Source organism: Leptodactylus fuscus, chromosome 1 (genome assembly GCF_031893055.1).
Source record: "Leptodactylus fuscus isolate aLepFus1 chromosome 1, aLepFus1.hap2, whole genome shotgun sequence".
NCBI lineage: Eukaryota > Metazoa > Chordata > Amphibia > Anura > Leptodactylidae > Leptodactylus > Leptodactylus fuscus.
In genome coordinates this window covers 221,170,824-221,315,002 of record NC_134265.1, presented here as the reverse complement: position 1 = coordinate 221,315,002, position 144,179 = coordinate 221,170,824, and the positions used below count along the sequence as shown (strand labels likewise).

General features: G+C 44.7%; 1 protein-coding gene and 1 long non-coding RNA gene across 3 annotated transcripts; one reads left to right on the top strand and one right to left on the bottom strand.

Annotated features, from left to right (window-relative positions):
- Positions 1-31,299: 31,299 nt before the first annotated feature.
- Positions 31,300-35,616, bottom strand: LOC142195095 (uncharacterized). Its single transcript, XR_012715064.1, has 3 exons — positions 35,037-35,616; positions 33,468-33,525; positions 31,300-31,529 (listed from the first exon to the last, which is right to left on the bottom strand). It is a non-coding gene; the product is annotated as an uncharacterized LOC142195095 (long non-coding RNA).
- Positions 35,617-42,582: 6,966 nt separating this feature from the next.
- FZR1 (fizzy and cell division cycle 20 related 1) lies at positions 42,583-108,048 on the top strand. 2 transcript variants are annotated; one of them, XM_075283704.1, is made up of 14 exons: positions 42,583-42,600; positions 56,582-56,745; positions 58,735-58,860; positions 77,080-77,143; positions 83,414-83,541; positions 83,793-83,875; positions 83,963-84,146; positions 85,340-85,405; positions 86,652-86,754; positions 90,947-91,131; positions 91,256-91,489; positions 98,662-98,766; positions 103,789-103,881; positions 106,862-108,048. In XM_075283704.1, the coding sequence occupies exons 2-14, from the start codon at positions 56,677-56,679 to the stop codon at positions 106,901-106,903; spliced, it is 1,482 nt and encodes a 493-aa protein (XP_075139805.1). In that variant the 5' UTR covers positions 42,583-42,600; positions 56,582-56,676; the 3' UTR covers positions 106,904-108,048. The 2 variants fall into 2 exon arrangements, with proteins under 2 accessions (XP_075139805.1, XP_075139804.1); XM_075283703.1 differs by lacking the exon at positions 42,583-42,600 and adding an exon at positions 49,883-49,957.
- Positions 108,049-144,179: the final 36,131 nt, after the last annotated feature.

Below are 144,179 nucleotides of genomic sequence, written 5' to 3'. Positions count from 1 at the left end.
ACTTTAACCAGCAGTGTTTGGGTAAATCAGAGTGGATTGAGCCTCTAACCAGCAGAGTTTGGGGAAATAAGGTGGATTCAGCCTCTAACCAGCAGAGTTTGGGGAAATCAGGAGGATTCAGCCTCTAGCCAGCAGAGTTTGGGAATAACACTGTGGATTCAGCCTCTAACCCGCAGCGTTTGGGGGAATCAAGATGGATTCAGCCTCTAACCAGCAGAGTTTGGGGAAATCAGGTGGATTCAGCCTCTAACCAGCAGAGTTTGGAGAAATCAGGTAGATTCAGCCTCTAACCAGCAGAGTTCAGGAAAATCACGGTGGATTGAGACTCTAACAAGCAAAGTTTGGGGAAATCAGGTGGATTCAGCCTCTAACCAGCAGAGTTTGGGGAAATCAGAGTAGATTGAGCCTCTAACGAGCAGAGTTTGTGGAAATCAGGTGGATTCAACCCCTAACCAGCAGAGTTTGGGGAAATCACGGTGGATTCATCCTCCAACCAGCAGAGTTTGGGGAAATCAGGTGGATTCAGCATCTAACCAGCAGAGTTTGGGGAAATCAGGGTGGATTAAGCCTCCAACCAGCAGAGTTTGGGGAATTCAGGGTGGATTCAGCCTCTAACCAGCAGAGTTTGGGGAACTTTCGGTGGATTCAGCCTCTAACCAGCAGAGTTTGGGGAAATCAGGGTAGATTGCGCCTCTAACTAGCAGAGTTTGAGAAAATCACGATGTATTCAGCCTCTAACCAGCAGAGTTTGGGTGAATCAGGTAGATTTAGCCTCTAACCAGCAGAGTTTGGGAAAATCACGGTGGATTCAGCCTCTAACCAGCAGAGTTTGGGGGAATCAGGGGGATTCAGCCTCTAACCAGCAGAGTTTGGGGGAATCAGAGTGGATTCAGCCTCTAACCAGCAGAGTTTGGGGAAATCAGGTGGATTCAGCCTCTAACCAGCAGAGTTTGGGGAAATCAGGTGGATTCAGCCTCTAACCAGCAGAGTTTGGGGGAATGAGGTGGATTGAGAATTTAACCAGTAGAGTTTGGGGGAATCAGAGTGGATTGAGCCTGTAACCAGCAGAGTTTGGGGAAATCAGGTGGATTCAGCCTCTAACCAGCAGAGTTTGGAGGAATCAGGTGGATTCAGCCGCTAACCAGCAGAGTTTGGGGAAATAAGGTGGATTCAGCCTCTAACCAGCAGAGTTTGGGGAAATCAGGAGGATTCAGCCTCTAGCCAGCAGAGTTTGGGAAAAACACTGTGGATTCAGCCTCTAACCCGCAGCGTTTGGGGGAATCAGGGTGGATTCAGCCTCTAACCAGCAGAGTTTGGGAAAATCAGGTAGATTCAGCCTCTAACCAGCAGAGTTTGGGGAAATCAGGTAGATTCAGCCTCTAACCAGCAGAGTTCAGGAAAATCACGGTGGATTGAGACTCTAACAAGCAAAGTTTGGGGAAATCAGGTGGATTCAGCCTCTAACCAGCAGAGTTTGGGGAAATCAGAGTAGATTGAGCCTCTAACGAGCAGAGTTTGTGAAAATCAGGTGGATTCAACCCCTAACCAGCAGAGTTTGGGGAAATCACGGTGGATTCAGCCTCTAACCAGCAGAGTTTGGGAAAAACACGGTGGATTCAGCCTCTAACCAGCAGAGTTTGGGAAAATCACGGTGGATTCCACCTCTATCCAGCAGAGTTTGGGGAAATCAGGGTGGATTCAGCCTCTAACCAGCAGAGTTTGGGGAAATCAGGTAGATTCAGCCTCTAACCAGCAGAGTTTGGGAAAATCACGGTGGATTGAGCCTCTAACCAGCAGAGTTTGGGGAAATCAGGGTGAATTCAGCCTCTAACCAGCAGAGTTTGGGGAAATCACAGTGGATTGAGCCTCTAACCAGCAGAGTTTGGGGAAATCAGAGTGGATTGAGCCTCTAACCAGCAGAGTTTGGGGAAATCAGGGTGAATTCAGCCTCTAACCAGCAGAGTTTGGGGAAATCAGGTGGATTCAGCCTCTATCCAGCAAAGTTTGGGGAAATCAGAGTGGATTGAGCCTCTAACCCGCAGCGTTTGGGGGAATCAGGGTGGATTCAGCGTCTAACCAGCAGAGTTTGGGAAAATCACGGTGGATTCAGCCTCTAACCAGCAGAGTTTGGGGAATCAGGGTGGATTGAGACTCTAACTAGCAGAGTTTGGGAAAATCACAGTGGATTCAGCCTCTAACCAGCAGAGTTTGGGGAAATCAGAGTGGATTGAGCCTCTAACCAGCAGAGTTTGGGGAAATCAGGTAGATTCAGCCTCTAACCCACAGAGTTTGGGGAAATCAGGTGGATTCAGCCTCTAACCAGCAGAGTTTGGGGGATTCAGGGTGGATTTAGCCTCTAACCAGCAGAGTTTGGGGAAATCAGGTAGATTCAGCCTCTAACCAGCAGAGTTTGGGAAAAACACGGTGGATTCAGCCTCTAACCAGCAGAGTTTGGAGGAATCAGGGTGGATTGAGACTCTAACAAGCAGAGTCTGGGAAAATCACGGCGGATTCCACCTCTATCCAGCAGAGTTTGGGGAAATTAGAGTGGATTGAGCCTCTAACCAGCAGAGTTTGGGGAAATCAGGTAGATTAAGCCTCTAACCAGCAGAGTTTGGGAAAATCACGGTGGATTGAGACTCTAACCAGCAGAGTTTGGGGAAATCAGGGTGAATTCAGCCTCTAACCAGCAGAGTTTGGGGAAATCAGGGTGGATTAAGCCTCTAACCTGCAGAGTTTGAGAAAATCAGGGGGATTCAGCCTCTAACCAGCAGAGTTTGGGGAAATCAGAGTGGATTGAGCCTCTAACGAGCAGAATTTGGGGAAATCAGGTGGATTCAGCCTCTAACCAGCAGAGTTTGGGGAATCAGGCTGGATTGAGACTCTAACTAGCAGAGTTTAGGAAAATCACGGTGGATTCAGCCTCTAACCAGCAGAGTTTGGGGAAATCAGAGTGGATTTAGCCTCTAACCAGCAGAATTTGGGGAAATCAGGTAGATTCAGCCTCTAACCCACAGAGTTTGGGGAAATCAGGTGGATTCAGCCTCTAACAAGCAGAGTTTGGGGGATTCAGGGTGGATTTAGCCTCTAACCAGCAGAGTTTGGGAAAATCACGGTGGATTCAGCCTCTAACAAGCAGAGTTTGGGGAATTCACGGTGGATTCAGTCTCTATCCAGCAGAGTTTGGGAAAATCACGGTGGATTTAGCCTCTTACCAGCAGATTTTGGGAAAATCACGGTGGATTCAGCCTCTAACCAGCAGAGTTTGGGGAACTCACGGTTGATTCAGCCTCTAACCAGCAGAGTTTGGGGAAATCAGGGTGAATTCAGCCTCTAACCAGCAGAGTTAGGGGAAATCAGGTGGATTCAGCCTCTAACCAGCAGAGTTTGGGGAAATCAGAGTGGATTGAGCCTCTAACGAGCAGAATTTGGGGAAATCAGGTGGATTCAGCCTCTAACCAGCAGAGTTTGGGAAAATCACGGTGGATTCAGCCTCTAACCAGCAGAGTTTGGGGAATCAGGCTGGATTGAGACTCTAACTAGCAGAGTTTGGGAAAATCATGGTGGAGTCAGCCTAGAACCAGCAGAGTTTGGGGAAATCAGAGTGGATTGATCCTCTAACCAGCAGAATTTGGGGAAATCAGGTAGATTCAGCCTCTAACCCACAGAGTTTGGGGAAATCAGGTGGATTCAGCCTCTAACCAGCAGAGTTTGGGGGAATCAGGGTGGATTTAGCCTCTAACCAGCAGAGTTTGGGGAAATCAGGTAGATTCAGCCTCTAACCAGCAGAGTTTGGGAAAAACACGGTGGATTCAGCCTCTAACCAGCAGAGTTTGGAGGAATCAGGGTGGATTGAGACTCTAACAAGCAGAGTTTGGGAAAATCACGGTGGATTCCACCTCTATCCAGCACAGTTTGGGGAAATCAGAGTGGATTGAGCCTCTAACCAGCAGAGTTTGGGGAAATCAGGTAGATTCAGCCTCTAACCAGCAGAGTTTGGGAAAATCACGGTGGATTGAGACTCTAACAAGCAGAGTTTGGGAAAATCACGGTGGATTCCGCCTCTATCCAGCAGAGTTTGGGAAAATCACGGTGGATTCAGCCTCTAACCAGCAGAGATTGGGGAAATCAGGTGGATTCAGCCTCTAAGTAGCAGAGTTTGGGGAAATCACGGTGGATTCAGCCTCTAACCAGCAGAGTTTGGGGAAATCAGGTGGATTCAGCCTCTAAGTAGCAGAGTTTGGGGAAATCAGGTGGATTTAACCTCTAACCAGCAGAGTTTTGGGAAAACCACGGTGGATTCAGCCTCTAACCAGCATAGTTTGGGGGAATCAGGGTGGATTCAGCCTGTAACCATTAGAGATTGGGAAAATAACGGTAGATTCAGCCTCTAACCAGCAGAGTTTGGGTAAATCACAGTGGATTCAGCCTCTAACCAGTAGAGTTTGGCGAAATCACAAAGGATTCAGACTCTAACCAGCAGAGTTTGGGGAAATCAAGGTGAATTCAGCCTCTAACCAGCAGAGTTTGGGGGAATCAGGGGGATTCAGCCTCTAACCAGCAGAGTTTGGGGAAATCAGAGTGGATTGAGCCTCTAACCAGCAGAGTTTGGGGAAATCAGAGTGGATTCAGCCTCTAACCAGCAGAGTTTGGGGGAATCAGGGGGATTAAGCCTCTAACCAGCAGAGTTTGGGGAAATCAGGTAGATTCAGCCTCTAACCAGCAGAGTTTGGGGGAATCAGAGTGGATTCAGCCTCTAACCAGCAGAGTTTGGGGAAATCAGGTGGATTCAGCATCTAAACAGCAGAGTTTGGGGAAATCAGAGTGGATTGAGCCTCTAACCAGCAGAGTTTGGGGAAATCAGAGTGGATTGAGCCTCTAACGAGCAGAGTTTGGGGAAATCAGGTGGATTCAGCCTCTAACCAGCAGAGTTTGGGGAAATCAGAGTGGATTGAGCCTCTAACGAGCAGAGTTTGGGGAATTCAGGTGGATTTAACCCCTAACCAGCAGAGTTTGGGGAAATCACGGTGGATTCATCCTCTAACCAGCAGAATTTGGGGAAATCAGGTGGATTCAGCCTCTACGTAGCAGAGTTTGGGGAAATCAGGTGGATTCAGCCTCTAGCCAGCAGAGTTTGGGGGAATCAGGGTGGATTCAGCCTGTAACCAGTAGAGTTTGGGGAAATCAGGGTGGATTAAGCCTCTAACCAGCAGAGTTTGGGGAAATCAGGGTGGATTAAGCCTCTAACCAGCAGAGTTTGGGAAAATAAGGGGGATTCAGCCGCTAACCAGCAGAGTTTGGGGAAATCACAGTGGATTCAGCCTCCAACCAGCAGAGTTTGGGGAAATCAGAGGGGATTTAGCCTCTAAACAGCAGAGTTTGGGGAAATCAGGGTGAATTCAGCCTCTAACCAGCAGAGTTTGGGGAAATCAGGTGGATTCAGCCTCTAACCAGCAGAGTTTGGGGAAATCAGAGTGGATTGAGCCTCTAATGAGCAGAATTTGGGGAAATCAGGTGGATTCAGCCTCTAACCAGCAGAGTTTGGGAAAATCACGGTGGATTCAGCCTCTAACCAGCAGAGTTTGGGGAAATCAGAGTGGAATGAGCCTCTAACCAGCACAATTTGGGGAAATCAGGTAGATTCAGCCTCTAACCCACAGAGTTTGGGGAAATCAGGTGGATTCAGCCTCTAACCAGCAGAGTTTGGGGGATTCAGGGTGGATTCAGCATCTAACCAGCAGAGTTTGGGGAAATCAGGTAGATTCAGCCTCTAACCAGCAGAGTTTGGGAAAAACACGGTGGATTCAGCCTCTAACCAGCAGAGTTTGGAGGAATCAGGGTGGATTCAGCCTCTAACCAGCAGAGTTTGGGGAAATCAGAGTGGATTGAGCCTCTAACGAGCAGAGTTTGGGGAAATCAGGTGGATTCAGCCTCTAACCAGCAGAGTTTGGGGAAATCAGTGTGGATTGAGCCTTTAACGAGCAGAGTTTGGGGAAATCAGGTGGATTTAACCCCTAACCAGCAGAGTTTGGGGAAATCAGGGTGGATTCAGCCTCTAACCAGCAGAGTTTGGGGAAATCAGGTGGAGTCAGCCTCTAACCAGCAGAGTTTGGGGGAATCAGGGTGGATTCAGCCTCTAACCAGCAGATTTTGGGAAAATCACGGCGGATTCAGCCTCTAACCAGCAGAGTTTCAGGAAATCAGGGTGGATTGAGCCTAGAATTATGAGAATTGTGCAACGCAGATGGTGGAGGAGTATGATTTGGAATTGTAGAGGTTGAGCGCAGACATGCCAATTCATGTTGGGGTGCTTGACGCTGGTGGGCACGAAAATGATGGGTCTATCCAGTGGCAGTTTATTTTGATGAAAGTCAGCCGGTCGGCACTCTCAGCTGACAGCCGGCTGCGCTTATCCGTGATGAAGCCACCGGCTGCGCTGAAGATCCTTTCAGATAGCACGTTGGCGGCAGGACAGGACAGCACCTCCAAGGCGTTTAGGGCAAGTTCAAGCCACAGGTCCAACTTCGACACCCAATACGTGTAGGGCGCAGAAGGATCGGAGAGGACAGGGCTGTGGTCGGACAGGTATTCCCGCAACATGCACCTATACTTTTCCCGCCTGGTGACACTAGGCCCCTTAGTGGCGGGGGTTTGGCGAGGGGGTGCCATTAACGTGTCCCAGAGCCTAGACAGTGTGCCCCTTGTGGGTGTGGACCGGACGGCACTTGTTCGCCTCATGGAGGAACTGTCCTCTCTGCCGCCAACGACACTTGATGGAAACATCTCCATCATGTTCTGCACCAATTGTTTGTGGCAATCATTAATGCGATTGGCCCTCCCCTCTACCGGAATAAAAGACGAGCTGTTATTTTTATACCGGGGGTCAAGGATTGCAAATATCCAATATTGGTTGCTCTCCGTTATTTTGACTACGCGCTTGTCACTTGAAAAGCACCCCAACATGAAGTCAGCCAAAACGCTGTGAAACGGACAGGTGTGTGGACCTACTCTCCTGCTGTGATGGTTCTGCTGCTATCCCTGACTCCTCAGTGTGATCTGCGTTATCCCTGATGGCAATGAGGGATTCTCGCATCACACACAAGAGCGGGATTGTTACGCTCACTAGTGCCTCTAACCAGCAGAGTTTGGGGGAATCAGGTAGATTCAGCCTCTAACCAGCAGAATTTGGGAAAATCACAGTAGATTCAGACTCTAACAAGCAGAGTTTGGGAAAATCACGGTGGATTCCGCCTCTATCCAGCAGAGTTTGGGAAAATCACAGTGGATTGAGCCTCTAACCAGCAGAGTTTGGGGAAATCAGGTAGTTCAGCCTCTAACCAGCAGAGTTTGGGAAAATCACGGTGGATTCAGCCTCTAACCAGCAGAGTTTGGGGAAATCAGGTGGATTTAGCCTCTAAGTAGCAGAGTTTGGGGAAATCAGGTGGATTCAGCCTCTAACCAGCAGAGTTTGGGAAAATCAGGGTGACTTCAGCCTCTAACCAGCAGAGTTTGGGGAAATCAGGGTGAATTCAGCCTCTAACCAGCAGAGTTTGGAAAAATCAGGGTGAATTCAGCCGCTAACCAGCAGAGTTTGGGGAAATAAGGTGGATTGAGCCTCTAACCAGCAGAGTTTGGGGAAATCAGGAGGATTCAGCCTCTAGCCAGCAGATTTTGGGAAAAACACTGTGGATTGAGCCTCTAACCAGCAGAGTTTGGGGAAATCAGGTAGATTCAGCCTCTAACCAGCAGAGTTCAGGAAAATCACGGTGGATTGAGACTCTAACAAGCAAAGTTTGGGGAAATCAGGTGGATTCAGCCTCTAATCAGCAGAGTTTGGGGAAATCAGAGTAGATTGAGCCTCTAACGAGCAGAGTTTGTGGAAATCAGGTGGATTCAACCCCTAACCAGCAGAGTTTGGGGAAATCACGGTGGATTCAGCCTCTAACCAGCAGAGTTTGGGGAAATCAGGTGGATTCAGCATCTAACCAGCAGAGTTTGGGGAAATCAGGGTGGATTAAGCCTCCAACCAGCAGAGTTTGGGGAAATTAGGTGGATTCAGCCTCTAACCAGCAGAGTTTGGGGAACTCACGGTGGATTTAGCCTCTAACCAGCAGAGTTTGGGGAACTCACGGTGGATTCAGCCTCTAACCAGCAGAGTTTGGGGAACTCACGGTGGATTGAGCCTCTAACCAGCAGAGTTTGGGGAAATCAGGTGGATTCAGCCTTTAACCAGCAGAGTTTGGGGAACTCACGATGTATTCAGCCTCTAACCAGCAGAGTTTGGGTGAATCAGGGTGATTCAGCCTCTAACCAGCAGAGAATGGGAAAATCACGGTGGATTCAGCCTCTAACCCGCAGAGTTTGGGGAAATCACAGTGGATTGAGCCTCTAACCAGCAGAGTTTGGGAAAATCAGGTAGATTCAGCCTCTAACCAGCAGAGTTTGGGAAAATCACGGTGGATTGAGACTCTAACAAGCAGAGTTTGGGAAAATCACGGTGGATTCCGCCTCTATCCAGCAGAGTTTGGGGAAATCAGAGTGGATTGAGCCTCTAACGAGCAGAGTTTGGGGAAATCAGGTGGATTCAGCCTCTAACCAGCAGAGTTTGGGGAAATCAGAGTGGATTGAGCCTCTAACAAGCAGAGTTTGGGGAAATCAGGTGGATTTAACCCCTAAACAGCAGAGTTTGGGGAAATCAGGGTGGATTCAGCCTCTAACCAGCAGAGTTTGGGGAAATCAGGTGGAGTCAGCCTCTAACCAGCAGAGTTTGGGGGAATCAGGGTGGATTCAGCCTCTAACCAGCAGAGTTTGGGAAAATCACGGCGGATTCAGCCTCTAACCAGCAGAGTTTGGGAAATCACGGTGGATTCAGCCTCTAACCCGCAGAGTTTGGGGGAATCAGGGTGGATTCAGCCTGTAACCAGTAGAGTTTGGGAAAATCACGGTGGATTCAGCCTCTAACCAGCAGAGTTTGGGGAAATAACAGTGGATTGAGCCTCTAACCAGCAGAGTTTGGGAAAATCAGGTAGATTCAGCCTCTAACCAGCAGAGTTTGGGAAAATCACGGCGGATTCAGCCTCTAACCAGCAGAGTTTCAGGAAATCAGGGTGGATTGAGCCTAGAAGAATGAGAATTGTGCAACGCAGATGGTGGAGGAGTATGAGTTGGAATTGTAGAGGTTGAGCGCAGACATGCCAATTCATGTTGGGGTGCTTGACGCTGGTGGGCACGTAAATGATGGGTCTATCCAGTGGCAGTTTATTTTGATGAAAGTCAGCCGGTCGGCACTCTCAGCTGACAGCCGGCTGCGCTTATCCGTGATGAAGCCACCGGCTGCGCTGAAGATCCTTTCAGATAGCACGTTGGCGGCAGGACAGGACAACACCTCCAAGGCGTTTAGGGCAAGTTCAAGTCACAGGTCCAACTTCGACACCCAATACGTGTAGGGCGCAGAAGGATCGGAGAGGACAGGGCTGTGGTCGGACAGGTATTCCCGCAACATGCACCTATACTTTTCCCGCCTGGTGACACTAGGCCCCTTAGTGGCGGGGGTTTGGCGAGGGGGTGCCATTAACGTGTCCCAGAGCCTAGACAGTGTGCCCCTTGTGGGTGTGGACCGGACTGCACTTGTTCGCCTCATGGAGGAACTGTCCTCTCTGCCGCCAACGACACTTGATGGAAACATCTCCATCATGTTCTGCACCAATTGTTTGTGGCAATCATTAATGCGATTGGCCCTCCCCTCTACCGGAATAAAAGACGAGCTGTTATTTTTATACCGGGGGTCAAGGATTGCAAATATCCAGTATTGGTTGCTCTCCGTTATTTTGACTACGCGCTTGTCATTTGAAAAGCACCCCAACATGAAGTAAGCCAAAACGCTGTGAAACGGACAGGTGTGTGGACCTACTCTCCTGCTGTGACGGTTCTGCTGCTATCCCTGACTCCTCAGTGTGATCTGCGTTATCCCTGATGGCAATGAGGGATTCTCGCATCACACACAAGAGCGGGATTGTTACGCTCACTAGTGCCTCTAACCAGCAGAGTTTGGGGGAATCAGGTAGATTCAGCCTCTAACCAGCAGAGTTTGGGAAAATCACAGTAGATTCAGACTCTAACAAGCAGAGTTTGGGAAAATCACGGTGGATTCCGCCTCTATCCAGCAGAGTTTGGGAAAATCACAGTGGATTGAGCCTCTAACCAGCAGAGTTTGGGGAAATCAGGTAGTTCAGCCTCTAACCAGCAGAGTTTGGGAAAATCACGGTGGATTCAGCCTCTAACAAGCAGAGTTTGGGGAAATCAGGTGGATTCAGCCTCTAACCAGCAGAGTTTGGGAAAATCAGGGTGAATTCAGCCTCTAACCAGCAGAGTTTGGGGAAATCAGGGTGAATTCAGCCTCTAACCAGCAGAGTTTGGGGAAATCAGGGTGAATTTAGCCGCTAACCAGCAGAGTTTGGGGAAATAAGGTGGATTCAGCCTCTAACCGGCAGAGTTTGGGGAAATCAGGAGGATTCAGCCTCTAGCCAGCAGAGTTTGGGAAAAACACTGTGGATTCAGCCTCTAACCCGCAGCGTTTGGGGGAATCAGGGTGGATTCAGCCTCTAACCAGCAGAGTTAGGGAAAATCAGGTAGATTCAGCCTCTAACCAGCAGAGTTTGGGGAAATCAGGTAGATTCAGCCTCTAACCAGCAGAGTTCAGGAAAATCACGGTGGATTGAGACTCTAACAAGCAAAGTTTGGGGAAATCAGGTGGATTCAGCCTCTAACCAGCAGAGTTTGGGGAAATCAGAGTAGATTGAGCCTCTAACGAGCAGAGTTTGTGGAAATCAGGTGGATTCAAACCCTAACCAGCAGAGTTTGGGAAATCACGGTGGATTCAGCCTCTAACCAGCAGAGTTTGGGGAAATCAGGTGGATTCAGCATCTAACCAGCAGAGTTTGGGGAAATCAGGGTGGATTAAGCCTCCAACCAGCAGAGTTTGGGGAAATTAGGTGGATTCAGCCTCTAACCAGCAGAGTTTGGGGAACTCACGGTGGATTCAGCCTCTAACCAGCAGAGTTTGGGGGAATCAGGGTGGATTGAGCCTCTAACTAGCAGAGTTTGGGAAAATCACGGTAGATTTAGCCTCTAACCAGCAGAGTTTGGGGGAATCAGGGTGATTCAGCCTCTAACCAGCAGAGTTTGGGGGAATCAGAGTGGATTGAGCCTCTAACCAGCAGAGTTTGGGGAAATCAGGTGGATTCAGCCTTTAACCAGCAGAGTTTGGGGAACTCACGGTGGATTCAGCCTCTAACCAGCAGAGTTTGGGGGAATCAGGGTGGATTGAGCCTCTAACTAGCAGAGTTTGGTAAAATCACGATGTATTCAGCCTCTAACCAGCAGAGTTTGGGTGAATCAGGGTATTCAGCCTCTAACCAGCAGAGTTTGGGAAAATCACGGTGGATACAGCCTCTAACCCGCAGAGTTTGGGGGAATCAGGGTGGATTCAGCCTGTAACCAGTAGAGTTTGGGAAAATCACGGTGGATTCAGCCTCTAAACAGCAGAGTTTGGGGAAATCACAGTGGATTGAGCCTCTAACCAGCAGAGTTTGGGAAAAATAGGTAGATTCAGCCTCTAACCAGCAGAGTTTGGGAAAATCACGATGGATTGAGACTCTAACAAGCAGAGTTTGGGAAAATCACGGTGGATTCCGCCTCTATCCAGCAGAGTTTGGGGAAATCAGAGTGGATTGAGCCTCTAACCAGCAGAGTTTGGGGAAATCAGAGTGGATTGAGCCTCTAACGAGCAGAGTTTGGGGAAATCAGGTGGATTCAGCCTCTAACCAGCAGAGTTTGGGGAAATCAGAGTGGATTGAGCCTCTAACGAGCAGAGTTTGGGGAAATCAGGTGGATTTAACCCCTAACCAGCAGAGTTTGGGGAAATCAGGGTGGATTCAGCCTCTAACCAGCAGAGTTTGGGGAAATCAGGTGGAGTCAGCCTCTAACCAGCAGAGTTTGGGGGAATCAGGGTGGATTCAGCCTCTAACCAGCAGAGTTTGGGGAAATCAGGTGGATTCAGCCTCTAAGTAGCAGAGTTTGGGGAAATCAGGTGGATTCAGCCTCTAACCAGCAGAGTTTTGGGAAAACCACGGTGGATTCAGCCTCTAACCAGCATAGTTTGGGGGAATCAGGGTGGATTCAGCCTGTAACCATTAGAGATTGGGAAAATAACGGTAGATTCAGCCTCTAACCAACAGAGTTTGGGTAAATCACAGTGGATTCAGCCTCTAACCAGCAGAGTTTGGGGAAATCAGGGTGGATTAAGCCTCCAACCAGCAGAGTTTGGGGAAATTAGGTGGATTCAGCCTCTAACCAGCAGAGTTTGGGGAACTCACGGTGGATTCAGCCTCTAACCAGCAGAGTTTGGGGGAATCAGGGTGGATTGAGCCTCTAACTAGCAGAGTTTGGGAAAATCACGGTGGATTTAGCCTCTAACCAGCAGAGTTTGGGGGAATCAGGGTGATTCAGCCTCTAACCCGCAGAGTTTGGGGGAATCAGGGTGGATTCAGCCTGTAACCAGTAGAGTTTGGGAAAATCACGGTGGATTCAGCCTCTAACCAGCAGAGTTTGGGGAAATCACAGTGGATTGAGCCTCTAACCAGCAGAGTTTGGGAAAATCAGGTAGATTCAGCCTCTAACCAGCAGAGTTTGGGAAAATCATGGTGGATTGAGACTCTAACAAGCAGAGTTTGGGAAAATCACGGTGGATTCCGCCTCTATCCAGCAGAGTTTGGGGAAATCAGAGTGGATTGAGCCTCTAACCAGCAGAGTTTGGGGAAATCAGAGTGGATTGAGCCTCTAACGAGCAGAGTTTGGGGAAATCAGGTGGATTCAGCCTCTAACCAGCAGAGTTTGGGGAAATCAGAGTGGATTGAGCCTCTAACGAGCAGAGTTTGGGGAAATCAGGTGGATTTAACCCCTAACCAGCAGAGTTTGGGGAAATCAGGGTGGATTCAGCCTCTAACCAGCAGAGTTTGGGGAAATCAGGTGGAGTCAGCCTCTAACCAGCAGAGTTTGGGGGAATCAGGGTGGATTCAGCCTCTAACCAGCAGAGTTTGGGAAAATCACGGCGGATTCAGCCTCTAACCAGCAGAGTTTCAGGAAATCAGGGTGGATTGAGCCTAGAAGAATGAGAATTGTGCAACGCAGATGGAGGAGGAGTACGAGTTGGAATTGTAGAGGTTGAGCGCAGACATGCCAATTCATGTTGGGGTGCTTGACGCTGGTGGGCACGAAAACGATGGGTCTATCCAGTGGCAGTTTATTTTGATGAAAGTCAGCCGGTCGGCACTCTCAGCTGACAGCCGGCTGCGCTTATCCGTGATGAAGCCACCGGCTGCGCTGAAGATCCTTTCAGATAGCACGTTGGCGGCAGGACAGGACAGCACCTCCAAGGCGTTTAGGGCAAGTTCAAGCCACAGGTCCAACTTCGACACCCAATACGTGTAGGGCGCAGAAGGATCGGAGAGGACAGGGCTGTGGTCGGACAGGTATTCCCGCAACATGCACCTATACTTTTCCCGCCTGGTGACACTAGGCCCCTTAGTGGCGGGGGTTTGGCGAGGGGGTGCCATTAACGTGTCCCAGAGCCTAGATAGTGTGCCCCTTGTGGGTGTGGACCGGACGGCACTTGTTCGCCTCATGGAGGAACTGTCCTCTCTGCCGCCAACGACACTTGATGGAAACATCTCCATCATGTTCTGCACCAATTGTTTGTGGCAATCATTAATGCGATTGGCCCTCCCCTCTACCGGAATAAAAGACGAGCTGTTATTTTTATACCGGGGGTCAAGGATTGCAAATATCCAGTCTTGGTTGCTCTCCGTTATTTTGACTACGCGCTTGTCACTTGAAAAGCACCCCAACATGAAGTCAGCCAAAACGCTGTGAAACGGACAGGTGTGTGGACCTACTCTCCTGCTGTGACGGTTCTGCTGCTATCCCTGACTCCTCAGTGTGATCTGCGTTATCCCTGATGGCAATGAGGGATTCTCGCATCACACACAAGAGCGGGATTGTTACGCTCACTAGTGCGTCGTCACAGCTGACCCTCTTGGTGGACTCCTCAAACACCCGTAGGATTTCACATAGGTCTCCCATCCATGGCCACTCATGGTTGAGAAACTGAGGGAGCTGACTTTGTGGCACCCTAGGGTTTTGGAGATGGTACTCCATCAAAGGTCTCTGCTTCTCAACCACTCTGCTCAACATATGATATGTTGAGTTCCAGCGTGTGGGGACGTCGCACAACAGCCGGTGTTCGGGCAGATGTAGGCGTTGCTGGAGTGTTTTGAGGCTAGCAGCGTCTACTGTAGACTTGCGAAAGTGGGCGCACAAGCGGGCACCACTAGGTTAAAGACGTGGGCCAGGCATGGAACATGTTGGAGGCTGGCAAGCTCCAGAGCTGCTACCAGGTTCCTGCCATTATCAAACACGACCATGCCTGGGCCCAGGTGCAGCGGCTCAAACCATATTGCCGTCTCATCGAGGAGGGCATCCCTCACCTCGGAGGCAGTGTGCTGTCTGTCCCCCAAGCTGATGAGCTTCAGCACAGCCTGCTGACGTCTATCCACGCCACTGCTGCAACATTTCCAGCTCGTAGCTGGGGTCAATTTAACGGCGGCGGAGGAGGAGGGTGTTGTTTCAGAGTCCCTGCCAGGAATGATTGGCGGGGAGACGAGGTACACCGGCCCAGTTTGTGACCCAGTCCCAGCCTCAACTACATTCACGCAGTGTGCAGTCAGTGAAATGTAGCGTCCCTGTCCGCATGCTCTTGTCCACGTGTCGGTGGTCAAGTGGACCTTTGCGCAAAGCACGGAACTTAGGGCCCGCCTGATGTTGCGTGACGCGTTCTGATGCAAAGCGGGGACGGCACAGCGGGAGAAGTAGTGACAGCTAGGGACGGCATAGCGAGGTGTCGCACTTGCCATCAGGTCACGGAAGGCCAGAGTTTTACATCTCCTGGGCCAGGAGTTTGGAGATGTGCGTGTTTAAGGCTTGTGCATGTGGGTGGGTAGCGCTGTACTTTTATCTGCAATCAAATGTCTGAGAGATGGTGGGTTGCTGGGAGGAGGCGCATGATGGTGCAGGAGAAGGAGCTGAGACAGGAACAGGGGAGGATGAGGGAGAAGTCCCCAAAGTGGTGGAGCCAGATGTTGTGGTGTCCTGGCTGGTGCTCTGGACTGCAGCGTCAGCACTGGCAACAGTGGGAGAGGCAGTGGCGGCAACGCCGGACGACGATTGCCCTGCGTTTGCTCTCTCCCATTGAGTTCAGTGCTTGCATTCCAAATGACGGCGCATGGAAGTGGTCGAAAGGTTGCTCTTTTCAGAGCCCCTACTCAGCTTCGAGTGGCAAATTGTGCAAATCGCATTATATTTGTCCTCCGCGCATTCCTTGAAAAATCTCCACACCATCGAGGAACGTGCCCTCGATGGGGGAGTTTTTTCTGGGCTGGCTATGATAGGGAACATCTTGGGCCATTCTGGGTGTGGCCTGGCTTCGGCGAAGCAGCTAACCTCTGCCTCTGCCTCTAGCTACCCTCTTTGGTGCTGCACCTCCCTCCACATCGTCACTGCTTTACCCGCTTGACATCCCCCCTGTCCAGGTCGGGTCAGTGTCCTTGTCGTCCATCACCTCCTCTTCCAATTCTTCTCTCGCCACCTCCTCCTCCTGCACACCCTTGCACATGGCAACAGGCTGCTCTGATGGCAACTGTGTCTTGTCATTGTCACTGAGGGTGGGTTGCTGGTGAACCGCCACAAAATCAAAAGGAGATGGAGGAAGCTCCAGTGTTTGGGCATGTGGTGCACAAATCAAGAAAAAATATTTTAGAGCTCGCCCAATTTATCTATGTCTAGGCAGCGGTCTTGTTCATTCTTCAGGGTGCACGGCACATCACGGACAAAGGATGTCTTGAATGCAGAAATGGAAAAAAAAAAAAAAAAAAAGCCGGCAACTCATCCGAAGGGAAAGTACAATAAAATTTAACTTTTAATAATAAATCATAAAATTAACAAAAGAGGGAACAAAAAATAAACAAAAACAGAAAAAATCCCCCTAAGAAAACGCCTACACGTTTCAGAACATGACGTTCTTTTTTCAAGGCATGTGTAACAATCATTGACTTCACCCTTTATATAGTGTGGCTTCCCCAAGCCTAAGGTACCAGTTCCGGTTAATCAATACTAAATGAATACAGATGAGGTTTCCCACTTTCGAATAACACCCTTTGTCCTACAGCACATTTGTTAATAAACTTTTCTTCATATATTCACATACAAGAATATGATCCAATTTGTATTGAAAAGTTACATAAAACATGTATTTGATGACATAGAAATATAATGTTAAATGTTATCACACATATATTCAACAAGATGACGCATGGTCAACGGTACAACAACAACCTCCAAGCTGCTCCATTCAAAATGGGACAGCATAGATGATATTAAAGAGTGATATATAACTCACTATATGTTACCATGTCAGATCGTTATAGATGAAGATTTATACATTTCTAGTTGAAAAAAATAATAAGCGCTCTAATTTGCATGACTCGTTCTACCCAATCAGGGAATGACAAAACAAGTCATTCATGAAGTCCAGTAGTGGACCCCCATGTGACCTACATTCGACAAACCAGCACCTAACACTCAAACACGAAAGGAATGGTGTCCCGGACATCAAAAAAATGGGTGCGATATGACCTCTATATTGGCCACTTCATACTCTGTAATATGTCTTCCAATTTTATCTAGATGTTCCACATATTATTAGATAAAAAATAAAATATAATAAATAACAATTTGGAACACAGATAGAGCTTCATTAGTATATTATGACAGGTCACATGACTGGTTGTACCCAATCAAAAAGTCATGACTTAAGTTGTTTATAGAGTTCAACAGTAGAACTTCATTCAATTTGCTGTGGATTGCTGCTATTTTTCAGGACCCCCCAAAATTCAAGGCTTTTTTCGGCTCTATATGAACTAGTCACTGCTGTGGATTCCGGCTATTCTGTGTGCGGACAGCCAAAAATGAAAGCTGTTTCTCCGCTATATATGAAGTTGTAACTGTTCTGTATCCCTGTTTTCCACCATCTGGGGAAAGCTGGACTGATGTCCCTACAGTGTATAGCTCTGAGAAGAGCTGTTGCTTTTCTTCTTTAGTTCTTACCTGCCTATCTGAAGCTAATCGCTATCTAGCCCTCAGCAGATGTCTATCTCTCCCTGTCTCTCACCGGCAAATGACGAATATTGGGCTGGACTATTCTTATAAATGGGAGGTCACCTGATTTCGGCAGCCAATGGGTTTTTTCCATTTTTTTTCACTGCCTCCGTTGTCGTAGTTCCTGTCCCACTTCCCCTGCACAGTTATTGGTGCTAAAAACGCACCAGGGAAAGTGATACGAATTTTAATGCGTATGCAGCCTGGTATTCGATTGTGAACGAATACATCGAACGCCATGATATTCGATCGCATACCTATGCGATCGAACGGTGTTCGCTCATCTCTAGAGATGAGCGAACACTAAAATGTTCGGGGTTCGAAATCCGATTCGAACAGCCGCACACTGTTCGACTGTTCGAACGGGTTTCGAACCCCATTATAGTCTATGGGGGGAAATGCTCGTTTCAGGGGTACGCAACATTCGATCAAATTCTACTTACCAAGTCCATGAGTGAGGGTCGTGTAACACTCGGGAGGGCCAGGGCTGGTATCACGGGTAATATATCAGATGTGGCCGGCTTTTAGGGGGTCCCTGGGTCCCCAATGTGCACAAAATCTCCTTTTTGATGTCCCCGACTACCCATCCCCACTCTGATATCTGACAAAGGACAAAGTAATACAAATGTACATATGGAGTAATCCTTCACATACAATACAGCGATCTTTGTAGGTAGTGCCCAATTGAGCAGGTGATGGTGCTTGGAGCAGTAATGCTTTGGATAGTTTAACTAGTAGTTGCTTGGGCAGTTAAACTTGTATATACTTGTAAAGATGGCCTGTATCCAGGGGGTTAGTCCTCAACAAACTGGGTACACGTATGTAGAAGAGGAACTAGAATGTGCCAGCAGCGGGAGACCCTCAATTTCTGCCAGACTAGCTATGGGCTTCTTAAATATAGATTTGTCCCAAAGACTTACTTGAATAGAGAGATACGTGTGAGGTCCCAGATGTATGGATAGGCAGGTCCGTAAGCTTTAATGCTTGTAAGCTTGGAGCTTCAGAGGAAAACACTCTCTGAGGAGAATCTTGAGTACAGAGGAAGAGACATCTCTGCTTGCAGTGCTCTGAGGGTTGGCTGCCATTTTCAGCTTTCCATGTGTCTGTGTCTACATGTCTTGTCTACCGCTAGCTCCACACAAAGAACTCAGACAAAAGGTCCCCAACCCCCCCTAGAGGGGGCTGTAACTCCTCCTCCTCCAGGCCAGTCAAGGGAGCTTGATTGGTCCTGAAGGTCACCTGATTATACTGGACACCCCTTTACACTGGCAACTCAAATTACAATGGCAAAGTATAGGCAGGAGTAGTTCACAAAAACATCCACAAGATGGCGCATTAATAGACTCCCTGGGGGGGCGGAGCCTGACCGTCAAACGAGATGGCCGCTTGATCTGTAGCTCAGCCACTCGTACGCCCGAACTTCACCCCTTTACTACAGCTATATCGAGCGAACATGGTCAAGACTGGCGGCAATCGATCGGGGGGATCCTCGGGTACCCCCCCGGACACATTCTTCACAGTCTGGAATGCAGCAATACCTGCGAAAGAAAGATCCCCGTTCCCCTCAACTTACCTCCAAGATGGCGCCGGAAGAGGGAGATAGCAGCGCTGAGGAAATGGCGCTGGAATCTGATGTGGAGAGTCAGTCGCATGATAGAGGTCAGACCACTGTTATTACTCAAAACTTTCTGCGTAAAGCCTTGTCTCAGGCCATCGCCCCGGTACTGGCCGAAATTGCAGAGCGCCGAGCCGACTTGAAGGCTATGGATAAGAGAGTCGAAAAGCTTGAAACTATCCAAAGAGAAATAGTTCACTCTGCGTCCTCTATGTCGTCCCAGCTGGAGACGCAGGCGGACTTCATTAACAAAAGCTTTCTACAATTGGAGGATTTGGAAAATCGCAATCGTAGACGCAATGTGAGAATACGGGGCATCCCAGAGTCGTATGAGTCGGACTCCCTACCAGGTACAGCCTGTAAGATTTTTGAGATGTTATTGGGGCCTGATAGACTTACCGTAGCAGCCATTGAAAGGATCCATAGAGCGATACGCCCCAGACCAGGGCCTGAGGACCCACCTCGCGATGTTATATGTGCCCTGCTCTCTTCAGCCGACACTACGGCTATTCTTCAGGCAGCTAGAGACTCCTCAGCGCTAGATCTAGAGGGGGCAAAAATACAGATTTTTCAAGACCTTTCTCCGTCTACGCTACAGAAACGTAGAGCAATGAAACCCCTACTGGATGCCTTGAAGACCCGCAAGATCCCATATTCATGGCTTTTCCCCTTTGGCCTGTCTATTCTTCATAACGGACGGCGATTTAATGTATACTCACCTGCAGACCTCCCAGGTGCATGGGCGACTATTGGTGCTGCACCAGTGGACATCCCTTCCTGGCTCCCGATACCACTGGATTCTCGGGATGAAAGAGAGACTACCTCCCTGTTGCTTTCTCCTCGAGCCCGGAGCCGACTCCGCTCCCCTAGAGCTCCCAAAGGAACTCCTCGCCGACGTGAACTGGTTCTCCGTGACGAGTAATCACTCGTTTATGGACCTGTGCTGTCCCCGGAGGACTTTACTCTTTACTGGATCGTGAGATATTTCTAAATTGCTACTTGAGGAATACCTGTCGTACCTCGTATGCTATAACGGAGATTTTGGTTAAGATGTTTTATACAGTTTGTTATTTGGGCTTGTACCATTTCCCCCCTTCAGATCAGATGGGACGTGTATTGTGTGCACTTCTAATTGAGGAGACGCCTACTTGGACAAATGCTTCTAGTCTTTTTGAGTTAGAAATATGCTGGTAATGGACTAGTTCTTTCAGTTCTAAACCGTACTTCTCATATTGTTAGTCTATGTTGCTTTGCCCCGCCCCTTTTTCCGCTCTTTGTCTACTCCCCTGACTTCTCCCTCTTATGGTTACTCTTGCCCCGTACTCCCCCACTCGCCGCGCCCTCCTACAGCACCACGCCTCCTCCCTTCCAATTCCCTTGCCTCCCCCCCACCTCCCCTTTTCTCCCCCTTCTTCTTCCCATACTCCCGTGCGCCCCCAGGTTTACGCGTTAGTACGCTAGATTCTGATTAAGCTACTTCCGGTCCCCTCTCTTGGACTTCTTCCTGGGCGCGTGAGGTGGATTGTATTTATATATGTTCACATTGACCGAATGCTTGTTATTCTCTACTGCGCATTGGCAACAATGCTTCCACGAGAGTGTCTCTTGGCACCTGAGGTGGATGCGACTCCCACCCTCCGATACTGTATGTGATGCTCCCTATTCTTTTACTCTCCCTTTCTCCATCTTTTCTCCCTGCCTTTGTCTGTTCGTTATTTGCTGGCTTGTTTGTTTGTTAGGTTCCAGCTGTGTGACTTGTTTTTGTTAGTTTTTCTGCCTGTCCTTTGACCTGGTTCTTTTTTGCTAGTACTGGTAGGGGGGTGGAGGAGGGCTCCCAATTGATCAGGCTTTTCTTCACCCGTTCCCTACCGCTTTGCTAGACATAGAAGTATTCTTGTTAACTTTTTACCTGCTTTAGTTGGTCTGGTTTGGTGCGGTGGACGCACAGATTCTATCCACCGTACTTTTGTGAGCTGCACTGATTGACTGACTTCCCCTTTTTCCTCGTTCCTTTGTCCTTCCCTCCCCCCCTCCCCGCATATCTGACCTACCCTGTGTGTCTACTCTACCCTTGCCTGATTTATCTTCTCTCTATCTTGTCTGAATTCTTGAACTTGATCTTGCCTTCTTCTGCGTGCTTCACCTCCTCTATCTCCTTTATCTCTTGCTCTGTTTTCTTTGGTTTTACTCCCCTTTTTCTCTCTCTAGCTGTTAGAATATCCGAGATTACCACGCTGCCATGGCAACCACGATGTGTTTTTCACTGAATACAAAACGCCTAAACTCCCCGAATAAGCGTAACGGTTTGTTTCACATGCTTCGACGTAGGAAAGCTAACTTGGTCTTTCTTCAAGAGACCCATTTTAAAGATGGTAAAATCCCCTATATCCCCAAGAGGCAGTTCCCTCAACATTTTCATAGCACCCATCCCTCTTCTGCCTCCAAAGGAGCTTCACTGCTTATCCATCATTCCATACCGCTATATTTTTGTAAAAGGAACGGTGGCCTCAGTTATGTACACCTTTGCTTCTGTATATGCCCCCAACCAGGGCCAGGTCCCTTGGATCTTAGATATGTTACGAACTCTAAAACTATTTGCGGAGGGACATCTCATTTTGGGGGGAGACCTCAATATCACTTTTGATTATGCCCTGGACTCTACGGCTCGTAGACCCACCCAAAGCCAAAGGTCAATCGGCAGGCTTATGTCCTCTTTGCAGGATCTGCAATTGCTAGATGTTTGGTGGACTTTGCACCCATCAGCTAAAGACTTTACCTTCTTTTCTAATACTGCCCGGACCTATCATAGGTTAGACTACTTTCTAGTATCCCGCACCCTTCTCTCTAATGTCTTGGATTCCGCTATTGGTAATATTGATTTTTCAGACCATGCCCCTGTCTCACTGCAAATTCTCCTCCAAAATGTCCCGAGACCTCAGTGGTCATGGAAATTAAATGAGTCATTACTAGATTCCGAAATAGACGCTGAATGGATTGGAGATAAATTAAAAGAGTACTTTGCAATACATTCAGCTTCTTCTTGTAGTTTACCCATTGTCTGGGAGGCTCACAAGTCTTATGTCAGAGGTTATTTTATATCCCTAGCCACGCGAGTAAAGAAAGACACCCGAAAACGCCTTGATGAGATATTGTTACGTATAGCTCAGATTGAAAAATTGCACAAGCGCTCCCTGACGGACGCAGCCCATGATGAGTTAGTATCCTTGAGGGACCAACTTAAAGATTATCTTAATCGCCAATCTGCTAAACAACACCTTCACTATCGGAAATGACTTTATGCGCATGGAGATAAGGGGAGTCGTATTATGACCAACCTTTTGAAAAAGGAAAGGAAAAAGCTTTTTATATCCTCTATTCGTACTCACAAGGGCCCCTTAGCAACTGCCACACTCGATATAACTAAAGAATTTCTTTCTTTTTATTCTAGTCTTTATAACCTGGATACTGCCCTATCTAAGGAGGAGAAGCGATCCAAAATTGAGAAATTCCTTGGAGAATCCTTATTGGCCCCTATCTCGCAGGAGGAAATTCTAGACACGTTGGATAGTTTCCAAATGGGTAAGAGCCCAGGTCCAGATGGCCTCCCCCTCCGTTACTTTAAACAATTTAAGGAGATCCTTTGCCCTCACCTCACCTCTTGGTGCAATGCCCTTCTATCGGGTGCTCAACTCCCCCCACAAGCACAAGAGGCCCATATTACATTAATACACAAAGAGGGTAAAGATTCCTCTGATTGTGGTAGCTACCGACCCATCTCTTTGTTAAATCTAGACATTAAGTTATGGGCAAAATTGCTCTCTAGACGACTACAATCATTTATCCCTGGCCTGGTCAGAGATGAACAATCCGGATTTGTAATGGGTCGAGAGGGTCGCCACAATATGATGAAGCTTTTACCTGCTATACATGTAGCTCGGATCACGAAACACCTCCTGGTCTTGCTTAGTGTTGACGCAGAAAAAGCGTTCGACAGGGTTGATTGGTCTTTCTTGCGTCTTGCGCTGATAAAATTTGGCTTCCCACAACGGTTTATATCCGCTATCTTCTCTCTGTACGATTGCCCGTCCGCTCGTCTCCGAGTTAATGGCACGCTATCTGATAGTTTCGTAATTTCTAACGGGACGAGACAGGGGTGCCCCCTTTCCCCAACCCTCTTTATCCTTTTTATTGAAACCCTCCTTCAGGCAGTGCGCCAGGATGATAGGATCAAGGGAGTGCGGGTACAGGAAGATGATCTACATGTTACTGCTTTTGCAGACGACCTTTTGTTTCTTATAACCAATCCTGAAGACGGTCTACCCGCTCTTTGTGATAAATTATTCGAATTTGGCAAACTTTCAGGTTACAAGACCAACTTCTCGAAGTCAGAAGTTTTAAATATTACTTTGTCGAAGCCTATGGTTAATATCCTACGTACCCGTACCTCCTTCTCCTGGGCGTCCTCGGAAATCAAATACTTAGGTATTTCTTTGACATCTGACCCTACGGCCCTTTTTAGTAGGAACTTCCCTCCTTTACTAGATGATCTTAAAAGATCCCTCTCTTCCTATGCGACACTACCAGTTTCCTGGTTTGGCCGCAAGGCTATTATTCAGACCTATCTCCTCCCAAAAGTATTATATAAACTAATGATGCTACCGATCCTAATCCCAAAGTCGTTTTTTGTCTCACTTCGTCAAATCTTCTCTAAGTTCATTTGGCGCAATAAACCTCCTCGACCACCATGGTCGTTACTCACACGACGTAAGTCGGAAGGGGGATTGGGCCTCCCTAATCTCTTTAACTACTACCGGGCGTCATTGCTTAGCTGGTGGACAGAGCTGGCTACTCCGTTGCATTCCCCGATACATTCATCTCAAATTCTCTCTAATCATTATGGCTCTACTTTTTTGCGTCACCTATGGATACCAGCGCTAAGTATGACGCTGGGTTCACACCTGCGTCTGGGGTCTCCGTTCTGTGGTTTCCGTCTTCTGCATGCCAGAAGACGGAAACCACAGACCGGGTCCGGCCGTGCGCAGCGGTGAGCGTTTTGCGCTCTCCGCCGCGAAACCGGATTTTTTTATCCGGACACAGAGTACTGCATGTCCGACTCTGTGTCCGGATTATAAAACCTGGTTTCGCGGCGGAGAGCGCAAAACGCTCACTGCCGCGCACGGGCGAACAGCTTTCTCACCCATTCAAATGAATGGGTGAGAAAGTCTCCAGCAGGCTTCCGTCTCCTGCATCTGTTTTATGCAGGAAACGGAAACCTGCAATAAGGACCGACGACGCAGATGTGAACGAGCCCTTAGACGAACTTCTCAAGACCCGTTTTTGGACAGTGCCCCTTATGTATGGTCCACATGCGGCTCACAATTAGCACCCCAACCTTCCCCTTTATTACCACTGGGTTTTCTTCCAGACTTAGTGGGGGTGGATGCGCACGCTTACCGATCCATTTGGGCCCGATTGAACCATTTGTCATTGAGAGATATCTCTACTGAGGCCGGCCTACTTCCGTTAGAAGATATATTGGCTAGGGTTCCTGACCTGTCCATCTCTTTCCTACATAAACGGCATTTATCCCACGTTTTACATAAGGTTCGTGACTCTCTCCCATTTCGCTATGATCTTACCCCTTTCGAGAAGGCGCTATCTTCCAGTACTAAGATGCTTAGGAAAGTTTCCCATTTATTGCACTTGCATATCTCTCCTCCCTCCACGTACAAACCGGCATATTTGTCATCATGGGAAAGAGAACTTGATCTGTCTCTGTCTCCGGAGGAGGTTAGTTCTGTACTATCTAATTCTCATGGTACCTCGCCATGTGTCCGTATCCAAGAAAACCAATTTAAGCTACTGGCGCGTTGGTACCGAACGCCTGACTGGCTCCGCCAGCGAGGTCTTACCACCACAGATATGTGCTGGAGGTGCAACTTGGAGAGAGGTACCTATAAACATCTCTGGTGGGACTGCTCTCTAATGAAACCATTTTGGGCTGCTGTTCAGACTTCCCTTCGATTAGTTTCTTGCAGATCGTTCACAATAACCCCACAGATTGTGTTTCTGAATCTCCCCTCCCCAGGCTATAATCCTAAAAAGAGCAAGTTGGCTAATCACCTATTGTCGGCAGCAAAATTGACCATCCCGTTATTTTGGATGCAGAAGATCACCCCGCCTATTTCTGTTTGGGATGATAAAGTATCACAAATTGCTAGGTTCGAGGAACTTTTGGCCTGCTCACAACGTTCTCATGATACTTATAGAAGTACATGGTTACTTCGGAATGTAAGCATGACACCTTGATTCGTGACCGCCTTGGCAGCTCATGAAGTCTGCGGATCTCCATTCTGTTTGTTCTTTCTTTCTGTTCCCTCTCTTACGCTATACTCTGTTTCTTATTCCTGCGCTCTACCTTCCCTTCCTGTCTCTCATTTATGTTTTTTCTGTTCTAGTTCTCTCACTCTTGTCCTTCTTAAATGTTAAGTTCCCTCAACTCCCAATCCCTGATTTCCCTTCCCTGCCCGTTGCCCCTCTGTCTTTCCCTAGCCTCCCTTCCCTTCCCTCCCTCATTTTTATTTTTAGTCAGTCATGTAAGGCTTAACTTTGTAACTTTCTTATAGTTCATACTGAATTATGTGATATACAACATTGCTTTTCGTTTTGCTGTATGTACTTGTTTGAGCTCTCTCTTTTCAATTGTAGCTCACGCTCATGTATTTGTTTATTTTGTGTTATTTCTGCTCAATAAACTTTTGAATTAAAAAAAAAAAAAATTAATAGACTCCCTGTGTGCTGGCTCTGGTAATATATAGAAGGAATGAAGGGGGAGGAAACGCTTTACCTTATATGCAAATGTCCATACCATCTCGGTCTGCAAGGACTATTAAAGGGAATGGGACGAGCAGTACCGGGACATTACAGTCGGGCTGGATTCTTCTCCCTGCGCAGCGTCCCCTTCCGGCCTTGAATTCACTCTGCTAGGCATCGGGCCTGGGCAGAGCCGACTGCGCATGCCCGCACTACAAGCGTGCAGGCGATGGCGGCAGGGAAGGCCATGTGGTATCCAGACCCCCATCCAGGAGGGGAGGGGAGCACTGATGATGGCTGCCCTGTGTCCACGATGTCTGCGGGCTAGGAGTGACAGCAGGCTTTCCGGAGATCCCAGGAGCAGCTGCAAGGTGACCGGAGGCCTCCGGGGAGGAACGCAGGCTGGCCGGGTCCTTAGCAGGGGAGCCGGGAGATGAGCTGCGTGGAGGAGAAGCGGTGGCGGGCGCCATCTTGGATCCTGTGTGGATGCAGGCTGCTTCGAAACGCGGTCCCCGGAGAAACCGCTCGATGGAGAAGTCGTGGGATGCCCCAGGAGGGGTTGAAGAGGATCGCTGTGTCCCCCTGCGAGATTTGCCCATGTCGGAAGGGCTGTAGAGAAGCCGGTCGGTCGGAACAGCAGGCTATATCGGAGGCCGGGGAAGGAGCTCAGGCGACGTGCGTCTCTACTCCTCCATAGCCAGGCCACGCCCCCCGGAGAGGCACTTTTAGACCTCATTTTAATAAATGAACCTGACACACTGTCAAAAGTGGAGGTTGGTGGACATCTGGGTAATAGTAAGCATAACATCATATGTTTTCTTGTACACATTAAGAAGATGTTCATTAGAGGGGGTACAAAAACACTAAACTTCAGGAAGGCCAATTTTAACCAGCTGAGAGAGGAGCTTAGCAGCATACACTGGGACAATGTCCTCAACGTGACGGGAACACAAACAAAATGGGACATCTTCAAAAATATACTAAACTAGCAGGAGGACCCGGCTTCGCACGGGTATATTTCATTTTTTGTTTGTGTAGTGGCCCCATAAGAATTGTCCAGTTTTGCACTGGTGTATTTTGTATATCGTTTGTGTGTGTCCATAAGCGTCATGTGATCATGTGTATCTCATTTCGAATATCAGTGAAAAACCTGTGATCAGTTGTTATGGAGACCTTGAGTTGGGAATGCTGTATCTCAGCAATGGTACTTCCGAGCGAGTTGGAGTCTCGTCTTAAACCTTCCCGGATACCTGAAGTATCTCTGTACCAAATTTGGTGAAGATCGGTCCATTCGTTTGGTCGCGCATAAAGAACAGACAGACAAGAATTCATTTTTATAAGATAGAGAGAAGACATGAGTATAACGCACTATATAAACTGGCCCTATCTGACCCTGAGGTAATTGTACGGTACCGGATTTATACAGTCTCTTAGCTCTCTGTGGTGCTCCCTCGGTGCAGGCCTGGGTCCAGGAACTCAGCAAACTCGGTCTTGGGTGAAGGTCTGAACACGGTGATGGCAGTCTAAGGCACAGTCTGCAACATGCGCAGCAAACCGCTATAATGGTAAGGCACCTCCAGAAAACAGTCTATGAATATTTGGTTGAGCTGCAGCCGTCCATAGCAAGTCTCTCAACCGGCCTTTAGTCTCTAGTAAGACTCTCAACAACACTGCTGCTTTTTCCTGTAAGCCTCTGCAGTGCTTCGGGCCTTGCACTATGCTCTTAGAGGCTATGGCTGACTAACAGGTCCTCACAGCACAGAATCTGGGCCCAAACTGGCTGCTCTCAGCTTCCTGCTCCACGTCACTTCTTTTGGACTGCACCATTAAGCAGGCAGAACCAGGGAGATTATTGTCTCTTACATTAGTACAGTCCTAGGCAATAAAAGGTAATGTCACAGAAAAGTTTGAAAGGGGCAACTAACTCCTACAATTCTCAGGTGCCTTTGACTATTTTATTCGTGGGCATTCTCCTTTCACCTGTTCTATAAAAAGCAGCAAAATAAACCCGTTACAGTCAGCGTAGTTTTTATTCACACACTTCATTTCTATGGGTCCATAAACAAGGCTGTAGATTTTGTGTCCAAGTCCTATACCAGGAACAGAAATTATGAAGCCTATCCTACTGTAGGAAATCCAACAAGTCTTTATGCAGATCCAGAGCTGCGGATAACACACGAAAATGTGTTTAATTTTTTTAAGGATTAGTATTCACGGACAGTAAAAACTACTACACGTGTGCAGTAGGCCTTAGCCAAAGCTTACACTTAGGCTAAGGCCACACGTACCATAATGCAGCGCAGTCGATTCATCTTTTTTCATTATTGTTTTGCAGAATTTACCTCGGTGGCCTTTCTTCGCTTATTATACTTATATTGGAAACATCAGCATTTCCCCAGGTATAATGGACATGTTCAGACTTTCAAAAATTTGTCACACACTCAGTCACTATAAAAGATACTGTAAAACTAAAGCGTTTCTATAACAAGGAGCTTCCGTCCTCTAGAAAAAATAAAAAATTCAGCGTACTGTCTGCTTTCTCGATCTGTGCTGGTCCCGTAGCTCTTTACCGCCAGAAGGCGGAATTCTAGCGGTATACAAAACCGCATGAGCCCCAGGCGGTGAAAGGACCTCTGTAAAGGGAAATGTATCACAAAGCTCTCGAGGGGGGAGTGAAAGCCAAACACCTGCTCCAGACCGCAAATGGTGCCTTTCAGGTCCGCTTCACATCTGTGTCAGACGGAGCCCATTGAAATTGGCAGAGGCAAACAAAAATAAATAAAAATCGCAGCACGGACAATTATATCTACGGAAACGCTGGCAAATTCCCTGTAGATATAATTGTAACAGAAAGTAGTCAGCAGAGGAAAACTCCATGAACTTTCTGTTCAAAGAGCTGCAGGAAGAACAGCGATGCGTTCTGAAAAAAAAAAAAAAAAGCCTCCGAATTGATTTCAATGGGCTCTGCTAGCTTTTTTTTTTTTTTTTTCCCCACTCACGTAATTTTCCGCTAGCTGAAAATACAGCGCCATTTTCCTCTGTGTGACTGGACCCATACTATGACCTGAACTGACATCTCGGTAATGAAAACCGCCTCACCGGCAGACTGGTGAACTTGCCCATAGCAACCAATCAGAGCTCAGCTTTCACTTTACCTCAGCAGCTCCAGTGATGAAAGCTCCTGCATAGTAAGCAATAATGACACCATGAGGCAGTTTTCGCCTGACCAATATTGCTGCTCAGTAAGGCTGCTTGCACACTACAGGATTTTTCACGGCTCCCTGGGCTGTGGATACTACATCTCCATAAACTTCTATAGAGCTGCAAAAGTCACAGCTTTGTGCACAAAGTCTTCTATGGAACCACCGAATCCACGGCACGGAAGCCCGTAAAAAAAAAAAAAACTGTAGTGTGCAAACAGCCACTAAGGATACCAGACATGTTTTGTCAGTGCATTCATGTATGTGTGCACGTGTGTGTGTGATCCACGAGTATGTATCTGTGCGCGCATGCACATATATCATCCATATATGTGTATGTGCGATCCATGAGTTTGTGCGTGTGCAGTAGTTGTGTGTGCGCTCTGTTCGTCCATGTATATAGTGTGCATTCAGCCGAGTGTCTTCCCCCGTGCGTGTGTATGGTGTGCATGTGGTATTTATGGGGGTAGTGTTTGTGTTGTGTCTATCTAGAGTGGTCTGGTTTTTGTGTTGTGCTTGTGGGTTGGTGTATGTGTGATGTTTACATGGTTTTGGTGAAATACGTGTTGTGGCCCCTTTAGTGGTGACTCTTTTGTGCAGGCGCTATAATCCGTCCCTGTCAGTCACAAACGGTTTCCCTTCAGCGCTTTCACATTTCCCAATTCTATGGATAGGGCCTAACTTCAGGGACCCAAATCTCATGACGAGGAGGGGCGCTAGCAAGATGTAACGTGCGCAGTACTCTGCTCCTGTGGGTGGAGAGGGGGGGGGGGGGTGCGCGCTAAATTTCACTCAAATCAGGCAAGAACTGTGGATTTGTATAGAGCAGACTACTACAGATTTGGAGATCTATAAAATATATAGATATCAAAACGCAGGAAATTTCAGCTATTTGCAGTTTTGCTGATAGCCAGCTCCGTTATCTCTATGTAAACACACAGATAATATGCAACTGCTTGTACTGAAGCCACTGAGTATTATCTGATCTGCAGAAGCTGCTGCCACAGATGAGAAACCCCCCCCCCTTTAATCCAAATTGGCAGATGTAGAAGAGCTTGGTAGGTGGTGCATTTATGAAAATGTAGCAGAGCATTACTTGCGGTAACAACTGATGGCAGGTTTTTCAATGATATCCAAACTGATACACATGATGCTTGTGGATCAATAGAAACTCACAGCTTCTTCAGTGTTCACATACACACAGCTTTCCATAGCAACTACTCTATTCGTATGGGGCCCAATACACAAACAAAAGATTAAATATACCTGTGCAAAGCCAGGTCTTCCTGCTAGAAAATATATAATATACACACACACACTACATATTGTTACTTTACACAAACCTCTGTTTCCAGTTTATTCTCTCCCACAGCTCTACTACAGCAGCCTCCCCCTGTCCCCCCTTTAGCTCAGTCCTGTACAGCTTCTACCTTGCATAAGGCTATTGTGACCGGTCACACTTGTGTGGAGCCTTTACATAACTGACAAAGGTTTTTTTGCAGGACCTACAAAAAAAAAAAAAAAAAAAATTCCTGGCACAGAGGCCAAGTTCGCAGTTTTTTTGGTCAGGATTTTGAGGCCATAGCCAGATACAGTCTCAAAAACCTGACCAAAAAGATGGCTCTTATTGAAGTCAATGAGATCCACTCCGGTCTTTTTTCCAGGAGCAGTTTCTTCTGGAAAAGAGGAGAGCTGCTCATTCAGGCTGTTTTGCCTCATGATTCGGCCTGAAGACACACCCTCCTCCAGACTCGGCCCCTTCATTGGGCCTGGAGTGGAGTGCGCAGCTGGATGCCGGGGGTAGTGCACCAGCTTTCAGTCGCAGTTACCTGGCTTTAGGTCCCGAACCTGAGGCAGCCTCCTCAGGTTTCGGACCAAAAAAAAAACCTCCGTCTGAACTTACCCTTAGTATTGCTGGCAGTTTGTAGACCTGCAGCAAAGAAGAAATTCCACCTTTGTTTGTAAACCACACAGTAGAATAAAGATATCATGTGAAGACAACCATTGCAATGGGAAATTTCACTTTATTTTTCTGGAGACATTTCAGAAACAAATATACAATACAATAAGAATTGTGACTTTTTGGAGTCTAGACCATAATTGCAAGAACTTTCTAAGATCTGTCAGAGTTGCTAGCTGGTTAAGGAAAACATTTTTTTTTGTACCGTGTTAGCCAGTGGATATGAAATCAATAAAAAACAAAACAAAAAAAACACAAACAAAACCAAAACGAGTCTTTGGTAGTGGATCCCTTTATTAATGACTAATGACAGATTAAGAGTTTTCGAAATATACCTGAGGAAGAAGCAGAGAGCATCAAAAGCTTGTAATCTGTCATTAGTAAGGGGGCGTTCACACAATCGTCAGTGTCTGCTGCTAATGTCCGCACAAGATTTTGAATGGACATTAGCAGCGGACACAGATTGTAGTGTGAACGCCCCCCCTTAGACATTAAAAAAAAATGTATCCACTTCTGAAGATTCAAGTTTTTTTTTAGCTGGTTATGTTCATAGGAAACTTTACAGCAAAAAGACAAATTGAAACATTTCATAGAACTAATAGTTGATACGCGAGATGAAGGTCCAGCCAGGTGTCCATGTCACATGTTCTCCACTCCTGAAGCAAGCACAAGTCTAGAAGAGAAAGTAAGTTCATGTCATTTTACAGAAAAATGGGAAACCGGATACGACAAAATAAATTTGGAATGCTATAAGATACGACAACCGACCGACAAAAACGCTCCACTACATACTTTTGGAATGAACATTTTACCGCCATTGCAAACAAAGAAAAACTCTTAGCACACCGTCATCCGTCCACACAACACCGACAACCTGCTGCAAAACCAAGACCGCAGGATGCAGCAAACAAAGCCTGAGCAGCCACCTTTAGACCAGAGGGTTTTCTGGCGACTGGTGTCAGATGCTGGTCAATGCAGCTACACTCCCGCCACGATGCTGTATGAGCTAAGCAGCGCAGGTACTAAAGTGAAGTCCTCAATTGGAAATCTGATATGGATAAGGCCTAAAATACCAACTCTTGAAGCTCCCTGTAAAAGAAAGCAGGGATTCCTGTAACTTGCAGGCCCAAATAGCACATGATCTCCAGCCCCTGCTAAGCCCCATACCACTCGCGGTGATGTTACCGAAATATAGACAAGCATAGCGATACGCTCCGGCCGAAAGCGTGGCCACCATGCGCTATAGTACAAGCAACACCACCACTTGTAGCACAGTGCCCAACAAGCACCAAAAAACCATGTGCTGCCTGTGCCTACATATCACAGAAGTCACCGCCATCTTCCTCAGGGAGCTCCCAGAGTTGAGACTCCAGGCCTCATCCAGCCAGACGCCCACTTAAGGGCTTCACTGAAGCAGCTACACCACTCAGACCACACAGCACCGCAGAAAGAACACAGCTACACTGGCCAGCGTTTGATACCAGTTGCCAGAAAGCCCATCTGGACTTTAGGCGCCTACCCATGACTCGGTTCACCACAACCCTTAGCGTTAACCCCACAGCAAACTGCCTGTACTGTATGAAAAGAGTTTTGAGTACCAAGAGAGGTTTTGCCTTCATCCCATTAAAAAGACCCCATGCTAAAAGTTGATACTACAAGCAGACGTACTAAATATAGCAGTCTACCCACATCCTCCACCACCCTCTCCATCACCACATGAAGACTCAGATTCATAAGGAGGGGTTTATGAACCCTTACCTCCGACGCAACAATGGTAAAGGCAGTTTTGGGAACTACAGACTATAAAGGATAATGTGCCACAGCTTTGAAGAGACTCACAAATGCAAACCACATATGGACAACCATCAATAACCCGCCCCATCTTACAAGAACACTGACACACTGCAACATCGCACAACCTAAACATAGCATGCACCGACAGGACCCCTCAGAGATCTGGCACAGAACAGGAATGCCAACTCCTGAGAACGAAAGCAGCCATTTCCGTAATTAGCAGGAGCGAACAGCACATGATCTCCGGCACATGTGCTGCCCGTTCCTACAGGTCACAGAAGTCACCACCATCGTCTTCAGGGAGCTCCTGAGTTGGACTCCAACTGTTACCCACAATCTCCACTTGGTGGGGTTTAGTTCAGCACCTACACTGCTCAGATCATACAGCATCACAGTGCGGGAATCACAAATCCCATGCAGCTTGTGACATGTCCCCTCAGTGCTAGCCGGATGCAGGATTTGACAAGTCGTGACAGCCATCCACACCTAGTCTACATCTACTTGCCCCTTCATGACTCTACAACGCATTATCTTTCTAACAACTAACCACACAGTAGGATACAAGCTTTATAAACCTAGATTAGAGGTCAGTTCTCAAGGACACAGGCAAAACCTAAAGAGCACATAGTAATCTACCGCTAGTGCCCTCCACCACCCCTGCCATCACCACACGAAGGCTTGAATTCATAATGAGGGACTTATGATCCATAGACCTCCGACATAACAATGAAGAGGATAGCTTTAGGCACCAGTTTTATATTGATCCTTGCTCACAGCAGCTGCAAAATACCCAAAAAAAAGGCCAAATGGAACTTACCTACAATCTTGTAGAGGGCAAGGTGATGTTCTTCTAGTAGTAGATCCAGCTTTCACAGCTACAAAAGAGGAAAACACGACACTTAAAAAACCGTTTTAGTGTCGATTCAGAAACTGCAGGAGATTGAATATTGTTGGATTATTGTTGGGGGGGGGGGGGCAGAGTCATTCTGATCAAAGTATTAAAGTGATAACCCCTCCATTATCACAATGATACAGTGACAATAATGACCAAGATTTTTTTAGTGAACAGTTACCCAAGAGTTGCCCGAGACAGTAATAAGGGTAGTGTGTCTAATATTATATACACAGAGGAAGGTGGAGGAAGACAAGGCCAGCAAATACAACCTATAACCCCGACAGAGTTGATCCAGAGGAAGGCGAAAACTGGCAGTCAGTACAAGACCCAGGATCAACTATTCTAACAAGTGTAAAACCCTCATACAGTAGGGAATATTGAAATATAATATCCACAGTGTGTCGTTTTATAACATTCATATACACATTAGATAAGGTTGCATAAAGAGAAACATACATAAAGTACAGCCCTACAGAGTTGATCCAGAGGAAGGCAAAAAACCCCATGAGGCCAATGCCAATAACCCCATGTTATGGGAAAAAAATTCCTTCCCGACTCCAGTACGGCAGTCAGTATAAGACCCTGGAAAAACTCGTCTAGATTTACCATTAGGACTGGGGACAGCCAAAAAAAAAGTAGCAATACATGCATTCTCTATAGTAGGTTGAGCTAGGGCTGGGCCGACAGTCTCACCATACAGTTGTATGGTGAGCTGCCATTTCCCTACAGCTTATATTAGTCTAGGCATACTAATGCCATTAGGATTAGACTCATTTCTATCATGGTATTAGAGGGAAAAACCTACTACAACTCAGGGGGCCTAGGGCAGAGACTAGCCAAAGCAGAAAGTTACTCTGATGGCATGGTGAAGCAAGAAATGCAGAGCATCAATTGCAAAGTTGGTTTGTTTTTTAATTTAATTACTAGCCTTCACACGGTGTTACATCAATATCCCCTCCAATATCAATGCAACGGGTCATGCTCCGGCACCCTATCTAGCTAGGACTAGGGATGGGCTATGGCCTCACCATGCAGTTGTATGGTGAGCTGCCAGGTTGTTTTATTAGTCTAGGCATACTAATGCCACTAGGCGGCGGCGTTCTCATCAGAGCATTAAAGCAATAACCCGCCCAACTATCACAGTAACACAATGACAAAAGCAGCCAAAACCGCCGGACTAGGGCTAGACCTATTAATGCCATTAGGAATAAGGGAGGCCAGTTCCATCAAATGCATTAATGTAATAACCGACCGAAATATCACAGAAATACAATGACAGACGGCTAAACCCGTCAGGATCTGCTCTCAAGTAAGAACTGGCAGGCATAGCTCTCTATAAGACCCGCCAAGGCATAGATCTGTTAAGAACCACCGGGCGCTGTCTCTATAAGAACTAGCAAGCACAGGTCTCCCTATAAGAACGGTCACCTTCAGAGCTCCCACAGAGTTCCACAGGCAAAGCTAAGAGCAAATAAAAGGGGGGAAACCTACCGTGTCAACTCAGCCGGTCCCACGTCTCTGCAGCACACCAGTCCACGCGCCGTCCTCCTTCTGCACAACTAGCTTCCGTATACTACAACAGCTGTATTTAAGGCATCACATGCTTGCCACACCCCCTCACGTGTTTCTGAGGGGGCGTGGCCAACTAATTGGGAAGGTTTCTACACAGCTGTTGTAGCACGTGCCAAACAAGTGAAAGTGGGTGTGGCTGGAATAAATTCACATAGCAGGGAAACAGCAGAATGTCGAAAGCAATATGTTTCTAAAGCACGTTTTCGCCCTCTTTCTGTTCTTCAATAGTTTGGAGATGTGCACTTGGAGTAGTGCTGAGTGGAATGTTAGCAGTGTATAGGACACAAGTACCTTGTTTTTATTTTTGTGAGTAATGAAAACGTGTCTTCCTAAAGATACTTCTGTATCTCTTCACAGGACCCAAGCATCCATCTATTGCTGTTACTGTAGAATGACTAAATATACCTGTATTTCTTCCCCAGCTCCTTTACCACAAGTAGAACTTTCAATCCGTCAACCAATCTTAATACGACCAATCAACGGTATTACACTAAGACTACACTTTATATGACTGTGCTGACAGTACCAGTATTAAAGATGGTAGACGCGAAATCCTAGTGGGCTAAAGGACTTCCGGTGACGACGTGATCATGTGATCAGACTGGCGTGGGCGGAGCTATTCAGGACAGTGCCGAGTTACACAGGAAAAAGAAGTTGCAGTGAATGGAGACTGGAAGGAGGTAAGAGACGGCATGTGTAAGCAAGAGGGGTGGAAAGGGCTGGGGGAGAGGGTCAGGCTGTGTGTGAGCATGATATAGGAGTTTGGATGGGTAAAGGCTAAATACTAGACTCCGTAAGGACCGTCTGCCGATACAAGGTCACATGACCGGATAGGCGTGTCTTTACTTGTAAGCAAGACCTTCCACAGTATCCTGTGTAGTGGAGCAACATGGAGAGCTGCGAGGTGCACGATTTAGTGAAGGGGGGGAGATACAGTAGGTGGACTGCAGGGAGTAGTGTAGAGGGGGAGAGATGTGCAGGGTCGGACAGGCCCGCCGGGAGACCGGGGAATCCCCCCGTAGGCCCCAGCCTGGACTATTAAGACCCTCATTATGGGGCCCTACCGGACCTCCACTGCCTTTTTTTTTTTTTTTTTTTTTTTTTTTTTAGTAGACAGTGGAGGTTCGGTAAGGCGTCTGCTCAGGGCTGGTGTCAGCACCCGGGCAAGTCACTGTGAAGTATGAAGGGAGAGAGACTCCGTGCTGAAGAGACAGCATGTGTGAGTAATAGGGGAGACATGGGGGGGGGCAGGCTGTGTGAGCGAGAGGGGAGACATGGAGGTGCAGGCTGTGTGAGCGAGAGGGGAGACATGGAGGTGCAGGCTGTGTGAGCGAGAGGGGAGACATGGAGGTGCAGGCTGTGTGAGCGAGAGGGGAGACATGGAGGTGCAGGCTGTGTGAGCGAGAGGGGAGACATGGAGGTGCAGGCTGTGTGAGCGAGAGGGGAGACATGGAGGTGCAGGCTGTGTGAGCGAGAGGGGAGACATGGAGGTGCAGGCTGTGTGAGCGAGAGGGGAGACATGGAGGTGCAGGCTGTGTGAGCGAGAGGGGAGACATGGAGGTGCAGGCTGTGTGAGCGAGAGGGGAGACATGGAGGTGCAGGCTGTGTGAGCGAGAGGGGAGACATGGAGGTGCAGGCTGTGTGAGCGAGAGGGGAGACATGGAGGTGCAGGCTGTGTGAGCGAGAGGGGAGACATGGAGGTGCAGGCTGTGTGAGCGAGAGGGGAGACATGGAGGTGCAGGCTGTGTGAGCGAGAGGGGAGACATGGAGGGGCAGGCTGTGTGAGCGAGAGGGGAGACATGGAGGGGCAGGCTGTGTGAGCGAGAGGGGAGACATGGAGGGGCAGGCTGTGTGAGCGAGAGGGGAGACATGGAGGGGCAGGCTGTGTGAGCGAGAGGGGAGACATGGAGGGGCAGGCTGTGTGAGCGAGAGGGGAGACATGGAGGGGCAGGCTGTGTGAGCGAGAGGGGAGACATGGAGGGGCAGGCTGTGTGAGCGAGAGGGGAGACATGGAGGGGCAGGCTGTGTGAGCGAGAGGGGAGACATGGAGGGGCAGGCTGTGTGAGCGAGAGGGGAGACATGGAGGGGCAGGCTGTGTGAGCGAGAGGGGAGACATGGAGGGGCAGGCTGTGTGAGCGAGAGGGGAGACATGGAGGGGCAGGCTGTGTGAGCGAGAGGGGAGACATGGAGGGGCAGGCTGTGTGAGCGAGAGGGGAGACATGGAGGGGCAGGCTGTGTGAGCGAGAGGGGAGACATGGAGGGGCAGGCTGTGTGAGCGAGAGGGGAGACATGGAGGGGCAGGCTGTGTGAGCGAGAGGGGAGACATGGAGGGGCAGGCTGTGTGAGCGAGAGGGGAGACATGGAGGGGCAGGCTGTGTGAGCGAGAGGGGAGACATGGAGGGGCAGGCTGTGTGAGCGAGAGGGGAGACATGGAGGGGCAGGCTGTGTGAGCGAGAGGGGAGACATGGAGGGGCAGGCTGTGTGAGCGAGAGGGGAGACATGGAGGGGCAGGCTGTGTGAGCGAGAGGGGAGACATGGAGGGGCAGGCTGTGTGAGCGAGAGGGGAGACATGGAGGGGCAGGCTGTGTGAGCGAGAGGGGAGACATGGAGGGGCAGGCTGTGTGAGCGAGAGGGGAGACATGGAGGGGCAGGCTGTGTGAGCGAGAGGGGAGACATGGAGGGGCAGGCTGTGTGAGCATGGTTGCGTCTAGATTGGAGTTGCTCCTGGTAGGTCCTCCCTCCAGCAACTCCAATCTAGTCACCTCACTAGTGAACGGTCTAGATTGGAGTTGCTGGAGGGAGGACTTGCTAGAATCATCTCCAATGTAGACTGTTCAGTACTGAGGTGACTAGAATGGAGTTGCTTCGAGGAGCTGCTGCCAGAAACTCCAATCTAGTCACTTCACTACAGGAGCAGCTAGAGTGGAGTGTCTATAGGAAGGAGCCATAACTGGCCAAGAGAGACATTGTATATGTATATAATATCAATAAAAATATAGGAAAAACACATTCCTGGACATGTTTACATATGGCATTGATATATATATATTACATAAAATATACCTATATAAATATATATTTGCCATATGCTCTGTACAGGGAGGTGACGCCGCAGCCTTACGTGTTTATTATAACTTGCGCCACTTATTGTAAGTGATAATGGAAATATATGGCAATTTAATAACTGATATAGAGCTAAATTCTGACGTATCGCTGTGCGCCTGATTTATCAGTATATAGTTAATGCAGGTAGGCTCATGATGGTCTCGGCATATTCTGTAGTTACAATAGGTGGGTCCTCCTTGCAGCAACTCCATTCTAGCTGTCTCAATACAGAACTGACTAGAATGGAGTTGCTGCAGGTAGGTTCATGGTATCGGTATATTCTGTAGTTACAATAGGTGGGTCCTCCTTGCAGCAACTCCATTCTAGCTGTCTCAATACAGAACTGACTAGAATGGAGTTGCTGCAGGTAGGTTCATGGTATCGGTATATTCTGTAGTTGCTATAGGTGGGTCCTCCTTGCAGCAACTCCATTCTGGCTGTCTCAATACAGAACTGACTAGAATGGAGTTGCTGCAGGTAGGTTCATGGTATCGGTATATTCTGTAGTTACAATAGGTGGGTCCTCCTTGCAGCAACTCCATTCTAGCTGTCTCAATACAGAACTGACTAGAATGGAGTTGCTGCAGGTAGGTTCATGGTATCGGTATATTCTCCATAGGTTATTCAGTATAGGACCTATATCTTATAAGCTCCGCCTACAGTAGTAATAATAATAAAACACACATTTTAAAAATTTATATTTTATTGAACTAAAACCATCCGCACAATCCTCATTATCCATATTTTAAAAACAAAACTAAACAAAAAACCACCTCCACTAGTTACCAACGTAGTCCATCAACCCCCTCCCTTCTACCAACTTACCTGTCCTGGTCTAGTATTACCTGCTTTCATGGAATAAACCAGCCACTGTCGTCTCATGCGGTGGGTTTACTAGAGTAAAGACAGGATCACATGTGCGCCAGGTTCTACGTTGTTTAAAGAGGACCTTTCACTTCCTGGGGCACATGCGGTGTGCAAGGATGAATGCCAACATAATTAGATGTCGATGGCACCCCAGGGTCTCTGCCCCTTTTAGTTGCCAGAAACACGCCAGGGACACCTTGCCCCTATCCATGCCAACAGCATACACCATAGATGCTAATAGCACTCCAAGGACCTCCCCCTTTATGCCAGAAGCACCTCGAGGACCTCTACCTTTCTTCAGATGCCAGCATCCCAAAGACCCCTGCCCACTTAGATGCTAGCAGCATCCAAGGGACTCATGCACTCCTACAGATGCCAACTGCACCCCTGCCCCCCCCCCCCCCCCCGTTTAGAAGCACACCAAAGATCCCTGTCCTTCTCTTTTAGTTGCCAGCAGCACCCCAAAGGCCCCTGCCCCTTCTTAGATGCCAGTAGTACCCCAAAGACCCCCCCCCCCCCCAGATGCCAGCAGTATCCCAAAGACCCAGTGCCCCCCATTAGATACCAGCAGTACTTCAAAGACCCACTGCCAGGGGTGTAACGATTGTGACCTGGCCAGGTGAGTCACGGGGTCAGTAGCCAGCTAGAGATAGTCGGGGTCCAGTAACACTATGTGACAGCAGCAGGGGAAAGCCTGGTTCCCCGACCACTATATATATTGTAAATGAAAAAGGGCACCGGCATATTGCCAGGCCCTTTTTCAATAGACACTGGCCCAGGAGAGGTGACTTAAAGTAAACAGATATACTCACCTCTCTGCGTCCTCTCCGGCGTCTTCCATCATGTGATTGAGGCCTGAGATTAGGCCCCAGCAGTCAGATGGAGCGCAGCGGCGTAATGATGTCAGTGACCCCTCATGTGACTGCTGAGGACCAATCACAGGACTCAACAGAGACGTCAGGAAGATGCTGGAGCCAGGATGCCCAGGAAAGGCGAGGCGAGTATTAGGGTTTGTTAATTTTATTCACCTACCCTGGGCCTCCGATTATTATACTCTGGGGTCTGAGGAGACCACAGTGTAGAATAATATCACTGGAGGGGGCTGTTGGGAGCATATAATACTGGGGGGGGGGGAGGCACTGCTGGAGATATGTGTGTGTTGGGGGGGGGGGGGGCACTGCTCGACATGTAATATTGTATATGGGGGGGGGGCTGCTGGGTATGTAATACTGTGCACGCCACTGCCTCCCCTCTTAGATGCAGCAGTACCCCCAAAGATCTCCTGCGCCCCCTTAAATGCCAGAAACACCTAAAGGACCCCGTCTCCCTCTATGCCAACGACTCCTATACCACCCTAAACATCAATCCAATCCACCAGACCCTCCGGGATACAGTCCCATAAAAACGCACTCCCCTCAGCCTCATCGAACATGCAGTCCAATGTAACTACATCACTCTCTTCTCTCAGCCTCATGCAGTCCCATGTAACTACATCACTCTCTCTCCTCAGCCTCATCCAACATGCAGTCCCATGAAACTACATCATTCTCTCTCCTCAGCCTCATCTAATGTGTAGTCCCATGTAACTACATCACTCTCTCTCCTCAGCCTCATCTAATGTGCAGTCCCATGTAACTACATCACTCTCTCTCCTCAGCCTCATCCAACATGCAGTCCCATGTAACTACATAACTCTCTCTCTCCTCAGCCTCATCTAATGTGCAGTCCCATGTAACTACATCACTCTCTCTCCTGAGCCTCATCCAACATGCAGTCCCATGAAACTACATCACTCTCTCTCCTCAGCCTCATCTAATGTGCAGTCCCATGTAACTACATCACTCTCTTCCCTCAGCCTCATGCAGTCCCATGTAACTACATCACTCTCTCTCCTCAGCCTCATCTAATGTGCAGTCCCATGTAACTACATCACTCTCTCTCCTCAGCCTCATCCAACATGCAGTCCCATGAAACTACATCACTCTCTCTCTCCTCAGCCTCATCTAATGTGCAGTCCCATGTAACTACATCACTCTCTTCCCTCAGCCTCATGCAGTCCCATGTAACTACATCACTCTCTCCTGAGCCTCATCCAACACGCAGTCCCATGTAATTACATCACTCTCTATACAGCCTCATCTAATGTGCAGTCCCATGTAACTACATCACTCTCTCCTGAGCCTCATCCAACATGCAGTCCCATGTAATTACATCACTCTCTCTACAGCCTCATCTAATGTGCAGTCCCATGTAACTACATTACTCTCTCCCCTCAGCCTCATCCAACATGCAGTCCCATGTAATTACATCACTCTCTCCCCTCAGCCTCATCCAACATGCAGTCCCATGTAATTACATCACTCTCTCCCCTCAGCCTCATCCAACATGCAGTCCCATGTAATTACATCACTCTCTCCTCAGCCTCATCTAATGTGCAGTCCCATGTAACTACATCACTCTCTCTCCTCAGCCTCATCTAATGTGCAGTCCCATGTAACTACATCACTCTCTCCCCTCAGCCTCATCCAACATGTCGTCTCATGTAAAACAAACCTGTCTCTTCCCTTCCATCCTCCATTACCACAAGACAATCCTCTCTGCTTTCTGTTCTCCAGCTTCTTGAGCTCGGTTCCGGCTTCCTCTATACAGCACAGAGCAGTGATGGCCGAAACTCTGCCCTCCTCTGAGAGGCCACGCCCCTTCCTGTGACATCATACCTACCAGGAGCAACTCCACTCTAGTCACGACCCTGTGAGCATATAATACCGTGGCGGGGTGTCACTGGTGAGCACATAATTCTGTTTGGGGGCCACTGTGGTGCACATAATAATGTTTGGGGGTCACTATGGAGTACCTAATTCTGTTTGGGGGCCTCTGTGGTGCACATAATACTGTTTGGGGGTCACTATGGAGTACCTAATTCTGTTTGGGGGCCCCTGTGGTGCACATAATACTGTATGGGGGTCACTATGGAGCATGTAATACTGTTTGGGGGTCACTATGGAGTACCTAATTCTGTTTGGGGGCCTCTGTGGTGCACATCATACTGTATGGGGGTCACTATGGAGTACCTAATTCTGTTTGGGGGCCTCTGTGGTGCACATCATACTGTATGGGGGTCACTATGGAGCACGTAATACTGTTTGGGGGCCCCTGTGGAGCACGTTATGCTGTCCCAGTATTGCTTACATGTGGGGCGTTGCGCTGCTTTCTCACCGTATTCTTGATAGCTGCAGTTGTGGGTACTAAAGCTGTATCTCTTTCAGGTATCTGAGATATTGCTTTAGCGCCCATAACCGCCACTATCAAGAATTCACTCTAGTAAGGGGATAGGGGACCACGGACAAAAGTTTGTACCCAGGCCCACAAAACATTAGTTACACCAATGGCGCTGCTCTGGGTCCAGGCACCGCCAGTAATATAGCTTATTTTTAACTAGATCGACTGTGCTGATACACAGACGTCCTGCACTTGGATGTAAAGTGGGCACCTCCGTTCATCAGGATCGCAGGTAGGAGAGTATAACACTTTTTTTTTTTTTTAGCTTAGTTTTGGGTATTTTAAAAGTACAAGGGGTTGTTTGGAGGGGGAAATTATAATTATAAGGAGGGGGCATTATGAACATAAGAGGGGTCATTTTTATAGGAGTTATTAGGGGACATTATGAATACAAGGGGAGGCTATATTAGGAGGCATTATGAACATAAGGGGGTAGTCATTGATATTAGGGGTGCAGTATTTATGTCAGGGGGAATTAGGGGCATACTATGAGGGGGCAATTAATTTAATGAAAGTGGCACTTGGGCTTTATTAAGACTAAGGCCTCACGTTGCAAACTGCAACAAAATAGCGCTGCAGGAAAAACCGCAGCAGCAACGCATTGTGTTTTTTTTCCCGCAGCGCTTTTCATTTTCTGCTTCCATTACACCTATAGGGAAACCATCAGTGTTTTCGTAGGTATAAGTGATATTCCAGCGATTTCCAAAACCCCAACGGTTTTGGAAATCGCAGCATGTTCACTGCACATAATTTTCCACAACGTGTGGATGGGATTTGCTAGAATCCCATTCACATTGCAGGAACTGTCGGCTTTTCCCGTGGTGTTTTCGCCATATGAAGCCCCATCCACACTTTGCGGTAAAATAAGATACATGCTGTAATTTCCAAAGCAGTCTTGGGTTTTAGCGTTAGACATTGCAGCATGCCTACGGAAATTCTGGCGGTTTCAATATAATTGAAGCAGAAAATAGAGAGGAAAGCTCTGCAAACTTTTCTGTGCAAAGGGCTGCAGGAAGAAACGTGATGCGTCATGGACGCGGTTTTTCCCGCAGCGCTTTTTTGCTGCAGGACACCACGTGGGGCCTTGAACTGGAAAACTCCTTAAGCCTATTTATATTGATGATCTATCCTCAGAATAAATCATCAATAAGAGATAAGTGACCCCCTGATCAGTTGTATGAAGGGGCCATGGTGCCTGTTTATATCACACGCTGTCTGTTTATAGTGACCGTGTGGTGTAATTACAGCCTTGTCACATAGACAGCAAAATATAGAAAAATAACTCCAGCTCACCCAACAGCTTGTGAATAATTTCCAAATACCTCTAGCCGAGATGCACGGACACCGATGGACTCCCTCGGTCAGTGTAGACTTAGATAGTAAGAACAATATTCCAGCATTCACGGACAAGAAGATAATATAAAATCTCTTTCTTTATTTCTTCATATAAAACAATTCATTTCATAGTCCTAGAGGTGCTGTATCGGCAGATCCAGCATATCGTTACTGATAATAGCTACGCGTTTCAGGACATAGTCCCTTCCTCATGCCATGAGGAAGGGACTATGTCCTGAAACGCGTAGCTATTATCAGTAACGATATGCTGGATCTGCCGATACAGCACCTCTAGGACTATGAAATGAATTGTTTTATATGAAGAAATAAAGAGATTTTATATTATCTTCTTGTCCGTGAATGCTGGAATATTGTTCTTATTGTCACATAGACGCTTATAGGACTAGGCTGTAGTTGCATGACATGGCCACTGTGAGATGTACGATACCGCGTAAACAGAGAAGGGGTCACGGCGCTTGCACAGATGCCACGATTCACTCAAACAGCTGATTCATCCCTCATTATTACACCTCAGCCACGGAGGTGTAAAAAAAACCCAAAAAAACAAAACACACACTCGCCTGTCCCCAGCACCCTGTTGTCCTCCGCCTCTGTTTGTTCCGTCTCATGGCAACACCTAATTTCTGGAAATTCTGTACCCAATTCCTCTTAGCGGTCACATGATGTGCAGGACTCCCAGCAAGAAGGTGCCAGCACGAAGACTGAATGGACACTGGCCGAGGACAACGGGTTGCTGAGGACAGGTGAGTATGCTTTTTTTATTTTCAACCTCCAGCCCGGCACATGAGTTGCTCCAATTCCTGGACAATATCTTTAAAGGATTTATCCATGTTTCTAATATTTATGGCCTGTCCTCAGGATAAGCCATCAATATTACATCTGTGGGAATCTGACAGCCAGGACCTCTGCAGATGAGCTTTTTCATTACAGTGCGGCTACAGGTAATGGTGACAATTCTAGGAGCCACGCTGCTCTCTTGCCATACAGGATGTAGCAGTGGGTTTAGGTAGTGCAGTGGTACACATCATATGGCAGGCGAGCAGCCGGCTCCTGATATTACCTTTAGCCATCCTGTCTCTGTATAACTCATCTACAGGGATCCTGGCGGTGGGCCCCTAAAAACAATTCCACTGGTGGGCCCTAGACACCCCAGTCCGACCCTGCACTTGGATACACGCCTCACACTGCAAAAAAGTTCCAGAACCCAAGGAGAGATGAGAGACATCATTATCCTAACCAGTGGCGTAACTACCACCATAGCAGCAGAAGCAGCTGCCACAGGGCCCGGGACATTAAGGGCCCGGTGACAGCTGCTACCGCTGCTATCATTGTTCTCGGAGGTCTTTTCGGACCCCCGAGTATAATGATTGGGGCCCTCTGTTGGTGGAATACTTTCCACCAACAGGGGGCCCCAAAGCTGCAGCAACGGCTGACACACAGGAGCTGCAGGTCTGGCTCCTCTCAGCGCTTCAGGACGCTCCCCCTCCCCCTCTCCCTGCCTGCGAATGCCGCTAAGCCCTGCCCACTTGCTTCACCCCGCCCCCTTCATGCTCCACCACACCCCCTCCGCTCCGCCCCCCTCCTCCCAGGGGGGGGGGTGCTTTCTGTCGTTCGCCTCGGGCGGCGAAAGGGGTAGGTTCACCCCTGCATGTATGGGAATACAGGTGCTGAATTTTGGTATCCTACCATGGAGGGGAAATACATAGACAATAAGAATAACACTCACTTGACACTTGCTCCAAAACCGAACAAGGGTATGTGTGTACGAAGAGGAGCATGCTGTTAGAACCTTGTTTGTTACATTTCAGTGAGAATATATGCAAACTTACCAGACTGCCTTCTTCAGCAGGACACATGATGATTGAAATGGGTCCCAAGTATGTTTGCCTAGTTACCAATGACACTGATATACTTATTCCTTTAAACCTTACATCTCCATTTACAGGATGTGTGAGAAACATTTCCAAATTCGTGTGGAAGAATGAAACTTTTGTATTAGACAGTGAGCTACAATTGTACATAAGTAAAGAAATACATGTGGACATATTCAACGCTAGTGATTTTATAGTGGATATGTCTAAGTTAGAAAAACTAAATCAATCAGCAATCATTAAGAAACACATAGATGAGTTCAATCATACACTTCAGAACAACATGATTAGGGCTGTGTTATCCAAGAATAATGTCATGCATCTTGCTTCTGACATACAAGATCTTACTGCCGATCACTGGTATGACATATTCACTGGCTGGTCCCCAACAGCGACTAAGCTGTTTCATTGGATAAAGAACCCTATTATTATTCTTGCAGTATTATTTGTACTAATGAGCTGTTTTAACCTTTATGTAATCTGTAAAATGAAGCAGAACTGGAATAACCTGGATAAATATATCAGGTAAACATGATGATGAACTCCATCTAGGGAATCCAGCAGGCCTGGCACTCACTTTGGGTGAATGTACCTGATGGAGGGATTCATCATATGTCCAAAATGAGGGAGATGTGAGGGGTTAATTCCAGTTCCTAAACCGTAATTTAGAAAAATAGAGAAAAATTATAAGGGGGCCACACGGTGGCTCAGTGGTTAGCACTGCAGCCTTGCAGCACTGGGTCCTGGTGTTCAAATCCCGCCAAGGGCAAAAAACCATCTGCAAGGAGTTTGTATGTTCTTCCGTGTTTGCATGGATTTCCATCCCGTATTCCAAAAAGACATACTGATAGGGAAAAATGTACATTGTGAGCTCTATGTGGGGCTCACAATCTACAAAAAAAATAAAATAGAGAAAAATAAGCTAACCACTAACCCTGAAGCGTATAGCCATAAGTAACAGATAAGAAGCTTCCCCAGTAACCCTGAGGCTTATATTTTGACTAAATGTGCTGATCTTTGTGTCTATGTGCGTATTAGAATATAACTAGTTAAACCCAGCTTTTCACTACCCCTCCGTACTACACTCTGGCGGACGTAAGTTACCATATTTGTACATCGCAATACGTGACACATAAAGTTCGCAAGCTATGAAGTCAGTTCTAATCTCTTGTTTTGTCTGTTATCCACTAGCATGAAACCTGGAAGGTCATGGCATCCATTTAATCAGACTGTGCTAACATAATTACACACTAAAATAGATGACATGGACAACCATGTGTTAACTCATGTATTGTCTATATACGTATTCATAGTTTGTAAATGTCCATTTTGTACTTTGACCAATGATAATTCATATTTCTATATGATATAGTTTGTTATGCCTAAATTAGCATACAGCCATTATTTCTCTATAAAAGCTAAGTAATATGTAATAAACTTTGGAACATTCTGATTAAGATACTTGTGTGTCTATCTATCTGTTCTACGAGTGCTTGTGATAACATCATCAATTTGGACTACGACAACATATCGAGGGCTGATTGCCCCTAACACTCTGTACCACGAGTCCAACTATTCTGAATCCTCAATATCTCTGGGCAGTGGCAGGCACAGTGGCCCATTACTCTATACCAGGAATCTAGGGATCCAGAATAGCCCAAGGTTTGCCCCCTGTCTGAGCATTCTTATAAATCTTATAACAGATGTACAGCACAAACAAGAGTGGACAAAAGACTATTAAGCAGAAGTACAATGCTTCAAAAGCAACACCTGACAGCATCTCCCTTCTCAGGTTCTTCCGACTATATAACTGGCTTGAGAAACATACATGTATAAAGCATGCAGAAGGCTAGCCTTGATCGATTCAGGGAATTCCACAGCATAGGAGCTCAGATACTGGTTTATGGCAAGTCAAGGGCTTACCTCACAGCGCTGTTTAAATGTATCCGGGTCCTGGGTGAATCTCCCAATCGATCGATCCTGGTCAGCCCTTCTATTGGCTACAAGCGAGCCCCACGTTTTTGGAGCGACAAGTTAACTGTTGGGAGAAACACCCATAGAAGCACATGCTGTCGGTTCCAAATTAAAACAAAATGGTTGCCGAGCTCAGGAACACACAGAATCAGACACGCTTTGTTTCTGAAAATCATAGGTGTTCTCCTCTTTATTAAAAATTGTTAGCTTATATAGATGAATTATGGCTATTGCCAATTTGATACATCACAGAAAAATTATGAATTATCATTGGTTAGGGTATATAATGGGCGTTTACAACTGATAAATACGTGCATAAACAATTCATGAGTTAACACATGGTTGTCCGTGTCATCCAATTTAGTTTTACAAAAGTATTAGCACAAAACACTAACATGGATGCTCTCGTCCTTCATCTTTAGAATTTGTTTATACTGATCTAATATCTAATGGACATTCTGTATTTGTTTTGAGAACCTAAGTAACAGTTATGAGAAACTGAGGAACATTCCAACTTTTTCCTAAATATGATAAGAAAGCACAATTGCAAGTCTAAATAAGACAAAAGAGCAGAACTGCAAATCTCAAGGTTTTAAGCAAACTAAAAGACAGACAGAATGCAGATTTTCAAATCAAGATGGTGGAATGAATGCTAATCTCTCTCTTTACACAGATATTTTCCCCTCAGACTGCTCCCCATGGCTCATTCCTATCTTACACACTGCTCCCCATGGATCACCCCATGGTTCCCTCTTTTGCTGAGCCTGCTCCCTATTTCATTCCCTATCTTACACACTGCTCCCCATGGATCACCACTTATCTAACAGACTGCTTCTAATGGTTCCCTCTTTCTCTCAGCCTGATCAACATGGATCACTCCTATCTTACAGACTGCTCCACATGAATCACCCCTATTTTACACACTGCTCCCCATGGGTCTCTCTTTCATACTGTTTGCTCCCCATGGATCACCCCTATCTTACACACTACTCTCCATGGTTCATCCCTATCTCACAGCTGGGGTCAGTGGCGAAAACAACATACTCATCTGTCCTCGTTGCTCCGGTGTTCTCCTGCGCATCATGGTTTTTCTTCCCCGGTACATCTTCCCAGAGTTCCGCTGATTGGCCTCAGCTGTCACGTGACTGCTGAGGTCAATCAGTGGCTTTAGCGGAACTCCAGAAGACGCCGCTAGAACAGAAGAATCGGAATGTGCAGGAGAACACAGGTGAGTATGCATTTTTTTTTTTAATTCTTTTCATTGCCGCAGCTGACCGTATCGCCTGGACAACCCTTTTAAAACTGAAACCATAGCTATCAGTCTTCTCAGCCAGGTAAGTAACAGGACACTATGGCCAGACAGAGAGCTGCGAGAGAGCCCTCTCCAGCGTCGCCTCCTCTTCTTCAGCAGCGTCATCTTCCTCCTATTCTTGCTGCGGTGGGTTGTAATTTCTAAGGCCTCGGGCGGAGCAGTCTGCGCATGCCCACAGGCCACAAGAAAATGGTCGCTTCCAATTCTGTGCAAGCGTCCTTTTTCTCGTGGCCTGTGGGCATGCACAGACTGCTCCGCCCAAGGCCCGAGAAGTTACAACCCACCGAATAGGAGGAAGATGACGCTGCTGAAGAAGTAGAGGCGGCGCTGGAGAGAGCTCTCTCGCAGCATTGGGGACGCTCCCAAAGCTGTCTGAGCGCTGGGGCCCGCCCCCAATGCTGCGAGAGAGCTCATTAGCATACCGACAAGAACCGGGATTGTAGGCGAACGGCGGCGTGGAGAAGATGACGAAAGGTAGGAGACGAATAGCCTTTCTTAAGCCTATTCCGCCATGGTACAGATTTTTTTTTTTCTCCACTAGTGATTTTTACACCCTACGGAAAAAATAAATGTCACGCTCGACCTTCAGGCAGAAGTGAATAGGAGGCAGAAAATTACCACAGTGGAATCCATCATGCAATTTGGCCAAATGGAAAAATTTTATTTCAAATTCCTGAAGCTCAGTTTCTCAGCTAGTAAAAAAAAAAAATCTGCTGTGTGAACATAACCTTAGTTAGTATATTGTAAGGTTTCCTATTCCAAGTTCATATATTTTGATGCCACACTCCAGGAGACAAGACCATAGAAATCCATCTCCAGACTCCACAGTCCAAACGGCAACGGGCTCTTTCAATTGTCATAGCAAGGCTGCGCAGCCGCACTATGCGCATGTCTGGTTTCCACGGAGACGCCTGCGCGTGCCTTTCCTGTATTCATTCGAAAGCCGTGACGTTGCCTGTATTTCCCGACGTGCAATGCAGAAACCAAATCTGAAAGGGGGAGGGGAGAACAAGATACAGCAGCGCCGCCATATTGGCACGGCGAAGTAAACGGAAAGCTGGAAGACCGGGGATCAGGCAAGTGGAGAAAAATGACAGGGGGGAAGGCTTGCTCTACATATATCCAGTAACGCGTAGCCGGCTGCCGTTGTAGGTAAAGGTTGAACAACCTCTCCAGACTGCTTACCCACCTAGTACATAGAGCTGAGGGAAGAAACCCTTTAGCTAATAGTCCTTTCTAAGGCGTCAGTCCGGCATAGTACCCCAATCCTGGGCTCTCTGTGAGGGTGCCTGCTGTGGTAGCATCACCCGGCAGCACCATGTATTGGCCTGGCACGGCTGGGTGTATCTCCGCAGCATTGATGTACCTGCATCCCTTTCATAGCGTTATCTACTCGCACCTCTGAAAACCAGTCTAGTATTGACTGCAGTGCTGACCCTCATGGAAGATGTAGTAGAAAGATTTGCTTGGTTTTGGACCAGCTGCAGTTCCCTACACAGCCTGCGGCCAGGGGAGGCACTGTGCAGTACGAACTTTCACGGGAACCTTGTATGGATCCCCAAAACCTGATAGCAGGTGCTTATGCTGCTGAGTTTTAGGGTTCCAATCAGAGGCAGCCAGTGTCAGCGTTCAGAATGACACTCTTTGCCTGATGCTGTCTGACAGCGCCCTCCTGACAATACAGAGCTTAAAGGGATTCAGTCATTAAAATTTTTTTTTCTCCCTAACATGTAGGAATAGCCTTAAAGGGGCTCTATCAGCAAAATTATGCCGTATGAGCCCCACATATGCCTGAATAACCTTTAAAAAGGCTATTCGGGCATATGTGGGGCTCATACGGCATAATTTTGGTATTTTAAAAGCTGCCCCCCTCCCCTTCCCTTTTAAACTAAGACCGTAAAAACATATATGCAAGTTATACTTACTGTGCACGGTGGGCAGTTCGTGCACTGGTGGACGTCATCTTCGGTCCCACCTTCCTCTGGTGTCTTCTTCCAGCGACGTCCTCCTTCCACGCCTTCTTCTTCTTTTTACTGATGGGTCGTGTTTAAAATCCTGCACGTGCGCAGTAGCGATCCCTCCGGAGCGCTACTGCGCACGCTCTGGTGCCATTTTTGTCTATGGAAGTTAGCGACCGTACTGCACATGCTTAGTTCCCATGACGACAAAAATGGCGCCAGAGCATGCGCAGTAACGCTCCGGAAGGAGCTCACACTCTACAGCGCGATAGGTGCTGCTGGGCAGAAGGGCGTCCCTGGCTAACTGTCAGAAACGCCCTTCTGACACTAAAGCGCTACAGTATCGGGACCGATAGCGCTTTACCCGGTGCACAGATCGGGAAAGCCGATAGTGTGCTGAATTCAGCGCACTGTCAGCTTTCCAGCAGTATATAGAACTGCCTGTGCCCAACTTCTCTGAAACAATTATGTTGCAAATTCAGCAACAATTCCAGACCACTTAGACTGAACATTATGGCTTGGGAACCAACAAAAGATATCCAATATTAGGCTTGGGATCCTAGGCAAAGACACCCACCCTCAGCCTTCGGAACCTGCGATAAAGAGACCGCCCATGGCTGGCCTTGCACGGCCATGGCTCCTAGGCGATGGGGCTGCCAATTCTCGAAAGACAGCATTATTACAATTCTTAATAGGATTATAATACCAATTCTTAGGGAATTGGTAGTGGTATAGTCACCATGAACCAACACAAGGGTTTGAATAGTGCAGTTACCATTCATTGTGTATGATTAAAAAAACCCATGTTCAGTGGCATTTTTCTTTTCTTAAACTGAGAGACTCCAAACCCCCCCAATGATCCTTGTAGAGAAAAATGTGCTCTTTCCATATCAGAATTAATAGATTTTAGGGGTACCCTTTTTGAAAAATTTGACCTAAAAATAGGTAAAATTTGAATTTTATACGTTTTTCATCATATGTGGGTGTGAATATCTCCACAAATACATATGCTTTGACCATGATATTGCAACAATGCAAAGTCATGTAGATGTTTGGTGTACAGGGCAAAGCACCAGTTATTGGTTTTTGGTCTTGAGTTATATTTCGGCAAAGTTTGGCATAAATGTCATGCGGCGTTATTTTCAAGCTACTTTGACACAAAATTGCGGCCGATATATTGTTTTGTGACAGCCGGTTATAATTTTATCGTGTTTAGTAGCAAAAGTTTAGCTAATATGTCAAATCTCAGCATCATAGCCAGTATAGAACTCTAATGGCTATGTGCCAAAGTTTGCAAAATCCTCTTAGCTGAAGCCGCGGTCTTGGTGGAACCTCCAGTGAAAGGTCAACAGTGCCCCAGGTATTTGATATCTGGCCCTAAAAATTTACAGAACCTTGTTTCAAACATACATGTACATCCTTATAAATTTTCAGCAAAATCGGAGATGGTCGAGTGGAGACCACTGGTTCACTTGACATGGAATGACCCTACTTTAAAAAAAAATAAAAAAAATTTATTTTTATTTTTTTGCATTTATTAGACCTCCTAGGGGTCTTGAAACCCATGGGGTCTGATCACTAATGCAATGCATTACAATGCTAATGCATTGCAAAAAAAATCATCATTTCTTTTGCAGGCTGCTTAGACCAGCCTGCAAAAGGAAATCACTGCAGACAAGCCGGAGAGCCTTTACAAGGCTCCCGGCTGTCATGGAAACGTGACGTCTGCCCTGGACCGATTGGAGGCATTACCGCTGGCTGTCTACTGTGTAACACAGTAGACACCTGGCGGCTATAGCGGCCGCCCGACTCCCGGGCGGCCGCCATAGTTAAACACCCGACATGCGCCGTACTAGTACGGCAGATGTCGGGAAAGGGTTAACCATACATCCCAGTGCTATCACTTTCTCATACGTGGGATGGGAGTTATTCCCCAGCATGAAACTCTCCACAGACAGTATCCTTCTGTCACCCACCACCTGCACTGGGTCTAGGGGGCTCCCCAGGACAGAGCTGGCCCTTCTAATGAGCTTATCGAGTTTATACCTATCCCTGGTTGGTATGCTACTCCACCAGCAGGATACTCCGAAGAAGATGGCTGATGCCACTACAGAGTTGAAAATGGCCCTAAGAGGTTTCCCCTGGACTCCAAAGGCCCTCAGCCTCCTAAGCAGGTAGAGCCTTCTGTGGCCCTTTCTGTACAGTGCATCCATGTGATAGACTCATCAGGTAGGAAAAGTCTTGTGCCTGTCTGTGCATTATCCTCAATATGCACCAGGGCAAGTTTTTCCTTCCAGAGTAAAATATCCTGGCCCTCCGATCCAGTATATTCGGAGGATCCATTGGTGCTCTCTTTGCTTCTGTCTGCAAGCTCTTGACACAATGGTCTTGATCTTTGAGGCTGTCTCTTTTGCTCAGTCTCTACTCAAATCAAATCAAAAAATGCTTTATTGGCACGTCCGAATAGGTATTTGGCATTGCCAAAGCTAGTAAAGTGTGTGTGGGGGGGGGAGTTGGGTTGGGTGGGTGGTGGGTATGGGGGGGGGGTTTGGGTTATAACAGTCCATGGAGTCTCATCTTCCTCTTCGTTGGTGACTGCTATATGGGGGGGGGGGGTTGGAGGTGGGGTGGGGCAGGGCGGTTGGTTTGGGGTATAACAGTCCGTGGAGTCTCGTCTTCCTCTTCGTTGGTGACTGCTATATGGGGAGGTGGGGGCGGGGCGGGTGTTTTGGGATAAATATAACAGTCCATGGAGTCTCATCTTCCTCTGGTTTGGTGACAGCTGGACACGTATTGGGCAGCGATCTCCACAGTTGCCTCTTCTTCTCCCAGTAGGATGTAGAGTTTCCTCTTCTCGTCTGCAGATATGAAGTCTGGGATGTGGGCAGAAAGTCTTTGGTAGTAGACGGCCCTCACAGCTGAGTATTTGGTGCAGTGTAGCAGGAAGTGGGTCTCGTCTTCTAGGACCCCCTGGTCACAGTGCTGGCACAGTCTGTTCTCCCGTGGCTTGTACGTCTGCCTGTATCGCCCCGTCTCTATCTCTAGGTTGTGGGCGCTCAGTCTGTACCGGCTCAGGGTCTGTCTGTGCTTGGGGTGGCGTATTCTCTCCAGGTAGGTGGCCATGGTGTAGTCCCTTTGTAGGGATTGGTACACGGTGAGTTTCTTGGAGTTATTTATTTCATTTCTCCATTCTTCAATGTACCGCTCTCTGTTTGCCTCTGTGGTCGCCTTTATTTCGGCCTTGGTTATCATCTGTTGGTGTTTTTGGTTTGGTGGTTGGCTGCTGTTTGGTTGTTGAATGTCTGGTTTGCTCAGGTGGCTTAGCCAGGCTTGGTGGTGGTAGGAGTCAGGCTTGCTCCCCTGGATGTGTGCCTGGAAAGCTAGCGCCCTCTTCTGTATGGTGAGCCATAGGGGGAGTCTGCCTAGCTCTGCCCTGCAGGCTATGTTGGTGGTGTTGCGATGGACATGGAGCAGGTATTTGCAGAACTCCAGGTGGAAGTTCTCTGTTGGGCTGGAATCCCACTTTGACTGGTCTGGGTAGGTGGCTGGGCCCCAAACTTCACTGCCATAGAGAAGGATCGGGGTGATGACTGCGTCAAATATCTTCAGCCAGACCCTCACCGGTGGTTTGAGGTGGTACAGTTGTCTTCTGATGGCGTAGAAGGTTCTGCAGGCTTTTGCTTTCAGGGTTTCTATTGCTGCTTTGAAGCTTCCTGATTGGCTGAGCTCCAGCCCCTAGCTCTTGCAAGTGGTGTTTCTGCTCTGCAGGGACAAGTCTCAGTCCAGCTTGACTGTCTGTTTCTCCTTCCTGCCAGGGTTTGCCTAGAACAGCTTTGTTTTCTTGCTGTTCCTGTCCCAGGCCATTTTTTTTTGGTTCAGTTTATGGTGGCTGTTGTTTTTGGTTTCATGCTACGGTACAAACTGACTAGCGCAGTGTCTGTGAAAAGGGTATAGTCTGGAGGTGGCGATAACTTTTTGATATTCCTAGTGGCCAGGTCTATACCCATGGTCAGCACGTTGACTATTCACTTATTTGTGTATTGTGTATTTTCTTCAGATTTTGAGGGGGGGGGGGGGGGGTTGAGCCAAAGCCAGAAGTGAATTCAGCAGAAGGGAGACGTATAAGAACTTCCTATATATTTCTCATTCCTTTAGTAGCCACTCCTGGCTTTAACTCAAAAAAAGGGAAAAAAAAAAAAAAAGCTGTTTCCGCAACGTGGGACCTTAGGCCCTAGGCTGCTTTCACACGGTCAGTGGTTTCATTCAGTAATTGTGTGCCAAAACTAGGAGTGGATTAAAAACACAAACAGGTAAAGATATTTCTATTCTACATCATCTCTGTGTAGTCTCCACTCCTAACTCACAATCCCTGAACAGAATTACTGACTAAACACTGCCGTGTGAAAGCAGCCTTATACCTATACAGAAAACGCCAGCGTTTCTATAGGTATAATTGACGGGCTGCGATTTGCAAAAACACTTGAATTTTTTTTTAAATCACAGCATTGCCGCTGCAGTTTTTTTTTCTGTAATGTGTTGGTGGGAGTAGCCAGAATCCAATACACTTTGCAGGTAATATCTTTGCCTGGCCTTTGACTTAAGGTCCCACTGTGTGAAAACACAACATTTGTGGGTGCTGTGGAAATGCAGCGTTTTATAGTACCAACAGAGTAAATGAGATTTCATTAATATGATCCATACATTGCAGAAAAAGCCAGGAACCCAGGTCTTCCGGTTTCTGTTCAGAGATTTCTCAGCAGTCATGTTGACGTCTTCACGCCATTGTGTCTACTGATGCCTAGTTACAGGCCTCAGCAGTCTCTGACATCATTCAGAGACAACACTGTGAACAGAAGACTGGAGCCCAGGAGAGGTGATTTTACACAGTTTATTGTGTTTGATCACCTCTTGGGTCCTCCAATCATTATAGTTTGGGGTCTGAATAGTGTGTGGAAGGGTTACTATGGCACTTTATTCTTAGCAGTTGTCCAGATTTTGGTTCAAATTATTTTCCTATGTTCCTCCTCCTAAAATGTTTTATAAAGCGAAAAATACGGTATATTGCAAAATGTATTAATGACTGAAATGCTGCCAGAAAATCAAGTTTCTTTATGTAAACCACCTTTAAGTACAAAATTTAAAAGGGTCCTATCTTTCAAAGACATTTTTTTTCTGAGTAACATATCGGAATAGCCTTAAGAGAGGCAATTTTTCTCCTACCCTTCGTTGTCTTCTCCGTTCTTCGCTGTTCCGTAGGAATCTCGTTTTTTGTCGGTATGCGAATGAGTTCTCTCGCAGCACTGGGGGTGTCCCCAATGCTGCGAGAGAACTCTCTCCAGCGCCGCCTCCATCGTCGTCAGCAATGTCCTCTTTTTTCCGGTGCAGGTTTCAGAGTGGCCGCTTACAATACTGTGTACTGCAAGAGAACTCATTTGCATACCAACAAAAACCGGGATTCCTACGGAACGGCAGCGCGGAGAAGAATAGCCTTTCTTAAGGCTATTCCGATATTTGTATGATAAGATCCCTTTAAATGAAATGGTTGCAGCCACACTGGAGACGCTGATGATTAATTTTAGCTATTAACAGATTACAGATTAAGAGAAGTCTGTATCCGGGTTTCACTTATTGAGAAGTGGAATCTCCAGTGGCCCCTAGTACTGAATGCAGCTATAGCCACACTTGCTACATCGTGTGGCAGTAGCCTATGCGTGTTTATTAATGGTATCTTTGTTTATTTAGCTCTTTGCCCTAGGCGTTAGGTGGACATTACCCACCAGAGCTGAACCTTGTGGTCAACTATTTCCCCATTTCCTATTCTACACTTTGCTGTCACCATGGACCAAGACTATGAAAGGCGCCTTCTGCGACAAATCAACCTCCAGAATGAAAACACTATGCCTTGTGTAAGTTGCATGATTTTTTATAAATTCTTCTTTGTCTCAGTCATCCTTCTACTGACCTTGTCCTAGACCATCATACGCCACTCACATTTGATGAGATGTAATGGTAGACATTAGGACTCTTGTTCCAGGGTTGGTACATGTTTGGTGGGGCCCCCAAGTTGATAGCCAATGGGTGTCTACCGCTTTCCCAAAACATATTCAAAAGTCACTGCTGAGAATGGAGAGGTCTAAGCTGGAAGAGCAGTGCTCCAGGAGTAGAAGGCATGTCTTTAAAGGGATTTTATTATTAGAATCCCTTTTTCTACAAAAACCACATCAGAATAGCCTTCATAAAGACTATTCTTCTATCTTTTTTATTCTGATCCGTGCCGCGTTTCTGTGAATTTTTTTTTTCTTCCATATGCAAATGAGTCTTATAATAATAATAATAATAAATTTTATTTATATAGCGCCAACATATTCCGCAGCGCTGTACAATTTGTAGGGTTCAAATACAGACAGAAAGATACATTACAAAGAAATTCATTTCACACAATGGGACTGAGGGCCCTGCTCGCAAGAGCTTACAATCTATGAGGTAGAGGGGGTGACACGAGGTAGCAGGGGCGGCATTGCTTATACAGAGGTCAGACACTTTTGTAATAGAGGTGACTGTCATTACACAAACATAAAACTTTATGAGCCGACAGTCGTGTCCTTTAACATGTGGATGGAGCTTGGACCTATAAAGTTAGCCTGAGATGACATCATATCATGTGGGAGCGGGGACAGAGGAAGGTTAAGGGTTTACGTTAGAAATTGTGATAGGCTTGTCTGAAAAGTCTTCAGAATGCACAGGGGGCATCCGCATCTGAGACAGCCACGGCGCGAGACTCACTCCCGATTAGGCCCATTCATTCGGGCCGAATCAGGAACAGGATGCCAGTGCACTGCATCGGCATCCTGTCGTGGCTAGACGCGCGGAGAATTCACATGGCGGGAAAGGTTTCCGCCGTGTAAACATACCCTAAATTAGAGTGAAGCCTTGTTGTATATGTTTGTAAAAACATACAGGATTGAGTGAAGACTAGCAGCTATCATGCTTTTTTTTATGCAACACATGGAGAAATCAAGAAATTCTGCTCCCTAAGGCTACATTCACACAACTGCACACATGTATCCAATCCGTTGTTGATCAGCACGGACATGTGCTGCATGGGCCTCCACAGACTCCTTTACTTTTAGAGACTTCTAGAACTATGTACGGACTTTTTAGTAACAGCTTACGCTGGGTTCACACCTGCGTTCTTCTTTCCGTTCTATGGTTTCTGTCTTCTGCATGCCAGAAGACGGAAACCATAGACCGGGTCCGGCCGTGAGCGGCGGTGAGCGTTTTAGGCTCTCCGCCGCGAAACCGGATTTTTTAATCCGGACACAGAGTACTGCATGTCCGACTCTGTGTCCGGATTATAAAACCCGGTTTCACGGCGGAGAGCATAAAACGCTCACCGCCGCTCACGGCCGGACATCTCTCTCACCCATTCAAATGAATGGATGAGAGAGACTCCTGCAGGTTTCCGTCTCCTGCCTCTGTTTTAGGCAGGAAACGGAAACCTGCAGTACGGAGAGGGTGACGCAGATGTGAACGAGCCCTTAGACTGCTGGAGAACATTACAACCTGTTTTATAATAAAAAATGAAAAAAGTATTAAGGAAGTTAAAGTAGTAAAATATATTGGAAAAATTTACCCCCAATACTTCCCTGACACAATAACGGATAAAAAAAAAATTAATAATAAAGTGGTTGCACTTTAAGCCAACAGTTTTGTGGTACAAAGCCTTCTGCACCAGATAAGGTGACAAAATGTCAAGTATGAACTCTTTCTGGCAAGCAAGGGACTGACTAATAGAAAGGGCCAAACTTGTGTCGTCGTCCCCCCAACTCCCCAATTTCTTAACAGTTGCCATGATGATCATCTACTAAATATACACTACTTAATCTTGTGTGCAGGTATCTGAAATGAGAAGAACATTGACACCATCCAATTCTCCGATGTCTTCTCCAAGTAAGCATGGAGATAGGTTTATTCCATCTAGAGCTGGAGCAAACTGGAGTATTAACTTTCACCGAATAAACGTGAGTGGAATAACCTCAGTACCATAACTTCATTCACACTATTTATTGTTTTACATGAATTATCACGTCTGCTGTATGATCAGTAATATGAACAGTGTCTGATAAACTCCAGCATGGTAAATGGGAATTGGCAAGTTTCCTCCATGCTGTTTATTGCAAAAAATAGTAGCATGTTGTGCTGTTTTCTTTGGCTTTTTTAAATTTTTTTTTTTTACAAAACCACCCACTTCTTCTCCAATGTAGAAGTACTGTATGTATGGTGCAGTCATTTGTGATTGTAGAGCTCATTTATCCTACTAATATTATAAGTATGAAAGTTTGTGTGTTTGGATGTTTGTGAGTTTGGATGTTTGTTCCTCAATCACGCTAAAACGCCTGGACGGATTTGCGTGCAATTTTCCACAAACATAGTTTTCCCTTAGAATTGAGTCACAGGCTACTTTTGGTGCCACTAAACAACATGGCTTCCGAGCAGGAGACTCACAAAAGCAGGACTCCTAGCCCTAGCTATAGACTCACACACTGCCACATACTGTCACCTCAGGAGTAGCCCTCACTCTACTCACTCACATTTACATATAGCTTTCCACTATATAACACATCACATTGTCTGTATCACGACATACACAATACAACACATCACATTGTCTGACACAATACAACACATCACATTGTCTGTATCACGACATACACAATACAACACATCACATTGTCTGTATCACGACATACACAATACAACACATCACATTGTCTGTATCATGACATACACAATACAACACATCACATTGTCTGACACCATACAACACATCACATTGTCTGACACCATACAACACATCACATTGTCTGACATAATACAACACATCACATTGTCTGTATCACGACATACACAATACAACACATCACATTGTCTGACACAATACAACACATCACATTGTCTGTATCACGACATACACAATACAACACATCACATTGTCTGTATCACGACATACACAATACAACACATCACATTGTCTGACACAATACAACACATCACATTGTCTGACACAATACAACACATCACATTGTCTGACACAATACAACACATCACATTGTCTGACACAATACAACACATCACATTGTCTGACATAATACAACACATCACATTGTCTGTATCACGACATACACAATACAACACATCACATTGTCTGACACAATACAACACATCACATTGTCTGACACAATACAACACATTACATTGTCTGTATCACGACATACACAATACAACACATCACATTGTCTGACACAATACAACACATCACATTGTCTGACACAATACAACACATCACATTGTCTGACACAATACAACACATCACATTGTCTGTATCACGACATACACAATACAACACATCACATTGTCTGACACAATACAACACATCACATTGTCTGACACAATACAACACATCACATTGTCTGACACAATACAACACATCACATTGTCTGTATCATGACATACACAATACAACACATCACATTGCCTGTACCACGACATACACAATACAACACATCACATCACATTTGCTAGCCCACCAAACTTTTTAAAGCACTTTTACAGTTTCACACGTCTGTGTCCGCCCAATTCTCAAATCACCGCAGACGAAGTCGCGGGTAAAAGCTAGTTTATTATATCAACATAGATACCTTGTTTAGTCTGTATGGTTACTTTAGGATTTACAAAGTTATATACAGTACCTTGCAAAGGATTCATACCCCTAAAACTTTTTTACATTTTGTCACCTTACAACCAGAAACTTAACCACATGAGGACCGCCGTACGTAAATTTACGGCCTCATGTGCTGGTACCTAAAGACCGGACTATTGTCGAAATACGTCCGGTCTTTAGGTGCCATTTCGGAGCAGATCGCGCCCCCCCTGGTAACAGTCCCGCCCCTACCTCTAGCCCGGGACTTGGTGAAGATGCCGGGGACCGATCTGATTGGTCCCCGGTCATGTGATCGCTGTGACAGCAAGTCACAGCGATCTCTTTTATTTACAGTACAGGCAGCGTCTCAAGTCTCCTCCCTCTCCTCTTCTCCTTACACATTGTTACTTTGTGAGGAGAAGAGAAGAAGGAGAGAGACTTGAGACATTGCTTGCTAAAAAACACCCATATACACAGTTTCCACTGCCCGATCCTGCCCCCAAACCCATCGATCCCCTAATTCCTAATCCCCTATCCCCAAATCTATATATAGATCATATATATATATATATATATATATATATATATATATATATATATATCTGTGTATATCAGAGCTAGATAGGGAGATATATATATATATACCCACCATATAGGTATATATATATATTTCTGTCACTTGTATAGCGCTAACATATTCTGTGGCGCTTTACAGAAAGTGTCAGTCACCGTACCCTATAGGGCTCACAATAAATTGCTCTCTAGCACCATATATATATATATATATATCTACCGTATAAATTTTAGATATATATATATACATATATATATATACCCGCCATATAGGTATATATATATATATCTGTGACTTGTATAGCGCTAACATATTCTGCGGCGCTTTACAGCCACTCTACCAAAGAGGGCTCACAATAATCAGCTCTCTAGCACTATATATATATCTACCGTATAAATTTTAGATATATATATATACATATATATATATATATATATATATACCCACCATATAGGTATATATATATATCTGTGACTTGTATAGCGCTAACATATTCTGCGGCGCTTTACAGCCACTCTACCAAAGAGGGCTCGCAATCAGTGACATTATGGCGAGGAGGTTTTATACTAGTGAGGAGGCATACGCCATTCTTTGGTCAGATGCATCTGACACTGAAACATTTGCAGACAATGAAAATGACAATACAAGTGTCATTTCAGATTTGTCTTCAGGGGACGTTCTCCCTGATGACATTGACTCTTCAGATGGTGAAGGTGCAGGAATTAGCAGTGCGGCAGCACACAGTGACACTTTCCCACTAATTGATGTGCGTTCCCTCCAGTGGGCACCTGCTCCATCTTTTGCCCCTAGAGTCCACCCATTTACTGCATCTCCTGGCATAACAGTGGATGATTCCCAGTTTACCCACATGAATTATTTTAGTTTATTCATAAGCGACGACCTCCTCAATGAAATTGTCCTTCAAACGAATTTATATGCCACCCAGTACATAACCCAAAAACCTTCCTCTGCCCATGCCAAAGATTGGACACCCACAGATCTGGTGGAAATGAAAAAATTTTGGGGCCTCACCCTAAATATGGGTATTGTAAAAAAGCCCTCAATCAGATCATATTGGTCAAAAAGTCCCGCACAGTCAACCCCAATATATTCGGCAGTCATGTCCAGGCTTCGCTATGAGCGAATAATGAGGTTCCTTCACTTCAGTGATAATTCACAGGCCCCCCCAAGTGATGATCCAAACCGTGATCGGTTATTCAAACTGAGACCCCTCATAAATTATTTGAACCACTCCTTTTTACAACATTACACCCCAGAGCAAAACGTCAGTGTGGACGAATCCCTCCTTAGTTTTCACGGTAGACTGAGCTTTCGCCAATATCTCCCTTCCAAACGGGCAAGATATGGCATAAAGCTATATAAGCTTTGCGAAAGCAGTTCTGGCTACACCGCCGCCTTCAGAATATATGAGGGACGAGATAAAAAAATTAATTCCCCAGGATGCCCCCCAAATTTTCCCATCAGTAGTAAAATAGTGGTGGAGATAATGCAGCCCCTGCTACACAAAGGGTACCACTTGTATTGTGACAACTTTTTATTCAGGTGTGGCCCTATTTAGACACTTGCATTGTGCAAGCATAGGAGCATGTGGAACCATGCGCAAAAACCGAATTGGTTTTCCGCAGCAGCTAGTGGGGAAGGGCATACAAAAGGGGGAGTCCTGTTCTTATTCTTGTGAGGAGCTGTTGGCGGTGAAATACAGAGATCGGAGAGATGTCTATTTGTTGAGCACAATACACCCCACAGGAACAGTGGCAGTGAGGGAAAGAGGGGCAATAGCAGACAAGCATAAGCCAATAAGTGTGTCCGAGTATAACAAACACATGGGGGGGGTGGATTTAAGTGATCAAATCTTACAGCCCTATTTAGTAAAAAGAAAAACCAAAACCTGGTATAAAAAAGTGGCCATTTACCTCTTTCAAATTGGAATCCAAAATGCCTTTTTACTTTATAAAAAGAAGGGAGGCACCGACAAATATCTGGATTTCCAGGAAAAAATAATTCACAACCTCCTTTTTGACCCTCAGAACCCCATAGAGACCCCCCAGTCTGAAGATGTCAAACGACTCACTGAAAGGCATTTTATTAGTCTACTTCCCTCCACAACAACACGAGCTAACGCGCAAAAAAAATGCCGTGTCTGCGCCAAAAATGGGCGACGCAGAGATACCCGTTACCATTGTCCCTCATGCCCCTCAAAACCAGGCCTGTGTATTGTCCCTTGCTTTGAGAGATACCACACTGTTCTTCATTATTAGATCTCTTCCCCAGAAAATTCCACTTCTAATTTTGTGATTGCCACCAAGCCCCATCTTTTGCATAAACCTGCAAATTCCTATTGTTATAAACTCTAAATTCCCTAAATTATACCCCTAGATGAATACATTGGGGAACAAAAATACTAATTACATTTTTTTGCATCTTTTTCAACATTTCACAAAAAATCTGGATACTCTAAGAAGATGCTAAAGCACTTATTGAATGCCTGCAAACTATTCTAGCAAAATCTGGCCTACAAAATCCAATTAGCGCTCCATCCATTCTGAGAGCGACCGTGTGCCCGTACATTCGGGTACCAGCACATATGGGGTATTGTCACGTTCGGGAGAAATTGGGTAACAAAATGTGGGGTGCAATTTCTCCTTTAACCCCTTGTGGAAATGCAAAATTTGGGGTAAAGCAACATTTTATAGCAAAAAATGTCATTTTCCCATTTGCTGGGCCAATTCTGTGAAACAACTGTAGGGTCAAAGTGCTCAATATACCCCTTGATAAATTCCTTGAAGGGTCTAGTTTCCAAAATGGGGTGATATTTTGGGGGTTTCCACTGTTTTGGCACTTTGGGGGCTCTGCAAAAGGGACATGATGCCTGCAAACTATTCTAGCAAAATCTGGCCTACAAAATCCAATTAGCGCTCCATCCATTCGTACATTAGATTACCAGCACATATGGGGTATTGTCACGTTCGGGAGAAATTGTGTAACAAAATGTGGGTGCAATTTCTCCTTTAACCCCTTGTGGAAATGCAAAATTTTGGGTTAAAGCAACATTTTATAGCAAAAAATGTCATTTTCCAATTTGCTGGGCCAATTCTGTGAAACTCCTGTAGGGTCAAAGTGCTCACTATACCCCTTGATAAATTCCTTGAGGAGTCTAGTTTCCAAAATGGGGTCATTTTTGGGGTGTTTCTACTGTTCTGGCACTTCAGGGGCTCTCCAAATGCAACATGGTGCCTGAAAGATATTCCAGCTAAATTTGCCCTCCAAAATCCCAATAGCGATCTTTACATTCTGGACCTCACTGCATGCCCATACATCACTTTACAGCCACATATGGGGCATTTCTGTAGTTGGGGGAAAATGCGTAACAAATTGTGGGGTGCATTTTCTCCTTTAACCCCTTGTGGAAATGCAAAATTTTGGGTTAAAGCAACATTTTATAGCAAAAAATGTCATTTTCCAATTTGCTGGGCCAATTCTGTGAAACTCCTGTAGGGTCAAAGTGCTCACTATACCCCTTGATAAATTCCTTGAGGGGTCTAGTTTCCAAAATGGGGTCACATTTGGGGGGTTTCCACTATTTTGGCACCTTGGGAGCTCTGCAAATGGGACATGGTGCCTGCAAACTATTTTATCAAAATCTGGCCTACAAAATCCAATTAGCGCTCCATCCGTTCTGAGAGCGACCGTGTGCCCGTACATTAGGGTACCAGCACATATGGGGTATTGTTGTGTTCGGGAGAAATTGTGCAACAAAATATGGGGTGCATTTTCTCCTTTAACCCCTTGTAAAGATGAAAAATTTGGGGCTACAGTAACATTTTATTACGAAAAAGTAATTTTTCATTTTCACGTCTAAATGGTAAATAAATCTGTGAGACACCTGTAGGGTCAAAGGGCTCACTATACCCCTTGATAAATTCCTTGAGGGGTCTAGTTTCCAAAATGGGGTCACATTTGGGGGGTTTCCACTATTTTGGCACCTTGGGAGCTCTGCAAATGGGACATGGTGCCTGCAAACTATTTTATCAAAATCTGGCCTACAAAATCCAATTAGCGCTCCATCCGTTCTGAGAGCGATTGTGTGCCCGTACATTAGGGTAACAGCACTTATGGGGTATTGTCGTGTTCGGAAGAAATTGTGCAACAAAATGTGGGGTGCATTTCCTCTTTTAACTCTTAGTAAATGTGTAAATTCTAGGGCTAAATGAATATATTAGTGATAGGAATTGAAAAATGTAAATTTGACCTCCATTTTGTTTTAATTGCTGTGAAATGCTGAAAGGGTTAAAAAACTTTCTACCTGCTGTTTTGGATTCTTTCAGGAGTGCAGTTTTTAGAATGGGGTGACTTATGGGGGTTTTTATTACAGAGGCCTTTCAATTTCCCTTCTGAACTGAACTGGTCCCTTGAAAAATGTGTTTTGGAAATATTCTTGAAAATTTTGAAAATTACTGCTTGATTTGTAAGCCTTATAATATCTGAAAAAAATTAAAGAGTGATTAAAATTTGATTGCTACATAAATGAAAGACATGGTTAATTATATTTATGAAAAAATTTGGGTGGTATGACTTTCTATTTGAAAGACATGCAATTTCAAAGTTTGAAAACTGCATTTTTTTCCAAATTTTCGCCAAATTTCATATTTTTTAATAATCAAAGACATAACATACCGACCAAAATTTACTACTGACATGAAGTACAAGGTGTTACGAAAAAACAATCTCAGAATCACTTGTCTATGTTAAAGCGTCTCAAAGTTATTGCCATTTAAAGTGACACATGTCAGTTTTGAAAAAAAAGGCCTGGTCTTTAACATACTTTTGGGCCCGGTCCTTAACCGGTTAAATGTATTTTATTGAGATATTAAGTGCTAGACTGACACAAAGTAGCAGATAATTGTGAAGCGAAAGGAAAATGGTTTTTCAAATTTTAATCAAGTAAAAAGTTGAAAAGTGTGATTTGCAGAAGTATTCAGCCCCCCTACGTCAACACTTTGAAGACCCACCTTTATCTACAACTACAGCTGCAAGTCCTTTGGGGTATGTCTCTACCAGCTTTGCCTATTCTTTTTTTTGGCAAAATAGCTCAATCTCAGGCCTGGTTCACATCTGCATTCAATATTCCGTTTGGGGACCCCCCCAAATGCATTAAAAAGTGGTTAACTAGGAAACCCCATGGACCCCATAGACTATAATGGGGTCTCTGTGTGTTCTGCACGAATCATGCAGAGAAAAAAGTGCTGCTTGCAGTATTTTTCTCTCCGCGTGATTCGTGTGGACACCACGCAGAAGGCACACAGACCCCTTTAACCCCTTCCCACCGATGGCACTTTTTGATTTCCTGACCAAGCTCGATTTTTCATAACTGACATGTCACTTTATGTGGCAATAACTTTGGAATGCTTTAACTTACCAAAGTGATTTTGAGATTGTTTTTTTCGTAACACATTGTACTTTATGTTAGTGGTAAATTTTGGTTGATATGTTTTGTTTAGTTATGAAAAAATAGGAAATTTGGTGGAAATTTTTAAAAATATGCATTTTATGAAGTTTGAAATGATGTGCATTGCATACAGATAGTCAGACCGCCAAAATTATATCATAAATCTCATGTCCCAGATCTCTTCTTTATGGCGGCATCAAACTTTAGTTACCCTTTTATTTTTTACGGACATTAGAAGGTTTACAAGTGAAACAACAATATTCAAAATTTTCAAGAAATTTCCAAAACCCATTTTTTAAGGGACTAATCCAGTTATGAAGGGGTTTTGAAAGACCCCTGTATTAAACCCCCCATAAATCACCCCATTTTCAAAACTGCACCCCTTAAATAAGCCAAAACAACATATACCTAGTATTTTAACCCTATAAGTGCTTAACAGGAATTAATACAAATTGGAGGTGAAATTTTCAAATTTGACTTTATTTTACTAATATTTTCGTTTAGCCCTAGAATTTGCACATTCACAAGGGGTTAAAGGAGAAAACGCATCCCACAATTTGTTAAGCAAGTTCTCTGGACTACCACAGAACCCCACTTGTGGGTGTAAACTAATATATGGACGCACAGCGAGACGCAGAATGGAAGCCGCGCCAAGGAGCTTTTAGAGGGCAGATCTGGCTGTGATCAGTTTCAGGAACCATGTCGCATTTACAAAGCCCTAGAGGTTTCAAAACAGTGGAAACCTCTAGAAAGTGGCCCCTTTTTGAAAACCGCACCCCTCAAAGAATTTATCAAGTGATGTAGTGAGCATTAAGATATTCCTTTAATAGTCCCACAATGGGGAAATTAGTAACCCAGAAGTGAATATGTAAGCTGCGCGGAGTAAATTGGGTACACCAAATCCCATTCTATTTTCCCACTAGCTCCTATGACACGGACGGGGAAGAGAGGCATTCTGGGGGATCAGCGCTGGTGTCTTCTCTCTCATAAGCTCTAAATATGGGGTGTCCCCTGAAAACGCTCACACAGATTATACATTTCCTTCTAGTCGCAGCCACTTATGTCCTAATGATTTGGTGACTTTTGGGGATTTTGTCTTCACATTGTACAAGCTAGATTTTTATTTTTATTTTCTGGCAATGTGGCCATATGAGGGCTTGGTGTTTGCGGTATTAGATGTACTTTTCAATGCCACCATTTTGGGGTGCCTGTAATTTATTGACTACATTTTATTAACTCTTTCTGGGTGGGATGTAAAAGGAAACATCAATTCTGGCATTGCTTTTTAGCATTTCTTTTTTCCCATGCAGTGTACAGCATACATTGTCTTCCTACAGACCTCTCCTCCATCTCTACCACCGGTATACTCCATCCATGTCAGTCCCTCTCTTCTTCCCTCTCCCGTGTACAGCTCTCACACACTTCTCACACTCTTTAATCACCCCTTTACTTCTTTTAGCAGTGAAACCAAACATAAGCGCCCACATAAATCACTGAACCACCTTCTGTCTCTGTCCATTTTGCTCCTCCTAGCCCCTGGGGACATCTCTCCTAACCCTGGCCCTCCTTCCTTCACTAACTCTTCTTCCTGCACACATAGAAGGCCTACAAACCTCATCAATATTTACCGTGTTCCTTCCCCTCACCTCTCCCCTGTCTCCTTTAACTGCACTCTCTGGAACGCCCGCTCAGTGTGCAACAAACTAGAATATATTAATGACTTATTCCTTAGTAAATCCCTCAGCATGCTCGCCCTTACTGAAAATTGGATCCAGCAGGCAGATACGGCCTCCCTTGCTGCTCTGTCCCATGGTGGCCTAGAATTCTCACACACCTCTAAACCTGACAACAGGCAGGGTGGTGGAGTAGGCTTACTTCTGTCACCACAGTGCATTTTTCTGTCCATTCCACCGGTACCCTCACTCACATTCTCCTCATTTGAAGTACATGCTATCAGACTTTTTGCCCACTCTCCTTACGTGTAGCCGTGATCTACCGTCCACCTGGCTCACCCTACCAATTTTTGGACCACTTTGCTTCTTGGCTTCCCCACTTTTTATCCAGTGACATTCCTACCCTCCTCATGGGTGACTTTAACATCCCTATTGAAACCCCTCACTCCCCAGCTGCCTCACAGTTTCTCTCATTAACCACTTCTCTTGGTCTTTCACAATGTTCTTCTTCTGCCACACATGTAGATGGCAACACGATTGATCTTGTCTTCCATCAACTCCTCACAGTTTCTAAATTTACTAACTCTTCTCTGCCGCTCTCTGATCATAATCTTTTGTCTCTCACCATCAGTGCCCTCTCCCCTTCACAAGATACACCTACCCAACACACATATAGGAACTTGCGTGCTATCGACACCCAGCACCTCTCAGATACTCTACAGTCCTCTCTGTCCCCCATCTCTTTAATCTCCTGTCCCAATCTGGCCACCAATCACTATAATGAAACCCTTAAAAATGCATTGGATGAGGTGGCTCCCCCCTCCACTCGTAAAGTCCCACATAGGAGGCAGCAACCCTGGCACACGCCACAGACACAATTTCTTCAGCGGTGCTCTAGGTGTGCTGAACGTCTATGGAGAAAATCACGTTCACCTGCAGATTTCCTCCACTTCAAATTTATGCTTAAAACATATAGTTCTGCCCTTCACCTCGCCAAACAAGACTACTGCACCGCCCTCATCTCTTCTCTCTCCAGCAACCTTAAAAGGCTTTTTGAAACTTTTCACTCCTTACTCACAGACGCCATTCACAGACCTTAGTGCTGATGACCTGGCCACGTATTTCCATGATAAAATTGATAAGATCTGTCAGGAAATAACTGCCCAAGCCCCAGGTGGCATTGATCCCATCACCTACCATAGTACTGATCCCCCTCACCAACCGCACTTCAGACTTTCTTTTCTCATCTTTTGAACCTGTTACAGAAGAGGAAGTCTCTCAGCTACTTTCTTCATCTCGCTCTACAACCTGCAGTAGTGACCCCTTCCCCTCGCACCTTCTCCAATCTCTGTCGCCTGCTGTCACGACTTGCCTTACTAAAATATTTAACCTCTCTCTCTCTTCTGGAATATTCCCATCCTCCTTCAAGCATGCTGTTATAACTCCGCTATTGAAAAAAACCCTCCCTGGACCCATCCTGTGCTGCTAACTATCGACCCGTCTCTAACCTCCCCTTCATCTCTAAACTTTTGGAACTCCTGGTCTATTATCGTTTAATCCGCTATCTCTCTGCTAACTCTCTTCTTGACCCCTTACAATCTGGCTTCCGCACTCTGCACTCTACTGAAACGGCTCTCACAAAAGTCTCCAATGATCTCCTAATGGCTAAATCCAATGGTGACTTCTCTCTTCTTATTCTTCTGGACCTCTCTGCAGCTTTTGACACTGTTGACCACCATCTCCTCCTCACTATGCTTCGCTCAGTCGGCCTCAACGACACTGCGCTCTCCTGGTTCTCCTCTTATCTCTCAGACCGCACTTTCAGTGTATCATTTGCGGGCTCTGTTTCTTCCCCTCTTTCCCTTGCTGTTGGGGTTCCTCAGGGCTCGGTCCTAGGCCCCCTGCTCTTTTCACTCTACACAGCCCCCATTGGACAAACCATCGCCAGATTTGGCTTCAGGTACCATCTTTATGCTGATTACACCCAATTATACACATCTTCCCATGACATCACTCACCCCTGCACTCATACAGAACACCAGTGACTGTCTTTCTGCTGTCTCAAATATCATGTCCTCACTCTATCTGAAACTAAATCTCTCTAAGACTGAACTACTACTGTTTCCACCATCTAATAGATCTGTCCCTGATATATCCATTGCAGTCTCAGGCCTTACTATAACTCCTAGGCAGCATGCCCGCTGCCTTGGGGTCATGTTTGATGCAGACCTTTCCTTCACCCCTCATATCAGATCACTCGCACGTTCATGTCACCTCCACCTCAAAAACATCTCCAGAATACGCCCTTTCCTCATCAGAGATACACTAAAGACACTTATTGTCTCTCTGATTAATTCTCCCCTTGACTACTGAAACTCCTTACTAATCGGTCTTCCCCTCACTAAACTCTCCCCTCTACAATATATTCTGAATGCAGCGGCTAGGCTCATCTATCAGGCTAGACGCTACAGCGATGCCTCAGGTCTGTGCCAGTCGCTACAATGGCTGCCTATTTATTATAGAATAAAATATAAAGTTATCACTCTCATCCACAAGGCTCTCCATAATGCCGCACCTCCCTACATTTCCTCCCTCATCTCTGTCTACCGCCCAACCCATGCTCTCTGCTTGCTCAATGACCTAACACTTACATCCTCTATTATCAGAACCTCCCACGCTCGTATACAAGACTTCTCCCGAGTTGCACCACTTCTCTGGAATGCTCTACCCCGGACAATCAGATTAACTCCCAATTTTTACAGTTTCAGACGCAAACTAAAGACGCATCTTTTCAGACAGGCCTATCACAATTTCTAACGTAAACCCTTCCGTACTATAATTAGAATCCCCAAAATTTAACCCTCCTCTGTCCCCGCTCCTACATTACCCCACATGATATGATGTCTTTTCAGGCTAACTTTATATGTCCAAGCTCCATCCACATGTTACAGGACACCACTAGTGACGGCTCATAAAGTTTTGTTTGTGTAATGACAGTCACCTCTATTACAAAATTGTCTGAATACTGTATAAGCAATGCCGCCCTTGCTACCTCTTGTCACCCCCTCTACCTCATAGATTGTAAGAGGGCCCTCAGTCCCATTGTGTGAAATTACGTTCTTTGTTATGTATCTGTTTGTATTTGAACCCTACAAATTGTACAGTGCTGCGGAATATGTTGGTGCTATATAAATAAAATTTATTATTATTATAAGTGACATGTTACCTTTATTCTGCGGGTCGATACGGTTACGGCGATACTTCATTTATATGATTTTTTAATACGTTGCTATTTGTGCAGAATAAAATTCAATTCAGGGAATATAATCTATTATTTTTGCATCGCCATCTTGTGAAAGGCATAACTTTTTTATTTTTCGGTAGACAGAGCTGGTTAAGGGCTTATTTTTTGCGGGATGACCTCTGCTTTTTATTGGTACCATTTTGGTTTTCATCTGACCATTTGATTACCGTATTTTTCGGTCTATAAGACGCACTTTTTTTCCTCCCAATATGGGAGGAAAATGTGTGTGCGTCTTAGGGTGAATTCACACTGAGTAAACGCTAGCTTATTCTGAACGTAAAACACGTTCAGAATAAGCAGCGTCTAAAGCAGCTCCATTCATTTCTATGGGAGCGGGGATACGAGCGCTCCCCATAGAAATGAATGGGCTGCTTCTTTCACTCCGAGCAGTCCCATTGAAGTGAATGGGGAGTGCCGGCGTATACGGCTAGCTCTGCTCATGCCGGAGCGTACACGCCGGCACTCCCCATTCACTTCAATGGGACTGCACGGAGTGAAAGAAGCAGCCCATTCATTTCTATGGGGAGCGCTCGTATCCCCGCTCCCATAGAAATGAATGGAGCTGCTTTAGACGCTGCTTATTCTGAACGTGTTTTACGTTCAGAATAAGCTAGCGTTTACTCAGTGTGAATTCACCCATATAGTCCGAATGCAGCGTGTGCAGCGTCTGTGTCCTGTCTATGAGAATCAAAAGGAGAGCAGCACGGTGCCTGCCTGCTCTGCCCCTCCTTCCCTGTCTGTGTTGCGTGTTTGCAGGAACGAGATATGAGAGGCAGGGAAGTAAGGGCGGGCCAGACAGGTGAAGGAAGCGTGGTTTCAAGCTTGCTGAGAAAACCACGCCTCATTCTCCCGTCTGGCCCGCCCCTCCTTCACTGCCTCTCATATCTCGCTCCTGCAATGAAGCCACACAGACAGGGAAGGAGGGGCGGGCCAAACGGGAGGAGGAGGCGTGGTTTTCTCGGCAAGCTTGAAACCACGCCTCCTTCACCCGTCTTGCCCGCCCCTACTTCCCTACCTGTATGGCTTCATTGCAGGAGTAAGATCTGAGAGGCAGTGAAGGAGGGACGAGCCAGACGGGTGAAAGAGGTGTGTTTTCAAGTTTGCTTAGAAAACCACACCTCCTTCACCCGTCTGGCCCGCCCCTTTTTCTCTTCTTGCATAGCTTCACTGCAGGGTGTCTCTTTCCATCCATGGATGAGATTAGATAGATAGACAGACAGACAGACAGACAGATAGATTAGATAGATAATGTTCAAATCACCCCCATATCCCTAGAATACATATAAAACAAAAACATTACTGTGAAACACATACACATTTGGTATCCCTGTGTCCGAAAGCCCCCGGTTCTATTTACATTGGTGAAATATTATATTATTAGGTTATTAAATATTTCACCAATTTTTTTTCCTTAATTTTTTTTTTCCCTATTTTCCTATTATTTGAACATTTTGTAAGGGAAAGGTGGTGAATAACCATCATTTTGTGCGGTTTTCTATGTTGTGTTTTTTTTTTTTTTAATGAAGTCCGCTGTTCGGGTTAAATAATGTTTTAATTTTATTGTTCAGGTTATTACGGACGCTGTGATACCAAATATGTAATGTTTTTTTCTATTTTTCCTTATTTTACATAATAAAATACTTTATATAGGGAAAAAAGGATTTTTGGGGCTTTATTTATTTCTAATTTATTTTAAACTTATTTAAACTTTTTTATTTTTACTTTTTTATCACTTTTTTTTTTCTGTCCCCATGGGGGATTGAAGCAGTGATCGGCTGATCACTGCTTCGCTAGATATACACTGCAATACACGTGTAAGTGTATTGCAGAACACAGGAAGCTCTCAGCCCCGTGCAGACGCACAGGGCTGACATCTTACTTTTGGGCAGGATCAACCAGGTACGTGGAGGGGGTAAGTGATGGGGCAGGTCCGGGGTCACTGATCAGACCCCGGGCTGCCCCCTACGAACACGGCACCCCCGAAACCGTCGCGGGGGGCTGCCGATCAGCACCATAGTATATCGAAACCCTGAGATGCCAGCGGTCATGTTGACTGCCGGCATCTCAGGGGTTAACACCCATGATCGGACCCGGTTCCGACCGCGGGTGTTACAGGGCATTGTCAGCCATATGTTACGGCTGACACCCGCAGGGCATGGTGCGCACACAGTTTCTGTGTGCACACCATACTAGTACGGCGGTTTGCTGGAAGGGGTTTCAGACCAATATTGAGAGATAAATGTTATGGTTTATATAATAAAAAGTTTTACAATTTTCCAATATACTTTCTGTATCAATTCCTCACGGTTTTCTAGATCTCTGCTTGCTGTCATTCATTCTGTTACTTCTAGTGGATAAAACTCTGACCATGGTCATGTGATTTACGGTCCATGGTCATGTGATGCGCACACAGGTGCCGCTCGTTACAGTCACAGCACATCTGCCTGGTAATCAGCTGTACACGTGTGCAAGTCACATGACCATGAACCATAAATCACATGACCATGGTCAGACTCTTATTGTATTTTTTTTTTTATTTTTATTGTACAAACAATAACACTTGTCTCTTAACCCCTTCCCGCTGATGGCATTTTTTGATTTTCGTTTTTCGTTTTTGACCCCCCTTCCCCCCCATAACTTTTTTATTTCTCCACTCCCAGAGCCATATGAGGTCTTAATTTTTGCGGGACAAATTTTTCTTCATGATGCTACCATTAATTATTCTATATAATGTACTGGGAAGCAGGAAAAAAAATTCAGAATGGGGTGGATTTGAAGAAAAAATGCATTTCTGCGACTTTCTTACGGGCTTTGGTTTTATGGCGTTCACTGTGCAGCCAAAATGACATGTCCCCTGTATTCTGTGTTTCGGTACGGTTCCAGGGATACCAAATTTATATGGTTTTATTTACATTTTGACCCAAAACTGTGTTAAAAAAATTTTTTTCTAAAAGTCGCCATATTCTGACGGCCGTAACTTTTTTTTATACGTAAGTGTACGGAGATGCATAGGGCGTCTTTTTTTGCGGGGCCGGGTGTACTTTTTAGTTCTACCATTTTCGGGAAATGTTATTGCTTTGATCACTTTTTATTCAAATTTTTATCAGAATCAAAACAGTGAAAAAACGGCGGTTTGGCACTTTTGACTATTTTTCCCGCTACGACGTTTACCGAACAGGAAAAATATTTTTATAGATTTGTAGAGCGGGCGATTTCGGACGCGGGGATACCTAACATGTATATGTTTCACAGTTTTTAACTACTTTTATATGTGTTCTAGGGAAAGGGGGGTGATTTGAACTTTTAATACTTTTTTTTTTTTTTATTTATTTTTTTTTTGCATTTATTAGACCCCCTAGGTGTGTTGAACCCCAGGGGGTCTGATCACTAATGCAATGCATTATAATGCTAATGCATTGCAAAAAATCATCCTTTCTTTTGCAGGCTGCATAGACCAGCCTGCAAAAGAGAGAATTTGCAGACAAGCCTAGGAGCCTTGTTAAGGCTCCCGGCTGTCATGGCAACATGATGTCGGCCCTGGAGCATGCTCCAGGAACCGACGATCCTGGGCAAAATAGCGGCGCCCATGCACCGCCAGGAAAATGGCGCCTCCGGCGCCTTTGACTGCGGCGCCGGAGGGGTTAATGCCTCCGATCGGTCCGGGGACCGTTCGGAGGCATTAGAGCCGGTTGTCTACTGCTTAAAGCAGTAGACACCCGGCGGCTATGGTGGCCGCCCGGCTCCCGGGCGGTCGCCATAGTTACAGACCCGACATGCGCCGTACTATTACGGCGCATGTCGGGAAGGGGTTAATATTGGTCTGAAAGTGGTTAACCCCTTTAAAGTCTATGGGGTCCGTGTGGTTTCTTAGCTAACCACTTCTTTCTCTTTCAACAATGGTTTTCTTCTTGCCTCTCTTCCATAAAGGCCATGTTTGTGGAGTGCACAACTTATATAGTTGTCCTGTGGACAGATTCTCCCACCTGAGCTGTGGATTTCTGAAGCTCCTTCAAAAGTGACCATGGACCTCTTGGCTGCTTTTCTAACCAGTGCTCTCCTTGCCGGATTTGTTAGTTTAGGTCTTGGTAGGTTTGCAATTGTAGAATACTTTTTCCATTTTTTTAGATGATGGAGTGAACAGTGTTCCTTGGGATATGTTTTTATAACCTAAACCTGCTTTAAACTTTTCCACAACTTTGTCTGACCTGTCTGGGGAGTTCCTTGATCTTCATGATGCTGTTTGTTCACTAGTGTTCTCTAACAAACCACTGAGGCCTTCACAGAACAGGTGTAGTTATTCTGAGACTAAATTACACACAGCTGGACTCTATTAACTCATGAAGTGACTTCTGAAAACAATTGATTGCAGTGGATTTTATTTAGGGGTATCAGAGTACAGGGGGCTGAATACTTTTGCACGTCACTCTTTTATTTCAGATTTTTATTTGATTAAAATTTTGAAAACTATATATCTGATAAACTGATAACCAATTATAGGAATAATCAAAAAAATGTAGTGAAACTGTCGCTTACTAGTGAAGATATCAAAAACTAGATTTTATTGGAGCCATTAAATACGACACGCATAATACTAAAGCCACACTTTAACCATATAAAAAAATTTCAAATAGTGGTAACAATTAGAGATGAGCGAGTAGTATTCCTTCGAATATTGAATCCTATTATAGTCTATGGGAAAAAACGGGAATTTTGTTCCGGTTTCCATGGAAACCAAAGTTCGACACCTTGGATCCTCCAAGTTCCGGAAGTAGCAGGATGGGGAGCACGAGGAGGTTTTTGCATTGAGTTCAATGGAATTTTCCCGCGTGGTATTCGATCGAATACTACTCACTCATCTCTAGTAACAATATCTGTAAGTGAATAGCCCTTTTAAAGAGAATAACTGATTTGCACTAAATAGGTGGTAAGGTGGACAGCTTGTTCATTTTTTTCAGTGCTTTTACTTGCACATTAGTTAAGGAGACGTATTTTTGCAGATTAGGCTCCTGCATCACAATTGAGCTACTTAGGATTTTTGTAATATATCAGTCTATGGGAGTTCAGACTATGGAGTAGTTTGTTTATCTTTCTAAACTACAGAAAGGCACTGAGCCTACCAAATTCAGCTCCTGTCCTTTCTCCCTAGTGTTTGCTCACTACAATTGATGCAAACCACTTATTTATATGGCCAAGTGTGGCTTTAGTATTATGAGTGTTGTATTTTAATGGTTTCAATAAAATTTAGTTTTAGATCTCCTCACTTGTGACAGTTTAACTACATTGTTTTTAAATTTTGAAAACCATGTATCATTTTCGTTCCACTTCACAACTATGTAATACTTTGCGTTGGTCTATCAGTTAAAATCTCAATAAAATGCTTTTAAATTTGTGGTTGTAAGGTAACAAAATGTAAAAAAAAGTTCAAGGGATATGAATGTTTGTAAGCTACTGTATGCAAAATAAAACAGAAATGACTGAGGTCTTTGTTTCATCAAACCATAAATGTCATATTTATTTTGTAGGAAAATGAGAAATCTCCAAGTCAAAACAGAAAAGCCAAAGATGCAACTTCTGATAGCGGTAAAGGTGAGACATGCATCAGCACTAGATATACAATGTGTTTGAATTGATCCTGATTTTTACAACCTTGCAGTGCTGCTCTGACTGGCTGCTAACCTAATGGTCAGTGCACAAGTTAAGAGATTCACATTAGGCAGGAGGAACCTGTCAGTCTAACTCAGACTTCAATAGACCGGTTAAACAGTAGTTCCTGTCCATGGTGCGCTGACATTGTGTTTTTGTTTTGTTTTTGATTCTGCTTTACTAGTATATCCCATGAAGTGTAGGTCACATGCACTGGCTGTTTCTACACTGTCTCTACCACAGACTGCCTTGATACAGAGTTATATATAGGAAGACTGGTACTTAATCCCAGACTGAAGAACCAGTTTCGCGCTCCGTTCAGTAAACACAATGTTGATGCGTAGATAGGATTAAATGGATTTATTTATTTATATACAGAGTTAACTATGGACACATGAGGTGCACAGGCAGTGTCCTCCGCCACAGTTTAAAGTGCACAGGAGCTACACAGGGCATGGCACCGGAGAATTCACATGGACACAAGTGAATTGACATGCTGAGATCATATTTTTAGTTGGCATGAAATTAGCCAGTTTGTGGTACCAGACAGTGAGTGAGGGGATTACTGAGCGCATATTTTCATGTTTGGAAAATAGTAGTTGCATATAGGGGTGCATTTTATTTTATTTATATATTTTATTTTTTTGGTTAGCAGATTTTGAGACTTTTTCAGTTCTGAAGAAAGCCCTCAATCTGCCTCCTGTTGACTCTCAACTAAATGTACGTCTCAGAAATGCTATAAGGAGTATTTTTACTCTGCATATAAATATAGTGCATTCTCTGGTTATGCGGTATTGGCTTATATAGCAAAATTAACCCTCAAGTGGAATTCTGCTTTAAAGCAGCTTTCCAAGCTCCCCTTACTAAGTTTTATTCTCTTTACTTATAGGTGTTGAAGTCTACCTCGGACTCCAATAAACAGTGCAGCTAATCTGTAGTTCCTATTCATTGATATGCTCTGATAGAGCTTTGAATCAGCCCACCTGGCTCTCCTCACTAAAGCTACATACACATCATCTTTGGTGTCTCCGGTTGGAGACTAAATTGAAATGTGCGTCCAAAAACAGGAAACAAAAACGTCCTGCATGTCAGACTTTGTGTTCGGTTAAAAAAAATAAAAAAAAATAAAAACAGTTTCACCACGGAGAGGCACAAGACACTCAGGGGCGGTCAGTTTGCAAACCCCTTCAAGTGAATGGGTTTGAAAACTGACTGCCGGGTTTCCGTCCCCTGTCCAGTTTCTCGGGCAGAAGACGGAAACCCGCAAAATGGATAACAGGCGCAGGTGTGAACCAGCCCTTAGTGGGCACACAAGGATCTTAAATTCTACCATCTGAAGATGAATGAGCTGTGGGAAATGTGAGAGTCTAAACCTCTGGAAAGGTACTATTCAGGTCATGCTCCAGTTACAAATGTAGAACAGGGGTGTGAATTTTTTGGGATGACCCCAGCATTGGTGTATATGGCAGAGAAGGCTGTAACAGGCCTTTCCCCAAGCACAGGGACTCAAATTCCGTTTTAGGGTGAATGTAAGCAGAGGGGATTAGGAGTAAACTGAAAAGCTGATCAGCGTACCAGAACCAGAAAAGGCAGGGGTTTCAGCTCCTTCCCCGAAGTCTATATATACTATTGGAAAAAGTGAGGAGCCCAGAAACAACCTACTCTTTACCAGCGTAAGAACGCTGTATCAGAACACTGGATTAACCAGGCCTAGTGGAAAAGATGGGTTGTGGAGAAGCATAGAGTTATGTGTAGAGGCAAAAGTCTGGAGAGAGATCCCCAAAATTAGTAGAGAGATGGAGGAAACCGTGAGAGAGGACCTGGACGATTCCATACCCACCCAGAGTTTAGAGTTCACATGTCAATAACCATCTACAGCCAGGAGAGATAAGACCACATAATAAGCTTGGAGGTTAAGGAGCCTGATGTCTCCCATGGATTTGGGTTGATGAAGTATGGATTTTACTATTCTGGGCAGTTTGTGAGCCCATACAAACTTGGTCAAGAGGGAGAAGAGTTTCTGGGAATATGGTTGGGTGAACACCTGAAGCATCTATAGAACATGTTGAAGTACATTAATTTTGAACACCTACCAAACCATGTAAATGTTCCTGAGTACCACCATACCAGATCTGTCTTGATTGCAGAGTAAGGGGGGGGGGGGGGGGAATTCACTTGGTAAAGTTTGAAGGTTTGGCCAGTCAGCTTGTTCCCCACATATTTCAAGGTCCGAGGCCAACAAAAGGGTAATGACTGTGAGTGGGTCGAAACGAGGGAGATTTGGAAAGGAGATGTTAAGGGCCTATGATTTCTGAAGGTTTATCTTGGCAGAATAGACTGATAATTCATAGATCTTTCCAGTTATAAGGTGACAAATCTGGTGATCATTAAAACAGACCAATGTGTCCTTTCCCTCCTTTATTATTACCATTATGAGCCTTAAAGGGGTATTCCCATGACGCTTGTTCACTAACCTGCAGGCTGTTGTGCGCTCTTCACTTCCTGCTTCTCTCGGCACATAGGTAGGCGGGGCTTCACTTGCATGGGATTGGTTGTAAATGAGTTACCACAGTGTGAAGCTGATGTAGCAGAGCTGGATTTGAGTCAGTTTGCATTACATACAGAGGTAACGGACTCCCTATCTCAGCCCTTATCAGCCAAATTCAATTAAACCGACTGATAAGAGCTCAGAAATCCCGGAGCTCTCACCTCCCCTTTCTGTGTCATTTACAGTGTTGGCCAAAAGTATTGGCACCTCTGCAGTTCTATCAGATAATCCTCGTGTTCTTCCAGAAAATGATTGCAAGCACAAACTCTTTGGTTTTAATATCTTCATTTATTTTGCTTGCAATGAAAAAACACAAAAGAGAATGAAAAAGTCAAATCATTGATCATTTTACACAAAACTCAAAAAATGAGCTGGTCAAAAATATTGGCACCCTCAGCCTAATACTTGGTAGCACAACCTTTAGACAAAATAACTGCGAACAACCGCTTCCGGTAACCAGCAATGAGTTTCTTACAATGCTCTGCTGGAATTTTAGACCATTCTTCTTTGGCAAACTGCTCCAGGTCCCTGAGATTTGAAGGGGGCCTTCTCCAAACTGCCATTTTGAGATCTCTCCACAGGTGTTCTATGGGATTCAGGTCTGGACTCATTGCTGGCCACTTTAGAAGTCTCCAGTGCTTTCTCTCAAACCATTTTCTAGTGCTTTATGAAGTGTGTTTTGGGTCATTGTCCTGCTGGAAGACCCATGACCTCTGAGGGAGACCCAGTTTCTCACACTGGGCCCTACATTATGCAAAATATTAGGGAACCTCCGCCATGTTTGACGGTAGGGACCATGTTCTTTTCTTTGAAGGCCTCTTTTTTTTTTTTTTTTCCTGTAAACTCTGTTGATGCCTTTTCCCAAAAAGCTCTACTTTTGTTTCATCTGACCAGAGAACATTCTTCCAAAATGTTTTTGGCTTTCTCAGGTAAGTTTTGGCAAACTCCAGCCTGGCTTTTTTATGTCTCTGGGTAAGAAGCCGACGGATAGTACGGGATGACACCGTTGTACCCTCGGACTGCAGGGCAGCTTGAACTTGTTTGGATGTTAGTCGAGTTTCTTTATCCACCATCCGCACAATCTTGTGTTGAAATCTCTCGTCAATTTTTCTTTTCCGTCCACATCTAGGGAGGTTAGCCACAGTGCCATGGGCTTTAAACTTCTTGATGACACTGCGCACGGTAGACACAGGAACATTCAGGTCTTTGGAGATGGACTTGTAGCCTTGAGATTGCTCATGCTTCCTCACAATTTTGCTTCTCAAGTCTTCAGACAGTTCTTTGGTCTTCTTTCTTTTCTCCATGCTCAATGTGGTACACACAAGGACACAGGTTGAGTCAACTTTAATCCATTTCAACTGGCTGCAAGTGTGATTTAGTTATTGCCACCACCTGTTAGGTGCCTCAGGTAAGTAACAGGTGCTGTTAATTACACAAATTAGAAGCATCACATGATTTTTCAAACAGTGCCAATACTTTTGTACACCCCCTTTTTTATGTTTGGTGTGGAATTATATCCAATTTGGCTTTTTGACAATTCTTTTTGTGGTTTTCCATTGAAGACAAATTAAATGAAGATAATAATATCAAAGAATTTGTGATTGCAATCATTTTCTGGAAGAAAATGAGTATTATCTGACAGAATTGCAGGGGTGCCAATACTTTTGGCCAAAACTGTAAGTAGTGGAGCTTCTCAAACAGCTCAGAGCTCTCCCAGCCCCTCCCTTCCCCCCTGAGAGCAGGCAGATACATCACTTGACAAATGAGCAGATAATCCCAGGCTCCATAGAAACGGAGTGTAAACCATGAAGTGAATAAATTAAGATAGCGGCCAAACAAAGCAGTTTCGATAAAGCAATGCATTTAGGAAAAGTCTTAAATCCACATAAACTAGCAGTATAGATAGGATCCTTGTGATGGGACAACCCCTTTAAAGAGGACCTTTCACCACCCCAAGCCTGTGCAGTTTTCTGCACCATGTTATAGGCTCTGGGGCACTTTGAATTTTGCTATATAAGCTGCTCGTTTCTAGGGACTAACAGGGGTTAATGCTCATTGTCTAGGGTCTATTAGGGGTTAAAGGGGTATTCCCATGAACATAATCATATCTATGTTTGTAGTTTGTTAAAAGTTAAACATTTTTTCAAATATAAGTAATTAAAAATTCTGTAGAGTTTTAAAGATTTTCTCTAACTATCTAAGTGGTGACAGTCTGTTGTCTTGATCGGTTGCCAGTGGATACGACCACAAATGCAGAAACTTTATATGGTTTGAGATTTGTCAAAAATGCAGCCATGATCATCTTATTGTAGCTGTTATCAGGCAGGGACATTGTGTATGAGAAGATATACCGGCCATAATAAGGAATTCATTGCTGATTTTCTGACCTTAGAAAGTTCCAGCATTCATGGTCTCATGCATTGGCAACTGATCAAGACCAAAAACTGTGACCAAGGGGCCACACGGTGGCTCAGTGGTTAGCACTGTAGCCCTGCAGCGCTGGAGTCCTGGTGTTCAAATCCTGCCAAGGGCATAAAACCATCTGCAAGGAGTTTGTATGTTCTTCCCGTGTTTGCATGGATTTCCATCCCATATTCCAAAGACATGCTGATAGGGAAAAATGTACATCAGTACATTAAAAAAAAACAAAAAAAAAACCTGTGACCACAAGATATTTAGAGAAAATCTCTAAATAAAGATCTGCAAAATATTTAATTACTTATATTTGCAAAAATGTTTAACTTTTAATTATCTACAAATTAAAAATAATTATATACATGGGAATACCCCTTTAATGCTCGTTGCTAGGGGCTACTGCTCGTTGCCTAGGGACTATTAGAGGTTAATGCTCATTGCCTAGGGAATATTAAGGTTTAATGCTCGTTTCCTAGGGATAATGCTCATTGTAGAGGGGCAAGACCTAGGTCCCCAGGGTCTACTGGGTACTTATGCTCATTGCTTAGGGGTTTCTATACTTACCAGTAGCGATGTCACTGAAGTTCTCCTTCGTCCGCTTCAGAACTCTGCCTAGATTGCTCCTCCGGCTCTTCTTCTCAGTCCTGTGAAGAGAGGAGTGCGTGGTCTCGCGAGAAATCCAGAGATCACGCTGCTGAAGCTGCTCTGACACGGTCCTCTGCTAATTGGACAGTGTCAAAATGACGTCGCTGCTCCCTTCACCTTCTGACAGTGAAGTGCTTCATTAACATACAGGGCGCCAGAAATAATGGGGCTCAGAAATCCCCAACGAGGGGGCTAGAAACAAAATTCAAAGTGCCCCAGAGTCTGTGTAGCAGCGCCTATAACATGGTGCAGAAAACTACACAGGCTTGGGGTGGTAAAAGGTCCTTTTTAAGGCAGGTAAGGAAGGACTTATGATCTGGACTAGTGTATTTTTCAGAGTGTGACTTCTTGAAGGCAAATTATATCTGTAACAAGCCAAAGTCAGAAGTGCTTCCAAACTAGAGAATTCGTAAAGATTTTTGCGTTATAGCTTCTGTTAGTTTCATTGCTGGCCTAATAATAACCATGTGAAATTGGCCTATAACAGTCAGATAGACCTGAGGAAAATAATTAGCAGGTAATAATCCTCTGTAGGTTCTAACCTGCATATCATTGATCATGATGCATTTATTTGGACTTCATGTTTCTTTGTTGTTTTCTTCCAGATGGATTAGCATACTCTGCTTTGTTGAAGAACGAACTGTTGGGTGCTGGAATTGAAAAGGTTCAGGATCCTCAAACTGAAGACCGCCGCCTTCAACCATCTACCCCTGAAAAAAAGAGTCTTTTTACGGTAAATGTCTTGGTGTTACAGACATCACCCATCTTTCCTATATAAATGCTTTAGTAAGTGAACAGTATTCGGTTCTGTATACCAAATACATCCCAGCATCAATTCATACAGTGGAAGGAATTGTGGGTTAAAGGCGAAATCGTAACATAGGAAGCGTAGTAATGCCCTGTTCTTACAAAACAATAATAAATAAAAAATACTTTTTCTCTCCACCCTCCCCCCCCACACACACACCTTTTGCTAATATACAGTATTCTCTAAGCTCAAAGCGATCAAGCCCTGATGATGGAAATGAAGTGTCTCCATATTCTTTGTCACCTGTGAGTAACAAAAGGTATGCCTTTCACTTACTCTATTAGAAGTGTAAAGGAAGTTCTACTGTACACTGTGAAGTCTATATGACTAACATTTTTCCCCACAGTCAGAAACTTTTGCGCTCCCCACGAAAACCCACACGGAAGATTTCTAAGATTCCATTTAAGGTACTTGATGCTCCAGAACTGCAAGATGATTTTTACCTCAATCTGGTCGACTGGTCATCTCTGAATGTTCTGAGCGTTGGTTTAGGGACCTGTGTATACCTGTGGAGTGCATGTACAAGCCAGGTAAGTAAGATGTGCATTTACTGTATAGTAAATGTACCTTATGTGTGTTTTATGCCATATTTGTTACTCATTCACCCTTTTACTAGGACATATTTCACACTTTTGACAAACCTAAATTAAACCCTAAAATTTGTAAATAAAATCACTCACACCCTTTAAGGGGTGAAAATAAAGAGGAATTTGAGGCGCAATATGCCTCTTCATTTTCCAGCTCCTTGCAATTGAGTGAGCCTGAACTGTGGGGATTCACACATACTCTAGGTTACATCAGCTATGTCATCCATTGCAAGATTGAGCAGGAAGCTTTCTTTTTCCGCAAGTTGCTTTGATCTCTGCTTCCTTTGAAAACAACGGGAGACAAAACTGACACGGAAACCACCTTAAAATCAGGGCTGCATTTGAATGTACCCTAACCCACATAGTAAGAAAGCTTATTTCCCTGGCACAATGTAATAATTCAGACGTATAGGAAAAGGAATCCAGCTTCAACCAGGCGGTATAAAATAACTTTTATTTTCTTGTTAAGTCCACAATGCTTTGTCATCTGCTATGACCCTCGTGTTGCTATGGAATGATTTTTTAACGAGAAAACAAATTATATTTTATACCGCCTGGTTGAAGCTGGATTCCTTTTCCTATACGTCTGAATGATTTTGGCCCTTTGAAGTCCACCTGCATCCTGCTTCCCAGGAATAAAGACTGGAATAAGGGTTGAGCTGGATATATTTTAGAGACTTTTTTGTTACAATGTAATAATGCCACCCAGAAATTTTGTGTTAAAGTGGTTGTCTAGTTTATACTTTCTGTATCTGTATACAGTTTCTAGATCTCTGCTTGCTATCATTCATTCTGCTTACCTCTAGTGGATAAAAATCAGTCCATGGTTCACAGCTCGTTATAGTCACAGTAATCAGACATCTGGTAACGAGCTGTTCACCTTTATGTAAATCACATGATCATGGATTGTTTTGGGTTTAATTGAAAGTAAGCTGGCTGTCCTGAGGACCATAGAAATGAATGGCTAGCTGTGGAAAATGGTTGCATTCTTTAGTCCTAATGCATAGTTGCTTTCCCCTCCCATCAATTTCTGATTCATCAATGCAAATGTGGTTTTTCATTTAGTATTGTAAAAAAAAAAGGATGACTCTGCATTAGTTTATAACTTGGTAAATGTGACTGTGTGTTATTTTCAGGTAACAAGGCTCTGTGATTTATCAGTTGAAGGGGATTCAGTGACATCAGTGGGTTGGTCTGAAAGAGTGAGTATGGTTGAAGGCATCTTTTATATCCTATCTTATAAGGGCTAGTTCACACGTGGTGTGGCAGGGCAGATTTTGACACCGAGAGTGACGCGGGGAGCCGCGTCACTCTCTGGTCAAAACCCGACAGTCGTGGCTTCCCCCTCCAGAGTTGGCTCAAACTAATGGGCCTACCGCGGAGGTTGTTGCTGCCAAGTGGACGCCGCGGAATCCGCCTGAAGAAAGGGCAGGCCGCGTCTTTTTTCCGTGAGCGGCAACATGCCGCTCATGGAAAAAAGAAGCCTGGCGGTCTGCATAGACCACTATTGTGAGGGGGCGGATTTTGACTTGAATTATGTGCCATAATCTGCTCCCTCTGTGCCCGTGTGAATGGGCCCTAAAAGGCAGTTGTGTTTTGTTTTTGGTTTTTTTTTTTTACTATGCAGCATGTATACTACTCCTTTATGGCTGCTGAAGTTAGGGGGTTGTAAAGCTGGGACAACTTCTTACTAGGGTGATTTCACACTGTGGAAAAGTAAGAGCAATTTCTCTTAATTTTCTGCTGCGATCTAGCCACCATTGCATGCTGAAGCAGGACATTGGCATTACGTTGCAGATTTTTGATGCAGATGAATGGGCCTAATCAGCAGGGAGTTCCGAGCTGTAGAATCTGTGGAAAGATAGAATAGGACATTTTTTCAGTGTCCTGCTGCGATCTCTGCCTCCCATTGAAAAAAATGCAAGGCAGTTTCTGGGCGGAAACTGCTGTGGATTCTGGGCCGGAATAGTTTCCCAAATCCACAGCAAATTCCTATGTGTGAACGTACGCTTAAGGTGAATACAGTTCTTACTTAGATGTAGTCTAAGGGCCCCTTCACATGGCGTAAGCGCGCCGCTCTTCTAGACCCGTACACGTTACCGCTTCAAAACACATCCATTCACTTTAATGGGAGTTCCCGTAAAGCTGGCTTTATGGGTGCTCCCATTGAAGTGAATGGGATGTGTTTTGAAGCGCTCGCGTGTACGGGTCTAAATGAGCGGCGCGCTTACATCGTGTGAAGGGGCCCTGATAGCTTTATTATTGTGAGGATTCAAAGCTCTACACATGCTCATATCGTGTTTATGATGTTTTACTTGGGCATTTCACTTTACCGTTCAGTCATTCTTGATAGTTCCTTATCTCCTTTTTTTTTTTCCCATGTTCAGAAATGAAATGAATTGTATATTTATATATGTTATTAATATTAATTCCCCTCTTTGTCTGCAGGGAAATCTTGTTGCTGTAGGGACTCATAAAGGTTTTGTACAGATTTGGGATGCATCTGCAGGGAAGAAGCTGTCCACTCTAGAGGGGCATACAGCCAGAGTTGGTAAGACTATATTTAATGTTGTGTATCCATTATGTACAAAATCTCGCCCCTCACATTTTTTGTAATTATTTCATTTTTTATTTTCCTGGGATAAAACCGAAGATATGACACTTTGATACAATGTATAGTAGTCAGTGTACAGCTTGTATAACTGTGATAAATTAGTTGTGCACTGAAAACCACTCAACAACATATAGCCATTAATGTTTAAGCCCTGGCAACGAAAGTGACTACCCCCCCTAGGTGAAAATGAACAAATTGTGTCCAATTACTCATTTTCCTTCCCCAGTGTCATATGACTCATTAGTGTTACAAGGTCTCAGATGTGAATGGTCTCATATTTTAACTCCTTTACAAAAATGTAAATCATTTACAAAATTTTTTTTTTTCCTTAAAGTTGCTTTATTTCGGACACTCATAATTTTTTTTATTTATTTATTTTTTAAAAATATTTCTATGTAGAGGGATGCATAGGGGGTTTTTTGCGGGGTGAGGTGTACTTTTTAGTTATACCATTTTGGGGAATATCTATTGCTTTGATCACTTTTTATTCAAATATTTTCAATGATGAAACAGTGAAAAAAAACAACGGTTTGGCACTTAGCGTGTCTTTTTTTGTTTTTTTTTGATAGCTACAGCGTTTTTGCTAAATTTGCTACATAGCTATTGAGGCTAGTCATAGACAAGCCTCAATATCTAAATCCCTATGACAAACCTAGGAGCCTTCAATAGGCTCCTGGCTGTCGGAGGAACAGGTTGCATGGGAGCTGGCCAGCAATGATAAAGGTACCAGGCTGGTGGGGACAGGACCTGGAGGCTATTTTCTTACTTTTAGGGGGAAATCCTGCCCTGCAATACAGTGGAGATCTTGTTGCTATGGAGACCGTGCTACAGGAGAGCGGCCACCATCTTTAAAGACCTGGTATCTACTGTACTATTTCAGTGTATGTTGGGAAAGGGTTAAAGGGGTGGGCAGGTCAGCCTGTTAGCGCTCAGACCATATCATGCAGTACACTGCATCAAATTGGTTTACATGGCTGTCGTCCCAGAAGGAAGCCCAGAAGGAAACGTTTTCGCCGTGGAGAGGCAAAAGACACTTGCGGGCGGTCCTTTTTGAAAACTGACCGCCGGGTTTCTGTGCCCTGTCCAGTTTCTCTCGTCAGAAGACGGAAACCCGGAGTGGAGACCGCAGGTGTGAACCCGCCCTCGGTTTGTAATCCGTTTTTGACCAATCAGTTTTTTTGGGGTTTTTTTTTTCCTTCTTCATTCTGAGCGTGCATAAAACAGACACAAACTAATTATCAATATGTAATCAGTTTATAATCTCTTTTCCATAGACGTCGATGTTTATTTAAAAAAAAATAAAAATGCTTACTGTCCGTCTAGAATCCTTATTTTTAGTACGGAGACAAAGTCCTGCAAGTTCTACTTTTCTCTCCACACAAAAAACTGAAACCAGACTGTAATGACAAACTGATACATACAGATTACTTTAAAAACCCATTGAAATCAATAGGTTCGGACAGTTTGAAATCAGTTTTTGAAGATGTCAAATACTGATTTCAAACAGATTTGCCGAAACAGGCCTCAATGGGTAAAAAAAAAAAAAATCTGTGAAATACCTATAAATCTCTCTAAGGGTGCATGCACACTACGTAACGCCGGGCGTGTATGAGAGCCAACACGCCGGCGTTACAGCAGGGCTGCCGAGCACTTCCCATTCACTTCAATGGGAGCGCTCGTAACAGCGGCGTTCACGAGCGCTCCCATTGAAGTGAATGGGAAGTGCTCGGCAGCCCTGCTGTAACGCCGGCGTGTTGGCTCTCATACACGCCCGGCGTTACGTAGTGTGCATGCACCCTAAGACTGAACTACTACTGTTTCACCATCTAATAGATCTGTCCCTGATATATCCATTGTAGTCTCAGGCCTTACTATAACTCCTAGGCAGCATGCCCGCTGGGGTCATGTTTGACTCAGACCTTTCCTTCACTCCCCATATTGAATCACTTGCACGCTCATGTCACCTCCACCTCAAAAACATCTCCAGAATACACCCTTTCCTTACCAGAGATACACTAAAGACACTTATTGTCTCTCTGATTCATTCTCGCCTTGACTACTGTAACTCCTTACTAATCGGTCTTCCCCTTACTAAACTCTCCCCTCTACAATCTATTCTGAATACAGTGGCCAGGCTCATCTATCAGTCTAGAAACTACAGCGATGCCTCTGGTCTGTGCCAGTCACTACATTGGCTGCCTATTCATTATAGAATAAAATATAAAGTTATCACCTTCATCCACAAGGCTCTCCATAATGCCGCACCTCCATACATTTCCTCCCTCATCTCTGTCTACCGCCCAACCTGTACTCTCCGTTCACTCAATGACCTAAATCTTACATTCTCTATCAGAACCTCCCACGCTCGTATACAAGACTTCTCCCGAGTTGCACCACTTCTCTAGAATGCTCTACCCCGGACAATCAGATTAACTCCCAATTTCTACCGTTTCAAGCGCAAACTAAAGACACATCTTTTCAGACAGGCCTATCACATTTTCTAATGTTAACCCTTCCATACTATAATTAGAATCTCCAATATTTAACCCTCCTCTGTCCCCGCTCCCACATTACCCCACATGATATGATTCCATTTCAGGCTAACTTTATATGTCCAAGCTCCATCCACATGTTACAGGACACGACTAGTGACGGCTCATAAAGTTTTATGTTTGTGTAATGACAGTCACCTCTATCACAAAATTGTCTGACCTCTGCATAAGCAATGCTGCCCCTGCTACCTCTTGTGTCACCCCCTCTACCTCATAGATTGTAAGCTCTTGCGAGCAGGACCCTCAGTCCCATTGTGTGAAATGACGTTCTTTGTTATGTATCTGTCTGTATTTGAACACTACAAATTGTACAGCACTGCGGAATATGTTGGCGCTATATAAATAACATTTTTTATTATTATTATTATAGAGTCAAAGTGCTCATCATACCCCTTGATAAATTCCTTGAGTGGTCTAGTTTCCAAAATGGAACATTATCAACTGCTCTGGCACTTTAGGGGCTCTGTAAATGCAGCATGGTGCATGAAAATCCTCCACCACGGATCCATCAAGCTGTCACCAGATGTTGTGGGGCCATGCAAAAAAACTCCCACACGCTTCCGCGGAGCAACTTTCGACAATTGGGCAGCAGACTTCCGAGGAAAGCACGACCCAAGCATGTGTTCTCCAGAACATCTTTTCTCCTGTTGTGCTCCCTGTAGCACACACCTGATATAGACCTCTCCGCTTCCCATCTGACCCACAAGCTCCCCTGCTACAGTCAGGTCCTGGGACCTCTGAGCCATCACTGCCAATACTCTCATGATTCCCTTGCCAGAATTTCAGTTTCTGTACCTATTCCCTCCCCTGCCTCTTCTCTATACTTGGTGGGTGCTCCTTGGCCTCTTCCTCTGCATGTCGACTTTTTGTCTCGAGGACTGTTGTTCCACCTCTCCTTACATCAGCTGCGTTTTACACCATGACTTGCTCAGGTCCAGAAACCCCAGTCTGCAAAAATCTATCACATGCATGTGGATGGACTATGTACAGTGGTGTGAGGTAATGGCTTCGACCTGCTCTCCTCTTCTCTTCCTAGTATCCTGGCTTTTCTCCAGTTAAGGAGCAGGTTTCTGCCCTTTCCATTCTTTTCCAGAGACCCTGGCCTTCAGGCCTCAGATGAAGACTTTCCTGCAGGGAGTAGCACCATCCTCCCTTGGAATCTACCTTAATCTTATTCTTTTGGTGCCTCTGGTTCGCCTTTTTGAGCCCTTGCATGAGCTCTCTCTTTGCCTTCTGTTTTAGAGGTTGCCATCCTGGTGGCCGCTGCTTACATCCGCAGGGTCTACGACCCAGCTTCCCTGTCCTCGAAACCTTCTCTTCTTGTTCTCCACAGAGGCAAAGGTGTCCTTTATCCGCCACCTTTTAGCCAAAGGTGGTTTCTTGCTTCCTCACTAATAAGGACATTCTTGCCATGTTCCTGCCCGGCCCCCAAGCACGTGAGAGCTCTCTTCACTGCCTGGATGTGATCCGTGCAATCCATGTTAGGGTTTAATTTGGATGTTAGCTAAGAATATGCATCCTTAAAGGTTAACTTCTGAGATGTATTATAATGGTGTAATTTACTCTACCCATTATAGGTGCTTTGGCTTGGAATGCAGATCAGCTCTCCTCAGGAAGTAGAGACCGCATGATCCTACAGAGAGATATCAGAACTCCACCTGTACAGTCTGAAAGGAGGTTACAAGGGCACAGACAAGAAGTTTGTGGTCTCAAGTGGTCCACTGACCACCAACTGCTTGCATCAGGAGGGAATGACAACAAAGTATTACACTTTTTTTTTTAATTCTTTTGGAAAATGTGTGTTAATAATAAATAAAATAAAATATTATATTTTTTTTTTCCTTGATAACATTTGTTGTTTTCCTAAAATGTTTTGTTTCTTTCAGTTATTGGTATGGAATCACTCAAGCTTAACCCCTGTGCAACAATACACAGAGCATCTGGCTGCAGTAAAGGCAATTGCTTGGTCACCTCACCAACATGGTCTGCTTGCTTCTGGTGGCGGCACAGCTGATCGCTGCATCAGGTTCTGGAACACTCTTACTGGTCAACCACTTCAGTGTATTGACACTGGTTCACAGGTCTGCAACCTGGCTTGGTCCAAGCATGCTAATGAACTGGTAAGTGCATAGTATACTTCTTTAAAAAGGCTTTTGGAGTTCAAAATGTTGGTGGCCTATCTTTTTAGGATATTTCATTGATATTATATCAGAGGGGACACTTCTGGCGACTCGTCAATGTTTACCTCAGTTTTTCTGGGATATCAATATCATGGGCCTCCCATTATTAAGTAGACCAGGCAAACAGCTGTTCAGTACAGGTGCCAGGAAAGCTGATAGTGTGCTGAATTCAGTTGGCTTTCTAGCGTTGTATTACACCGCATGTGCCCAGAGGACGTGAAGGGTCCTCTTTAAATACTGTGAAACACATACACATTAGGTATTCCCGTGTCTGAAAACGCCCAGTCTACAAATCTATAAAAATATTTTTCCCATACGGTAAACGCCGTAGCAGGGAAAAAAAAGTACACCTCGCCCCACAAAAAAAGACGCCCTATGCATTCCGTACATGGAAGTATAAACAAAGGATTATGAAGATAATCTTGTTTCCCTTAATTCTAACAGCGGCACAATATGGGGTATTTCTGCCCCTGTGTGCTAGTAGGACAGGCGGAAATTTTTATTAGCCAATTAATTAACATGGCTTGCCCTATAAGAGGGCACAAGGACCTCCCCCTGCGTATATATACAAGAGTAATACCAATATACATAGGTAATACAATATATTAATAACAATGACAAAATTTCTTTGGGCGGGAAGTCTTGTGCCGCTGTTAGGACTAAGGGAAACAAGATTATTTTCATAATCCTTCGTTCCCTGTCGTCCTACCAGCGCTACAATATGGGGAGTTAGCTAGTAATCCCCTAGGGCGGATCCTCACCACAAACTGCACTTAAAACCGTGCGACCAAAATCAGTAGCTTCTGAAGCCCGAGTGTTCAGGCGATAGTGGGACACAAAGGTTGACTCCAAGGACCAGGATGCAGCAGAGCAAATTTGACTCAGAAACAAGGCTTTTGTCTCTGCCCAGGAGGTGGAAAAATGACCTCGTTGAGTGTGCCCTTAGAAGAGGCGGAGATGATAAATCCTGGGCTGAATAAGAGATCTTAATTGTCTCCCTGACCCATCATGAAATTAATGCTTTGGAAGCCTTAAGCCCTTTGTGTCTCCCCAAGAAGTTGATGAGTAGGTTTTCAGACTTCCTGAAGGAATATGTACACTGGAGGTAGATCTTCAGGCATCTCGCCAGGTCCAGTGTATGAAATTTTTCCTCATCAACCGAGGAAGGAGATGGGCATAAAAAACCCGGTAAGGTGATCAGCTAGTTTATGTTTGTGCTAGAAGGAATTTTGGGCCTAAAGCCTGGAAGGAATCTAAGCTGAACACGATCCGGAAAAAAGGAGGTATATGACTCCTCCGAAGACAGAGTTTGCAGCTCACTGACCCTTTTGGCTGATGTTATAGCCAAAAGAAAGGCTGTTTTGTAGGTCAGCCTCTTTCAGAGGCTCAAAAGGTTTTAGTGAATAGTGCTGAAAGGACCATATTGAGGTCCCACTGGTGGACAGGAGTGGTAACCACAGGTCTCAGCCTAGTTGCCCCTTTGATAAAGGTGCTTACTAATGGATCTTAAGACAAACGCCTCCCCAGATAGGCGGACAGAGCAGCTACATGTACCTTTAGGGTGGCAGCAGCGAGCCCTCTGAAGCCCTGCTCAAGTCCGTTCTGAAGAAAATCCAGGATCGCCTTTATTGGGGGATCGGAGGAGTCCACTCCATGCTCAAGACACCAGGCGTTGAAGATGTTACTAATTCTTCTGTAGTTATTAGACACAGCTCTGGCGCTTGCGAGAGTCTTCAGAACTGCTTGAGACAGTTCTCTATTTCTTAATAAGGACTGGTCAACCTCCATGCTGTCAGGTTGAATCTCCTCAGATTCTGGCATCTCAGATCTCCTTGGGTTACTAGGTCTGGGAGGGCGTGGAAGCCTCCAATATATGCCTCGACTGATCTTCATGAGCTGGGCAAAGCAAGCCCTTTTTGGCCAGAACGGGATTATGGCAGTTCCCGAGGCTTGGTCCTGTCTTATTTATATCAATACCTTTGATATGATTGGAATTGGACGGAAGATGTAGAACAGCCTGATCCTCCACGGGATGGACAGGGCATCCACTGGCGTCGAGTTGCCATAAAATCGACCTCCGGGACCCCCCATCTCTGGACGATCTGTTGAAACACATCTGGACTGAGACCATTTTCCTGATACGGTGATAGCCCGACTCAACTGATCCACTACTGTGTTCAGGGAGCCCTTGATGTGAACAGCAGATAACTGGGTCAGATTTTTTTTTTTTTTTTTTTTTTTTTGTCTGCCCAGGAGAAAATTAGATTCTCCTCTCTGAGCAGGGCTGGAGATCTGGTGCCACTTTCTTTGTTCAGATAGATCACCATGGTCATATTGTCTGAACGAACCTTCACTGCTTTGTCTCTGAGATACTGAGCAAAGTATCTCCGGTCCCAACTCCGGTCTCCTCCAACGACCTTGCACAGTCATGTCTTCCAGATGGGCTGTCAGGATTTGAACCTGTGACCTGCTGTCTTGCCCAGTGTCTCCTTACTTCCTGAGCTATTCAGCCTGTTGAATAACTGTCTGTTGGACTTCTGTGTGGAACCTACTCCTGAGGCTCATCCTCTGCTTCTAATGATTGGAACCCGCCCTGTGTTACCCTGATTGGGTTGCCTATATATAGGTGACTCTGACGCTTCCTGTTGTGTTGGTATTGTGTTCTGTTTACCCGAATACAGCCTGGACACCTAGGAGACCTCCTTGCTGGAGCTCTTCTTTAGTTCCTTGGAACTTCAACTGCTGCCTGCAAGCTCACCGTAGCTTTGGTATTGGCTTATCTGCTCTTGGACTGTTACCTCAGCCCCTGGGGCTTCCCACGTGCTGTCTCCAGCCTCCTCTGCATTACTCGACGACTGGACTCCTGATCCTGTGCCACTAGTACAGTGACATGGGCTCCCCATCCCAGATGGGATGCATCTGTTGTCAACAGGGTCCACACTGTCGGGACCATGGACCTTTTGTCTTTTAGGTGTATCCACCATCTGAGGGAAAGACTGATACTGGGAGAAAAGCAGATCTTCTTGTGCAATCCCGTGGAGACCCATTCCAGGTTCTCAACACTTCCGTCTGGAGGCGATGAAAATGCCATAAAGCCCAAGGTACCCGCCCATCCGAGGATAACATCAGGCTGAGGACTCTCATGGCGGTGCGGATGGTAACTCGCTGGGTCTGAAATAGGAAGCGGGTGCCAGCATCTAATCTCAACTTCCTTGGGCTGAAGAGGAAGATCTGCATCGACTCTGAACCCACAATGAAACCCAGGAATTTCTTCCGGGTGGCTGGCACAATTTCTGATTTCTCCCAATTGACTATCCAACCTAACTTCTGTAGGAAGTTGATGGCTATCTGGAGATGATGTTGGAGGATTGCAGTAGACTGAGCTTTTATGAGCCAGTCGTCCAGGTAGGGAACAATGAATAGGCCTTGTAGTCTGAGGGCGGCGGTGACCAGAGCGACCAGCTTGGTGAATACGAATGGGGCTGAGGAGATGCCGAACGGCAATGCAGCGAATTTATAATGCTTTCTGTGGCCGGCCATATAAATGGCGATTCTGAGGTACTTCCTGTGAGGACAACAGGGACATGGAGATGCGCTCCTTTCAGATATAGAGTGATCATTACTTCTCCCTGCTGTGAAAAAGATGTTACAGAGTCTACAGACTCCATCCGGAAAGATTTTCTTCTTGTGTATCGGTTGTGGTACCTTAGATCGATAATCATTCTCCAGTCTCCTAATGATTTTGGAACCAGGAAGACTGGAGAGTAAACCCCCAGACCAAAGTCTGAAGGAGGCACCCTTTCCAGAGCCCCTTTTGCAATGTACTCCACAACTGAAGCTTCCAGGATGGATTGCTGAGCAACAGGAAGAGGCCGGGTGATGACAAATCAGTTGGGAGGTAGATGATCGAACTCTATGGAGTAACCGCATTCTACTACCTGTAGAACCCAAAGATCTTCTATATGGGTTCTCCATGCTGCTGAAAAATGGCCACAGGAATTATGGCCACTGAGAGCGGCGCCCAATCAAAATTCCGGCTTCTTTTTGGGGTCATCCCTGAAAATTCCACGAACCACACCTCTAGGACGGTATCTAGACCGCCATTGTTGTTGGTGTCTAAAACCAGATGTTGACCCTCGACTCCTGGGAGGGGGATGTCTCCTTCTCCTGGAGGCTTGTGGCAGGCATTTTTCTTTGCCCTCAGTGAGACCTTCCATGAGGTCGTTCAGCCCTCAGCCGAATACCTTCCCATGCTCAAAGGGAAGGGAGCAGAGCGCCAACTTGGAGGCGTGATCAGCTCTCCAGGATTTTAGCCATAAAGGCCTCCTGGTGGCCATAGACATAGCCATGGATTTGGAGGCTAGCTTCAACTGTTTTCTGGACAACTCCGAGATGTAGCCCACCGCCCAGTGGAGGTTTCCCATAGAATCTAGGATGTCATCACGAGGAACCCCTGAGTCGATGTCCGGTTCGAGCTGAGAAAGACTGGTCCGCAAATAATCAGACAAAGCAGTTGAGGCTATGGCTACTGAGGCCTGAGCTGAACTGGCGGAATACACCTTCTTTAGGGTGGAGTCCGCTCTGCGATCCAGGAGGTCTTGAAGATTTGAGCCATCTTCTAATGAATGGGACTACGGTCTGACGTGACAACTTGGCCACAGCGAGGTCCACCTTCAGGGGAGGCCCCCACTTGTACCATTGTGATGGGTCCATGGGGAACAGGGACCTGAAGACTCGTAGAGGAATGTCCCTTCTCAGGTTGTTTCCATTGCTGATGCATGTTGCTGGCCAGTGATGTGTCCGTATGGAAGGTAATGTTCCCCCCAGTGGTGGACGTGGAGGCTTCCCCGTTAACATCCTGGTCAACTGTAGACCGAATGGACTTCAGCAGCCTTATAGTCTGGTCATAATGGAAGATAGGTCTGCTGGAATGAATAGATTCATTATCAGATGATTGAGTCGTCACCCACCTGGAGCCTCTCCATAGAGGGGAGCGTCAGGTAACGCCTTTCAGGTCATGGCTTCTTTGCGAGCTGAGACAAGGAAGTACTGATATCTAAGTGAGGAAGGTACTTCCACTTTTATTCCAGATCCGCACTCTCCAAACCACCACCTTGTGGAAGGTCTATGATTTGCGCCAGCAAGGTGCTTCTGCTCATGATGCGCCACAGGAGCAGAGGTAGCAGGTACTCAAGGCAGATAGCCACCTCTAGGAGGCCAGTAGCCGAGTCAGGCAGATGGCTGCCCATGTAGCCAACGGTGAGATGAGCCAGATAGTCAAGCCAACACAATAGGTTTTAGTAGACAAGTAGCAGGCAGCCCACAGGCAGATGGCAGCAGGCAGATCCAGCTTTTGGGTATAGTACAAACAGTATTGAACTCTAGACCAAGTGCACTAAATATAAAAGTCTGCTTCCTTACAGACTGAAACCAAAAAAAAAAAAACTCCCCTGAGTTGCTCACTCACCAAAGTTGTCTTGGTGCACCTTCACCTTACCTCACCTGAGCTGTGGGAATTGCTGGATAAAACACTGCCATCTGACAACCTGTCACCTGGTTACATTATCTGCGCTTTAAGACAGCGGGCGAAGCCCGGCCAGACAGGTGCGCACAAGCCATAGCAACAGACATTAGTGCTTTTAGACTCTGCACTGACATAAAGGGAAAGCTGAAAGCTCCCACACAATTTCCATGTCTGTGACTGTAACACAGACAGGCACGCACAGGCCATAGCAATAGACATTCCACGCTGCACTGCGGCACAGATAAGTGCGCACAGGCGCCGACAAACGCAACAGAAAGGAAGTTGACCATAGCAATAGATATCAGTACTTTTAGTTTGTACTAAACACAGAGGAAAGCTGGAGAGGACACAGCTTACGCTAGGTTCACACTAGCGCCCGGAGTCCGTTCTGAGCTTTCAATCTTCTGCATGCTGAAGACTGAAAGCTGTCAGACTGGGTCCAGCCGTGTGCGCCGTTGAGCAATTTATGCTCTTCACTGCGAAACCGGTTTTTGGTTTTTTTAAACCGGACACAGAGTACTGCATGTCCGACTCTGTGTCCGATTTAAAGAAAAAAAAAAAAAAAAACGGTTTTGCGGCGGAGAGCAAGACAAGGTAAGACCAAACCTAAATCTTTCTCTCAGAATGAAAAAGGAAAGAAGAAGGGTTAACAGACACCTTCTTCCAACCCCTACAGGAGGCCACAGGGCCTCCACCACCTCTCCGGTCACACGCAGGGGGGAGGTCCTTGTGCCCTCTTATAGGGCAAGCCATGTTAATTAATTGGCTAATTAAAATTTCCGCCTGTCCTACCAGCACACAGGAGCAAAAATACCCCATATTGTACTGCTGGTAGGACGACAGGGAAAAAAAGTTATGGGTTTCAGAATATGGCGACTTTTAGAACAAAAAATTTTTGGCACAGTTTTGGATTTTTGTTACAGGGTTAAAATGTAAATAAAACCATATAAATTTGGTATCCTCAGAATCGTACCAAAACATAAAATATAGGGAACATGTCATTTTGGCTGCACAGTGAACGCCGTAAAAAATGAAGCCTATAGAAAAAGTCACACAAATGCAGTTTTTCTTCAAATTCTCCATTCTGAATTTTTTTTCCAGCTTCCCAGTACATCACATGCCTTCATAACACAGTGTCTGTGCGACGGTAATGCCCTATATGTAGGTCTTACAGATAAAGAAACATTGCCTTCAGCTCATCCAAAATGCTGATTAACAACCATACAACCCCGACATGCTCCCATAACCAGTCCTCCGCTTACTACACGTACAAGCCCTGTACTGCTTGAAAACCTCTCAGATCAGAAGTCACAAATACTGTCCATTCCCAGGATCCACTTTAAACTATTTGTAGCCGGAGCCTTCTGCCATGCAGCACTCGCTCTGGAACACATTACCTAGACCGATCAGAGAAGTCTCATCCCTGAACTATTTAAAATTAAGACTCAAAAACTCAACTCTTCATTCTGGCATTTGAGGTCAAATAACTCACTTCTGTGCTTTTGAGTGAGAAAAGTGCCTGTTAGTCGTTGTTGTACTAAAAAATGAAAAGATTTTTTTACCGTTCGCTTTCCTTGCTGTTCCACAGGTGAGCACGCATGGCTATTCGCAGAATCAGATCCTAGTTTGGAAGTATCCATCTCTTACACAGGTGGCGAAATTGACTGGACACTCTTATAGAGTTCTCTACCTTGTAAGTACATTTTGGTTTTTGTCTTTTAGAATTATGTTTTGTATGTTGCAAGGGCGTCTCTGATAAAGAAACCAGTAACACATTGGAGCAGATTTAATGATGAGAATATACCATTCTGTTGTAGTGTGTTTCAGACATAAAAGCATTAGGCCACATATATCGGCTAGACAATTTGTATGACTTGTCCAGTGAGTGTAAGGCTTTAGATGCGATATGTGTAAAATTTTGATAAAATAGGTGGCGTATAGTTGGACAGCATCAGCCTCTGTGATGAATCTGGTGATTTTAAAACTGTCTGTTCTAAGCTTGCATTGTCTAGGATTGTATTGTCTGCCTGTCGAGTGGAGCTGTGAGCTCAGATTTATCCCAACCACAGCACCTTCTCCCAATCACTCTCAAAATCTTCCATATTGGTCATATGAGACAAAAATTGAGCTCTTTGGCATGAACTCAACTCTCCGTGTTTGGATGAAGAGAAATGCTGCCTATGGCCCAAAGAGCACCGTCCCCACTGCCAAGCATGGAGGTGGAAACATTAGGTTTTGGGGGTGTTTCTCTGCTAAGGGCACAGGACTACTTCACCACATCAATGGGAGAATGGATGCAGCCATGTACTGTAAAATCCTGAGTGACAACCTCCTTCCCTCCACCAGAACATTAAAAATGGGTCGTGGCTGGGTCTTCCAGCAGGACAATGACCCAAAACATATAGACAAGGCAACAAAGGAGTGGCTCAAAAAGAAGCACATTAAGGTGATGAAGTGGTCTAGCCAGTCTCCAGACCTTAATCCCATAGAAAATTTATGGAGGGAGCTGAAGCTACAAGTTGCCATGGACAGCCTCAAAATCTTAAAGAGGACCTTTCACCACTTTTGGGCACATGCAGTGTTATATACTGCTGGAAAGCTGACAGTACGCTGAGTTCAGCGCACTGTCGGCTTTCCCGATCCGTGCCTGGTGTAAAGCGCTATCTGTCCCGGGACCGTAGCGCTTTAGTGTCAGAAGGGCGTTTCTGACCATTAGCCAGAGATGTCCTTCTGCCTCGCAGCGCCTATCGCGCTGTACTGTGGAGCGGGGAGGAACGCCCCCTCCCTCTCCTGATAATACTCGTCTATGGACGAGCTGTGCGAGCAGAGGGAGGGGGCGTTCCTCCCGGCTCCACAGCACAGCGCGATTGGCGCCGCGAGGCAGAAGGACGTCTCTGGCTAATGGTCAGAAACGCCCTTCTGACACTAAAGCGCTACGGTCCCGGGACAGATAGCGCTTTACACCGGGCACAGATCGGGAAAGCCGACAGTGCACTGAATTCAGCGCACTGTCAGCTTTCCAGCAGTATATAACACTGCATGTGCCCAAAAGTGGTGAAAGGTCCTCTTTAATGATTTAGAGATGATCTGCAAAGAAGAGTGGACCAGAATTCCTCCTGACGTGTGTTAACCTTTTCATCAACTACAGAACAAAGTCTGACTACTGTAACAACAAGGGTTTTGTCACCAAGCATTAAGTCTTGTTTGCCAGAGGGATCAAATACTTATGTAAAATGCTAATAAATGTATAAAATTTGATTTTAAAATGTGATTTTATTATTGATATTCTGTCTCTCACTGTTAAAATTAACATACCCTTAAAATTATAGAATGTTTATATCTTTGTCAGTGGGCAAACTTACAAAATCAGCGAGGGAGCAAATAATTATTTCCTTCACTGTAGCACTTAATACTTATTTGTAGGGCATCAGTGTGTAAGCAACACATGACCTGGGGTATACTCACAGAGTCATATATACACTATGTGATCAAAAGTATCCAGACACTTGGCTGAAAATGACTTGAATCCTTTAGAACACCTTTGGGATGTTTTGGAACGCCGACTTGTTTTGCTAGGCCTCACCCACCTACATCGATACCTCTCCTCAGTGCAGCACTCCGTGAAGAATGGGCTGCCATTCCCCAAGAAACCTTCCAGCACCTGATTGAATGTATGCCTGCGAGAGTGGAAGCTGTCATCAAGGCTAAGGGTGGGCCAACACCATATTGAATTCCAGAATTACCGATGGAGGGTGCTACGATCACATTGTGTGTATATGTATGTATGTGTGTATATATATATATATATATATATATGTGTATGTATGTGTATATATATATATATATATATATATATATATATATATATATATATATAATGGTGTGTGTGTATGTGTGTGTGTGTGTGTATATATATATATATATATATATATATATATATATATATATATATATATATATATATATATATGTGTGTATATATATATGTATATATATATATAATGATGTGTGTGTGTGTGTATATATATATATATATATATATATATATATAGGCATTGGGATTTCATGCTTACAGTTAGTTGTTTAGAACAACGGTGATCACACACATTAATTCCCTGCCCTTGTGCAGCTCTGTGCAGCTATTTAACTGTTGCCTACTTAAATTGTGAATATCAATTACATTGAGTAACATCATATACCTCAGTGTGTGTATAGATAGTTGGATAGATTGCTATAGATATAAAAAGAATACATATTCTCCTTATCTTTATATGAGGCAGTGAAAAATAAAAGTATTGCTCTTTCTGCTACATAAGCTGCATTTTTTTCCACTGCGTTTGCTGCATGACTTTTAGTTTTAGAAAGTATTGGTAAATCTTCCTGATTAGACTGGTTGTGGTAGACAGGTACTTTTGTAGCGTTTCTTGTGTGGTAAAATGATATAAGTGCAATAGGGTATTTGTGCTTGGGGTTTTGTAAACTAGTCTGCCCTTTTATGCTAAACAAGAGGTTTTCTGTCTTGGGTTAATAACTCAGTACTGTCTAAGACAGGGGTCTCAAACTCAATTTACCCCGGGGCCGCTGGAGGTAGAGTCTGGGTGAGGCTGGGCCGCATCAGGTTTTCCCAATTTATTTTATTTTTTTTCTAAAAGTCGTTATATTCTGACAGCCGTAACTTTTTTATACGTCCGTGTACGTTGTATTAGCGGATAAATGTAGACAATGTTGTACATAACATTTAAGACATACAACAGTCTGGTTGTAAAAATGGACTCAGTAAGGCTGGGTTCACACTAGCACCCTCTGTACGTTTTGGGTTTTTGTTCCCGAACCCACATATGGGGTATGTGGGTTTCCACAAGTATCCGATTTTTAAGTGGGTTAGCTTTCTGTTTTTCGGGTCCCCAAACAGTCCCGATGAACAGAAAGCAGAACACTAGTGGGAATCTAGCATAAAAAAATGTTTTTTATACATTCTACTGGATTTCAAAGGGGTTGTGTGAGTTTGTGTTTAAAAAAAAGAAAAAAAAACTGGGTTGTCCACAGCTTGTGTGTGGTATTGCAGCTAGCTTTACTCACTTTAACCCCTTAAGGACCAGGCCATTTTTTGGTTTCGCATTTTCGTTTTTCCCTCCTCACATTTCAAGAGCCATAACTTTTTCATTTTTCAGTTCACAGAGTCACATGATAGCTTATTGTTTGCGGGACAAATTGTACTTTGTAATGGCACCATTCAATATGCTGTGCAATGTACTGGGAAGCTGGAAAAAAATTCAGAATGAGGCGCAATTGGAGAAAAAATGCATTTGCGCCATTTTCTTATGGGTTTAATTTTTACAGCATTCACTGTTTGGTACAAATGACATGTTACCTGTGTTCTACGTGTCAGTAGAAATACCAAATTTATATAGTATTTGAAATTTTTTGATACTTTTAAAAAAATGATAAACTTTGCAAAATAGAAAAAAAAATTTGTGTCATCATGTTCTAACACCTGTAACTTTTTCATATTTCCATGTATGGAGCTGGTTGTGGTGTCTTTTTATGCGGGACAAGATGACGTTTCTATTGATACCATTTGGGGAAAGATCCGATGGTTTGATCACTTTTTATTCAATTTTTTATAGGAGGCAAAGTGTTGAAAAAAACGCTTTTTGGCTGTTTTTATTTTTTTTGCCGCTACGCCGTTCGCAGTACGGGATAAATGTTTTAATATTCTAATAGTTCAGGCATTTTGGAGCGCAGGGATACCTAATATGTTTATGTTTAATGTTCTTTAATTACTTTTATAGCTGATCTAGGGAAAGGGGGGTGATTTGAACTTTTATATTTTTTTTATTTTTTTAATACTTTTAAAAACTTTTTTTTTTCTTCTGTTACATTTATGATCAGACCCCTTAGGTACCTTGAAACCTAGGGAGTCTGATCGCTCATACTATTCACTGCAATACTACAGTATTGCAGTGAATAGGAAAATCGCAGCACTTCTATTAGACGATGCCTCTGGCCTCTGGCATCGTCTAATAGATCTAGTGCAGAGACAAGCCTGGAAGCCTTCAATAGGCTTCCGGCTGTCATAGCAACCGATCACCGCCCTCTTGTGACGTTCAGGAGGGCGGCGATCGGCAAAACATGGCGGCGCCCATGCCGCCGGCGCCGTTTACACACTGCGGTCACGTTTGACCGCAGTGTGTAAAGGGTTAACAGCAGCGATCGGCTCGGGTACCGACCGCTGCTGTTAGTGGCAGGTCCTGGCTGTATTATACAGCCGGCATCTGCCGTGTATGGAGCGAGCTCAGCGTGTGAGCTCGCTCCATACATCCCCATGCGACCCATGACGTACAGTTACGTCAAGGGTCGCTAAGGGGTTAATGGAGGTGAACGAAAATACAAAATACTGAAATGTATCTAAATATCAATGCGGATCAAACCTGCCTGCCTGCTTAAAGGGGTTGTCCAAGCAGTTTCCTTCATTATTCCCGGCTGATTTAAAAGTTGAAAGGGTTGTCCATTTTTGCCTGGACAACCCCTTTAATGGCACCAGAGCCAAAGAGGAGAGCTGCTACGGGTGTGGTCCTTGTATTATACACATTCATTTTCAATAACGTCTTACTATTTTTTTCTGTACTCCGTTCTGTTGTGTTGTATATGTACAGTATTTTACTTCAGTAGATGGATATTTTAACTTACATTTCTATTTTGACTGTTTTCACAGGCCATGTCTCCAGATGGGGAAGCTATTGTCACAGGTGCTGGTGATGAAACTTTGAGATTTTGGAATGTTTTTAGTAAAACACGCTCTACAAAGGTGAGGAAGATATTATCCCTGTTATTTTTAAAGGGAACCTGTCACAATGAAGATACTGTGTAAGGACGGGTTCACACCAGTGCCCGATCTCCATTTTGCAGGTTTCTGTTTCCTGCCCGAGAAACTGGACAGGAGATGGAAACCTGCAGTCAGTTTTCAAACCCATTCATTTGAATGGATTTGGAAAGTGTCCGGCTGTGAGCGCCTGTAAGCGTTTTGTGCTCTCCGTGGCGAAAAAAAAATGTTTTTTTTGTTTTTTTTAACCAGACACAAAGTTGGACATGCAGGACTTTGTGTCTGGTTAAAAAAAAAAAAACAGGTTTCACTGCGGAGAGCACAAAACGCTCACAGGCAGAAGACAGAGACCTGAAAACAGAGACCGGGCGTAGATGTGAACTCGCCCTAATCTGCAGGCAGCATATTATAGAGCAGGAGGGAGTGATCAAATTGAGATACAGCTTTGTGAAAAGATTTAGTATAACTTGTCATTTATGTCTCTATTCTTCCTATGCTTTAGAAGAAGTAATTGAGTCCACTGGGCAGTCCTAATAGGAACTAACCTAATAATAATTAATTTTTATTTATATAGCGCCAACATATTCCGCAGCACTGTACAATTTGTAGGGTTCAAATATAGACAGATACATAACAAAGAAAGTCATTTCACACAATGGGACTGAGGGCCCTGCTCGCAAGAGCTTACAATCTATGAGGTAGAGGGGGTGACACAAGAGGTAGCAAGGGCGGCATTGCTTATACAGTGGTCAGACAATTTTGTAATAGAGGTTATTGTCATTACACAAACAAAACTTTGAGCCGTCACTAGTGGTGTCCTTTAACATGTGGATGGAGCTTGGACATAAAAAGTTAGCCTGAAAAGACATCATATCATGTGGGGTAATGTGGGATCGGGGACAGAGGAGGGTTAAATTTTGGGGATTCTAATTATAGTACGGAAGGGTTTACGTTAGAAATTGTGATAGGCCTGTCTGAAAAGATGTGTCTTTAGTTTGCGTCTGAAACTGTAGAAATTGGAAGTTAATCTGATTGTCCGGGGTAGAGTATTCCAGAGAAGTGGTGCAGCTTGGGAGAAGTTTTTTATACGAGCGTGGGAAGTTCTGATAATAGAGGATGTAAGTGTTAGATCATTGAGTGAGCGGTGAACACGGGTTGGGTGGTAGACAGAGATGAGGGAGGAAATGTAGGGAGGTGCGGCATTATGGAGAGACTTGTGGATGAGAGTGATAACTTTATATTTTATTCTATAATGAATAGGCAGCCATTGTAGCGACTGGCACAGACCCGAGGCATCGCTGTAGCGTCTAGCCTGATAGATGAGCCTGGCCGCTGCATTCATAATAGATTGTAGAGGAGAGAGTTTAGTGAGGGGAAGACCGATTAGTAAGGAGTTACAGTAGTCAAGGCGAGAATGAATCAGAGAGACAATAAGTGTCTTTAGTGTATCTCTGGTAAGGAAAGGGCGTATTCTGGAGATGTTTTTGAGGTGGAGGTGACATGAACATGCGAGTGATTCAATATGAGGAGTGAAGGAAAGGTCTGCGTCAAATATGACCCCGAGGCAGCGGGCCTGCTGCCTAGGAGTTATAGTAAGACCTGAGACTACAATGGATATATCAGGGACAGATCTATTAGATGGTGGAAACAGTAGTAGTTCAGTCTTGGAGAGATTTAGTTTCAGATATAGTGAGGACATGATATTTGAGACAGCAGAGACAGTCGCTGGTGTTCTGTATGAGTGCAGGGGTGATGTCACGGGAAGATGTGTATAATTGGGTGTCATCAGCATAAAGATGGTACCTGAAGCCAAATCTGGCGATGGTTTGTCCAATGGGGGCTGTGTAGAGAGAAAAGAGCAGGGGGCCTAGGACCGAGCCTTGAGGAACCCCAACAGCAAGGGAAAGAGGGAAGAAACAGAGCCCGCAAATGATACACTGAAAGTGCAGTCTGAGAGATAAGAGGAGAACCAGGAGAGCGCAGTGTCATTGAGGCCAACTGAGCGGAGCATAGTGAGGAGGAGATGGTGGTCAACAGTGTCAAAAGCTGCAGAGAGGTTCCGTATGCACAGTCATAGGAGAGAGGTTGTCCTTCACTCTTCAGATCACCTACTGGATTTAATTACTCCTTCATAGCACAGTCATACCCGAGAAATAAATAAATTATATATAAATATTTTGAATTAATCTTTTCAGCTCTTCCTGCAGATTAGATTCTATTTTCATGGTGACTGGTTCTCTTTAAAGATATACGATTTAATATTGCTTAAAGCTAAAGCGTAAACCTCGTGGTGTGTTGTGGTTTTGTTTTGTTTTTTTTATATTTGTGAACATTTTATCTAACTTCATTTTAATAGAAAACAGTCTCTAAAATTCTCCCTCTGAGCTGTTAACAGTGTAAATCCATGCACATTTGTATTGCCGGAGAGGGGCCAGTGTCACTTCAAATGGCTATATTTCCAGTTTACACCAACTAGAACAGTATCACATGAAACGTACTCTGTTTTATCACGCTGCCAACACTGCAATGCTAGGTATAAAACAGTTAGGAATTTGAACTGCATATAAAAATCATATTTCCAGCAGATGTGTGTATTTTATTTGAACCCAACTTTCTGATGTTACAAATTGAATCAATGGAATGTCTGTGTTATGTATACATTATATTACATGTATACATTATATTACATGCAGCAACAGTGTACTGCTATCTTAAATAGTAGTATAGAAATGAATGGAGTCTCTAGCTTTATTCAAGCAAAGTGTGAAAGGAAACAGTTTTTCAGATTTGTGCAGTTCACAGTGCTTAGAGCCCTAACAATCCATTTATTTTCTATCTTGTGGCTAAGAATTTGAGTGGGGGAACCCCTTTTAATGCGGTTGATTTGTCTGGGCTGCTATGTGTACTTATGTAAGAAATGTGGATACAGTCACATTTCATTTAACTTTTTTTTTTTTTCTACTAGGAATCTGTCTCCGTTCTCAATCTCTTCACCAGGATACGATAATCTCTTCATTCTTCTCTGGCAGTTTTCCTCATCTTCACTGAGCCAGGAATTTATTGCTTTCCACCCCAGCAAAAAGACTAATGTTCTGTGTACAGTCGAGGGTCACCAGTAGCCTATACAGGCATGGAAAGCATTAAATAACACTGTTCTATCTCAAATTCATATTTTTCCATCTTTGGCGTTAGAGGAAGGAGGAGCCACATATCTTTCATATAATAATGGGTAGTGGGTAAAAGAAACCTTTACTTACCATGTTCCATAGATATGTATTTAAGTGCGTGTATATAAATGCTCATGTATATCTTATTGTTTGGGATCGACCCCCTCCTTCCCCCTTCCCCCAGGAGTGAGTTGCAGCTATGTCTAGCAGCTAAATGGCTATCACAAAACACCTATATTAGACTTTTTGGGACCATGCTCTGTTTTATAATAGCACAGACACTCCCTGTACAAAATTGTCTTGTTTGCATGCAAAGGATATCATATACTATATATAGAGCCTTCTCATTACAACTCTACTTGCAACTTTTTCACCTAAGTTTTTATTTGTGACTATATCAGTGGTCAAACTGCAGTGGGGGGGGGTTATTTTATGGATGTGTGGATGACAGATTGATAGTCTTATAGTAGCAAAACATCTGTGTTTAGTTCTGTGCAGTTTTTTTCTTATGGGTGATGTTCTGTATTTTTAATGTTAATTTAAAATAACCTTTTCAAGATCAGTCAGTCAAATTGCCTGATCTTGTTCCTTCCCTAAAAATATTTTTGTGTTTTTGTTTTTTGTTTTTTCCTTTTATTTTTTATTTTTATTTTTGCATTGTTTTGCACGACGGAGGAATTGCAAGGAAGAAGAAAATCTGTTTGCTGAAGAAAAGGACTTGGTTTTGGAATATGGAATCAGTTGATATTATAATGTTTAACAGTGAAGGGGTTGATGTAAGGACTTGTTTGCTCTATGCTAAAATTGGAATCCTCCATTTTTTTCCCCAGAGATGGGACATGTAAATCTCATTCTTTGTTTTTAAAGAAAAAAAAAATGCCACTTGATGTTGAACTGTGAAGGATGTGTTTTATTTGTGACAGAATTTGTATAATATTTGAGATATTGAAATCTCTTTGGTACTAAATGTGTATTCATTAAGGGTACCCTTGGGGCTAGTTCACACGGGGATTCCGCATGTGCATATTCCATCACGGCTTTCCACTCCAGATTAGGCCCAAATGAATGGGTCTAGTCCGGAGGGCGCTGTTGCGAGGCGGACGCCGCGGCTGAATCGGCCGCGGAATCCGCCTGAAGAAAGGGCAGCTCGCTTCCTTTTTACGCTAGCGGGAACAAACCGCTAGTGAAAAAAGAAAAAGAACGCTAGCGGTCTACATAGACCTCTATTGTGAGGGGGTGGATTTTGAGAAGGATTCCGCGCCAAAATCCGCCCCCTCTTGCCCCGTGTAAAATAGCCTTTACAGGCAGTAACTTTTTTGCCTTTGTCAGTGAGCCACGAATCAAACCTCCACACACTAAAGCGGAGATCTTCCACCCTTTGCAGTACTGTATTGCTTTGTGCTGAGCACATAATTTCCAGATGTTTCACCTTTACATGCCACAAGGGCAAAAAACAAATCACAGCAATTCGTTGTAAAATGTTTGCTTTTACCATGTAGTGAAAAGCTGGCTATTACATCTAACTAATAGCAGATAGTGGTGTATTACATTGATTCAAATACTGTACATAGCAAAATAAGGGGGCGCCCACATATGCGCCTGCAGTCCGCCCGCTGGGATTCTGCTGAAATTGCACAAAAACCGATTAGGGACGGCTTGCATGTAGTCTGTTTAAAAACCCATTCATTTCAGTGGGTAAAAGGGGTATTCCCACCTCACATACTCATCAGTCTTTACTGCTGTAAAATCTTCTTTCTTCCTGGTTTCTTGCATCATTTGGTGGGCGGGGTTTCACATGCAACCTGGCGTTTAGCTCCGCCCCCAAATTTGTGTAGCTCCGCCCACCCATATTGGACTATGAAGTACAGGCAGCAGCAACTCCATTCTGTGTTACATACAGAGACTGCCTGTCTCTGCCATAATGAACACAATTGTATTAGCTAGCCTGATAACTGGGAGAACAGAAGAAATGAAAGCAGCTCCTCTCCCCTATCTGAGTGCAGGAAGCTAGGTCACGTGGTGTAGACACAGGAATAGCTAGATACACAGGCTCGCTCCCCTGCACTTAGCCGCTCCTCCCTCCCCCCTGAGAGCAGGCAGCCCCTCCTCCCTCCCCCCCTGAGAGCAGCAGATGCATCACTTGACTCATGAGCAACTGAGTCAGGGCTGTGGCCACAAAGAATTGAATAAAGTAATATAGTGGACAAACAAAGCAGTTGTGCTGAAGCAGTGTATTTAGGAAAAGTCTTACATCCACATTAACAAGCAGTATAGATAGGATCCTTGTAATGGGACAACCCCTTTAAGGACACAGCCTAAAACTACCTTAAAGGGATTCTACCACTAAAACACTTTTTTTTCTAGTTACCACGTCGGAATAGCCTTTAAAAAGGCTATTCGTCTCTTACCTGTGGAAGTGCTCTCCGCCGCGCCGTTCGTTCAAAATACCGATTTGTACCGGTATGCTAATGAGTTCTCTCGCAGCGATGGGGGCGTCCCCATCGCAGGAGCAGCGATGGGGGCGTCCCCATTGCAGCTCGAAAACTCACCGCAGCGCCGCCTCTCTGGTCTTCGGTGTCCTCCCCTTGCCTCTTCAGCGTCTGTCGGACGCCTGCGCAGTATGCTCTCTGTTCGGCGAAGATTGCCGAACGTACTGCGCATGCGCGAAAGTGCGATGCCCGCACTATGGCTGGGACCGCAATTTCGCGCATGCGCAGTACGTTCGTCAATCTTCGTCGAACAGAGCGTACTGCGCAGGCGTCCGACAGTACGCTGAAGAAGCAAGGGGAGGACACCGAAGACCAGAGAGGTGGCGCTGCGGTGAGTTTTCGAGCTGCAATGGGGACGCCCCCATCGCTGCGAGAGAACTCATTAGCATACCAGTACAAACCGGTATTTTGAACGAACGGCGCGGCGGAGAGCACTTCCACAGGTAAGAGACGAATAGCCTTTTTAAAGGCTAGTCCGACGTGGTAACTAGAAAAAAAAGTGTTTTAGTGGTAGAATCCCTTTAAGGACCAAGCCTCATTTCTCAAATCTGACATGTCACTTTATATAGTAATAACTTTGGAAATCTTTAACTTATCAAAGTGATTCTGAGATTGTTTTTCGTGACACGGTGTACTTTGCATTAGTGGTAAATTTTGGTTAATATATTTTTTCTTTAATTATGAAAAAATAGGAAATTTTTCTGAAAATTTGGGAAAAAAATGAAATTTTCAAACTTTGAAATTGTATACCTTTCATATAGTCATACTACCCAAATTACTTCAGAAATATAATTTACCATATCTGTTTTTGCTTTACATCAAACTTTTATCCCCATTTCATATTTTTCAGATATTATAAGGCTTACAAGTGAAACAGCAATTTTCCAAATTTTAAAGAAAATTTCCAAAAGCCATTTTTCAGGGGCCAGTTCAGTTCTGAAGGGGTGTTGAAAGACCTATGTAATTGAAACCCCCATAAATTTCCCCATTCTCAAAACTGCACTCCTTAAAGAATTCAAAACAATACTTTGGAAGTTTCTTAACCCTTTTAGCATTTCACAGGAGTTAAAACAATAATAATAATTTTATTATAACTTTTATATAGCTTTAATTTATTTATGAATTGTATTTTTAAAATTAATTCCTTATGAATTGTATTTTATATTTAATTATGAATGAAATGATTAGTGGTCTGTACAGTACCTATTGCTACTGATCAGTCAGATGGCAGTGGCACTGACAGTGGATGCAGCTTTGCAGCTAAGCTCTGCAAAAGACAACAGGTTAATTCATGGAGCTGAAAGAGTTAATGCTGGACACAAAGGTAATTTCTGGGTACTCTAGATAAGAGGGCAGAATAGTGTACACAGTTAATTACTGTATCTGAAGGAAGTAATTGCCCACATTTGATAGTGAAAGTAAATGCCTGCAATTCAAAGGAACAGAAGGGTGATGATCCAGCAGTATTAGCAGTGGGATTTTTCACTTTTATGGATCCTGGAAGTTTTTTTTGCTGTTTAGTCACACAGTGTGAATTGGTACAAAAAATAACGTTATCACAGATTGACTTTGCGATCTGTAACACTATGTGAGGGTCCTGCGCAGGAGGCTGAGAGATGTTGATGGGCACTTTAGGTTTGTGTGGGGAGGGGGGGGTTTGTGGGCAGCACTTTATTTTCAGCTGGCACCATGTACAGATGGGCCAGAGGCACAGCTGATGTGGCAGATGGACGGTCTGATCAGCCACAGAGAGAGATCGGTGTATGTCAGCAGGTACAGAAAGGTTCAGCAGGGTACAGGAGAGTTCTGATGGGAACTTGGGCACTGTTTTTGTAGTTTTTCACTTTTGATCTTCTAAGGGTCCGACTCTGATCACTTCACAACAGCTAGTGAAGTGATCAGAGCCGGCAAAACACTCCGCTACAGCTTCAGAGCGTTGTCATTGGTTGTCCCATACCAGACAACCAATCACAGCGATTGCTGACCAGGGACCACTCTGATTGGACCCTTGTCACCTTCCCTAGTTGCTAAGCTGACTCTGTCAGCTGTTTGCAACAATGAGATCTCTGTCCTCTTGTCCCAGTGTCTGTTGAAACGCATTACGTTCCTGTACGTGAGGATGCGAGAACTAACCACATTCCCTGACGTACAGGTACGTGAAATAGCGTTAAGGGGGTTAAAGCAAACCACAAGTGTCTGTGCAAAAAAAGGTTTCATGGCAAAGTCGGACATGCAGGACTTTGTGTCTGCAGAATTCACGGTGGGCGGACTGCAGGCGCAAGTGTGAACGCCCTCCTCATTTGTACATACAGATGTACCAAAGTTATCCTGAACTTCAAATTGGTTATACTGTTTCAACACAGTATTTTATCACAGAAGACAATAAAAAAATGAAAAGTCTCTTTAAAACATTTTCCAGTGACTATCCATAGCTCTTTCATGTCTTCTGTGAAAAGATATTACACTGCAGTAGATTAAACAGTTGCAAGTATCTTACAGTTCAATCATGGACAGTGGAACCTTCTTGACAATGCTTCCTTTTTTAGCTTCAAAATTATTATACAAGGTAAGAAAAGCAATAAATAAATTTCAAAGTAGATAATGAACTAGTGAGGTTAGGCTGCCGACTACAACTTTCATGACCTATACATACATGCATGAATTGCACACAAAGTAGTAATGCATTAATATAATTTTCTTTCCTTTTTCTATCACTGCCATTTCTTTTGCTAATGTGAGGAAATGGATGGATTGTAGAATATTGGCGTTCCTCTTTTGAATACTGCACTGACTGGATGTTATGCCTCCTGCACGTCATCTTGTACATGTATAGGACAGTGAGAAAAACAGAATAGATGACATCAGTGTCGTGTTGGTGTTTTTGTGAATGCATATACTTCAATGAATGAAGCCAGTCTGTAATAGGACATGTCCTGAGTTTATGCAGCCCAACTGACCCCACATGGATCTGTGAACCTCTTGGTAGTCTGTATGCAGCGATAAAAATTAATCGGTGTGCTATCTGTTAAAACAATGGATAATACACAGAACTAAATATATGGTGTTGTACATGAAACCTTTAGGCTGGGTTCACACGATGGCTCGTAATTTGGCACGTAGACGCTGCGGGAGCTTTTGCGGGCCTGGATCGTATACGCGGCGCTATTTGGCGGCCGTTATTTTGCGGCGGCCGCAAAATAGCGCCGCGTATACGGTCCCAGCTCCCATTGAAATCAATGGGAGCGTATACGGCCTGCAAAAGCTCCTGCGGCATCTACGTGCCAAATTGCGAGCCAAAATACATTGTGTGAACCCAGCCTTAGGGTGCATGCAGACTACGTAACGCCGGGCGTGTATGAGAGCCGTACACGCCGGCATTACGGCAGACTGCCGAACACTTCCCATTCACTTCAATGGGAGCGCTCGTAACAGCGGCGTTTACGAGCGCTCCCATTGAAGTGAATGGGAAGTGTTCGGCAGCCCTGCTGTAACGCCGGCGTGTACGGCTCTCATACACGCCCGGCGTTACGTAGTGTGCATGCACCCTTAGAGTGCATTGGGACATACGTTTTGTTAGGGGCACAAGACCCCTGACGTATGTTGAAGTAGGTCTAATTTAAATATGCAAGCCTGGAGAAGTCACCCCCATCATCAGACCTGGAGAAGTCACACACACACACAGCTGGTAGTGTATTAAGTGAGTTCTAATTTTAATGGTAGGAAAAGGTAGTTTAAATACAATACGGACAAGAGCAGGTTGGACTATAACATAACATGGTTGGCATAACATGATTGGTTGTAGAGTTGTAACATAAACCTAGCCTAGTGACTATTGCCTAAGGTCTACTGTAATCTGCATCTCATTATTACTATCCAAACTGGGATGGACTTTCTCATGAAACAAAGTCTAGATGCATATATCATGGCAAGAGAGATAATTAATGATCAATAGGCTGGTCAGACCACTCCAGCCTTGGGGCTAATGATCAATAGGCTATAGAACCTGTTTCTACACACCCAGTACATCTTCAAATCTGAGGCCCTAAACAGTGATGAGGATTCATGGCCCATTCACTCATCTTGGACTCTCTTCTTTGATCTTTTGTATACAGCCATACGGACAATGCCCATTCCCTGACTATCTCCATTTTCTGTAAGATGGTATAGATTTGCGTATAGTATCAACAATGCACAGCACATGGCCGGTTTAACCAGTTCCTTGTGGAACAGACAGATCATCTCTGAGACGGAGAGAGCGATAGAGAGATATAAAGAGATATAATAAGATATACCAGCATCAGCCCCCACCTTTTTATACTTAATTTTTCCAAAGATATTTCAGCCCCTCACAGTTTCCAACAAGAATAACACAGGAGCACATAAAGCAGTGCAGAAAGATCCTCCAGATTTGTGTGTGATGGTTAATGCACATATTTACTAAACAATACTTTTCAGGAGCTTAGTGAGAACCCAGTTTGTTACAGCGCTCCTTAAGTTTTTAACAGATTTCTAGCAGTACAGTACTGATGTGAAGAAATCTCCAGTGCAATCTGTTATTAGTAGAAGGATGTTTGTGCCTGAGGTTTTTTTTTTTCCTGATCCTTACTCAGCTCCTCTTCCTCTGCTTTCTATTAACTGTACCGGCGTCACTGAAGATGGATCTGAGTACTGAATGTCAATGTTTTTACTTGCACTATTGGTTTATGGGGGAAAAAAATGATATATTTGTAATGTGTTTTTATAAAAAGATTTATGGAGTAGGGGAGTCAGTTTATGCTATAGACATTCATCCCCAACAAATTTAACCTTTTCTTTAAACCTGCTGCTAAAAAAGTAAAGTGTTCTAAGTTGTTTAGACTAAGGCCCTACATAGCAAGTCAAAGCCAAAAAAACACTTTTTGTTTTGTTTTTCCCCGCACTCCGAGGCTGAAGGCATTACATAAAGGGGAAAGAAAGATTATGAATGATAATCTGTTTTCCCTTAGCGCAAACAGCAGCACAACTGGGGTATTTCTGCCCCTAATGAGCTGTTAGGACAGGTGGAATTTTTAATTACCTAACAGCTTTGACCCCTATAAGAGGCCGGAAGACCTGCTCCTCCCTTGTGTTAGTATCAAGTATAGCATATAAAGAGCAATTACAAAGTGGTACACACACATAAAGAATCTGTACAACAGTACCTCCTAGGGAGGGAGCCTTGTGCTGCTGTTTGGGCTAAGGGAAAACAGATTATCATTCATAATCTTTCTTTCCCCCTACGCCCAACAGCAGCACAACTGGGGATTTAGCAAGTATTGTTTCCCCTAGGGCGGGTCATCCTGGCAGGCTGATGCCAAGACGGAGCGCCCAAATGCTGTAGCATCGGCCGTACGCCAGTCCAGTCTGTAATGTTTGGCAAAAGTCAGTTGTGAGCTCCAAGAGGCTGCAGCACATAAAAGAGAGGAACCGTCTCTCTGCCCATGATGTCGCCACTGCCCGGGTGGCATGGGCTCGTAGGATTTCTGGAACAGGAAGCTCTTAGGCCCAAAGGGAACAGCTAATGGCTTCTCTGATCCATCTAGACAGGGTTATCTTTGATGCTTTACAGCCTCTATAGTGGCCAAACACATTAACCAGAAGATTCTCTGATCTTCGGAACGGTGCTGTACAGTCTAGGTAAATATGTAGTGCTCTTACCAGATCCAGTGTGTGTAGTTTCTCCTCCTGCTCCGTGGCAGGAGAGGGAAAGAAACCCGATAAGGTGATCCCTTGATTGGTGTTCTGAAGTATGGGTACCTTCGGCAAGAATCCTGGGATGAACCTCAGCTGCCCCCTGTCTGGAAAGAAGGTTGTGAAGAGTTCGGAGGCCGCTAAGGCCTGTAGTTCACCAACTCTCTTAGCGGAGGTTATTGCCAGCAGGAACGTAACCTTGAATGACAGGTACTTCCAGTCCACTTCAGATAATGGTTCGACAAGAGGATCTTGTGATGACCGTGTCTCCAGGAGAGCAGATAGAGCTGACACTTGGACCTTGAGGGTGGCAGGTGCTAGTCCTCTCTCCAGGCCGTTCTGTAAGAACTCTAGGACTGCATCTCTGTCTGGATCGCGGTGGCTGCCTGTACACCAATCTCGGAATATCCGGGCGATCCTGTGGTAGCTCTGATTGGTTGCTTCTGCTCTTGAATGGGCTAAGGTACTTAGCACTCCCTGGGACAATCCTCTGTCTGCGCGTATGGCGCGGTTAACCTCCAGGCAGTGAGGTTGAATTTGTCTAGGCCCAGGCACGGCCGACTGTTCAGTGACACCAGGTTCCTGACTGGTGGAAGCCTCCAGTAGTTCCCCCGACTCATAAGGATAAGGTCGGTGAACCATGCCCTTCTTGGCCAGAACGGCATGATCACTATAGCCGAAGTCTGGTCCTGCCTGAGTTTCGCCAATACCTTCGGGATGGGAGGGAACACGTATGCCAGTTCGAACCTCCATGGTATTGACAGGGCATCCACAGCCAAAGGGTTGTCTTCCCGGTACAGGGAGCAAAACCTTTCTACTTTGGCATTGTGTTGGGTGGCCATCAGATCCACCTCGGGGAGACCCCACCTCCTGGTCAGGTAGTGGAAGATGTCCTGATTCAAGGATCATTCGCCTGCGGTCGGGCGGCCTCTGCTGAGTTGATCCGCTAGGATGTTCAGGCGGCCCTGGATATGTACCGCGGCCAGCTGGGAGAAGTTCCGTTCTGCCCAGGAGAAGATCAGGTTGGTGACTTGCAGGAGCGAGGGGGACTTGGTACCTCCCTGCTTGTTGATATAATGGACTGTCGTCTGATTGTCCGACCTTACTTTGACCGCCTTCCCCCGTAGAAGTGGTGCAAATGACAGAAGGGCTCGATGAACTGCGGTAAGCTCGCGCCAGTTGGATGAGCGCGTCCTCTCCTGCTGATTCCACATACCTTGTACCGGGATCTCCCCCAGATGAGCTCCCCAGCCTGTGAGGGAGGCATCTGTAGTCAACAGGGTCCAGGCGGGCTGGACCGAGGACTTCCCATCTTGTAGATGGGTCCACCAGGGCAAGGTTTGCCGGGTGCTGATGGTTAACTGGATTGGCTTCTGTAAACCTGAAGGACTGTGATTCCAGACTCTCAAGATCTCATTCTGTAGTGGGCGCATATGCCATAGGGCCCAAGGAACTGCATCTAGGGTAGCGGACATCAATCCAAGGACCTTCATAGCCGTCCTGATGGTGACCTTCCGTGTAGAAGATAAGTGATGTACTGCCCGAGCAATTTTCCTTTTGCGAGGAGAGGGTAGAGAGACCGTCATGTTGAGAGAGTCTAGAATAAGTCCCAGGAACTGAACTTGTGTTGATGGCACCACTACTGACTTCTGCCAGTTTACCAGCCACCCCAGCTTGTCTAGTAGAGCTACGACGGTCTGCACCTGCCTGGTAAGAACCTCCTTTGAATGAGCCTTCAGAAGCCAGTCGTCCAGGTACGGAACTATAAATATGCCTTGAAGGCGCAGGGCAGCAGCGACTGGAGCTATGACCTTTGTGAAGGTGTGGGGGGTGGAGGATATGCCGAACGGGAGGGCTGCGAACTGGAAGTGCGCCTCTTTCCCTTCTATGTTTACGGCAATCCTTAGGAACTTTCGGTGTGCCGGAAAGATGGGTACGTGGAGATAGGCGTCCTTCAGGTCCAGAGTGACGAAGTGATCTCCAGGCTGTAGAGAGGGCAGCACTGACCTGATGGTTTCCATGCAGAAGCGCACCTTGCGGATGAAGCGATTCAGGTATCTGAGGTCGATGATCATGCGCCACTCGCCTGATGATTTGGGGACCAAGAAGACTGGAGAATAGACGCCTGTGCCTTAATCTGCGCGAGGTACCACCTCCAGCGCGGCCTTGTCCACGTACTCTTGAATCGATTTCTCCAGATGAAGTTGTTTGGAGCCCTGAAGAGGGCGGGTTCTTACCATCTTCTCTGGCGGCTGGGAAATAAAATTGATTTTATAACCCTCCTGGATCGTCTGGATGACCCAGGGGTCCCGAACACTTTGGCGCCAGGCATCCACATAGTGGGAAAGACGGCCGCCCACCACAGGGAAGGGGGGGGATGGGGGGGGGAGGTGGGAGAATTAGAAGGAGGTTCTCTTACGGCCACGAGAGGGACCTCTTCCTCTGCCGGACCACCGCTGGCCTCTGGTTCCTCTTCTAGAGGCTCCCCGACCCCGAAAGGAGGAGCTCTGTCCTTCAAAGGGCTGAGGTAGATTTTTGCCTTGGAGTCGGGCAATTCCTCCATAATGCGGTCGAGCTCCTTCCCGAACAGCCGGCCGGGTTCAAAGGGGAGGCTACACAGGCTGTTCTTAGATATGAGGTCAGCTCTCCAGGGCTTCAGCCACAGGGGCCGGCGAGCAGCGGTAGCTAACGCCATAGATCTAGCGGCCAGACGGGTCTGGAAATGGGTGGCCTCCGTTAAGTGGTCTACCAGCAAGGTGATGTCCGACATCGCCGCTAGGAGGTCGTCCCGATCCACTCCGGAGTCAATGTCTTTGGCCAGAGACGAGAGCTCTGCCTGCAGGCCAGTGACTACTTCATTGGCGACAATGCCAAGAGAGGCCTGGGCAGAGGAGGCCGAATACACTCGCCTCAGGGATCCTTCCACCCGTCGATCCATAGGATCCCTCAGACTTGACCCGTCTTCAGTCGGGAGGACCGTGCGTCCTGATAACTTGGCGACAGCCACATCCACTTTAGGCGGAGAGCCCCACGCCTTTAGCTGGCTTTCAGAGACAGGGAATAGGGTTTTAAAACGCCTAGATGGGGCAAAGGGTTTTTCTGGGCGCCTCCACTCCCCTTCCATCAGGCGGAGCATCTCTGAGGAAGGCTTGAAGGTACGGGACCTGTGGCTTGCGCCTTCTCCACCCTACCGGTCTCTGATCCTGAGTGCTCTGAACAATTTTGACATCTTCTCCATAGGGAAGATCTCCTTCTCCTCCTCAGAATCCGACGACGACTCCACATCTCTGAGGCGCAGGTTCTCCAAGGGCGGGAGGGACAATTCACAATCCAGGCGCGGTCTCTTGGCCAGGTGGGAGACAGAGGTTTCCATCCTCTTCATGGAATCCTGGACAAATCCCTTCACCCAGGATACCATCTCACGCATGGGGGTCGCCTCAGAGGAGGGAGCTTTACATCCCTGGCAAAACCGGTACTGGGAGTCGTCCGGAAGAGGGATTCTGCAGGTGGCACACGTAAGGTGCTTTCTCTTTGAGACTGCTTTCCTCCGTGGAGGAATGGCGGAGGAGGAAGAAGAAGACATTCTGTGGGAGAAGAGAGAAACAACAATACTAACAAACTTGCCCCCATGGTGGGGATACTCCCCTTCCCCCCCGGCCACCTCCACCAAACCTCACTCGGTGTAGAAAGATAGCTTTCCACAGGACACGAATAACTGCCAGGAGCTTCTTCGTGCTGCTTGTAACCAGAGCGACAAGCACTGAAATGGTGGGTAGGAGGGGAAGTTATAGGCCAGGGGGGCGGGAACTTCTGGAGGGAACGCCCCCTTCCTCTCTCTGGGGCAAAGTTTGAATTGAGGCTAATGGGGGGCCCCCCCCTAGACTTCCAGGCTGCAGGACCCTCAAGGGAGGGGAGGGGGACCCCTCCCTGAACTTCACTGGCAACCGCTCGTCTCGGGGTTTGTTTTTTGTTTTTTTTTTCCCCGGCCGCCGCGCGCCTCGCGCTACTGCGGCGGACACCCCCAGCCGGCGGACCCGGGAACCTAAAGAAAGGTTCCTAGGTCCGAAAGTTCCTCCCCGCACAGGGAAGCCCCGGCAGCGCAGCAGATGCCGCCAAGCGTGCGTGTGAGCCAGAGAGCTCCCCCCGGCGGGGGGAGAAAAAGTAGCAAAACAAAAAGGAGCAAGAAAAAGAAAGTCTTCGGCTGTCAGATAAGAGGGGGGAGAGAAGCAGACCCCTATGAGAGGTCAGAACTCCTGCTCCCCCCTGACCACCTGTCCTGTCCCACAGGACAGAAAAAAACACAAGGGAGGAGCAGGTCTTCCGGCCTCTTATAGGGGTCAAAGCTGTTAGGTAATTAAAAATTCCACCTGTCCTAACAGCTCATTAGGGGCAGAAATACCCCAGTTGTGCTGCTGTTGGGCGTAGGGGGAATAAGGAGATAGTTCTCCTTCAGGTCCACATCCGTCTTAGGAAAGCTACCTAGTGCTAGACCCTCGGAGAACAACCGATGCCGGTCCTCTTTCAGGTCCAATGTTGAGGAGGGTGGGGCTTTATCTCTGTGGGCGTGTTTGGAAGTACCAGTTTTTCTTATTGGTGATCTCTTTTCGTGCCCTTTGAGTTTGAATAATGATTGGTGCTTGAGTTTCAAGTAGAGCCAAAAAGAACAATCCAACCACACATATAGAATAATAAAATATACTTTAAATTAATACTTTATTAATTTACACTAAAAGGTAACATACAAATGTACATAAATATACTGACAACAATTATGGGGGTGTATATAGTCACATGTACCAGATTACCAGTATACTGCATAGAGACATGCATGGGAAAATAAAGAAACAGTACCACCAATATAAAGGGGACAAGACTCTAATCATATACCAATATCAAACAGTTTCTCAAGGTGAAGGAATCACCTTGGTAGTAAACCAACCATAATAACACACAGAGTGTTGTCACCACAATAACCTGCAGTTATATTGTTAATGTCTCCCACACATACCTAAGCAGTATCAGGAACGCCCGATGCGCGTTTCACCCACAAGTGGGCTTGAGTTTCAAGAACAAATGATGTATATAAAGACTGGCTTGGCTTTGTTTGGTAATACATACAAAACTTGAAAAAGTGCTAACTTGGTGTGAAACTGTTGTTGCCTGGCCTGTTTTTGTGCAGTCACTCTCTCCTTTAGTTACTGTTTTTACTTCAATATGGAATAAAGGCCCCTTCACAAGGTATAATGATTCATAAGGTAAAGTGTCCCCCAAACAGTATAATGTCTCATAGTGGCCCCTGCACACAGTATAATTTCCCATAGTGGCGTCCATCCACACTTTTACTAAGTTTTAACGGGCTCATTTTTTGGCCTCTGCTGAAGCCAGTTTGGATCAAAAGATTCTGCAAGCATTTTTGTTGTTTGTTCCACTCTATTACAAAACTCTTTTTGACACCATCCTATGTTAACTACCAGCTTCCCCTCCCCCTCATCCTCTCTTGTCTGTCCTCATTTATGCCCTTGTCCCTCCATCACAATTTGTTTTTCAACAAGATAACTCCAGGCCGTAAAGTGCCTGTACTACCTTCAGTCTGCATACACTAGATGTGCCACCATGCCCTACAGGATTTTCATATTTATCTCCCATCTTAGGGCTAGTTCACTCCAGGGCAGGTGGGGCGGATTTTAGCACCGGGAGTGACACGGGGAGCAGTGTCACTCTCGAGTCCAAACCTGCCTGCCACGACCGTCGCAGTCCTGGCTTCCCCCTCCGGAGTTGGCTCAAATGAATGGGCCAACACCGGAGGTTGCTACTGCTAGGCGGAAGCTGCGGCTCAGCCGATAGCGGAAAAAAGAACGGTAGTGGTCTCCATAGACCACCGTTGTATGGAGGCAGATTTTGAGGCAAAATCCACTGTCAAAATCCGCCTCCTTGCCCCCGTGTGAACTAGCACAAGCTAATGCAAGAAGACAATAATCAACCAATATATATAAAAAATATCAAATATTTTATTACACATTAAGTAGCATATTATTAAAAACAATAATGTACAGCAGGGCAGATTGAATTAAAGCCAAAGACATACACAAATAGACACATAGAATAAAGAACGTGGGTTCTTATGCTAGACCATGTAAGATAAATAAAGGTAAGTATAGTAGCAAAAATAACACTAGTATGAATATAGCAGAACTACATTAGTGCCAACCAAAAAATACTGTTGGCAAAAAGCACCCATCCAAAAATATGTCCCTATAAATGTAGACTAGTATTTTGTAATTATAGCATAAATATCTGAGGACATATAGGAGGAGACAGCTACAGTATATAAAGTGTGAGGTAAACTACATAAATATAAATCCCATCAATAGGGAATATAGATTACATATGTGATCACACTACAATGCAGCCAAAGCTATATCCATACAAAATACAAATAGCTCCTATAAGGCAATCAGCCAAGTACCTGAAGTCATGTCTCCAAATAAAGGTCAGCTAGCAGCCACGATAGAATACTAACAGATAGGTAGACGGTCCGTCTACCTATCTGTTAGTATTCTATCGTGGCTGCTAGCTGACCTTTATTTGGAGACATGACTTCAGGTACTTGGCTGATTGCCTTATAGGAGCTATTTGTATTTTGTATGGATATAGCTTTGGCTGCATTGTAGTGTGATCACATATGTAATCTATATTCCCTATTGATGGGATTTATATTTATGTAGTTTACCTCACACTTTATATACTGTAGCTGTCTCCTCCTATATGTCCTCAGATATTTATGCTATAATTACAAAATACTAGTCTACATTTATAGGGACATATTTTTGGATGGGTGCTTTTTGCCAACAGTATTTTTTGGTTGGCACTAATGTAGTTCTGCTATATTCATACTAGTGTTATTTTTGCTACTATACTTACCTTTATTTATCTTACATGGTCTAGCATAAGAACCCACGTTCTTTATTCTATGTGTCTATTTGTGTATGTCTTTGGCTTTAATTCAATCTGCCCTGCTGTACATTATTGTTTTTAATAATATGCTACTTAATGTGTAATAAAATATTTGATATTTTTTATATATATTGGTTGATTATTGTCTTCTTGCATTAGCTTGTGCTTTTTCCATGTGATACTGTGAAGTCTTTTCGGGCTATTTTTTGCAAGAATGTTATGTGAGGTCCCTGTGTATATACCCGTGTGAACTAGCGCAAACACATCTGGGTCAGTAATTCCAAAGGAAACTGCCAGAAGCCAAAAATAAATCCCACATTTTGATTCTATCATATATTTAAAAAGGTGTAATATTACATTGGGATTCTATATTTTTGGTGTAATTAATTTTTATTAATCTTTTTTACAATAAAAGGAAACCAAACATAATCAAAGAGGGCTTTATGTCCTGTGTCAGGGCCAGTAAACATAACAATCTCCAGGAGGCACCCCCAGTCAAAGAAGGCCATAAAGAATAAAGAAAACCAAAAACAGGAGGGGACAACAGACAAGTACAAGGGGGAGGAGGCTAAGACGCAGAAAACACGCAAGAAACACCAGGTAAGGGAAGGACAGAACGAACAAGACACTAAAGGAAGAGGAGGAGGTTGCAGGCAAGGGGGAAAATGAGAGACAGAACCCCGAATTGCCAGGGCTGAGCAACCAGGAGATTGAGAGCTCAGCAGAACAGGGAGGAGGACTCCTGAAACACTACACCTGTTCCCTGCACAACTTGTAGAAGGGGGGGGGAACCATCAGAGCCAGGAGACTTGCCTGACAGGACCAACTGATTCGCCAGCATCAATTCCTCCTCGGTAAAGGGGGAGTCCAGGGCCAACCTGTACTCCTGGGAGATGGTAGGGAGGGCCGTGATCCGCCTTACCACAGGGGCTCTTAAAACAAAAAGAACAACGCCAAGCAGCACATAGCGTTTACCTGTGTGATACGCATAATACCAATGCAGAAAACACACAGTAGTAAATGCCCAACACCAAAAGGGTTAATAGCTACTAGTATATGGGTAGTAAAGGTGAGAAAGCAGGTGAGTAACAAACTGAAAGTTGCAGATGGACTCTCACCTGAAGTGGTTGTGAATAGAGATGAGCGAACCGTAAAATATTCGTTATTCATTTTGAATAGCTGCTCAATATTCGATCGAATATCGAACCCCATAATAGTCTATGGGGAAAAATGCTTTGTTTCAGGGGATCCTACCATTCGACTCAGGAGGGTCACCTAGTCCACTATTACACCTCAGCAAATGATGCCAACACCTCTGCAATGCAACTGGGACAGCAGGGGAAGCATGTCTGGGGGCATCTAACAAGCCCAAGTCACTGTATTACCCCACTATCACAGCCTAACAACTACACACTTTCCACATTCAAAAAAACCTCTATCAAAGTGGGAAAATACCTGGAAACCTTCTTTACTCCCCAAATGGATGGACACAAACCCCAATTTAAGCTCAACAAACATTAACAAGCACCCCTTTAAATCACGTTGCCCATGACAACCATAGATGGAATAGGCAATGGGAAATCCATCAGTACCCACCCTGAACTGTCATTGTGGATATGTGTGTGTGATGTGGTAAGACCTTCCAAAATTCACTTTTATGGCCCTTAACGTAAACCCTTCCAAATTAACTTACAGGCCCTTAAGCTGAGCTACCAGCAGAGATTGAGGCCCTTTAGGTGACTTCAGCCTTTTACCTGCAGAGTAGAGATGAGCGAACACTGTTTGAAACGGCCGTTTCGAATAGCACGTACCCATAGGAATGAATGGACGTAGCCGGCACACAGGGGGTTAAGCGGCCGGCCGCCGGCAAGGTCTGCGTGCCGGCCGGCTCCATTCATTCCTATGGGTGCATGCTATTCGAAACGGCCGTGTTCGCTCATCTCTACTGCAGAGTTTTAGGCCCTTTAACTTAGTTCAGCCTTGCACCAGCAGAGATTTGTTGGTCCTTTGGGTGAGTTTAGCTTTTAAATAGCAGAGATTTAGTTTTTGGTCCTTAGAGTGAGTAGAGCCTTTGAAAAAGCAGTGCTTTTGGCCTCTGGAGTGAGTAGAGCCTTTAAAAAGCAGTGTTTTTGGCCCCTAGAGTGAGTAGAGCCTTGTACCAGCAGTGTTTTTGGCCCTTGGCGTGAGTAGAGCCTTTAAAAAGCAGTGCTTTTGGCCCTTGGAGTGAGTAGAGCCTTGCAACAGCAGTGTTTTTGGCCCTTGTGCGGACACCCATAATAAAAGCTGGTTGGAACGTATATAGCAAGATCTATATACTCTTCTCCCTTTAGTATATAGCTCTGAAAAGAGCTGTTGTTTTTCTTCAGATTTTCCCTGCCTATCTGAAGCTAAACCCTATCTAGCCCTCAGCTGCTATGTCTCTCTCCCTATCTCTGACCGCAAAAAAGGCGAATACGGCGGCGGCCGTTCTTATAAATGGCAGTTCACATGTTTTCGGCAGCCAATGGGTTTTTACAATTTTTTTCACTGCCTCCGTTGTCGTAGTTCCTGTCCCACCTCCCCTGCGCAGTTATTGGTGCAAAAAAAGCGCCAGGGAAGGTTTTCAATTTTTACTGCGTTTGCCTCGTGGTATTCGATTGGAATCGAATATCTCGAACGGCCTGATATTTGATCGAACATCTACTCAATCGAAGGGTGTTCGCTCATCTCTAGTTGTGAACAGTCAGAACCACTAGATGCATAATAAACAACTGACTGCAAGCCTGCTGCAGTTCTTCTCAGGGTCCTGAGGATGACCAGGTAAGTATTGCAAGGCTAAATGGAGTGGTGGCTCCAGTACAGAGAAGAGATCTGCGCTTCTTACGGAATGACAATTCACCTTTATTTCACTCTCAACCACACAATACATTTCGGAGGAGGGTCCTCCTTTTTCAAGTGCAAATGAGATCAGTGAAAACGGAGGACCCTCCTCTGAAACGCGTTGTGTGGTTGAGAGTGAAATAAAGGTGAGTTACCACAGGGTCTGTCAAGGTTATAGAGCAGACCTGGGCAAAGTCCGGCCCCCAGGCCACATCCGGCCCTCTGACTGATTCAGTCCGGCCCGCACAGCTTTGACTAGGGAGGCGTGTCTAGGGGGCGTGTCTTAGTGCTGGCCGAAGATGGAGATGTGGAGCGTGTCATAAAGTACTGAGAGATGTAAGGTGAGCTGCAGGGAGGAGAGAGAGAGAGTGTGTGTGTGAGTGTGTGCGTGTGTGTCTATATATGTGTGTGTGTCTATATATGTGTGTGTGTCTATATGTGTGTCTGTCTATATGTGTGTCTGTCTATCTGTCAATGTATCTGTCTATATATATGTGTGTGTCTATATGTGTGTGTGTCTATATGTGTGTCTGTCTATCTGTCAATGTGTCTGTCTATATATATGTGTGTCTGTCTATATGTGTGTCTGTCTATCTATATATATGTGTGTCTATGTGTCTATGTGTTTGTGTGTCTATATGTGTGTCTGTCTATATGTGTGTCTGTCTATATATATGTGTGTCTGTCTATATGTATGTCTGTCTATCTGTCAATGTGTCTGTCTATAGATATGTGTGTCTGTCTATATGTGTGTCTGTCTATCTGTCAATGTGTCTGTCTATATATATATATATATATATGTGTGTGTGTCTATATGTGTCTGTCTATATGTGTGTGTGTGTCTATATGTGTGTCTGTGTCTATATGTGTGTCTGTCTATATGTGTGTCTGTCTCTGTCAATGTGTCTGTCTATATATATGTGTGTCTGTCTATATGTGTCTGTATGTGTGTGTGTGTCTGTCTATATGTGTGTGTGTCTATATGTGTGTCTGTCTATATGTCTGTCTATATATATATGTGTGTGTGTCTATATGTGTGTGTGTCTATATGTGTGTCTGTCTATCTGTCAATGTGTCTGTCTATATATACAGTCCTATGAAAAAGTTTGGGCACCCCTATTAATCTTAATCATTTTTTGTTCTAAATATTTTGGTATTTGCAACAGCCATTTCAGTTTGATATATCTAATAACTGATGGACACAGTAATATTTCAGGATTGAAATGAGGTTTATTGTACTAACAGAAAATGTGCAATATGCATTAAACCAAAATTTGACTGGTGCAAAAGTATGGGCACCTCAACAGAAAAGTGACATTAATATTTAGTAGATCCTCCTTTTGCAAAGATAACAGTCTCTAGTCGCTTCCTGTAGCTCTTAATCAGTTCCTGGATCCTGGATGAAGGTATTTTGGACCATTCCTCTTTACAAAACAGTTCAAGTTCAGTTAAGTTTGATGGTGGCCGACCATGGACAGCCCGCTTCAGATCATCCCACAGATGTTCAATGATATTCAGGTCTGGGGACTGGGATGGCCATTCCAGAACATTGTAATTGTTCCTCTGCATGAATTCCTGAGTCGATTTGGAGCGGTGTTTTGGATCATTGTCTTGCTGAAATATCCATCCCCGGGGTAACTTCAACTTCGTCACTGATTCTTGAACATTATTCTGAAGAATCTGCTGATACTGAGTGGAATCCATGCGACCCTCAACTTTAACAAGATTCCCGATGCCGGCATTGGCCACACAGCCCCAAAGCATGATGGAACCTCCACCAAATTTTACAGTGGGTAGCATGTGTTTTTCTTGTATTGCTGTTTTTTTTGGACGCCATGCATAACGCCTTTTTGTATGACCAAACAACTCAATCTTTGTTTCATCAGTCCACAGGAACTTCTTCCAAAATGAAGCTGGCTTGTCCAAATGTGCTTCTGCATACCTCAGGCGACTCTATTTGTGGCATGCTTGCAGAAACGGCTTCTTTCTCATCACTCTCCCATACAGCTTCTCCTTGTGCAAAGTGCGCTGTATTTTTGACCGATGCACAGTGACACCATCTGCAGCAAGATGATGCTGCAGCTCTTTGGAGGTGGTCTGTGGATTGTCCTTGACTGTTCTCACCATTCTTCTTCTCTGCCTTTCTGATATTTTTCTTGACCTGCCACTTCTGGACTTAACAAGAACTGTCCCTGTGGTCTTCCATTTCCTTACTATGTTTCTCACAGTGGAAACTGACAAGTTAAATCTCTTGAGACAACTTTTTGTATCCTTCCCCTGAACAACTATGTTGGACAATCTTTGTTTTCAGATCATTTGAGAGTTGTTTTGAGTAGCCCATGATGCCACTCTTCAGAGGAGATTCAAATAGGAGAACAACTTGCAATTGGCCACCTTAAATACCTTTTCTCATGATTGGATACACCTGGCTATGAAATTCAAAGCTCAGTGAAGTTACAAAACCAATTTTGTGCTTCAGTAAGTCAGTAAAAAGTAGTTAGGAGTATTCAAATCAATAAAATGATAAGGGTGCCCATACTTTTGCACCAGTCAAATTTTGGTTTAATGCATATTGCACATTTTCTGTTAGTACAATAAACCTCATTTCAATCCTGAAATATTACTGTGTCCATCAGTTATTAGATATATCAAACTGAAATGGCTGCTGCAAACACCAAAATATTTAGAACTAAAAATGATTAAGATTAATAGGAGTGCCCAAACTTTTTCATAGGACTGTATATATGTGTGTGTGTGTCTATATGTGTCTGTATGTGTGTCTGTCTATATGTGTGTCTGTCTATCTGTCAATGTGTTTGTCTATATATATGTGTGTGTGTCTATATGTGTGAGTGTCTATATGTGTGTGTGTCTATATGTGTGTCTGTCTATATGTGTGTCTGTCTATATGTTTGTCTGTCTATCTGTCAATGTGTCTGTCTATATATATGTGTGTGTGTCTATATGTGTCTGTATGTGTGTGTGTGTGTCTGTCTATATGTGTGTCTGTCTATATGTGTGTCTGTCTATATGTGTGTCTGTCTATCTGTCAATGTGTCTGTCTATATATATGTGTGTGTGTCTATATGTGTGTCTGTCTGTCAATGTGTCTGTCTATATATGTGTGTGTGTCTATATGTGTGTCTGTCTATATGTGTGTCTGTCTATCTGTCAATGTGTCTGTCTATATATATATGTGTGTGTGTCTATATGTGTGTCTGTCTATATGTGTGTCTGTCTATATGTGTGTCTGTCTATCTGTCAATGTGTCTGTCTATATATATGTGTGTCTGTCTATATGTGTGTCTGTCTATATGTGTGTCTGTCTATCTGTCAATGTGTCTGTCTATATATATATATGTGTGTGTGTGTCTATATGTGTGTGTGTCTATATGTGTGTCTGTCTATAGGTGTGTCTGTCTATCTGTCAATGTGTCTGTCTATATATATGTGTGTCTGTCTATATGTGTGTCTGTCTATATGTGTGTCTGTCTATCTGTCAATGTGTGTGTCTGTCTATATGTGTGTCTGTCTATATGTGTGTCTGTCTATATGTGTGTCTGTCTATATGTGTGTCTGTCTATCTGTCAATGTGTCTGTCTATATATATGTGTGTGTGTCTATATGTGTGTGTGTCTATATGTGTGTGTGTCTATATGTGTGTCTGTCTATAGGTGTGTCTGTCTATCTGTCAATGTGTCTGTCTATATATATGTGTGTCTGTCTATATGTGTGTCTGTCTATATGTGTGTCTGTCTATATGTGTGTGTGTGTCTGTATGTGTGTCTGTCTATATGTGTGTCTGTCTATATGTGTGTCTGCTATATGTGTGTCTGTCTATATGTGTGTGTGTCTATATGTGTGTCTGTCTATATGTGTGTGTGTGTCTGTATGTGTGTCTGTCTATATGGGTGTCTGTCTATATGTGTGTCTGCTATATGTGTGTCTGTCTATATGTGTGTCTGTCTATCTGTCAATGTGTCTGTCTATATATATGTGTGTGTGTCTATATGTGTGTCTGTCTATATGTGTGTCTGTCTATCTGTCAATGTGTCTGTCTATATATATGTGTGTCTGTCTATATGTGTGTCTGTCTATATGTGTGTCTGTCTATATGTGTGTGTGTCTATATGTGTGTCTGTCTATCTGTCAATGTGTCTGTCTATATATATGTGTGTGTGTCTATATGTGTGTCTGTCTATATGTGTGTCTGTCTATATGTGTGTCTGTCTATCTGTCAATGTGTATGTCTATATATATGTGTGTGTCTATATGTGTCTGTCTATATGTGTGTCTGTCTATATGTGTGTCTGTCTATATGTGTGTCTGTCTATCTGTCAATGTGTATGTCTATATATCAAATCAAATCAAAAAATGCTTTATTGGCACGTCCGAATAGGTATTTGGCATTGCCAAAGCTAGTAAAGTGTGTGGGGGGGGGGAGTTGGGTTGGGTGGGTGGTGGGTATGGGGGGGGTTTGGGTTATAACAGTCCATGGAGTCTCATCTTCCTCTTCGTTGGTGACTGCTATATGGGGGGGGGGTTGGAGGTGGGGCAGGGCGGTTGGTTTGGGGTATAACAGTCCGTGGAGTCTCGTCTTCCTCTTCGTTGGTGACTGCTATATGGGGAGGTGGGGGCGGGGTGGGTGTTTTGGGATAAATATAACAGTCCATGGAGTCTCATCTTCCTCTGGTTTGGTGACAGCTGGACACGTATTGGGCAGCGATCTCCACAGTGGCTTCTTCTTCTCCCAGTAGGATGTAGAGTTTCCTCTTCTCGTCTGCAGGTCTGAAGTCTGGGATGTGCGCAGAGAGTCTTTGGTAGTAGACGGCCCTCACAGCTGAGTATTTGGTGCAGTGTAGCAGGAAGTGGGTCTCGTCTTCTAGGACCCCCTGGTCACAGTGCTGGCACAGTCTCTTCTCCCGTGGCTTGTACGTCTGCCTGTATCGCCCCGTCTCTATCTCTAGGTTGTGGGCGCTCAGTCTGTACCGGCTCAGGGTCTGTCTGTGCTTGGGGTGGCGTATTCTCTCCAGGTAGGTGGCCATGGTGTAGTCCCTTTGTAGGGATTGGTACACGGTGAGTTTCTTGGAGTTATTTATTTCATTTCTCCATTCTTCAATGTACCGCTCTCTGTTTGCCTCTGTGGTCGCCTTTATTTCGGCCTTGGTTATCATCTGTTGGTGTTTTTGGTTTGGTGGTTGGCTGCTGTTTGGTTGGTGAATGTCTGGTTTGCTCAGGTGGCTTAGCCAGGCTTGGTGGTGGTAGGAGTCGGGCTTGCTCACCTGGATGTGTGCCTGGAAAGCTAGCGCCCTCTTCTGTATGGTGAGCCATAGGGGGAGTCTGCCTAGCTCTGCCCTGCAGGCCATGTTGGAGGTGTTGCGATGGACATGGAGCAGGTATTTGCAGAACTCCAGGTGGAAGTTCTCTGTTGGGCTGGAATCCCACTTTGACTGGTCTGGGTAGGTGGCTGGGCCCCAAACTTCACTGCCATAGAGAAGGATCGGGGTGATGACTGCATCAAATATCTTCAGCCAGACCCTCACCGGTGGTTTGAGGTGGTACAGTTGTCTTCTGATGGCGTAGAAGGTTCTGCAGGCTTTTGCTTTCAGGGTTTCTATTGCTGCTTTGAAGCTTCCTGATTGGCTGAGCTCCAGCCCCAGGTAGGTGTAGTTGTTGGTTTTCTCCAGTGTGGAGCCATTCAGTGTGAATTGTGGGGTGGTGGAGGCTTTATTGTGGCCCTTCTTCTGAAATACCATGATTTTGGTCTTCTTCTGGTTGATGGGTAGGGCCCATGTGGTGCTGAATTTTTCCAGCACTGACAGGCTTTCTTGGAGGTCTTTCTCGGTGGGGGCCAGGAGTAGGAGGTCATCGGCATACAGCAGGAACTTCACCTCTCGATTGTTCAGGGTGAGGCCTGGGGTTGGTGAGGCCTCCAGGGCTGTAGCCAGTTCATTGATATAGATGTTGAAGAGCGTTGGGCTCAGGCTACAGCCTTGTCTGACCCCTCGGGTCTGTTGGAAGTATGCGGTCCTTTTCCCATTCACCTTCACACTGCACTGGTTTCCGGTGTAGGAGCTCTTGATGACGTCGTACGTTCTTCCTCCTATTCCACTCTCTAGGAGTTTTAGGAGTAGGCCTGGGTGCCATACTGAATCAAACGCCTTCTTAAAGTCCACGAAGCAGGCGAATATCTTGCCTCTTCTGGTGTTGTGGACGTACGTCTTGATGAGGCTGTGCAGGGTGTAGATATGGTCTGTGGTGCGGTGGTTTGGCATGAACCCTGCTTGGCTCTTGCTGAGGACCCGGTGTTGTGTGAGGAAGGTGAGGATTCTGTTATTGATGATGCTGTTGAACAGTTTCCCCAGCGTGCTGCTGACGCAGATCCCTCTGTAGTTGTTGGGGTCATATTGGTCCCCATTCTTGTAGATGGGGGTTATGAGCCCTTTGTTCCAGTCTTCGGGGAAGTGTCCAGCATTGAGCACAAGGGTGAATAGCTTTGCCAGTGCCGCGTGTATTGCTGGAGAGCTGTATTTGATCATCTCTGGTAGGATGCCGTCAGGGCCACTGGCCTTTTTGCCTTTCAGCAGGACAATTCTTTCCTGTATATCTTTTATGGTGATTGGTGAGTCCAGAGGGTTCTGGAAGTCTTTGATGACTTTCTCCATGTCCCTCAGTTTGGTGATTATCTGTTGCTGTTCTGGAGTTAGTTCTTCTTCTGGGATGTTTTTGTAGAGACCTCTGAAGTAGTTGAGCCAGATATTGCCATTTTGGATGTGGAGAGAGTTTTTCTTGGGCTTTGTGCCCATGTGGTGCCAGGTCTCCCAGAATGAGCTGTCCTGGAGGGAGTCCTCTAGTTGCTCGATTTTGTGGGAGAGGTATCTCTGTTTCTTCTCTCTGAGGGTGCCCTTGTATTGCTTGCATAGATTGTTGTAGGCTTCCCTCACCTCCTTGTTGTTGGGGTCCCTGTGTTTTTGGTTGGAGGCTGTTCTTAGGGTATGGCGTAGTGCTCTGCAGTCGCTGTCGAACCATTTGTGGGACTGTTTGTTGGTTTGTCTTATGGGTTTGGTTCGTTTTAGGCCTGCTAGTTCTGCTGTGGTCTGTAGGATGTACTTGAGATCCTTCACAGCTCTGGTGACTCCCTGTTGGTCTGGCTGATAGGTGTTTGTATGGAAGTTTGTGAGCAGTGTCTTGATTTCGGGTCGGTTGGTTGCGTTGGTATATTCTATGGCCTGGTGGTTGGCCCATTTGAAATGTCTTGGTAGGTTGTAGAGGCCGGACTGTTGGGGCTCATGTGTGGGTGTTTTGTTCCTGGTTCTCATGTATAGTAGGATCTGGTTGTGGTCTGATAGATGGGAGTCAGGTGCGATTGTGAAGTTTTCAATGTCTGACAGGTCTGCGTCTGTAATGGCATAGTCCACCACGCTGTTGCCCACTTGAGAGTTTAGTGTGAAGCGTCCTCTGGGATCGCCTGTGGTACGTCCGTTTATTATGTACAGTCCTAGGCTTCGGCACATGTTCAGCAGTTGTCTCCCACTCTTGTTGACAATTCTGTCTTGGCTGTTTCTTCTTGTCTGTGTGGGTTCTGGGTGGTGGATCTCACTACCGTGCGTATGTGGGTTGTCGTCCGGGGGCAGGTAGTCTATCTCTGTGCCTGTCCTTGCATTCAGGTCTCCGCATATTAGTACTCTGCCTTTGGGTTGGAAGTGGACGGCTTCCCTTTGTAGGACCTCGTAAGTGTCGGGGTCGTGGTAGGGGGACCCTGGTGGGGGCATATATACTGCACAGAGATAGATGTCCTGCTGGCCGCTGAGGATGGAGCTGCTTATTTTTATCCATATGTGATTGGTTCCACGTTTGGTAGCTTTTACGTGTTCTTTGAGCTCCTCCTTGTACCATATTAGTATGCCTCCTGAGTGGCGGCCATGTTTGGTGGTCTTATTTTTCTGGGCGGGCACTGAGAATTCCTTGTAGCCCATGGGTGTTAGGGACTCGTCATCTGCCCGGGTCCATGTCTCTAGGAGGATTTGAATGTCTATGTTTTTTAGTCTGTCTATGAAGTCTGGATCTTTTGATTTAGATCCAAAGGCTGAGGCGTTCAGCCCTTGTATGTTCCAACTACTGATAGTTAGTGATTTCATCTTCAGTGTGTAAACCTTGTAATGAGCTGTCCTGCAGAGGACGGGCTGGGTTCTTGGTTGGTTGCAGTGTGGCCAGGTATTGGTTTATGTGCATTGCTGTTGTGGCCATTGTAGTGACCGCATGCTCTATTCTCTTTATTGTCTCTATGTCGGTGCTCTGGGTTGCTCTGGTTGGCTTTTTCTTGATAGGTGGCATCTTTGGGGGGTTCTGTCTTGGATATTGGCGGTTGTCGGGTATTATTTCCATGACTCTTTGTTTTGTTTGTTGTCTAGGCCCGGGGGCTCTGTTGAGCACTAAGTCTTTGAATTCCTTCGCTAGGAGGCTGACGCCATGTTTATTGAGGTGTTTGTCATCATATAGGTGACGCTTATCTATGGAGGGGTGTTGTGCCAGGGTGATGCCTGATGTTTGTCTGATTCTGGTCGCCAGCTCTTTGTTGATCCCCATGATGGTAGCTTCAGAGATGCCGTCTCGTGGGAGCAGAGATGACAGGATGATACTACTGTCTGGGAACTGTTGCTTTGCTTTCTCTGCTAGTTGGACCAGTTGGCCCGGTATCTGTTGGGGCTGGTCAGAGAGATCTTCTGTGCCTGTGTGTATGACAATGTGTTTCGGGGTAGTGAAGAAAGGCTTGCAAATGACAATGTTGGCTTTTTCAATGGTTGGGCTGTGGATTTTCTTGACTCTTTGCCGTGGGAAGAGCTTTCTTGTATTAATGTACTTGCCATTGGAGTCTATGATCAGGACTATATCTGGGTTTGAGGTTTTTGTTATATATGTGTGTGTCTATATGTGTCTGTCTATATGTGTGTCTGTCTATATGTGTGTCTGTCTATCTGTCAATGTGTCTGTCTATATATATGTGTGTGTGTCTATATGTGTGTGTGTCTATATGTGTATCTGTCTATATGTGTGTGTGTCTATATGTGTGTCTGTCTATCTGTCAATGTGTCTGTCTATATATATGTGTGTCTGTCTATATGTGTGTCTGTCTATCTGTCAATGTCTCTGTCTATATACAGTCCTATGAAAAAGTTTGGGCACCCCTATTAATCTTAATCATTTTTAGTTCTAAATATTTTGGTATTTGCAACAGCCATTTCAGTTTGATATATCTAATAACTGATGGACACAGTAATATTTCAGGATTGAAATGAGGTTTATTGTACTAACAGAAAATGTGCAATGTGCATTAAACCAAAATTTGACCGGTGCAAAAGTATGGGCACCTCAACAGAAAAGTGACATTAATATTTAGTAGATCCTCCTTTTGCAAAGATAACAGCCTCTAGTCGCTTCCTGTAGCTTTTAATCAGTTCCTGGATCCTGGATAAAGGTATTTTGGACAAACAATTCAAGTTCAGTTAAGTTAGATGGTCGCCGAGCATGGACAGCCCGCTTCAAATCATCCCACAGATGTTCAATGATATTCAGGTCTGGGGACTGGGATGGCCATTCCAGAACATTGTAATTGTTCCTCTGCATGAATGCCTGAGGATTTGGAGCGGTGTTTTGGATCATTGTCTTGCTGAAATATCCATCCCCGGCGTAACTTCAACTTCGTCACTGATTCTTGAACATTATTCTCAAGAATCTGCTGATACTGAGTGGAATCCATGCGACCCTCAACTTTAACAAGATTCCCGATGCCGGCATTGGCCACACAGCCCCAAAGCATGATGGAACCTCCACCAAATTTTACAGTGGGTAGCATGTGTTTTTCTTGGAATGCTGTTTCTTTTTGGACGCCATGCATAACGCCTTTTTTTATAACCAAACAACTCAATTTTTGTTTCCAAAATGAAGCTGCCTTGTCCAAATGTGCTTTTTCATACCTCAGGCAACTCTATTTGTGGCGTACGTGCAGAAACGGCTTCTTTCTCATCACTCTCCCATACAGCTTCTCCTTGTGCAAAGTGCGCTGTATTGCTGACTGATGCACAGTGACACCATCTGCAGCAAGATGATGCTGCAGCTCTTTGGAGGTGGTCTGTGGATTGTCCTTGACTGTTCTCACCATTCTTCTTCTCTGCCTTTCTGATATTTTTCTTGACCTGCCACTTCTGGGCTTAACAAGAACTGTCCCTGTGGTCTTCCATTTCCTTACTATGTTCCTCACAGTGGAAACTGACAGGTTAAATCTCTGAGACAACTTTTTGTATCCTTCCCCTGAACAACTATGTTGAACAATCTTTCTTTTCAGATCATTTGAGAGTTGTTTTGAGTAGCCCATGATGCCACTCTTCAGAGGAGATTCAAATAGGAGATCAACTTGCAATTGGCCACCTTAAATACCTTTTCTTATGATTGGATACATCTGGCTATGAAGTTCAAAACTCACTGAGGTTACAAAACCAATTTTGTGCTTCAGTAAGTCAGTAAAAAGTAGTTAGGGGAATTCAAATCAATAAAATGATAAGGGTGCCCATACTTTTGCACCGGTCAAATTTTGGTTTAATGCATATTGCACATTTTCTGTTAGTACAATAAACCTCATTTCAATCCTGAAATATTACTGTGTCCATCAGTTATTAGATATATCAAACTGAAATGGCTGCTGCAAACACCAAAATATTTAGAACAAAAAATGATTAAGATTAATAGGGGTGCCCAAACTTTTTCATGGGACTGTATGTGTGTGTGTCTATATGTGTGTCTGTTTATATGTGTGTCTGTCTATATGTGTGTCTGTCTATATGTGTGTCTGTCTGTCTATCTGTCAATGTGTGTGTGTCTATATGTGTGTGTGTCTATATGTGTGTGTGTCTGTCTATATGTGTGTCTGTCTATCTGTCAATGTGTCTGTCTATATATATGTGTGTGTCTATATGTGTGTCTGTCTATCTGTCAATGTGTCTGTCTATATATATGTGTGTGTGTCTATATGTGTCTGTATGTGTGTGTGTGTGTCTGTCTATATGTGTGTCTGTCTATATGTGTCTGTCTATCTGTCAATGTGTCTGTCTATATATATGTGTGTCTGTCTATGTGTGTTTGTGTCTGTCTATCTGTCAATGTGTCTGTCTATATATATGTGTGTCTGTCTATATGTGTGTCTGTCTATATGTCAATGTGTCTGTCTATATACAGTCCTATGAAAAAGTTTGGGCACCCCTATTAATCTTAATCATTTTTAGTTCTAAATATTTTGGTGTTTGCAGCAGCCATTTCAGTTTGATATATCTAATAACTGATGGACACAGTAATATTTCAGGATTGAAATGAGGTTTATTGTACTAACACAAAATGTGCAATATGCATTAAACCAAAATTTGACCGGTGCAAAAGTATGGGCACCTCAACAGAAAAGTGATATTAATATTTAGTAGATCCTCCTTTTGCAAAGATAACAGCCTCTAGTCGCTTCCTGTAGCTTTTAATCAGTTCCTAGATCCTGGATAAAGGTATTTTGGACAAACAATTCAAGTTCAGTTAAGTTAGATGGTCGCCGAGCATGGACAGCCCGCTTCAAATCATCCCACAGATGTTCAATGATATTCAGGTCTGGGGACTGGGATGGCCATTCCAGAACATTGTAATTGTTCCTCTGCATGAATGCCTGAGGATTTGGAGCGGTGTTTTGGATCATTGTCTTGCTGAAATATCCATCCCCGGCGTAACTTCAACTTCGTCACTGATTCTTGAACATTATTCTGAAGAATCTGCTGATACTGAGTGAAATCCATGCGACCCTCAACTTTAACAAGATTCCCAGTGCCGGCATTGGCCACACAGCCCCAAAGCATGATGGAACCTCCACCAAATTTTACAGTGGGTAGCAAGTGTTTTTCTTGGAATGCAGTTTTTTTTGGACGCCATGCATAACGCCTTTTTGTATGACCAAACAACTCAATCAGTCCACAGGACCTTCTTCCAAAATGAAGCTGGCTTGTCCAAATGTGCTTTTGCATACCTCAGGCAACTCTATTTGTGGCGTACGTGCAGAAACGGCTTCTTTCTCATCACTCTCCCATACAGCTTCTCCTTGTGCAAAGTGCGCTGTATTGTTGACCGATGCACAGTGACACCATCTGCAGCAAGATGATGCTGCAGCTCTTTGGAGGTGGTCTGTGGATTGTCCTTGACTGTCCTTGACTGTCACCATTCTTCTTCTCTGCCTTTCTGATATTTTTCTTGGCCTGCCACTTCTGGGCTTAACAAGAACTGTCCCTGTGGTCTTCCATTTCCTTACTATGTTCCTCACAGTGGAAACTGACAGGTTAAATCTCTGAGACAACTTTTTATATCCTTCCCCTGAACAACTATGTTGAACAATCTTTCTTTTCAGATCATTTGAGAGCGGGCTGTCCATGCTCGGCGACCATCAAACTTAACTGAACTTGAATTGTTTTGTAAAGAGGAATGGTCCAAAATACCTTCATCCAGGATCCAGGAACTAATGAAAAGCTACAGGAAGCAACTAGAGGCTGTTATCTTTGCAAAAGTAGGATCTACTAAATATTAATGTCTCTTTTCTGTTGAGGTGCCCATACGTTTGCACCGGTCAAATTTTGGTTTAATGCATATTGCACATTTTGTGTTAGTACAATAAACCTCATTTCAATCCTGAAATATTACTGTGTCCATCAGTTATTAGATATATCAAACTAAAATGGCTGCTGCAAACACCAAAATATTTAGAACTAAAAATGATTAAGATTAATAGGGGTGCCCAAACTTTTTCATAGGACTGTATATATATGTGTGTCTGTCTATATGTGTCTGTATGTGTGTGTGTGTCTGTCTATATGTGTGTCTGTCTATATGTGTGTCTGTCTATATGTGTCTGTATGTGTGTGTGTGTCTGTCTATATGTGTGTCTGTCTATATGTGTGTCTGTCTATATGTGTGTCTGTCTATATGTGTGTCTGTCTGTCTATATGTGTGTCTGTCTATCTGTCAATGTGTCTGTCTATATATATGTGTGTCTGTCTATCTGTCAATGTGTCTGTCTATATATATGTGTGTCTGTCTATATGTGTCTGTATGTGTGTGTGTGTGTCTGTCTATATGTGTGTCTGTCTATATTTGTGTGTGTCTATATGTGTGTCTGTCTATATGTGTGTCTGTCTATCTGTCAATGTGTCTCTCTATATATATATGTGTCTGTCTATATGTGTGTCTGTCTATATGTGTGTGTGTCTGTCTATATGTGTGTCTGTCTATCTGTCAATATGTCTGTCTATATATATATGTGTGTCTGTCTATATGTGTGTCTGTCTATCTGTCAATGTGTCTGTCTATATATATGTGTGTCTGTCTATCTGTCAATGTGTCTGTCTATATATATATGTGTCTGTCTATATGTGTGTCTGTCTATATGTGTGTCTGTCTATCTGTCAATGTGTCTGTCTATATATATGTGTGTGTGTCTATATGTGTGTCTGTCTATATGTGTGTCTGTCTATCTGTCAATGTGTCTGTCTATATATATGTGTGTGTGTCTATATGTGTGTGTGTCTATATGTGTATCTGTCTATATGTGTGTGTGTCTGTCTATATATATGTGTGTGTGTCTATATGTGTGTCTGTCTATCTGTCAATGTGTCTGTCTATATATATGTGTGTCTGTCTATATGTGTGTCTGTCTATCTGTCAATGTCTCTGTCTATATACAGTCCTATGAAAAAGTTTGGGCACCCCTATTAATCTTAATCATTTTTAGTTCTAAATATTTTGGTATTTGCAACAGCCATTTCAGTTTGATATATCTAATAACTGATGGACACAGTAATATTTCAGGATTGAAATGAGGTTTATTGTACTAACAGAAAATGTGCAATGTGCATTAAACCAAAATTTGACCGGTGCAAAAGTATGGGCACCTCAACAGAAAAGTGACATTAATATTTAGTAGATCCTCCTTTTGCAAAGATAACAGCCTCTAGTCGCTTCCTGTAGCTTTTAATCAGTTCCTGGATCCTGGATAAAGGTATTTTGGACAAACAATTCAAGTTCAGTTAAGTTAGATGGTCGCCGAGCATGGACAGCCCGCTTCAAATCATCCCACAGATGTTCAATGATATTCAGGTCTGGGGACTGGGATGGCCATTCCAGAACATTGTAATTGTTCCTCTGCATGAATGCCTGAGGATTTGGAGCGGTGTTTTGGATCATTGTCTTGCTGAAATATCCATCCCCGGCGTAACTTCAACTTCGTCACTGATTCTTGAACATTATTCTCAAGAATCTGCTGATACTGAGTGGAATCCATGCGACCCTCAACTTTAACAAGATTCCCGATGCCGGCATTGGCCACACAGCCCCAAAGCATGATGGAACCTCCACCAAAGTTTACAGTGGGTAGCATGTGTTTTTCTTGGAATGCTGTTTCTTTTTGGACGCCATGCATAACGCCTTTTTTTATAACCAAACAACTCAATTTTTGTTTCCAAAATGAAGCTGCCTTGTCCAAATGTGCTTTTTCATACCTCAGGCAACTCTATTTGTGGCGTACGTGCAGAAACGGCTTCTTTCTCATCACTCTCCCATACAGCTTCTATTTGTGCAAAGTGCGCTGTATTGTTGACCGATGCACAGTGACACCATCTGCAGCAAGATGATGCTGCAGCTCTTTGGAGGTGGTCTGTGGATTGTCCTTGACTGTTCTCACCATTCTTCTTCTCTGCCTTTCTGATATTTTTCTTGGCCTGCCACTTCTGGGCTTAACAAGAACTGTCCCTGTGGTCTTCCATTTCCTTACTATGTTCCTCACAGTGGAAACTGACAGGTTAAATCTCTGAGACAACATTTTGTATCCTTCCCCTGAACAACTATGTTGAACAATCTTTGTTTTCAGATCATTTGAGAGCGGGCTGTCCATGTTCAGCGACCATCAAACTTAACTGAACTTGAATTATTTTGTAGAAAGAAATGGTCCAAAATACCTTCATCCAGGATCCAGGAACTGATTAAAAGCTACAGGAGGCGACTAGAGGCTGTTATCTTTGCAAAAGGAGAATCTACTAAATATTAATGTCACTTTTCTGTTGAGGTGCCCATACTTTTGCACCGGTCAAATTTTGGTTTAATGCATGTTGCACATTTTCTGTTAGTACAATAAACCTCATTTCACTCCTGAAATATTACTGTGTCCATCAGTTATTAGATATATCAAACTGAAATGGCTGTTGCAAACACCAAAATATTTAGAACTAAAAATGATTAAGATTAATAGGGGTGCCCAAACTTTTTCATAGGACTGTATATGTGTGTCTGTCTATCTGTCAATGTGTCTGTCTATATATATGTGTGTGTGTCTATATGTGTGTCTGTCTATCTGTCAATGTGTCTGTCTATATATATGTGTGTGTGTCTATATGTGTGTCTGTCTATCTGTCAATGTGTCTGTCTATATATATGTGTGTGTGTCTATATGTGTGTCTGTCTATATGTGTGTCTGTCTATATGTGTGTGTGTCTGTCTATCTGTCAATGTGTCTGTCTATATATATGTGTGTGTGTCTATATGTGTCTGTCTATATGTGTGTCTGTCTATATGTGTGTGTCTATATGTGTGTCTGTCTATATGTGTGTCTGTCTATCTGTCAATGTGTCTGTCTATATATATATGTGTGTGTCTATATGTGTCTGTCTATATGTGTGTGTCTATATGTGTGTCTGTCTATATGTGTGTCTGTCTACATATATGTGTGTCTGTCTATATGTGTGTCTGTCTATCTGTCAATGTGTCTGTCTCTATATATGTGTGTCTGTCTATATGTGTGTGTGTCTATATGTGTGTCTGTCTATATGTGTGTCTGTCTATATGTGTGTCTGTCTATCTATCAATGTGTCTGTCTATATATATGTGTGTCTGTCTATATGTGTGGCTGTCTATATGTGTGTCTGTCTATCTGTCAATGTGTCTGTCTATATGTGTGTCTGTCTATCTATCAATGTGTCTGTCTATATATGTGTGTGTGTGTCTATATGTGTGTGTGTGTCTATATGTGTCTGTCTATATGTGTGCGTGTCTATATGTCAATGTGTCTGTCTATATATATGTGTCTGTCTATATGTGTGTCTGTCTATATGTGTGTCTGTCTATCTGTCAATGTGTCTGTCTATATATATGTGTCTGTCTATATGTGTGTCTGTCTATATGTGTGTCTGTCTATATGTCAATGTGTCTGTCTATATATATGTGTGTGTGTCTATATCTGTGTCTGTCTATATGTGTGTCTGTCTATATGTGTGTCTGTCTATATGTCAATGTGTCTGTCTATATATATGTGTGTGTGTCTATATCTGTGTCTGTCTATATGTGTGTCTGTCTATATGTGTGTCTGTCTATCTGTCAATGTGTCTGTCTATATATATGTGTGTCTGTCTATATGTGTGTCTGTCTATATGTGTGTCTGTCTATATGTGTGTCTGTCTATCTGTCAATGTGTCTGTCTATATATATGTGTGTCTGTCTATATGTGTGTCTGTCTATATGTGTGTCTGTCTATATGAGTGTCTGTCTATATGTGTGTCTGTCTATATGTGTGTCTGTCTATATGTGTGTCTGTATATCTGTCAATGTGTCTGTCTATATATATGTGTGTGTGTCTATATGTGTGTCTGTCTATATGTGTGGCTGTCTATATGTGTGTCTGTCTATCTGTCAATGTGTCTGTCTATATGTGTGTCTGTCTATCTATCAATGTGTCTGTCTATATATGTGTGTGTGTGTCTATATATATGTGTCTGTCTATATGTGTGTCTGTCTATATGTGTGTCTGTCTATCTGTCAATGTGTCTGTCTATATATATGTGTCTGTCTATATGTGTGTCTGTCTATATGTGTGTCTGTCTATATGTCAATGTGTCTGTCTATATATATGTGTGTGTGTCTATATCTGTGTCTGTCTATATGTGTGTCTGTCTATATGTGTGTCTGTCTATATGTCAATGTGTCTGTCTATATATATGTGTGTGTGTCTATATGTGTGTCTGTCTATATGTGTGTCTGTCTATCTGTCAATGTGTCTGTCTATATATATGTGTGTCTGTCTATATGTATGTCTGTCTATATGTGTGTCTGTCTATATGTGTGTCTGTCTATATGAGTGTCTGTCTATATGTGTGTCTGTCTATATGTGTGTCTGTCTATATGTGTGTCTGTATATCTGTCAATGTGTCTGTCTATATATATGTGTGTGTGTCTATATGTGTGTCTGTCTATATGTGTGGCTGTCTATATGTGTGTCTGTTTATCTGTCAATGTGTCTGTCTATATATATGTGTGTGTGTCTATATGTGTGTGTGTCTATATGTGTGTCTGTCTATATGTGTGTCTGTCTATCTGTGTGTCTGTCTATCTGTCAATGTGTCTGTCTATATATATGTGTGTGTGTCTATATGTGTGTGTGTCTATATGTGTGTCTGTCTATCTGTCAATGTGTATGTCTATATATATATGTGTGTGTGTCTATATGTGTCTGTATGTGTGTGTGTGTCTGTCTATATGTGTGTGTGTCTATATGTGTGTGTGTCTATATGTGTGTCTGTCTATATGTGTGTCTGTCTATATGTGTGTGTGTCTATCTGTCAATGTGTCTGTCTATATATATGTGTGTCTGTCTATATGTGTGTCTGTCTTTATGTGTGTCTGTCTATCTGTCAATGTGTCTGTCTATATATATGTGTGTGTGTCTATATGTGTCTGTCTATATGTGTGTGTCTATATGTGTGTCTGTCTATATGTGTGTCTGTCTATATGTGTGTCTGTCTATCTGTCAATGTGTCTGTCTCTATATATGTGTGTCTGTCTATATGTGTGTGTGTCTATATGTGTGTCTGTCTATATGTGTGTCTGTCTATATGTGTGTCTGTCTATCTATCAATGTGTCTGTCTATATATATGTGTGTCTGTCTATATGTGTGGCTGTCTATATGTGTGTCTGTCTATCCATCAATGTGTCTGTCTATATATGTGTGTGTGTGTCTATATGTGTGTGTGTGTCTATATGTGTGTCTGTCTATATGTGTGCGTGTCTATATGTCAATGTGTCTGTCTATATATATGTGTCTGTCTATATGTGTCTGTCTATATGTGTGTCTGTCTATCTGTCAATGTGTCTGTCTATATATATGTGTCTGTCTATATGTGTGTCTGTCTATATGTGTGTCTGTCTATATGTCAATGTGTCTGTCTATATATATGTGTGTGTGTCTATATCTGTGTCTGTCTATATGTGTGTCTGTCTATATGTGTGTCTGTCTATATGTCAATGTGTCTGTCTATATATATGTGTGTGTGTCTATATCTGTGTCTGTCTATATGTGTGTCTGTCTATATGTGTGTCTGTCTATCTGTCAATGTGTCTGTCTATATATATGTGTGTCTGTCTATATGTGTGTCTGTCTATATGTGTGTCTGTCTATATGTGTGTCTGTCTATATGAGTGTCTGTCTATATGTGTGTCTGTCTATATGTGTGTCTGTCTATATGTGTGTCTGTATATCTGTCAATGTGTCTGTCTATATATATGTGTGTCTGTCTATATGTGTGTCTGTCTATATGTCAATGTGTCTGTCTATATATATGTGTGTGTGTCTATATCTGTGTCTGTCTATATGTGTGTCTGTCTATATGTGTGTCTGTCTATCTGTCAATGTGTCTGTCTATATATATGTGTGTCTGTCTATATGTGTGTCTGTCTATATGTGTGTCTGTCTATATGAGTGTCTGTCTATATGTGTGTCTGTCTATATGTGTGTCTGTATATCTGTCAATGTGTCTGTCTATATATATGTGTGTGTGTCTATATGTGTGTCTGTCTATATGTGTGGCTGTCTATATGTGTGTCTGTTTATCTGTCAATGTGTCTGTCTATATATATGTGTGTGTGTCTATATGTGTGTGTGTCTATATGTGTGTCTGTCTATATGTGTGTCTGTCTATATGTGTGTCTGTCTATCTGTCAATGTGTCTGTCTATATATATGTGTGTGTGTCTATATGTGTGTGTGTCTATA

What these genes read in the sequence shown, in the direction of transcription:
- FZR1 (XM_075283704.1), top strand. Translation starts at nt 56,677, where the DNA reads ATGGACCAAGACTATGAAAGGCGCCTTCTGCGACAAATCAACCTCCAG. An exon ending in ATGAAAACACTATGCCTTGT is followed by an intron (nt 56,746 to 58,734) that starts GTAAGTTGCATG and finishes TCTTGTGTGCAG; the next exon opens with GTATCTGAAATGAGAAGAAC. An exon ending in GGGGCATACAGCCAGAGTTG is followed by an intron (nt 86,755 to 90,946) that starts GTAAGACTATAT and finishes TACCCATTATAG; the next exon opens with GTGCTTTGGCTTGGAATGCA.